The sequence below is a fragment of the Schistocerca gregaria genome, chromosome 5, assembly GCF_023897955.1.
Source record: "Schistocerca gregaria isolate iqSchGreg1 chromosome 5, iqSchGreg1.2, whole genome shotgun sequence".
Taxonomy (NCBI): Eukaryota; Metazoa; Arthropoda; class Insecta; order Orthoptera; family Acrididae; genus Schistocerca; species Schistocerca gregaria.
Window position 1 is genome coordinate 191,823,247 of NC_064924.1, and position 144,179 is coordinate 191,967,425.

Below are 144,179 nucleotides of genomic sequence, written 5' to 3' on the forward strand. Positions count from 1 at the left end.
AAAGGAGGATATAAGATGAACATCAACAAAACCAAAACGAGTATAACGGAATGTAGTCGAATTAAGTCGGGTGAGGCTGAGGGAATTAGATTAGGAAATGAGACACTTAAAGTAGGAGTTTTGCTATTTGGGGAGCAAACTAACTGATGATGGTCGAAGTAGAGAGGATATAAAATGTAGGCTGGCAATGGCAAGGAAAGCGTTTCTGAAGAAGAGAATTGAGTTAACATCGAGTATAGATTTAAGTGTCAGGAAGTCATTTGTGAAAGTATATGTGTGGAGTGTAGCCATGTATGGAAGTGAAACATGGGCGATAAATAGTTTGGACAAGGAGAGAATAGAAGCTTTCGAAATATGGTGCTACAGAAGAATTCTGAAGATTAGATGGGTAGATCACATAACTAATGAGGGAGTATTGAATAGGATTGGGGAGAAGAGACGTTTGTGGCACAACTTGACCAGAAGAAGGGATCGGTTGGTAGGACATGTTGTGAGGCATCAACGGATCACCAATTTAGTATTGCAGAGCAGTGTGGCGGGTAAAAATCGTAGAGGGAGACCAAGAGATGAATACACTAAACAGATTCAGAAGGATGTAGGTTGCAGTAGGTACTGGAGATGAAGAAGCTTGCACAGGATAGATTAGCATGGAGAGCTGCATTTCTCTTCTTCAGAAATGCTTTCCTTGCCATTGCCAGTCTACATTTTATAACCTCACTACTTCGACCATCATCAGTTATTTTGCTCCCCAAACAGCAAAACGCCTTTACCACTATAAGTGTCTCATTTCCTAATCTAATTCCCTCAGCATCACTCGATTTAATTCGACTACATTCCATTATCCTCGTTTTGCTTTTGTTGATGTTCATCTTATATCTTCCTTTCAAGCCAATATCTATTCCGTTCAACTGATCTTCATAGTCCTTTGCTGTCTCTGACAGAATTACAATGTCATCGGCGAACCATAAAGATTGTATTTCTTCTCCATGGATTTTAATACCTACTCCGAATTTTTCTTGTTTCCTTTACTGATTGCTCAATATACAGATTGAACAACGTTGGGGAGAGGCTACAATACTCTCTCACTCCCTTCCCAACCACTGATTCCCTTTGATGTCCCTAGACTCTTATAACTGCCATCTGGTTTCTGTACAAATTGTAAATGGTTTTTCGCTCGCTGTATTTTACCCCTGCCACCTTAAGAATTTGAAAGTGAGTATTCCAGTCAACATTGTCAAAGGCTTTCTCTAAGTTTACAAACGCTAGGAACGTAGGTTTGCCTTTCCTTAATCTAGCTTCTGAGATAAGTCGTAAGGTCAGTATTGCCTCATGTGTTACAATATTTCTACGGAATCCAAACTGATCTTCCCCGAGGTCGCCTTCTACTAGTTTTTCCATTCGTCTATAAAGAATTCGTGTTAGTATTGGGCAGCCGTGACTTATTAAACTGATAGTTTGGTAATTTTCACATCTGTTAACACCTGCTTTCTTTGGCATTGTATTATTATATTCTTCTTGAAGTCTGAGGGTATTTCGCCTGTCTCATACATCTTGCTCACCAGATGGTAGAGTTTTGTCAAGACTGGCTCTCCCAAGGCTGTCGGTGGTTCTTTATGGAATGTTGTCTACTCCCGGAGCTTTGTTGCGGCTCAGGTCTTACAGCGCTCTGTCAAACTCATCACGCAGTATCATATCTCCCATTTCATCTACATCCTCTAACATTTCCATAATATTTTCCTCAAGAACATCGCCCTGATTCAGACCCACTATATACTCCTTCCACCTTTCTGCTTTCCCTTCTTTGCTTAGAACTGGGTTTCCATCTGAGCTCTTGATATTCATACAAGTGGCACTCTTTTCCGCAAAGGTCTCTTTAATTTTCCTGTAGGCAGTATCTATCTTACCCCTAGTGAGATACGCCTCTACATCGTTACGTTTGTCCTCTAGCCATCCCTGCTTAGCCATTTTGCACTTCCGGTCGATCTCATTTTTGAGACGTTTGCATTTTTATATTTTCTCTTTTCATCACATAAATGCAATATTTCTACTAGCCCTCGTATTTATACCTACTTGATCCTCTGCTGCCTTTACCACTTCATCCCTCAAAGCTACCCATTCTTCTTCTACTGTATTCTTTCCCCCATTCTTGTCAATTGTTCCCTTATGCTTTCCCTGAAACTCTATACAACCTCTGGTTTATTCAGTTTATCCAGGCCCCAACCCCTTATACTCTCACCTTTTTGCAGTTTCCTCAGCTTTAATCTACAGGTCATAACCAATAGATTGTGGTCAGAGTCCTCATCTGCCCCTGGAAATGTCTTACAATTTAAAACTTGGTTCTCAAATCTGTGTCTTCCAATTATATGGTTTATCTGAAACCTATCAGTATCTCCAGGCTTCTTCCATATATACAATCTTGTTTTATGATTGTTGAACCAAGTGTTAGTATGGTTAAGTTGTTATCTGTGCAAAATTGTACCAAGCGGCTTTCTCTTTCGTTTCTTACCCCCAATCCATATTCACCTACAACGTTTCCTACTCTCCCTTTTCCTACTGACGAATTCCAGTCACCCATGACTATTAAACTTTCATCTCCCTTCACTATCTGAATAATTTCTTTTATTTCATCATACATTTCCTCAATTTCTTCGTCATCTGCAGAGATAGTTGGCTTATAAACTTGTACTACTGTGGTAGGCGTGGGCTTCGTGTCTATCTTGGCCACAATAATGCGTTCACTATGCTGTTTGAAGTAGCTTACCCGCATTCCTATTTTCCTATTCATTATTAAACCTACTCCTGCATTACCCCTATTTGATTTTGTGTTTATAACCCTGTAGTCACCTTACCAGAAGTCTTGTTCCTCCTTCCACCGAACTTCACTAATTTCCATTATATCTAACTGTAACCAGTTCATTTCACTTTTTAAATTTTCTAACCTACCTGCCCGATTAAGGGATCTGACATTCCACGCTCCGACCCGTAGAACACCAGTTTTCTTTTTCCTGATAACGACATCCTCTCGAGTAGTCTCCGCCCACAGGTCCGAATGGGGGATTATTTTACCTCCGGAATGTATTACCCAAGAGGACGTCGTAATCATTTAATCATACAGTAAAGCTGCATGCCTTTGGTAAAAATTACGGCCGTAGTTCCCCTTGTTTCAGCCGTTCGCAGTACCAGAACAGTAAGACCGTTTTGGTTAGTGTTACAAGGCCACATCAGTCAATCATCCAGACTGTTGCCCCTGCAACTACTGAAAACACTGCTGCGTCTCTTCAGGAAACACACATTTGTCTGGCCTCTTAAGAGATACCCCTCCGTTCTGGTTGCACTTGCGTACTTCTATCTGTATCGCTGACTCACGCAAGCCTCCCCACCAACGGCACGGTCCATGGTTGGTGGGGTAGGTATATACTTCCGTGACTAAAAATGCTGTAGAATTAAGACTCCACACAAAGACTTCAGTCTGGTCATTGCAGTTACGAGGAAAAACCGAAGAAATGAAGATGTGTTTCGTTGTCATAAGATCAATGAATTATTGAAATCTATGTAACAGTATTCAGTTCGTGCCACACAGGTAATTATTTATGCCCTTTTCTGTCACATATCACGTCGTTCCACTGAATGACTTACATTGCAGTCACAATTCACACATCTACACAGCTATGATACTTGCATCTTATCTGCCTTGTTTCCCACTCCACATACGCAAAAAAAATGTTTCCGACGATAGTTCGTACTGCCTTTCTTGAACTTCATTCATCCGTTTACTTTATACTACTGCTACAGCTATTATAACTGCTACCACTGCTGTTACTACTTTTGTTAGTATTAAAAGTTTTATCTACTATTAGTTTACCCGTGATTTATGTAGGTTGCTCATAATATATTTCACTGCGATAGTGGAGCCGTCCTAGATGCGATTATAACTGAGGAGATGGTAAAAACTCCACATACCCTCTCCCTTCCTCTCCTCTCATGCCCTCGTCGTTTTGTTTCTTAATTCATTCGTGTTTGGATGCACATGACGAGTTACAATCTTGTTATTTTAATTTACAGCTAACGCTACAGTTGTGCTAAATTTATTTTTATCGAAATTCTGTTGTTATCCATTTATTGTTATCCAAATTGTGTCTACTGTTTTGTTGCGTTCTCTTCTTTCCTGACTTCTTCACAGTTTTGGTTGGTATTGAGGATACTTAGCTTGTACCATACTAATCTTCATTATATTTCTTCGAACCTCCTATCAAAATTAACTTTTGCGAAGACTTCGGAGCCCCTCCAACGGTTTGAATAAAAAGTCCATTTCCCTTCTGCTCCCCTACAATTTTAAGCAATAATTGATAATTATAGTTCACCTTATCTGACGCTTTGAATAAGACTTCATGTTTTTGTTTCCCTGCTACTGTAAAATATATTCCAGTTCACAGTTTAAAAGCGTAATGCATAACTCTGACAATGAATAGTGCTCATTGTTTGTCACTTTGCTCTCTTAAGCTGGCTTATCTACTAACATGATGCTAATTCTTCTGTTTTGTAGTTTCTGGGATTTTGGATGTCAGAGACAAAATGTTGTTATTGTTGTTGTTGTTGTAGTCTTCAGTCCTGAGACTCGTTTGATGTAACTCTCCATGCTACCCTGTCCTGTGCAAGCTTCTTCATCTCCCTGTACCTAATGCAACCTACATCCTTCTGAATCTGCTTACTGTATTCATCTCTTGGTCTCCCTCTACGATTTTTAACCTTCACGCTGCCCTCCAATGCTAAATTTGTGATCCCTTGATGTCTAAGAACATGTCCTACCAACCGGTCCCTTCTTCTTGTCAAGTTGTGCCACAAACTCCTCTTCTCCCTAATTCTATTCAGTACCTCCACATTAGTTATGTGATCTACCCATCGAATCTTCAGCATTTTTCTGTAGCACCACATTTCGAACGCTCTTATTTTCTTCTTGTCCAAACTATTTATCGTTCATGTTTCACTTCCATGCATGGCTACACTCCGTACAAATACTTTCAAAACGACTTCTTTTCCTACTTTAAGTATCACATTTCCTAATCTAGTTCCCTCAACATCACCCGACTTAATTCGACTACATTCCATAATCCTCGTTTTGCTTTTGTTGATGTTCATCTTATATCCTCCTTTCAAGTCAATATCAATTCCGTTGCACTGCTCCTCCAAATCCTTTGCTGTCTCTGTCAGAATTATAATGACATCGGCGAAACTCAAAGTTTTTATTTCTTCTCCATCGATTGTAATACCTACTCCGAATTTTTCTTTTGTTTACTGCTTGCTCAATACACCGATTGAATAACATCGGGGAGAGGCTACAACCCTGTCTCACTACTTTCCCAACCACTGCTTCCCTTTGATGTCCCTAGACTCTTATAACTGCCATCAGGTTTCTCTACAAATAGTAAATAGTTTTTCGCTCGCTGTATTTTACCCCTGCCACCTTCATAATTTGAAAGAGAGTATTCCAGTTAACATTGTCAAAGGCTTTCCCTAAGCCTACAAGTGCTAGGAACGTAGGTTTGCCTTTCCTTAATCTAGCTTCCAAGATAAGTCGCAGGGTCAGTAATTCCTCGTTCGTGTTAATTCGTGGTAATATTTGGCAGCCGTGACTTATTAAACTGATAGTTCGGTAATTTTCACATCTGTCAACACCTGCTTTCTTTGAGATTGTATTATTATATTCTTCTTGAAGTCTGAGGGTATTTCGCCTGTCTCATACATCTTGCTCACCATATCGTAGAGTTTCGTCATGACTGGCTCTCCCGAGGCCGTCAGTAGTTCTAATGGTATGTTGTCTACTCCCGGGGCCTAGCGATTGCAGATGTGATGATTGTGGTAAAATGTGGAAACAAATTATTATATTTGTCTGTAGTGTATTTTATCCTCACTAGCGCCCGCTTTTCTTGTTATTTACATTTATCTTTTGCGCTACAACAGCACAACACTGCTCTTCAAATTACCGATCTTGTTGTTCTTCTTGTGGTTTATCCATTATGTAATGGGCGATTGGCTAGTATGGTTCATCAGATTATTCGAAAAGGGGGTACGTTGAGTGTGTTGGCGTAAATGGATAAGAAAGTTTATATTTCGAGCTGGATACCTCAATCAATATTAGCTTCCTTTGACACTCAGAATGGGTCAAAGCAAACTAAAGGCAAGCTCGTAGACTGCATTAAATGTCTCATAACTTAAGATCTCTGTGGAAATAACATAACTGGAAGGAAACAAAATCAACGTTCCTATAACAATGGTCGTTTCTGCAAAGCACATGTATAGCTGTCGACTGTTTCGTAACAAAATGAGAACTGCCGATATCGTAAGTATTCTGTTGTGAATTAAAACCCAACCTATTATTACAGATTTGCTTTTTTACATAATGAAAACGAGAACTCTTCATTCTAAGAAGGAAGGATCAAAAGAGTTTATGCTAGATCCACAAACCATTCTGGATGGATAGAGATATGGCACATACAATTAGATGTAGTGCGTTACAACTTTCAGTGTCCATTATACACCAATAAATATTGAGATACTACAACCGTCGGCAAAGCGCATTCTGAAATTTTAGCATCAGTTTCTAACACAGTTCTCTGACTATCCGTCTTCCTTCTCTCTCGTCCTAAAAAGTATCATATGTTTGATGAAAAGCAAGGAAGTTACCTACGTTGGCTATAAGTTTGTCTCATCCAAATATCACAGTGATCTTACTGTAGTTTTACATAGTAATGCTTCAGCTTCAACAATAAGTATTTCACCACTAAAGTTAATGTTTTAGAGCACCATCTGTGGAAAATAAGTTGGACCGAAACTAAAAGCAGTTGACTGTTCCTCATCAGATTGACAAAAAATGAAGCTGTGAATTTTCGCTTATACTTTCCTTTACTTTCCCACTCTTCTTAAAGGGGGCAGATGAAATAGGATCTAAGATCTACGCAATTTTTTTAAAAAAAACCAGTACAGCAGTCTGTGACTAAATATTCCATAAAATACGGCACGTGCAACAAGTGAAAGCGCATTTAACTCTTTGGCTGCCAAGCACAAACGTGGAGTGCTGGACAGTTATTTGAAGTTCTGTTATCGGATTTCCAACTCTTTAATCGGATCAGACACACGCGAAACGAAAGCATTGAGAACGCAATCCGCTTATTGCGGTCTAGCTTGGTAAATAGCTGTGTCCGTTCTCCCTTTTAGGTGCAAGCAGAGAAAGGTGTTCCACTCATTAGGGTTTAATGTTTTACTGCAGCTCACAGACATTTTCATTCCATTGAAGAGCGAACTTGCGGAACTGTACATCTCCAGCCTTAGAAAACCTTGAATAAATACGTAATAATTTAAAATCCTGTCATGCACTCTCACTGAATCATATCATAACTCCATAAATAAAATTCAGGATCCAAGAAAATTAAATGCGTCTGGAAAGTCATGAATTAGAAAGGCGAGGAAAGTGTTTAATGATCTGCCGACAAATCGGTTCCTCTGGGGAGAGGAGATGACTGTAAGAACAGATAAATGCCGGCCGCGGTGGTCTCGCGGTTCTAGGTGCTCAGTCCGGAACCGCGCGACCTCTACGGTCGCAGGTTCGAATTCTGCCTCGGGCATGGGTGTGTGTGATGTCCTTAGGTTAGTTAGGTTTAATTAGTTCTAAGTTCTAGGCGACTGATGACCACAGATATTAAGTCGCATAGTGCTCAGAGCCATTTGAACCATTTTGAACGGATACATTTTTATATCTGTTTCCAAACCACGAAGGTAAGTAGGTCGTCGGCCAAATGACCCTGAGGTGAACATAACATCTTCCACTAATACACTACTTGTTGCTTTGTTGGATATTACATGAATGCGATATTTTGTATCCTCCATGTATTCATTCTGTTTCTTGATGTGCATCTTTATATTTTCGATAGCGCAACAACTGTCCCATAAAATTTCGAACTTAAAATCGCACAAGTGGAGTATAGTGGAACATTTTGTTTCTTCTCACCTACTTATAGGGAGACTACCGCTGTTACCGATACAAGCTGCTTTAAAACCCGTCCCATGTGCTTGTGAATAGAGGTGCAACCATCTGAAACAGATAGTTGCAGATATGAATTACCGACGGGATCTTCTATCCACAGGTTTTGCGTATCGCTTCCTCATGCATTCCAACGGAGGGTTACACTCGTTCTGTCCACGTCCGTAGTCTTTGACATATGAATGAAACTGTTGTAATTTAAACTATACTATCCGAGATAGTGCGGATAAATATTTGACTCTGCAAAATTAAGTTAAGGTTGACGGATGTGATGTTTGAAAATTCAAGCAGCAATTGGCCAACAGCGAAACTACCAACACGTCCAGTCTTTGGTAAATCCAAAATAAACCAGAGACAAGAAATAAAGCGGGATGTAATGGAGCCGGATAGTATGCTATAGGATGAAGGGTGTCATCGCAATCCATAAACGTAGCTGGTAATTTGTTGTGTTCGACGACAAGCCACTAGAAGTACACGTACACGAAATGGCAGTGAGCAGTGATGGATGTGTTTGAGGGTATGTGTGTGTTGGGGAGGGGGGGGGGGATGGAGCTACAGACATTTGAATTTACAGTAGGGAGTGTGAAGTGTTTTCTTTGCATCATCCGCAGATCGTTAGGGTAGAAAATTAGAGAATTAGACTGACTCATGAAGTGCTCAGTCCATCACGTAGCTGCTCTCTGGTGTGTACGTGCCAATGTATGGTGGTGGTGCGGTTTATATTGATTTTCGAGTGGAATGAATGCTGGAATTATGAGTACTCTTTCCTGGCTCGTGAGAGCATCGGAGGTTACGAACAAATTTAGGCAGACCTTGATATCTATACCCCTGATGGAGACAGCAAAGCGAAAATAAAACTCAAGGCGATTTTAGTCAGTGTAACAAATAAATATGAACGTAAATAAATGCAGAGTAACTGAACTCTTCTGGTGAAAAATACCTTCCACGTTCATAATATAGGAACTTCGTGAAGTTGTTCGCAGATGATGTTACTGTACGCAGGAAAGTCGTAAACCTTATTCTTGAGTATTTCTTTTACCAGGCCACTTTGCAGTAGAGAGAGAGCGAGCGAGAGAGAAAGAGAGAGAGAGAGAGAGAGAGAGAGAGAGAGAGAGAGAGAGAGAGAGAGAGAGAGAAAGCATCTAAAGAAGAGCTTTGTGATGCCTTATCGGTTCCCCTAGTAAGTGTTAGAGCTTTGTTGAAATGCTCCTCAAACATCAGTGGCTGGGGCAACCAGACAGGCCTTGCACGGCATGGAAAGATTCAGTGCAAACATTCAGAGAGGTGAACTTTCGAAAAAGAACGCGGCAGCGTATAAGTTACTCTCAAAACATCTCGTGACATCATGAAGAGACTGTCATTAACACTGAACCTCCATTGTAGTCCTACCAAAGTTCTGTCTGCGCACCATCCACGTGTAGGGTAAGAAACGGGGGTAACTTACAGTAGAGCCTACTTACGCTCACCAAGAGCATATTTAGATGTAAGTTACGAACTTAACAAACCTCTTTATACTATGCTGACCTCTGCAATTCTTTTCATCTGCGAATAACTCTGCAACCTCTCTTGTTTTTCCTTAACAATTTTACCACCCTCTATACCTAGTTTTTTTATGTGTTGGGACGCGCATGCAATGCTTGTATTGTTTAGCTATGTGCACGCAAACTTGTCAGACATGCTGCGCTGTCCGAAAACTACTTATGTCACCACTGCTCTGCGAAGAAACGCGGGTGTCGAGTGTTGATGGCAAGGAGAGGAGACAGGGAGTTGTAGTGGGGTGTCGTGGCATTGGGCAAGTACTGGAAGGACACACAACGTGATACTATTGGGAACTATTTCATTGATCTGATTTCATTATTGTTACAAAAGGAATATTATGCGTCGAATGAGATAGATATACTAAAATCCATACTATTTTGAGAAGACTTGGATGTAAGGTAACGAATGGACTTATTTTGCTTAATTGCGGCAGGTTTGAGTTACGCGTTATTCATTCAACACGGACATCCAGATCAGGCATTTCTTGCTATTCTTATAAAGTTTTGTCACATTCAGTGTTAATGGATTTAAAAAGGCGAAAATAATTTAAACTTTAGTATGAGCGCTTTTGCGTCAGGATAAATTTTCATGCTGAGTTAGATTCTTCTATTAATCGAGTGTCGATCTTAAGTAACTGTGCCTTGTAGTAATGTATTTTCTCGCAGTGGTCTAAGCTTTCAGTGGTGAAATTTTGTAATAGGAATAGCGTAAAGAAATTTTTTAGACGCATTTTTTAAATCTAATTTTTTGAGAGGAATACGGAAGTAACTCAGATTATTTTACGTTATTATGCAGCTCCCAACCCGATGAACATTCTTTTTTATGAGAGATAAATTTTATGGGAAAAAATCTACATTACATGTATTTAAGAAATCACATTCTCTGTAGCTAATAGCAGCTCAGAACTTGAGAGGCACCTATTCTTCTTTTTTACGAGAGCAGTTGCACGGTATGTTCCATTTCGGTACAGGACAGCCAGCTATAGCACACAACTTTTCAATTTCACTGGGTCAATTAGCAGTGTGGAGTTTAATAATTCACATTAAACTTCATAGCTCTTTTTTTTCAAGCAGAAGGGTTGCTTCAGATTGCGTACAGTTGATTCACATTGTCGCACTCACATTTCCTTCCCATTCTCTCAGACTGGTTTAGTTCTTAACTGTAAAGGTGAGCAGAACAGAACGTACTCAGACATTTCTCTCTTTACTTATTCTGATCAACACTAAACTGACACATTATATTTTTATCGCAAAGCAATCTGCCTTTCAATAATCCCTACTAAAGAATGGCCAAGACTAACTATAACCTATATCTGTCATGAATCAGTTACCTCACAAAAATCTTCGTTACTCGAACTACTGCAATACAGCGAGCGCCAATACTGCCAGCTAAATAAAAGATTCTAAGTACTGAAGGCACTAACTACTGATAGGCATAGTTAGCAAATGAAAGATTTTGATAGAGAACAAACAATGTATTCACCTTAATTGTGTTTAAAAGTCATTACATATAGATATATCAGTTCATGACATCCATTCTTACAACTTTACTCTCTCTGATGGACACACGTCCAGATCATCCGCTCTGAAAACTCCATCTCACTCCCCACGTCCACCACTGCTGGCGGCTCACCTCCAACTGCGCAACGCTATGCGCTGTTCACATCCAACTGCCCAACACTACAATAGTGACTATTCCAATAATGCCAACCAGCCACAGACTTCAGACAGCACAGTCAGCGATTTTCATATAGAGAGCTATGTGGCGTTACCAACATAAAAACCTAAACAGCCTTCTTACAACACTACATGGACAATCGAAAAGTTATGAGAAACTTCAGACGTTACTGAAAACACAGACTAATCTTTATGTTTGATCCATCACCCAACTGAAGTTGCGAAGTCTTCGCAGAATAATGCCCTAGGACTTTGTTTCAGCAGTTATTACAAGAAAACAACAACATACTAGCAAATCAACTTGCTGAAAAAAGAAAAGAAGTTAGAAGAATTAAAGCAGAGCTAAGGAATGTCACCACAAACCAGCTACACAGACACTGTCATGATAACAGTTTTCTTGAAGAGAGGCTGAGGTTGATGATACTGAAAGAAATCACAGACATATCACCAAGACAAGGCTTCAGTAATTTTAATGATTAACAAGGTAGTTCCTATCGCCAGGGTTACGAAATAGCAAAGGATATTACAAAAGTATTCACAACATTTACAGCAATTAAAAGAATAGCAAATAAAGGTTGACCTCAGTGCGAAAGAACAGTTCGACACGTTGATAGCAGAAGCAGATGATCTTTCAAGCAAAGTTATCGACTCAAAAGCACAGTATCACTATGATGGTCCACAGAAAATACGTTTTACTGATGTAGAAGAATTCCTATCGCTAGAACGCTTTAAGTAAGGACAAATGACAAATAACAAACAACAATAGTAGGAAGTACACTCCTGGAAATTGAAATAAGAACTCCGTGAATTCATTGTCCCAGGAAGGGGAAACTTTATTGACACATTCATGGGGTCAGATACATCACATGATCACACTGACAGAACCACAGGCACATAGACACAGGCAACAGAGCATGCACAATGTCGGCACTAGTACAGTGTATATCCACCTTTCGCAGCAATGTAGGCTGCTATTCTCCCATGGAGACGATCGTAGAGATGCTGGATGTAGTCCTGTGGAACGGCTTGCCATGCCATTTCCACCTGGCGCCTCAGTTGGACCATCGTTAGTGCTGGACGTGCAGACCGCGTGAGACGATGCTTCATCCAGTCCCAAACATGCTCAATGGGGGACAGATCCGGAGATCTTGCTGGCCAGGGTAGTTGACATACACCTTCTAGAGCACGTTGGGTGGCACGGGATACATGCGGACGTGCATTGTCCTGTTGGAACAGCAAGTTCCCTTGCCGGTCTAGGAATGGTAGAACGATGGGTCGATGACGGTTTGGATGTACCGTGCACTATTCAGTGTCCCCTCGACGATCACCAGAGGTGTACGGCCAGTGTAGGAGATCGCTCCCCACACCATGATGCCGGGTGTTGGCCCTGTGTGCCTTGGTCGTATGCAGTCCTGATTGTGGCGCTCACCTGCACGGCGCCAAACACGCATACGACCATCATTGACACCAAGGCAGAAGCGACTCTCATCGCTGAAGACGACACGTCTCCATTCGTCCCTCCATTCATGCCTGTCGCGACACCACTGGAGGCGGGCTGCACGATGTTGGGGCGTGAGCGGAAGACGGCCTAACGGTGTGCAGGACCATAGCCCAGCTTCATGGAGACGGTTGCGAATGGTCCTCGCCGATACCCCAGGAGCAAGAGTGTCCCTAATTTGCTGGGAAGTGGCGGTGCGGTCCCCTACGGCACTGCGTAGGATCCCTTGGTCTTGGCGTGCATCCGTGCGTCGCTGCGGTCCGGTCCCAGGTCGACGGGCACGTGCACCTTCCGCCGACCACTGGCGACAACATCGATGTACTGTGGAGACCTCACGCCCCACGTGTTGAGCAATTCGGCGGTACGTCCACCCGGCCTGCCGCATGCCCACTATACGCCCTCGCTCAAAGTCCGTCAACTGCACATACGGTTCACGTCCACGCTGTTGCGGCATGCTACTAGTGTTAAAGACTGCGATGGAGCTCCGTATGCCACGGCAAACTGGCTGATACTGACGTCGGCGGTGCACAAATGCTGCGCAGCTAGCGCCATTCGACGGCCAACACCGCGGTTCCTGGTGTGTCCGCTTTGCCGTGCGTGTGATCATTGCTTGTACAGCCCTCTCGCAGTGTCCGGAGCAAGTATGATGGGTCTGACACACCGGTGTCAATGTGTTCTTTTTTCCATATCCTGGAGTGTATATAGGTTACGCACTCATCTCCCACTGGGAAGAATTTGACACCTGAATACTTTACATGTGACTGCAGTGAGAGACATCACGGACGTAAACAGGAATATGTGCGTGAACAATATTTCGACAGTTATACACGAGAAAGACACTTCGCTCATGAACGTGAGGACTCTCCCGTTTGTTCCTACAGACACCATTTTAGTGACACTCCGACATACGATAGTTTTGATTAGAAGCATTTTTTGATAGTAAGAAAATTCAAAGTCTTTCTCAGTGATGCTATCGGTTTACTTCCATTAGGTTGGGTTCAGCAATTCAACTTTTCTTCACCACCGACTTGCCCAGTAACGCATAAATTATAACTTGTTTACAGGTTTTTATAAGGAGAACCAGCTATGTGTATGCAACCTATAGCACGGCAATGTTGACCATTAGAAGAATTTAAGAAAGCATTTCTTGCCACTTACTTGTCTGAAACAACACAGCGTTGGGTCAAGGACAAACTTTTCAGTCTACAGTCACAGTCTGCAACCTTATTTCAATTATTTCAACACATGGTACAACAAAAACAGCTTTTAACCGAACCACACAGCCGATAAGTTTTAATACAGCTATGCATTTCAAAACTTTTCAGATCGTTACGAGTATAATTACTAACACCAGAACGATAACATAAATGCTTTTCGTGGTGTTTTACAGCGTCACGAAATTGGGGAATCTAAAACTCTCACAGAAACAGTTGCTTTTCATGCGTTAACCGCAGTAATGATGACGGACGCAATGGAAGACAATCAGGCTCATTTCATGATTACAGAGACAACCAGCATGGGAATAACAGAGAGAATCAAAGTAATTATCAGGGGAACTAGAGTTTTAGCGGGTCACCACAGAACAATTAGCAGCAAACTCCAAACCGTTTCCGTAACAACCAACAATCATACAACACAGTATTTCTCACGAACAACCCTTCACATGAGTGGTATTGGTCGCAGTCGTACTCTCACCCTAATAACACTAGCTACAATCACGTAAAGAGAAAAATCAAACTGTGCATTTATAGACAGCAGCCATTCCGACAAAATCTGCACGACCATAGACAACAAAACTATAATTTAAGTAAAATGACAAATAGAGAAATAAGAGAAATGACAACTGGAAAAGCGATAATTTCTCAATTGAGCAAAACTTTTCAGTGAATGCTCAGGTAGTCGCTTCCATCTACGGCAATATATATCGAATAGTTCGGACCCATGAATACAAATAGCAGAAATTTGATCGCCCATCATCCAGAGACGCGACAGTGGAGGACAACTATGACTTGCAGCCCAGAGTTCGGAAGGTGCTCTCGTTTAGACAATAAAGTGTACTACTCATTCTGTCAACATTACTGAAAATCTGTTTAGAAGTCATTAAGGACACATTGTTGCATGAAAAGAAGACCCACAGAAACACATTTACCAACCCGTTATTAGTATTCAGATAGGAAGCATATTTCAAATGAATTTCTAGACTCAGCTTCTCCCATCATAGTAATCAAAAATTCAGCATTTAACAAATATAATTCTGATGAACCTTGTCGAACTTTACCGTTACAAAGAACTAAAGGAGCTCTTTCAGGAAAATGACTTGAAGTCAAAACGTAAATGCGCTTGTAATTCATAAATTTTTTATGGTTCATTTACTTGTGATAGAAGTACTTGCTGGTATGGGCATCTTGAAGAGCCATAAAGCTGTTATTGATATCAACAATTTATGCATTTGCTGCATAATAACGATACTCAGATCACATTTCACTATGAGCATCGCTTTCCAATGGAAGAATAAGACATCGACAGACTTCACTCTTTTACTTCAAATAAAAATATGAACTCTTACATGTCAGACTACACTAATGTAGATTCCCCTTACATGGTTGGAGATAGCGAATCGAACTTATATATTGCTCAGGCAATACAGGTTAAAGTAGACAGCTGTGTAGCAGCATCCGACAGAGATAATCAACAGCTACAGCAGGTTTTTCAAATTCAGTCTCACATTGCAGACGACATTCCTGAAACTATTCATGGATTTATTTATGAGTTTCAAGCAAAACCCCATCACACATTTTAAGCCTGATGTCAGTCCCCTCATTCCCATTAGAGAGAAAGGTTAAACAGGAATCTGAACCAAGCTCCATCGAGAGATCACTGAAACAGCAGGTAGTCCTTACAACAGCCCTTTGAGACAGATTAAGAGGCTTACTGTACCAGAAACATACTTCAGACGTTGGATGAATTACTTCAAAAATTTCATGGTGTTTGCGTATTTTCCACTCTTGACTGGAAATCCAGCTTTCGGCAGACTGAATTACATCCGAAATGACGTATATACAGAGTATTTTTACGTTTTGGTAATCGTTACCAATTTGCAAACTACTTTTCGGTTCAAATATTTCATCAGTAACTTTTGTTAGAGATTTGAATTCCTTTCTCGTGCAAGAATTAAGGAACAGGGTTGTAGCCTCCCTCGACTACGTGCTTATTGCAGGAAAAACTTAATTAAAATCTTTTCGAGTTGTGGAGTAACTGTCAACTTAAATAAATCCTAACTTGGTAAACCTTCTGTTATTGAAATATTATTTCAATTTCTGGCATCCAGATTAATCCAGACAAATTTCAGGCTTTTTGTAATATTGCAGTTCCAACAACAAAATGCCCAGTAAGAAGTCCGTCAGATGTCGAAAATTTCTTTCGTCGCTTTATTCACTACAAGGCTCTTGACACTCCTCAATTATGTGGACTAAGTGGCAAAAACACAAACCGGTTTTGGGACGAACAGTTGCAGAGAGAATTTGATACACTGAAACGAGGTTACTGGATGCAGCCTTAGTTCCCCATCCTGGCTATTCTCATTTTCACGGCTTCTGTATGACTACTGGAACTTCCAAGACTACTCTTGGTGTACCAGTATTTCAGGAAATTGAATGAAGCAGCGTTGTAGTTAAAAAAATACTGCCTTTTCTAGTTGTGTTCTATCCCCTTCAAAACACAATTATTTCATCACTGAACTTGAGACATCAGCAGTTGTTCGCGCATTTACTAATTTTTGACATATTTTTATTTGTAAAACACACTAAAGTTTACACAGGACACGATATTTTACAATTTGAGACGACTGCCAACGTTTCCTGCGGTCGCCTGGCGAGATGGGCATTGTATTTTCAAGAATTTAGCTTTACTGTTGTACACATTTCTGGATCAAATAACTTTGGAGCTGATACTCATTCGTGATCTCTTAATGGGAACACAATCTGAATCATTTACAGATTATTGTCACTCCAACCTCAGTTTACTGTACATACGACAAGTAGGGTTTCAAAATTACGTTCTTCAGCTTGAAATGACTTTGCCAAAGAGCAAGACGGAGTTACGATATGGTAAAACAACAAGCAGCAGTGGCATGACAAGAAGAACTGTACAGTTACACATTAGTATTTAGTAGGGAACAATATTCTATTTAAACGACTGAAACCTGAAAGAATTACGTCGCTTCCTTGCATTCTCAAGGATTTGATCAACGTTCAACTAAGTTACGCACCCTATTGCCAAGGAAATGCTTCCACATACTTCCACATACTTCTTACTTCTTCAGTATCGAAAATCGAATTCGTGGTGTTCTGGTTACAGGTAGACTCAGAGCTGGAAGAGATTGGTATAAATCCGCAGCCATAAATAACGTAATTTTACAGAATTCGTGGGAAACACTTGAGCGAAATATGAAGTAGTTGTTAGCTTAGCCTTTGGACAGAGTGTACCTTTAGCCACAAAACCACGAGTTCTGTAAAATTACGTTCTTTATGGCTATGGATTTATACAAATCCCCTCCAGTTCTCAAACGAGGATTTTCCCACGTTTTTGTCACAGTTGCTTCCTATACAGCAAAATTTCTTTCATTCATAACATTACGTAAAGTGACTACTAGAACTGTTTCTACAGCACTTGTTATGAATTTCTTAAAAGAAGTGGGACATGTTAAAAAGGTTATCTCTGGTTTTTGATCACAATTTTGATCTAGTTGCGGATTCATACTCAGAAGAAGAAGAAAATTAAACATATATTTATTTCCCAGTACTAAGCATTTTCTGATTTGGCTGCAAAATTTTTGAATGAAATGTTCAAATTAATCAGACTTTACTGATATGGAAAATACACTGAAGGCGTAAGTATACTGATGTCTTTCAGGATATCATAATTTCTTTTCCAAAAGACTCTACTATACTTCCTCCACAATTGGTGCTCATAAACCAACAAACACTATATTGTACACTTCCCCAAATCACTATGTTTAAGACTTCATTAATTACTGGAAACATTAAACACCCAGGAGATAATAGGAAATGGCTTCAGAAAAGTAAATTAAATGACAAAAATTTCAATATAGTTCAAAGAGTGTTAGTCCAGTCCTACTGTGTATCACACAAAGCTACAATTTTGGATCAGCAATTTTTTCTGATTTACAATAGCCCATTCTTTGTCGGATTACCTATCCTAACACTACTGAAGTTGGACTGTTATGGATTAGTCAATATTGTGGATTACACCATATTTCCAAAACGAAGCACTATATTGAATAATTTTCATATATATCTTTTATTATCCAGTGACCACCTGTTAGTACAGTTATGATGTGTCTATAACGAGAGTTTCCTATGGTCAGTTGTGTACTTGTATTTTCGTAGAAGTTAGGTCATGTGTTATTCTGTTATATGTAGTATCCTTCATTGTCAGCTTGTGTGGAGGAAGTGAATATTTTTTATCGCTTGTTGGATCATGTACTTTGTTTAATCGTGTATCTTTGGTATTATTCCACGTCATTTGGATTGTTAGGTTTAAGTTGGAGTTCTAGTGTAAATCTTGGTTTTATAGAATGAAGTATTGTAAACAATTTTGTATTTCTCTTACCTTACGGACCTGTCTTAATGTAATTTACTATTACTGGCAATCATTACTGAGTCATTGATCATTATTAGCTGTATTCTCACAGCGATTCTGGAAACACGACACGATAATGAAGTAGCAAAAAATTTTCAGCGCATAGTAATATAAAATAGAATAAAAGATTGATTATAAAAGGTAATGTCAGATACAGGACAAACTAACGAAATATATCTTACAGGCAGATATACTGTTACACTGAGCAATTTGAAGGACACTGGCAGAAGATGCTAAGTACTGTTAAATACTTAAATACATGAATTAGGCAGTTATTCTTTGGACGAGATGGCATATTATGTAACTGTTGAAGTACATTTCTTATGTTCAGCAGAGGCTACTTAGACAGAATAAATCATAGTAAATTGTAGGTGCAGAGAATGATAAGAAACCTAAGACACATAAGTAGTATAAGATCGAAGATACTGAGATTACTGATGATTTTTTTTTCCTTTGATAGGAACATGTCTGATTTGTGATTGCTGCATTTGAGGGACATGTTTTGAGAAATTATGTTTTATGTACCATGGAGTTTGACAATCATTATATGTATTTAAGAGGCATGTTTTGAGAAATAATGCTTTGTATACCATAAAGTTAGATGGTGTTACCGATTATGTTACAATCAGCTTGTAGTGCATACTTTGTGTTATTATGGTTTAGTGATTATTGTCTGACAGAGGGGATTCCTTATGAACTAGCTAGGATGCTGTTGAGATTATATGCGGTCTGGTTTGCCATAGTATGATGAAACATCTTTTTTATCTGCAAGCACGTTTCAGTGGATTCTGTTTATTGTTTTGCTTTTCCTTGTCTTAACATCTTTTCATTTTTAGTCACCAGGTCAATGACACTTTATTTAGCTGCAGTCAATGTACATAAGCTTTTCAGGTTAAACATGTTTTGCAGAAACTTAGTATATAAATTCTGTATTTTGTTTTGCATATATCTGCAAGGCATTTGTTTGAGACAGTTCTATCTTTCTTGTATGTGTAGTACGTAAAGCGTGTTGTTCGTAGATGTCATGTGCGCAGAATAAATGATTTTGGCCATATTTTAGTATTATTTTGTTTGACAGGCTGACGACTGATATTTCAATAAGTTTCTTTTACCAGGTAAAACTACAGTTTTGTGCACAAAACTTTTGTTCCCCAACTTCATGCACTTCCCTTGTTAGTAGATGATCGAGCTATGTTATTTACTAGGAAGTAGTGTTATGATTTATAATAGTTGTAGATACATACACATACACATACACATACACATACACATACACATACACATACACATTTAATATACACACACACATTTAATATACGATGATGCACTGCTTTTTGTAAATGAATTTTGACACGTATTTGCTCACTGGTGCTATAAACTTGCTATCCCTCTTTAACATCTAGTGTGACAATAATATTTTGTTCATGATTCCTTACGTAGATTATTTTGTTTCATGAAGTGAATAATTTCATTTATATTTTACTGTGCAGCGTTTATGGCCTCTGTCATTTCATTAGCATTAAAATTTTCAACTTGAGTTCTGTACTGTAGACTGGTCGTAACTGCACCCACACGACTTATTCTTCTGTCCAAACTTCCCTTAGCTGACAGTTTATTAGAATACTGTAACATACATCTTTCAATCTTTATATTAGCTTACTTGTTTAATCTTTTATAACAAAATATTTCTCCTATATGATATTCTGATTGGGCATATTGTTCGGGTTATTTTCCCTTGCACCTCTGCACTATGATATTATTATTCAAGGAATTCACACTTTTCACAACAAAGATGGGCAAACTCTCTTGGATTTCTGACGTGGTTTCTGTCAGTCATCTGATGAACTGAAACTAGGTTTACGCCTTAATGTGGAACTTTGCACCTGGCACCTCGCAGTGTCGTTGTGAGACACAATGGCTTTGAGTTGTCAGAGGAGAGTTTATGGACTGATACTGTATCTTCTGAGTCTGCTCTTAACCTGTTCACATATGAACTCAACTACTTACACTAAATTTGTCGATGTCAGTGTCTTAAAAAATTTTTATCTTACAACGAGTGTCCTACGATATGTTAGTGTTGTACTGCGTACAGTCACGCTGTGCTTATTTTCCTTGAATATATATATCACTGACAGCACCTTTACGCAGTGCTATACAAATACGACATTTCAGTGCGACCTCCAGTGACGAAACAAACTCATTGCAACAGAATCACAGAGAATGTGCTGTTTGTCATCTAAGCACTATTTTTCATGTATACAAATCAGAAACACAGAGAAATTGCACCATTGTCACAAATAATACTATATTCGACCATAATACTGAATTATACCTATTTTTTATTTTTACTTAGGACGACGATCTCATGCAATTGTCATTACTGTAAAACAAGTTATTTTTTATGCTCATCGTGTTGTTGTTCCACTTTTTCAACTTACCTACTTTCCTACTCTATTACAGGACTCCGGTTGAGAATTTTTCAATTTTTGTCACTTACAAATCTCACTGTGCAAAATTCCCTGGGGGTAATGAATGGTGTGTGCGTATAATTTTATGGGGTTTTCTTGTCTGTGGGTGTCTTACGACGTACTTGTAGCCATCAGTTACACATGGGCGGCCCCGCCGGTGCCGCCACACTGTCCGGAATCGGCTTAGGTCATCCTTTCCCTACGATTTTGCACGGGCGTTAAGTGATGAGTGGGAAGAGAGGAGACAGAAAAGTGTAGTTGGGTGTCACGGCAGTGGGCTTGTACAGGGAGGACACAGAACATGGTGCTCTAGGGGAATTAGTTCATTGATTTGATATTATTATTACAAAAGGAATTTTATAAATATACTTTGATTTACAATGATTTACCAGGGTGTATACTATTTTAAGAGGACTGGAATTTAACGTCACAGAAAAACACATGTCACTATATTGCAACAATCTTGAGTGATAATAGACATCTGAATCAGATAATTACTGTTATTTTTGTAAGGCTTTGTCACAGTAAGTGTTAATGGATTTGAAAAGACGAAAAAAATTAATGGTTAGTACGAGGACTTCGGTGTTCGAATGTTAAGTTACATGTTTTTATGTGTCCACTGTTGATGTTACGTGACTGTAATTTGTGATGAAATATTTTCTTATTGCTTGCTAGGCTTTCAATGGTGAAATTCTGTAAATGAGACAGTGTGAACAAATTTGTTTGAGATTAATATTTTTAATACAGTTTTTTGAGAAAAAATTTTTGTCTAGAGAGTGACTATTACACTACGTCATTGTCTGGCTCCCTTTACCTGATGAACATTCATTTTTAAGAAAGAGAATTTTTATGAGAACCAAGTATGCGCTACATGTATTTAAGAGATCGCATTGTACTGCCATGATCCTCTGGTTCAGACTTGGTTATTTATTTCGCCTTCTTACAGTCAGATTTGATTCTCATTCTCACAGACGGGTTTAGTTCTTAGCTGTTAACGCGAGCTTAACTTGTGCATATATTTCTTTTCTGTGAATGGAATTTTCTGGCACGTAACAGCTTACATTCATTAAGAGATTACATATTCAGGAAGAGACAATCCAGAAGTAAAGCAAAGAGGTGCATATTCACATAATTTTCCCTGAATTTTTAAATTATGAAGATAATTTTTAAAAATTCCCTTCGGCACTAAACCGGTGATCGTTTCATGTCCCAGAATGTAAACTGATACCATCCTTTAGCCAAGCTGTAACAAAAATTTATTGTCTGCCCATTTCTATTCAGTACCTCTTCGTTAGTCCGGCGATCCATCAGAATCTATATACTGTGTATGTTTCGCATCCATACGGGGCTACACTCCAAACAAAAATCTTCAGTGAACACTTTCTAACACTTAACTGTACATTCCACGTTAACAAATATCTCTTATACAGAAACGTTTTCTTTTTGGTTGTTAGGTCACATTTCGTATCCATAATAACTTATTATACTGTCTAAACTTATCTACTGCTTTCAGTGTCACCTTTCCTAATCTGATTCCCTCACCACGAGCTGGTTTGTTTCGACTACATTCCATTATTCTTGTTTTTCTTTTGTTGATGATCACCTTCCATCCTTCTGGCAAGACACTGACTATTCAGTTCAACTGATCTTCATAATCCTGGCTGTATCTGACAGACACGGAGTTTTTGTTTATTCTCCCAAAACTTTAGCTCTTACTGAAAATTTATCTTTGGTTTACTTTATTGCACTGCACAGATTGAATAACATCGGGGATAGGCTCCAACCTTGTCTAAGTCCCTTGTCAACCAATGTTTTCTTTTCGCATCCCTAGACTGTTATCTTCTGTTTGGTTTCTATAAAAGTTTTGAATAGCCTTTTTCTCCGTGTATTTTATCTCCACAACCATCAGATTTTCACAGAGGGTATTCCATTCAACATTGTCAAAGGCTTACCTCAAGTCTCCAAATGCTTAAACATTTGTTTGACTTTCCGTTACCTACATTCTAAGAGAAGTATTAGGGTCATTGATGACTTTCGTGTTCACACATTTCTCCGGAATCGAAACTGATTTTTCCCGAAATCGGCTTTACTAGTTTTTCCATTCTTCTGCATACAATTCCTGTTAGTTTTATTAAAGTACGAGTTACTAAAATACACTCCTGGAAATTGAAATAAGAACACCGTGAATTCATTGTCCCAGGAAGGGGAAACTTTATTGACACATTACTGGGGTCAGATACATCACATGATCACACTGACAGAACCACAGGCACATAGACACAGGCAACAGAGCATGCACAATGTCGGAACTAGTACAGTGTATATCCACCTTTCGCAGCAATGGAGGCTGCTATTGTCCCATGGACACGATCGTAAAGATGCTGGATGTAGTCCTGTGGAACGGCTTTCCATGCCATTTCCACCTGGCGCCTCAGTTGGACCAGCGTTCGTGCTGGACGTGCAGACCGCGTGAGACGACGCTTCATCCAGTCCCAAACATGCTCAATGGGGGACAGATCCGGAGATCTTGCTGGCCACGGTAGTTGACTTACACCTTCTAGAGCACGTTGGGTGGCACGGGATACATGCGGACGTGCATTGTCCTGTTGGAACAGCAAGTTCTCTTGCCGGTCTAGGAATGGTAGAACGATGGGTTCGATGACGGTTTGGATGTACCGTGCACTATTCAGTGTCCCCTTGACGATCACCAGAGGTGTACAGCCAGTGTAGGAGATCGCTCCTCACACCATGATGCCGGGTGTTGGCCCTGTGTGCCTCGGTCGTATGCAGTCCTAATTGCGGCGCTCACCTGCACGGCGCCAAACACGCATACGACAATCATTGGCACCAAGGCAGAAGCGACTCTCATCGCTGAAGACGACACGTCTCCATTCGTCCCTCCATTCACGCCTGTCGCGACACCACTGGAGGCGGGCTGCACGATGTTGGGGCGTGAGCGGAAGACGGCCTAACGGTATGCGGGACCGTAGCCCAGCTTCATGGAGACGGTTGCGAATGGTCTTCGCCGATACCCCAGGAGCAACAGTGTCCCTAATTTGCTGGGAAGTGGTGGTGCGGTCCCCTACGGCACTGCGTAGGATCCTACGGTCTTGGCGTGCATCCGTGCGTCGCTGCGGTCCGGTCCCAGGTCGACGGGCACGTGCACCTTCCGCTGACCACTGGCGACAACATCGATGTACTGTGGAGACCTCACGCCCCACGTGTTGAGCAATTCGGTGGTACGTCCACCCGGCCTCCCGCATGCCCACTATACGCCCTCGCTCAAAGTCCGTCAACTGCACGTACGGTTCACGTCCACGCTGTCGCGGCATGCTACCAGTGTTAAAGACTGCGATGGAGCTCCGTATGCCACGGCAAACTGGCTGACACTGACGGCGGCGGTGCACAAATGCTGCGCAGTTAGCGCCATTCGACGGCCAACACCGCAGTTCCTGGTGTGTCCGCTGTGGCGTGCGTGTGATCATTGCTTGTACAGCCCTCTCGCAGTGTCCGGAGCAAGTATGGTGGGTCTGGCACACCGGTGTCAATGTGTTCTTTTTTCCATTTCCTGGAGTGTAGTTCGCTTATATTTACACCTATCCATCTGCAACTGCTTGGCTTGGAATTGTAATCACTACATTCCTCTTTAAACATGGGGGCATTTCTCTTGTCTCATACATCTTGTACACTGGATGGAATAGTTTCGTCATGAGTGGCTCTCGTAAGGCTATCTAGTTGTGGAGGAACGTCGTCTGCTCCGGCGGTCTTCTCTCGACTTAAGTATTTCACTGTTGTATAAAACTCTTCCCACACTGTCATTTATATCGTGACATACGACGCTACTCCCCAGCATACACAGAAAGGAAAAGAAGGATGATAGGCGACTACACTGACTTCCACACAGCGACGTGACGCAGTAGTTAGCACACTGGACTCGCATTTGGAAGGAAGACGGTTCAAACCCGCCCCCGGCCATTCTGATTTAGGTTTCCCGTTACTTCCCTAAATCTCTTCAGGCAGCTGTTGGGACCGTTCTTTTGAAAGGGTATGGCCGACTTCCTTCCCCATCCTTCCCTAATCCGGATCATGGCGTGACTCGTATGATTATATATATGTGTGTGTGTGTGTGTGTGTGTGTGTGATAACATTATGCTATATGTTTTATGTTTATACGTTTTGATGTTCTGTTGATTCTCAGTTGCACAAATCGCAACAGTGGTCATAATTAACCAAAATACAGTCAAAAGACAGAAATACCCGCCCGGGTAAATGAGCGCGCTAACGTGCTACCTCCGTAACTCAGGTAGGCGCGCTGGCCCCTGATCGAAAGCGCTCAGAGGATTAACGACGAGGGCCGTTGTGCCGGTCAGTCTGGATTTGGTTTTTAGGTGATTTTCCTCATCCCACTAGGTGAGTACCGTGCTGGTCTCCACGTTCCGCCTCAGTTACACTCGTCACAGACATTTGAAACACGTCCGCACTATTTCAGGATTTACACGAGACGCAGAGAGTTGGGGTACACCGATTCCATCCTGGGGGATACCGGGTGGCGGCAAAAATGGTTGAAATGGCTCTGAGCCCTATGGGACTTAACATCTGAGGTCATCAGTCCCCTAGAACTTAGAATTACTTAAACGTAACTAACCTAAGGACATTACACACAGCCATGCCCGAGGCAGGATTCGAACCTGAGACCGTAACAGCCGCGCGGTTCCGGACTGAAGCGCCGAGAACCGCTCGGGGTGGCGGCAGGGAAGGCCTCCGGCCATCCCTAACACTAACACTGCCAAATCCGTTGTAACCATGCCGACCCTGCGATTGCTGTGGTACTACGGCGTAAACGAAAGAAAGAAAGAAAGAAAGAAAGAAAGAAAGAAAGAAAGAAAGAAGAAAGTCAAGAGACAGGAATGTTGTAATTTAGAGGTGTGCGGATTCTTGATTTGTCACCCGTAGATCATATCTGGGATGCAATCGGAAAAGGTGTACAATCATATCTGCCTCCAGCCAGCAAGCCTCATGAGCTGATATAATATGCTCTTCTTTGAGAAATGGTTCAAATGGCTCTGAGCACTATGGTACTTAACTTCTGAGGTCATCAGTCCCCTAGACGTAGAACTACTTAAACCTAACTAACCGAAGGACATCACACACATCCATGCCCAAGGCAGGATTCGAACCTGCCACCGTAGCGGTGACCCTGTTCCAGACTGTAGCGCCTAGAACCGCTCGGCGTCTCCGGCCGGCCTGTGCTTCTTCCTCTTGGACTCACTCGTCATGCTGGTTCTGATGATGGACATCATTTCCGAATGAAATAATCATTCAATACACGTCATGCGATGAGTCCACAAAATTTGATAAATGTCAAAGTGTTGCTTCGTGATGCAACAGTCTCCTTTTCCGTCAGTGTAGTAACGCTACGTTACAAAGCTGTTAGTGTAAAGGACGTAGCCTCTGTACGCTGTCAGTCTCCTGAAGAGGCGGTCAACAGTGCGGTACAGCAGGTAGGCCGTAGCCAGCGAGACGAGGATGCCGACGGCGCCCGAGGGGCTCCCGGCGCCTTGCCGTGGTTCGGCGGAAGCGCCACCCATCTCCGGACCCACCTGCGCCGCACAAAAGAACTGAATTAATCGCGCCCCACTTGGGCCCAAACTTTAATAACGCGCGACACACTAAGGGGAGGGCCTTAATTTACTTTACTGACAAGATAACTTAGCATAAAAGCTCGGCAGAGGACATACCATTAAAACTATGGCAGTAACTAACCGGCGATATATTCGCATAGTTTACAACCCCAAGCAGGATAAAGTTTTTGCTGCGTCATGATGGAGCACCAGCTTCACGCACGTGCGCTGTACATGAAAATTTTATCTAGATCTTGCTTGAAACACGGAGTGTCTGGCTCTCTTAAGTTAGTCTTCTAGTGAAAGTGGGTTTGCTGATTTATGAAGTTTTACGTCCTTTCGTTGTTCAGTGTAGATAATGAGTGGCGCACGGCACAGTCTCCATGGTCTGTCTTCATGACGTACGCAATGCATGTTACTTCCGGTTGTGCACCTAGCTTCCATACAAGATCTAGTGTGTGTTTACATCTAGAGTTGCGTGTCGTCACACACCAACACATATAAATTTAACTTTATTTAATTGTATGTTAATTGTCTTTCCTACTTGGGGCTGAAAGTCCTGTAGAACTTTTGAAGACATATTTCCGCCGTGTGACCATTAACTGTTCATTTATTTTACACAGTCATGACTTCGGCTTTATGACCATTCTCACGTCTATGTTGAACTGAAAATTAACAAAGCCTACATACCATACAGTGCAGCGCATAAGAACAAAGAGTTATTACGCATTTGAAAACATGTTAAAATACATTTGAATATTGTGTGACATCTCATCGAAGAAAGAACATATTTATGGTCTTAAAAATCAATTGTCGTATTACCGGATGTGAGTATACAACTAAGGTATATAATATGACTGACCATGTGCCCAGTGAAGAAACATTAATACACAATATGGCGTATTTAACGATCAGTACTACAATTCAGCAACTGACGTTAACGTACACTAAAACAGTGGCAGAAATTACCAAGAAAGAGAGGGAGGATATTTAGTGGCTATTTACTTACGTAAATGCTTAAAAATTGAATTACAATTATGTACACTCCTGGAAATTGAAATAAGAACACCGTGAATTCATTGTCCCAGGAAGGGGAAACTTTATTGACACATTCCTGGGGTCAGATACATTACATGATCACACTGACAGAACCACAGGCACATAGACATAGGCAACAGAGCATGCACAATGTCGGCACTAATACAGTGTATATCCACCTTTCGCAGCAATGCAGGCTGCTATTCTCCCATGGAGACGACCGTAGAGATGCTGGATGTAGTCCTGTGGAACGGCTTGCCATGCCATTTCCACCTGGCGCCTCCGTTGGACCAGCGTTCGTGCTGGACGTGCAGAGCGCGTGAGACGACGCTTCATCCAGTCCCAAACATGCTCAATGGGGGACAGATCCGGAGATCTTGCTGGCCAAGGTAGTTGACTTACACCTTGTAGGGCATGTTGGGTGGCACGGGATACATGCGGACGTGCATTGTCCTGTTGGAACAGCAAGTTCCCTTGCCGGTCTAGGATTGGTAGAACGATGGGTTCGATGACGGTTTGGATGTACCGAGCACTATTCAGTGTCCCCTTGACGATCACCAGAGGTGTACGGCCAGTGTAGGAGATCGCTCCCCACACCATGATGCCGGGTGTTGGCCCTGTGTGCCTCGGTCGTATGCAGTCCTGATTGTGGCGCTCACCTGCACGGCGCCAAACACGCATACGACCATCATTGCCACCAAGGCAGAAGCGACTCTCATCGCTGAACACGACACGTCTCCATTCGTCCCTCCATTCACGCCTGTCGCGGCACCACTGGAGGCGGGCTGCACGATGTTGGGGCGTGAGCGGAAGACGGCCTAACGGTGTGCGGGACCGTAGCCCAACTTCATGGAGACGGTTGCGAATGGTCCTCGCCGATACCCCAGGAGCAAGTGTGTCCCTAGTTTGCTGCGAAGTGCTGGTGCGGTCCCCTACGGCACTGCGTAGGATCCTACGGTCTTGGCGTGGATCCGTGCGTCGCTGCTGTCCGGTCCCAGGTCGACGTGCACGTGCACCTTCCGCCGACCACTGGCGACAACATCGATGTACTGTGGAGACCTCACGCCCCACGTGTTGAGCAATTCGGCGTTACGTCCACCCGGCCTCCCGCATGCCCACTATACGCGCTCGCTCAAATTCCGTCAACTGCACATACGGTTCACGTCCACGCTGTCGCGGCATGCTACCAGTGTTAAAGACTGCGATGGAGCTCCGTATGCCATGGCAAACTGGCTGACACTGACGGCGGCGGTGCACAAATGCTGCGCAGCTAGCGCCATTTGACGGCCAACACCGCGGTTCCTGGTGTGTCCGCTGTGCCGTGCGTGTGATCATTGCTTGTACAGCCCTCTCGCAGTGTCCGGAGCAAGTATGGTGGGTCTGACACACCGGTGTCAATGTGTTCTTTTTTCCATTTCCAGGAGTGTAGTATCGTATCCACGCGGTCGTCTTGGGATCGAAGCTTTACTGTGCATCTAAAATGGTCATATTTACAGACTGAGTATGAAGTGGCACAATGAATCCCTGCCAGAGGATGTAATTAACGTGTACTGGAAGATCTTGACAAGGATTTAGCTAAAAAACAATCCACCTTCTCCTTCCTAGTAATATCTCTAGTAATGCGAAGGTCATACATTTCACACAATGGTGCCGCTTTGTTACGATCTCTGGGACTGTTTTGACTTATACTACCGGCAGCTGATCAGCAGAAGTGACTAATGCACGTCACGGAATATGTTCTCGCATGTACGATTTATTAACATTCAGTTCAACATGCATTTGAAAGTGGATATAAAGTAGGTTCATGACTGCTTAAAATAAATGAAGAATTACAGTGAAATGGTGAAAATTTCTTTCAAACGTTAACTGAGAGTGAATATTTTCATTAAACTGCCAGTTTGTGGATAATTTGACAAATTTTCTAAATATGGTTTCAGTATTGAAGAGTTTTTTTTATTTTTTTATCGATTAGAGGTAAATTTCGTACATCCGTTATTGCCTTCATTGGCACCAACATCAGACTGACGGATACCGTAATAAGCGGCCGCAGAATAACAACCCGACTTTAATCGCTCAGCAGAAGATAAGTGATTGCAGCTGATGAGATACTGATCTCTATAATGTATAAGAACTTCCTCCTGTTCCAGCAGCGATGTATCCATAGGTCGCTGGATAAACGATAGGTTCAATGCGATTGCAAACATGTACTGGACATTCCCACTTTAAAGAAGGGCGGTCGAACAGATGCACAACAACGTCAAACTGTTGTAGAAGCTTGGAAAGAATTTTTTACTACATTGTTTGCTAATGAACGAAAATATTAGCATTCGGATGATCAGACCAGCTTTGCGGTGGGACTTAGGGGTTCCTAATAGGAAGAACATAGCATGGGATTCTCAGTCGTAAGATGTCCTCAATGCAGAAGTAGCTTTGTGCCTATTCCTGGGTATGTTACAACACCAATACCGTTCGCAGTATATACAAAAGACACAATGGATAACATCGGAAGCTCCATTAGGCTGCTGACGGATAATGTTTCTGTATATGGAGTCACATCGTTAGGAAACTATAGCGAAACGCAGCAAGACCTGCAGGAATCGACTTGTGGTGGAATCGACTTGTGGTGCAGGGCTCTTCATTTGCCCCGCACCATTATTACTGTTTCATTTTCATTTACGGATGTATTTTATTATTTCTTGAGGATGGGAGAGGGCGGAAGGGGATGGGGGTGGAGCACCAGTCCTCTAACTGGTTTGATGCGACACGCCACTAATTTCTCTCATGTGTCAACCTTTACCTCTCAGAGCAACACTTAAATACTACGACCTCAATTACTTGCTGAATGTATTCCAATTTCTGTCTTCCTCTACAGGTTCTAACCTCTACAGCTCTCTCTAATACCACTGAAGTTATTTCCTGATGTCTTTACGGATAACCGATTATCCCAACGATTTTCATGTTTCCCATGTATGCCTTTCCTTGCCGATTCTGCAAAGAATGTCCTCATTCCTTATCTCCTGAGTCCACTTAACTTCCAACCTTTCTCTATAACACCACATTTCAGATGCTTCGAGTTCCTTGAGTTCGTCTACTTCGTTCTCAACAATTCTGATGTTAAGTTTATAGCTGTTCTCATTTCTTATACTTCTCATTATTTTCGTATTTCTTTTACTTACTCTCAATCCACATTCTGTACTCATTTGATTGTTCACTCCGTTCAACGGATTCTGTAAACATTCTCCACTATCACTAAGGATAGAAATGTCATGAGCGAAACCTGCCATTGATTTTCTTTAAGCTTTAAATTTAATCTCCGTCTTGACCCTTTCTTTTATTTCCGTCATTACTTCTTCATGTATAGATTGAACACCCTCTTTAATTCGAGCACTTCGTTCTTGACTTGCCAGTCTTATTGCTCCCTATGGGTTCTATAGGTAAAGACGGATAATGTACAGTATGCACACTATGTACACTCAGCTAACTCGAAAGTAATGTATAGAACAGAAATAGACGGAAAGACCTTTTCTTTGATAAAAGATTTGCAAAGAATCAATGGAATTAGAATCATTCATCAAATATATGGGGACAGACATACGGAGCAATTTAAAGTGGTGGGACTAAGTAATACTAATGATAGGGAGGGCGGATTCGAGGCTTAGATTTGGGTACTGCACCTCAGTCTGTGGCACGTACCAGTTTCGTTTGATTGCAGAAATAGAGTTAAACCAAAGAAATGCAGGACGTTTCGTCATCACTCTATTAGTATACTAGAAAATAAGACGGTGATCCTTAATCAGCTCCAGCTCCAATAACAGACGCTACTAATTCCAACAGCATAGGGTCTTACAAGTGTCAGCCATTGTACGTGTTGTTACATGCACCTAACAGAAGAATACGGTGAAGGTAAAATCAGTGACATTAAAGCTCACACAGACATTTACATCACAAGATTACACAGGCAAAGGCAACAAAAGTGAACTCACAAAACAATATCGTCGTAAATATTTCCTTCAAAATCGACTAATGTTATCAACTGTTCGAAATGCACTTCTTCTACTGCAACAATGTAGTCGCTTGTGCAAAGGGTTCTGAAAAAACTGAAGCGATTGATTAGATCTCAGTGCACATGCTGTTACAATGCAGTTTTTCAAATCGTCTTTGGTTGTAGGAACCTGTGCATAGGATTTATCTTTGAATTTGCCACATGTAAGGAAGTCAAGTGGCAGCAAACCAGCCCAACATGTTAGCCAACTATATTGTCGTGGGTGAACAAGTTGTCAGTAGGGCATCCATCATGCAGGTACCACATATGTCTACGTATTTCCAAGAGTATTTCCTCTAAGAAAGCCTGGTGACACATTGGTAAGAAATTATGCGTTTCTTTTGTGATTTTGGTTTCTTTCATAAAAAGACAGATTCCGTAATTTCCAATAATCCCTCACCAAACATTCGCTCTCCACTGCCTCTGATGTTCAATCAGCCGCAGCCAGTACGGTTTCTGAATGGCTCAGTAATGCATATTCTTAGATTCAGCTTTGCATGAAATTCCGTAGCACATCAGTCACTAAAGATACTTCTTGGATGAAAGAACCTATTGTGCTTATGTTGCATTAGAGACGATCTACGTGGTTTCGTAATCTAACAATAATTACGCTGATAACGCGACTGATTCTACGTATGGAAACTATTTGCGAACAAAATTGGGGCTGACTTATTCCAGGAACACTCGCGATTACTGTGAAGGTAACATACGGTTTATGAACAACAGTTGCCAGAACATTAATTTTCTTCCTCCGTTCGTCGCATTCATGTTTGTTACTCTAAGCACAGCATTCCTGTGCACCTACAATAAATTTTTGCACATTCCCTGAATAACTATCCTTGGTGGACTGGATACTGTTCTCGGTACAACTCAACTGTTCTTTTCACATTCCTTCTAAATTCTCCGTGAAGAAGTAGCGCGCCTAGTGTTTCTTGGTATGTGAAACACATTTATTCTTTCCTGCTAAATGTGTGTGACGTAAATAGAACTACATTTCCTCTGCGTCCTTCTATAAAGGTATAAAGACAGTGCAACACCGTTTTTTCGTATCAAATTTGACGTAGTTACTTATTTTGAAGCCATGAACTGCCACAAGAGGCAGCGATATGTTTGATTTTCAAAACAGACAAAGCCACAGTTATAAATATTATTTCCTGGCAGCAAATGTAATATTCTCTCAATGTGCTATCCAACTAGCATCAAGCCAAGGAAAGCCAGCCGGACTCTCGTGTAGCAATCAAAATGACAAGCAGACAAAATATCAACTTTGTGGACAGTAGAACACATCCTGAAGGTGTTGCCTCGCCATACACAAACGAGAGGCTTCAGTCGTAATGTTAGCCACATTACCTCAAAAGACATCAGGTCATTCTAACAGTGTAGCTAAATCTCGTAAGAGGGAGTAAAGGCTTCTAAAAAACACCTTTCAGTCTGGTGATACGACGAAGAGGCAACTGAAGCCGTGAAAGATGCTCTTTCGAAATGGAGGAGTGATGATGACTGCTAATGAGCCCGGAAAAGTAGCCCATATTCGCTCATCGCCGGCCACACATGAAGTCATATCCTCAGACAAGCACCATTAAATGCTAAAGCTACCTAGGCATGGTCTCTACCTTTCAGTTGTAGTACACCAGCTATGGGCCCGAAAACGTGATGTGTTGCAACGGTTTGCCAAGATGATCTCCGCTTTCGAGACTGCTACCTTCTTGGTCTGCCGTACTGCGTCACTACGAACTGCCGTTCTCGCAACCACCGATGAGAAGACCTATGAGACTTCTACCTCGGGTCTGCTGATCCGAACTGATAGCGTTCGTAACACTAATAATGTGCCTGCTGACTTACATAATGTGGCGAAGTATTCCGGAGGCGCGTTAACTGCCGCTGACTCAACTACACTGATCCTCATAAATTAAGGGTATTGCTGATACATGGTGAAACAACGCTCTGGTGGGCGGGTTTAAATCACCTCGGGATATAAGCATGCGGTGAATTTGACCTGTCGCACGGTGGCACTGGCAGCAGAGGTGTGTTGGTGCATGTCAGAGTACGGTACAGCGAGTAAGTGTACAGACGTTTTCAGACCTGCTAATGGTGACTGTGTGTTGCAAATGACTAAAAGAACACATACTGGTGACATTATGAGGGGTAGAATATTAGGGCGACTGGAGGTTGGTCAAACACAGCAGGTCGTAGCACAGCCGCTCCGTGTGCCACAAAGTGTGATCTCACGATTATGGCAACGATTCCAGCAGACATGAAACGTGTCCAGGCGCTACAGTACGGAACGTCCACAGTGTACAAACTACAAGAAGACCGATATCTCACCATGAGTGCCAGCAGACGGCCACGGAGTACTGCCAGTAGACCTGCTCGGGACCCTACCGCAGCCACTGGAACAGTTGTCTCCAGACACACAGTCTACAGACGACTGAACAGACATGGTTTATTCGCCTAGGGACCTGCAAGGTGCATTCCACTGATCCCTGGTCACAGGAGACCCCATAAAGCCTGTTGTCAAGAACACAGTACATGGTCATTGGAGCAATGGTCCCAGGTTATGTTCACTGACGTCCAGGTATAGTTTGAACAGTGATTCTCACCAGGATTTCATCTGGCGTGAACCAGGAACCAGATACCAACCATTAATGTCCTTCAAGGGGACCCGTCGTGGTTTGAGGATGTGGGGTGGGATTGTGATGTCTTTGACAGAGGAACCGTAACAGGTCAGGTGTATCGGGACGTAATTTGGCACCAGTATGTCCGCCTTTTCACGGGTGCAGTGAGTCGCACCTTCCTCCTGATGGAGGATAACCCCGGCCCCGTGGAGCTGCCATAGTGAAGGAGCACCTTGCAACAGAAGATATCAGGCGAATGGATTGGCCTGCCTGTTCTCCAGACTTAAACCCCATCGAGTACGTATGGGATGCTCTCGGTCTTTGACTTATCGCTGCACGTCTTCAAACCCCTACGACACTTCAGGAGCTCCGACAGGCACTGGTGCGAGAATGGGAGACTATGCCCCAGCAGCAGCTCGATCACCTGATTTGTAGTATACTAACCCGTTGTGAGGCCTGTGTACCTGTGCATGGTGATCATATAACATATCGATGTAGGGGTACATGAGCAGGAAATAGTGGCCTTTTGTAGCACATATGTTTCGGGACAGTTTTGTTAACTTATCACCAATTCCGCGGACTTACAGATCTGTGTCGTGTGTGTTCCCTATGTACCTATGCTATTAGCGCCAGTTTTGTGTAGTGCACCACATTCTCCTATTACCCTTACTTTACGAGGATGAGTGTAGTACCGCTAATCTGTCATCGACATCATCGGCTTTCATGGTTGCAAGGGCTACGCTACTGTTCGTCCTCGCACCGTGCAGAACTGCTGAAAGAGCGTGCCCGTTCGATTTCTGATAGAAACGCTTTCCGTCATGGACAACAAGGTCCGTTGAATGCCAATCGACAACGCAGCCTGCTGCCCATGCGACACTGTGGTTACGTGAGGTGGATGGCACAGGGCGACATCCACCAGCGATTGACGAGGCAGCATCAGAAAGCCCAGAGGCAGTGCACTGCACTGCTGCGAGTCACGTTGGCGATACAGAGAAGAATAGACGAGTGTAAAATTTATTCTAATAGACTGATGTTCCACTAATATTCTATCTCTAGCCGCAGTGCGTAGACTGGCCTGCTCCACCGCACTCCACTCTCCGTCATCCCGACGCAGTAAGGGTCTGAACTCAAGCAACCAGTGTATTGTGATTATTGTAAAATTAGATACCGCATTTTGAAGACCGTTTCAGTTAACCTCTTTTAGAATCGTGATACCCAGTAGCAGTAACGACTGTATCTCTGAAAGAGCGGAGTTGATAATGTAACTATGAAGTGTCACTCTATATACATCATAAATCATCTGGACGAAAAGAAAATTATGTTATCTGCACTGTCGTGAGTGAGGACAACTCACAGTTGTCCAAGGAGCACGCATGCCATTAATAATCGTTACGATACCAGTTAAAAGTGCTGCTGTACTTTGTAACACGAAGGTTACTCGATTGAAGCAGGGCTGAAGATGACGAAGTGTATCGTCGACCTAATTAACGGTGATTGGTATTGTTTTATTGGATATTGATCAGCCGTAGTCCCATATGCCAGACAGAAGATGGAGTTACATTTATTTTCTTCTCTGTTTCTCTGTTAATTATTCTTGTAGTAACTTGGCTGTGTAATCTGTAAATCATTTTCTGCGACGATATTTGCACTTGTCGGCTTTTGCTATGTTTGGAACTGTGTGGATAACGTCTCTTCGAAAGTTTGATGGTACCCGTATATCGGTAGTCTCATGCACTCTTCACATCAAGACGGATAGATGTTGTGTTGCCACATCCCCCAATGATTTTAGAAATTCTGATGCAATGTTTCCTATTCCTTTTGCCTTATTTGATCTTAAATCGTGCAAAGCTCTTTTAATTTCTAATAGTGAATCAACTACCTCTACATGGTCAAAGGCAAAGTTAAACGAGGTTAAGTCCTTTCGGCGATTCTTTGGCGTCTCCAAGTGGGACAGTGTTATTGTGCTTGTTCCAAACAGCCGACTGGCAAGTACACACACACACACACACACACACACACACACACACACACACACACGCACGCACGCACTACCTCGGTGGAAGGTCACATTAGGACCTGGTTCGCGTCCTACACAATTTACGGTCTTCGGCAGTGACTTGTAAGGAAGTAGCTTGGTGAGTTTATGGCGGCCGGGGTAGCATTTGAAACATCAAATGCTTGCATAGGGACTCGCACCGTCTATCCGTAATGGAGCAAGCGCGCATGCAACTAGAGGTCGCCCGCGTAAGCGCCGCGCACGATGCATCGGGCGGTGGTGTGAGACAGTTTGTGAGGACAGTTAGCGAACGGAGGCGGACCTCCCAAACAAGGGGCGTGGCGCACCTGCCGGCCGGCCAGCGCTTAGGGTGGCGCACTTCAGCCCCCGTAATTACAGGGGCGGCCGGTTGCGGCGCAATTAACGCGGGATCCCTCCTGTAATCACACGCGCGGAGGACGGCTAGCGTATTCATGAGAGGCGACGCAGCATTCACAACAGCACCAGCAGCTGGAGCTGGAGGTGGCTCACCGCGCTCTCTGCCGCTCCACAGCCCCAGGGCCAGGCTGCAGGAAACACGCCTCCTAGAGCCCTTCGGCGGCGGTTAAGCAGTGGTAGACAGTCCACAACAGTGTTCGTGGATCTGAGAAGAAGGCTGAGTATCACTAAGAAATACACTGTCGGGAAAAAATAAGTATACCTTCTGAGACGACGTCGATTTTGATCGGATGACGGCGTATACCGCTTGGAGAATAGTAGCTGTACTAATAATGGCTTCGACATGTTCCGCCAACGGATAGCGTAGTGACATAACTACCAGAGGGCCTCATGTCTCTACTTTTTAACATGGTATGCTCACATCCAGAAGGCGCAATGTTGTGCAAATGTGTGAAGAAAGCAGGCAACCGTGTTACGAAGACTCCTCCTTGCTTCCTACAGTCAACTGTTTGAAAGGGGTCAAATTTTGACCTTTCGAGTGGCGGGATGTTCCTTTCGGAGAACTGCCACATAACTTGGACGTGCTCAAATTTGTAATAATGTTACTGCACCCCTTCTCCATAACAATAAATTCGTTGTAACTCTCTTGAAACGGTAGGAGATTTTTTGATGATCAATTTGTTGGAGAATTACATTCCAAGGATAGCCAACACACTCGGAAATAAAAAAATCCTAACGTGCAATATAGGGGATATAAAGATCTAAAAAATATGCAGAAAAGTGGGTGACAGAAAAATGGGCGTAGCACATAAACACACGTGGTAGGAAAATCCTCTTGAAATGCTGGTAAAATTTTTTTCAGCAAAATCCTTTTCAGAATAGTTAAATAAAACCTTAATGTATCGAAATATGATGAAAACCGAAAATCGATTTTTTTAGACCTGAACAACAGTGAAGTCATCTTAACAGTACTTGGTTATTTTGAATTCAAGTGCACCAGCGGAATTTTGTACCTTGTTGCCGTTAGCGTTCCGGTTACCTGCCCTGGCGGTTGACGTAAATTCATGCAGTGTATTTCCTCATCGTGTTGTCACTGTTCATCACGGTGTTTAGTTCGACAACTCAATGTATTATGGTTTGTGGACGACAATACCTTCTACGTTGTTCTATTGAACTCTCTGTTGTGTGCGGGTCAGGATGAAGAGGAAGCTATCTTGTTGGTGGGTCTGTTGCCTGTCTGTCGGTTGGGTTGTCGTCGGATCGGGAAAGATTGGCCGACTGCCTGTGTCCCGTAAGAGAGCGTTAGTGTTTGAATTACTGGCCTGCCCTTGGAAACGTCTGAGCTCCATGGAGTGTACTGCCTTTTCATATGTGTTCTTCTTGTTTATATTTGTATGGATTCTAGCCCATTTTTAAATTAAGGTTGTTTTTCCCTTAAGGCGTAAGACTGGGCCTTCATCCTGACTTCATGAAATGTTTTAAGGTAAGGCCTTTGGCTTTTTAAAAATTTATTTTGATTTGAGTCCTAAGTGATGCGTCTTCAGCCGTTTTGTTAAAGGTTGTTTTGCTCATAAGTTGTGAGATGGTTTGGCCTTCAGCCTAATTGAAAGAACTGATAAACATTAGCTACGCTCAGGGACAACATTTTAATCGAAGTCATTTGTTTTGCAGTCGGATAGCATAAGTAAATATCATTGGAAACGGACTGTTTTCTGCAGACGGACTGGATTTTCTGTCCTGTAGTATGAGATACAAACATTTTAGATCAAATTTAAATTTCCACATAGTTCTGTTGCCCCTACAGAAATTTACTCATTTCGGTATCAAAATACGTTTTACACGTTTATCAGATATCAATCTGTCACAGATATAAGTTGAAGTAGTACAAGAAACATTCAGATGTTGTTAGGTCCGTTCTTTCTCCGTTCTTGCAACAGCAAGTAGATGTGTTGTTGGAACAGGATAACCGTAGCCGTGAAACGACGCGTGCTATGCAAGACGTGCAGCACATTCTGTGCCCAACACGATCTCCAGATTTATATCAGGTCGAACACGAGTGGAATAAGATGGCATCTCTTACAGAACTATGTGAACAGATCGAGCAGGTAGACAAACCGTATGCCAGACAGTACTCGCCGTGTGTACGATCGACTGCATTGCCGCCTGTGGAGTCGGCACCATATATTACTGTGGGTGCTTAAGCATGGGTCGATATCTGGTACCTCAGAATCGATTTCTTAAATGTAATCATTTCATGTACATCATAAGCTCTGTAGCAACAAGAAAACTCTGACTCTCTTAGACATTGTTCTATTTCGGCAGTGTAGAATTCAATGACGGGAAACTACTTCTCTTCAATTGCATTTGTCCTACTTCTATACAGGGTCGTTATGATTATTGTGGATTTGGCATGTCCGGAAGCGCTTCCTGTCACTACCGTAATACCCTCCAGGAAGAAACATTTGTACCCCAAGCGTTTGCTTGCAACGTTCTCCACGTGCTAACTGAAGGCAAAAGTTGCGAGTTCGAGTCTAGGTTACACTGCTTGCATAATTAAACAGCGTATATGCGACGCCTTGCTAAACCCGCAGGACAGGACAAGTAGTAGGTTTGGTGTCACTTGCTAGGTGGTAGCCTTTAAATCGGCCACGGTCCGTTAGTATACGTCGGGCCCGCGTGTCACCACTATCAGTGATTGCAGACAGAGCACCGCCACACGGCAGGTCTAGAGAGACTCCCTAGCACTCGCCCTAGTTGTAGAGCCGACTTAGCTAACGATGGTTCACAGACTTCTACGCTCTCATTTGCAGAGACGACAGTTTAGGGTAGCCTTCTGCTATGTCATTTGCTACGACCTAGCAAGGCGCCATATTTATTTACTATAACTACTTCAAGAAGACCTCACGTCAGGGTAGTTCTTCCCTCCTCGCGCCAGGTTGCGTGAGCTAAAACGCGTGCATTTCGGCCTCCACTCGTAACACGGTGTTGGCTCTTTTGCTAACACAAAAGTAGGAAATGTGGCAGGGGGGCCAGAATGAGCGGCTGTCAGCTACACTCCAAACATAACCCTTTATTTAGTTGTCCAAATGTTATAGCACAGCTTATAAGCTTGAATATCGACAGAGAGGTCTTTAATTCTAAAACGGCTTGTATATATATGAGACAGAAATCTGTAGTTAACCTTAAATAGTATTTAAGGCCAAACGATGTAAGACTTGACTAGTCGACTAGTCAGAAAGATTAAGTTTTTTAAAAGTGGCTGTAGGCTGATAAATCTTAAATCAACATAAATAAAATAAGCTTTCAATAGGCAGAAGGCCCAGGCTTTATGGTCAATAAGAAACCTTACTCCAAAACGGCTGAAGTTCTTTGTTAAAAAAACTGCAACCAATTTTCCAAGGCCGGTGGCCCAAAGCTTTTAACCTTAAATAGTATTAAGGGTAACTCATATACGACTTGATAGCTAAGAATCCGAATTTTAAAGCGACTGAAGGCCCACCATTTTAACAACAATACAACTATGATAAATTTTCAACAAGCAGAAGGCCCAAGCTTTATCTTCAGACAATGTAACACGTGCCATCTTTAGAAAAAATTTACTTTTCAAACGGCTTAAGACCTTTGATTTTAAAAACACATTTACAAGCATACAAATTCCCACCATCTGCTATGAACCATTAAAAATACACAATTAAACGCCAACAATAAAGGCACTATAGGCGACGGCGCTCATAAGTTTCCAGAGGGCTCGGTCTGGCTTGAAATCTTAACGTTCGCAAAAGTGAGACAAAACGTTGCCCCAACTACACTCGATCCGCCGGCAACACAACCAAGAGACAGTCAGGGAACCCACCGACAAGACGACTTGCTAACCACCAACCAGTATACGAGAATTATAAAGCCAAAATGTTACAGACATAACCACCCACAACCAAAAATACTCTAAGCTATCAAAAACTACATACCGTGTTGGACAGGGACAACAGGTGAGGAAATGACACTGACTGAATTTACGTCGGCTACCAGGGCAGGTAACCGGAACACTAAAGGCCACAAGGCAAAAAATTCTGCTGGTGCACATGAATTTCAAATCGACAAATGTAGTTGATTCCATCACACGGCGGCTACATCTTCACCAACTCGAACACTCGCTGTTGCTCCCAGGAATACCGCCAACGAAACGGACAACGTGAACAGATGTGGCTTCGTTAATAAAATTACCAAACTATCATTCCCTGGGTCGATGAGCCACGAACCTCGTAGCACTCGGAAAAGCCCCCACATGCTCCGACACTGCTTAAAGACCGTCTGTGGGTCCGCCTGAGTGCACTGCGTGGAGACGTGGTTGCTGATCCGCTGCTGCGACCGACTCACTGACAGTACGCCATCAACATTTAAAATAAGTTTTCAGTGGAAATAACACCAACTAATCATGCAGTTTGACGAACACTTGCAAGAACACTTGATAGACACTAAGCAGTGGCTGTGCAATCACGAAGACAAATCGGGAGTTGATTCACACACACAGCCGACCCATAAGCGATCAGCGAGCCAATTCACGTCGTATGGTAGGACGACTGACCGACGATCCACGATGACCGTCCCCAGCTCAAGTGATGTAAGGCGGCAACGGTCGGGAGAGCCATGGACATGCGGGCCTCACAGCTGCTCCAACCCGACTGAGCTAGTGCCGCGTTCCAACTCCCCAACTGGCAGGTCCGAACTGCACTCCTGGCATGTTCCAACTGACCTCTATGACAGATGACAATTGGGAAGTAATAGCAATGTGTTGTTTACATAGATCCGCGTAGTCAGCGCATACACAACTTTCCTACTAGAGCGTGACCCGCTAAGCACAACAGCGCAGGCCCAGCGCTCGTCCGTCTCCGCACTACGAGATGGCGCTGCCATAGAGATGGACCAAATTCTGCAACCGCCTATCAACGTATTAATGTGTAACGCAGCCAATGAGATTGCTGCTAACGTAGAACCTTTTCTCCTCGTGGATCACAATTGCGCAGTGATACATGAACGTGCTAGGTATTATAACGACTGTACAGACCTCCTATCAGTCAGTCTGCATCAGTCTGTACCAGACTGCATTAGTCTGCACCCATCAGTATCAGTCTATAGTCAAGTTTGAGTCTGCGCCTAATAAGATTACCATATTCCTGTACATAGACATGAAGATAAATGTATAGACACTTTTGTTAAGTATCAGAGATATATGTGAGAATAAGACTAACGTTCCAACACCAAAGTAACTTCAGATTTTCAATTTTAAATAGCATCTAGAACCAAGTTAAGTATTTTTATGCTTGTTTTCATTTTAATAAATGTGTGTGAAATATAATCAAGTTCTGTTTAAAGTTGGTCACCGTCAATCTGCTACTCTAAATGTGCAAGTGGCATTTCTATCGTCTGACCTAACGGCAGAAGATAAACTCGCCACGATAAGACCACGAGACATGTTTCTGACACTCGCCTACTTCGTTAGAGTTACAAGTCAAATAATCTGATGGTGTGTGTACTGTAGGGCTAACAGTATGCACACTACACAGTGCAGCAAAGATAACACATGAGGTTCAGTATACATTCGAAGACTGGCTACCGATTAGTGGTTAACTTTATTTGACTGTTTTATGGCAGTAATTTCACCAGTTTCTGATTTCGTTTTGTGCCTCAGTTACCTTTCAATGCCAATTGTACAGAACACTGCTAAGCTCTTGTTGTCTGTTTAGTTTCCACAGTATCTGTATTCAACTGTGAGTGTGGGGGGACTTGCCCACTCGTCCCTTACAGGGTGCCTATCGCTTTTTAGTACAAACAGTAATGTTCTTCGCAATAGACTACGTGCTATGGATATGGAGCACTAAAAAGGGTTCTGCGAGTGCCGGTCTACACCTGTGCTAATCCTCCGAATACTGTCCGAATACTGAGCGTATACTGAGGTGCCGAGGGTGGCAGGAGCGGCGCTTATATTCTCCTTTTGTAGAGGCCGCTCCTGTCGTGGTGCTGTCATAATCAGAATGCCCCTGGCTGACCCCGCCTCACCAACTTCACTTCTCTTGCGTTCTTCGTCTTCGTTCCGGCGCTTGTGGTTAGGCCAGAATATTCGTCTCATCTTTCCCTTCTCCCCGCCCCCGGTCGTGCAGGGAGTGTGACCACGGCGAGGGATGCAGGCTGGAAGCAGTTGTGGCGGCAGGGGACGTCAAGCTTCCGACCATACCCTGCCATCTGGCCTGCGCTCTGGCGGAAACGTCCCCTGAAAACGACCAGAAGGGTACGCGTCCAACTCCTGCTGCCATAAACCAGATGATGAAGGTGGCGACTGCTGCGGTGTGGGCGGGTCCAGCTCCATCGCTAAGAGGAGAGGAGGCGGAGGAGGCGAAGGCTCCGTCTCCATAGAGCCGTTCCGCGGTGTCGTGAGAACATCCTCTGGCGGCTGCTGTGGCCGAGCTCTCCTCTGTATCCGTGAACATGGGGAAAGAGTGACTGAAATATCATCCTGTATATGGCAGAGGCGGCACTGAAAACCACCTCGAACCGAAAGAAGATAAATGCAAGCGCCAAGTTGACTCGCGTCTCACCTACCGTCTGCCGCCGCTAAAATCCCTGTAACCCTATAAAACACAATATCACACGGCGCGAAGTGAGCTGAGTAGGGCGGAGCAGAGTCTGATGGCGAAGCAATTAAGTTGGCGATGGTCCATCTCGTGGATATCAACGATATGAGGCGAGAAACAGTTGCAATGCTTGATCCCTGAAGTGTGCGGCGTGAAGTTTGCATATCTGCTGCTTGAATAATCTGACGAAACGTTCCGGTTCGCCGTTCGTCTGTGGAAGGAACGGTGCACTAGTTGGATACTGTATGGCATGGCGTTCACAGAATGGTACGACGTGACGTTGTCGAGTACATTGGCACATCAAAAGGAAGCTTCCTTTACGAGTCAACCACAATCAGCCAACGAGTGTTCCGAAAAGGTCCCTCAACGACTATGTGCGCACGTTGCCATGGCGATTGCGACGTAGATAGAGCGGACTAATATTCCGTACATGCGTGACCCGGCGACGTCATCTGTTCCATTTTGGTGTCCATACCCTGCCAAGTACAGTGTCGACGCGCTAACTGTTTCGAACAAACAATCCCCCAGCCTCGTTAGTGAAGTAACTGCAGCACTTCTTTTTGAAGAGCTTTAGGGATGAACGCTCGAGACTGAAAACTGTCAATTTGTTCAAGTATTATGCATTTCTGTACGGTGAAGCTATGTCGACGGGCAAAGTATCGTCGCACTATTAAGTTCTTTATGCAATTCAATGAGTGGGGCCAAGATGTACGATTTTTTTTGTTTGTTTGTCGTCAGCCTTCTGACTAATTTAATGCGGCCGGCCACAAATTCCTCTCCTGTGCTAACCTCTTCATCCCAGAGTAGCACTTGCAACTTACGTCATCAATTATTTGCTGGATGTATTCCAATCTCAGTCTTCCTTTACGGTTTTTGCTCTCTGCCGTTGCCTCTAGTACCATGGAAGTCATTCCCTTGTGTCTTAACAGATGTCCTATCATTCTGTCCCTTCTCCTTATCAGTGTTTTCCACATGTTCATTTCCTCTCAGATTCTGCCCAAAACCTCCTCATTCCTTATCTAGTCAGTCCAACCAACTTTCAACATTCGTCTATAGCACCACATCTCAAATGCATCGATTCACTACCATATAATGCTGTACTCCAGACCTATATTCTCAGAAATTTCATCCTCAAATTGAGGCCTATATTTGATACTAGTAGACTTCTCGTGGCCAGGAATGCCCTTTTTGCCATTGCTAGTCTGCTTTTGATGCCCTTCTTGCTTCATCCGTCATTGGTTATTTTACTGCCTAGGTAGCAGGATTTCTTAACTTCATCTAGTTCGTGACCATCAGTCCTGATGTTCAGTTTCTCGCTGTTCTCGTTGATATTATTACTTCTTATTACCTTCTTCTTTCTTCGATTTACTCTCAATCCATACTCTGTATTGATTAGACCGTTCATTCTGTTCAGTAGATCACATAACTCTTCTCCACATTCACTCAAGATAGCAATGTCATCAGCAAATCGTATCATTGATAACATTTCACCGCCGGCCGGAGTGGCCATGCGGTTCTGGGCGCCACAGTCTGGAGCCAAGCGACCGCTACGGTCGCAGGTTCGAATCCTGACTTGGGCATGGATGTGTATGATGTCCTTAGGTTAGTTAGGTTTAATTAGTTCTAAGTTCTAGGCGACTGATGACCTCAGAAGTTAAGTTGTATAGTGCTCAGAGCCATTTGAACCATTTGGAACCATAACCTTTCACCGTCATTTTAATTCCACTCCCGAACCTTTCTTTTATCCGTCATTGCTTCCTCGAGGTATAGATTCAACTGTAGGGGCGAAAGGCTACATCCTTGTCTTTCATCCTTTTTAGTACTAGCACTTCGCTCTTGGTCGTCCACTGTTATTAATCCCTCTTGGCTGTTGCACATACCGTATATGACCCGTCTCTCCCTATAGCTTACCCCTATTTTTTTTTCAGAATTTAAAATCATCTTGCACCATTTTACATTGCCGAACGAATCCTATGAACGAGTCTTGATTCCATTATTAAACGCACCGTCAGAATTGCCTCTCTCGTGCCTTTAGCTGTGCCAAAGCCAAACTGGTAGTCATCTAGGGCAACCTCAGTTTTCTTTTCCATTCTCCTCTATATTATTCTTGTAAGCAACTTGGATGCATGAGCTGTTAAGCTGATTGTGCGGTTATTCTCGCCGTTGTCAGCTCTTACCGTCTTCGGAATTGTGTGGATGATGCTTCTCCGAAAGTCAGATGGTATGTCGCCAGACTCATATATTCTACACACCAACGTGAATAGTCGTTTTGTTGCCACTTCCCCCAATTATTTTAGAAATTCTGATGGAATGATTCCTTCCGCTTTATTTGATCTTAGGTCCTCCAAAGTACTTTTAAATTCTGATGCTATTACTGGATCGCCTATCTCTTCTAAATCGACTCCTGTTTCTTCTTCTATCACAACAGACTAATATTCCCGCTCATGGAGACTCTCAGTTTATTCTTTCCACCTATCCACTCTCTCCTCAGCATTTAATAGTGGAATTCCCGTTGAACTCTTAATTATCTCATCATTGCTTTTAATGGCACCGAAAGTAGCTTTGACTTTAGTTTATCCTGAGTCTGCCCTTCCAACGATCATTTCTTTTCCGATGTCTTTACATTTTCCCTCCAGTCATTTCGTCTGACCTTCCCTGCACTTCCTATTTATTTCTGTATTCCTTAGTTTCCCGGAACATTTTTGCTCTTAATCCTTTCATCGATCAGTTCTTCTGTCACCCATGGTTTCTTTGCAGTTACCTTCTTTTTACCTATGATTTCCTTCCGAACTTCTGTGATGGCCCTTTTCAGAGATGTCCATTCCTCTACAACTGTACTGCCTACTGAGCTACTCCTTATTGCTGTATCTACAGCCTTAGAGAACTTCAACTGTACCTCGCCATACCTTAGTACTTCCGTACCCGACATCCTTGCGTATTGACTCTTCCTGACCAATGTTTTAAACTTCAGCCTACACTTCATCACTACTATATTGTGAAATGAGTGTATAACTGCTCCTGGGTACACCTTACAATCCAGTATCTGATTTCGGAATCTCTGTCTGATCATGATGTAATCTAATTGAAATCTTCCGTATCACCCGGTATGTTCCAAGTATACCTCCTCCTCTTGTGATTCTTGAACAGAGTATTCGCTGTTACTAGCTGTAACTTGTTACAGAAGTCAATTGGTCTTTCTCCTCTCTCATTCTTTGTCCCAAGCTCATATTTTCCTGTAAGCTTTTCTTGTACCCCTTCACCTACAACTGCATTCCAGTTCCGCATGACTATTAGATTTTCATCCCCGTTTACATACTGTATTACCCTTTCAATATCCTCATACATTTTCTCAATCTCTTCGTCTTCAGCTAACGACGTCGGCATGTATACCTGAAATACCGTTGTCGGTGTTGGTTTGCTGTCGATTCTGGTAGGAACAACTCTGACAAAGAACTGTCTACAGTAACACACTGTATGCCCTACTTTCCTATTCGTAACGAATCCTGTTTCCGTTATACTATTTTCTGCAGATGTTGACATTACCTTATACTCATCTGACCAGAAATCCTTGTCTTCTTTCCACTTCAGTTCGCTGACCCCTACTATATCTGGGTTGAGCATTTGCATTTCCCTTCTAAGATTTTCTATTTTACGTACCACCTTAAAGCTTCTGAGATTCCACACCCCGACTCGTATAAAATCATCCTTTCCTTGATTATTCAATCTTTTTCTCGTGGTAACCTCCCCCCCCCCCCCTTAGCAGTCCCCTCCAGGAGATCCGAATGGGGGATTTTGTAGCTAAATGATAAGGGATCTAACGTTCTATATATTCGCAGCGCATTACACTTGTCTACATTAAGATTCAATTGCCATTCCCTGCACCGTGCGCCAATTCGCTGCATACTATCCTGAATTTCAGTATAATTTTCCATTGTTACAACCTCTCGGTACACCACAGCATCATCTGCAAAAATCCTCAGTGAATTTCCGATGTCATCCACCAGGTCATTTATCTATATTTTGAATAGCAACGGTCCTATGACACTCCCCTGCGGCGCATCTGAAATCACTCTTACTTCGGAAGACTTCTCTCCATTGAGAATGACATGCTGCGTTCTGTTATCTAGGAACTCCTCAATCCAATGACACAATTGGTATGATAGTCCGTATGCTCTTACTTTGTTCATTAAACGACTGTGGGGAACTGTATCGAACGCCTTGCGGAAGTCAAGAAACACGGCATCTACCTGTGAACCCGTAGCTATGGCCCTCTGAGTCTGGTGGACGAATAGCGCGAGCTGGGTTTCACACGACCGTCTTCTTCGAAACACTTGCTAACTCCTACAGAGTAGATTTCTAGTCTCCAGAAAAGTCATTATACTCGAACATAATACGTGTTCCTAAATTCTACAACTGATAGACGTTAGAGATATAGTTCCGTAGCTCTGCACATCTGTTCGACGTCCCTTCTTGAAAACGGGGATGACCTGTGCCCTTTTCCCATCCTTTGGAACGCTTCTCTCTCCTAGAGACCTACGGTACTCCGCTGCAGGAAGGGGGGCAAGTTCCTTCGCCTTTCCTCTTTTGTGCGATTTTAATTGTTTCTCTATCCCTCTGTCGTCTATTTCGATATCTACCATTTTGTCAACTGTGCGACAATCTAGAGAAGGAAGCACAGTGCAGTCTTCCTCAGTGAAACAGCTTTGGAAAAAGACATTTAGTATTTCTGCCTTTAGTCTTTCATCCTCTGTTCCGTAGCATTTTGGCCACAGAGTCTCTGGTCATTTTGTTTTGATCCACCTACCGCTTTGACATAGTACCAAAATTTCTTAGGATTTTGTGCCAAGTCAGTACATAGAACTTTACTTTCGAATTCATTGAAAGCCTCTCGCATAGCCCTCCTCACACTACATTTCGCTTCGCGTAATTTTTGTTTGTCTGCAAGGCTTTGGCTATGTTTATGTTTGCTGTGAAGTTCCCTTTGCATCCGCAGCAGTTTTCTGACTCGGTTGTTGTACCACGGTGGCTCTTTTCCATCTATTACGATTTTGCTTGGCACATACTCATCTAATGCATATTGTACGATGGTTTTGAACTTTGTCCACTGATACTCAACACTATCTATACTTGAGACAAAACTTTTGTGTTGAGCCGTCAGGTACTCTTTAATCTGCTTTTTGTCACTTTTGCTAAACAGAAAAATCTTCCTACCTTTTTTAATATTTCTATTTACGGCTGAAATCATTGATGCAGTAACCACTTTATGATCGCTGATTCCCTGTTTTGCATTAACTGTTTCAAATAGTTCGGGTCTTTTTGTCACCAGAAGGTCCAATATGTTATATCCGGCAAATTAAAATCTCCACCCAGAACTATAACATGGTGGGGAAATCTACTCGAAATATTTTCCAAATATAGAGACATCCAATTACCATGTCTGAGCCTGCTTTAACTGTGACCTTCACCCAAATCATTTCACAATTCGAATCTCCGTCAATTTCCTTCGATGCTATTGCACTTCTTATCGCTATAAACACGCCTCCCCCTTCACTGTCCAGCCTGTCTCTGCGGTATACATTCCAATCTGAGTTTAGGATTTCATTACTGTTTACATGTGGTTTCAGCCAACTTTCTGTCCCTAGTACTATATGGACGTTGTGACTGTTTACTAATGAGAGCAGTTCTGGGACCTTTCTACAGACGCTCCTGCAGTTTACTATAAGCACATTAATATTGTTATTCCTTGTTGCATTTTGCCTACTGCCTTGCCGCGTCTCAGGAGGCGTCTTGTCAGGCCTAGGGAGGGAATTCTCTAACCTAAAACACCCACATGTGCACTGCACACGTACTCCGATACCCTTGTAGCCGCTTCCTGCTTGTAGTGTACGCCTGACCTATTCAGGGGGACCCTACATTTCTCCACCCGATAGCGGAGGTCGAGAAATTTGCACCCCAACTCTCCGAAGAATCGTCTGAGCCTCTGGTTTAAGCCTTCCACTCGGCTCCAAACCAGAGGACCGCGATCGGTTCTGGGAACGATACTACAAATAGTTAGCTCTGATTCCACCCCGCGAGTGAGGCTTTCCGCCTTCACCAACTCCGCCAACCGCCTGTACGAACTGTGGATGACCTCTGAACCAAGATGGCAGGACTCATTGGTGCCGACATGAGCAACAATTTGCAGTCGGGTGCACCCAGTGCTCTCTATCGCCGCCGGTAGGGCCTCCTCCACATCTCGGATGAGACCCCCCGGCAAGCAGACTGAGTGAACACTGGCCTTCTTCCCCGACCTTTCCGCTATTTCCCTAAGGGGCTCCATCACCCGCCTAACGTTGGAGCTCCCAATAACTAATAAACCCCTCCCCCCGTGTGCCTGCTCGGACCTTGCTGAAGGAGCAGCCACATGTCCACTCACAGGCAGAGCGGGCGATGCCACACGGCCAGCCTCCACATTGACCCTCCGCTTCGTGCGCCGCGAACGCCGCTGAACCTGCCACTCCCCTTGGGGAGAGGGTGGCCCAACCGCGCCCGGTACCCGCGAAGATGTCTCGACAGCAGGGACAGTGGGTGAAGCATGTAACACCTGCGGTGTACCTTGCGACCCACCAGACTCCCCACTGCCGCTACATTCCGAGGCAGCAGCCTGAAGACGGCTGACCGCGGCCATCAACAAGCTCAGCTGTTCGCGAAGAGTGGCCAGCTCCTCCTGCGTCCGTACACAGCAGTCACACATCCTATCCATCCTAAGGAATCAATTTACTGAAGAGACTTAATGAACTTTTAACTATACTGCTAATTCACTAACGGCGGCTGATTATTGACTAAACTGTGATTGCTAACCACTTCTTGTCGGAAACAATGAAAATAGCACTACCTGTCTCTGACTGTATTGAAAACAAACACTAGCACTACTAGCACTATGGCTTACTAAAGGGACTCTCTCTGACTGTATTCAAAACAAACACGAAATCTATGGAACACTATTACTAGCACTCGACAATTGAAGCTTCCTAAAAGCAAAAACACACCGAAGAAGAAGTGACAAGTAAGAAAAATACAGTTAATACTTAAATTAAGGTAGCTCGCTGCACAGCAGACGTGAAGCAGACGGCGGTTAGGGCGACACTGACACTACTGGCACTAGAAAGCTTGTTAGACTGGCGCTTCACTGAAGAAATGACACTTTCTAGGTTTGGAAAAGCTTTTTGCAGATTTTTAATATACTGTGTTAATGCTACGGGCGTTGTGACTCAATTTTTGTGAGTGGGCCGAATTCTTATGTTTGTTCCGTTGCAACATACGGATTGCACAGGTACTTTACTACCAGAAGCGTAACACTGAGCTCGTCAGGAGGGACAGTCTTGGCGTTTGTGCAATGAGTAACACTGAGGGCAAGACTTAATTCTGTTCGCCTGTATAACCACCTGGTTAGTGAACTGCTTACATGGCGTGGGAATTTGTTTCTTCGGCGTGGCTAGCGCGAGCCACTGTTGCAGAATGGGTCAATCGGAAGCAAGGGTCTCAACCCAGCAAATGGCTGGCTGCTCAAGTGTATGAGCCGAAAAGGCACCGGAATCGTACTGATCTGGTATTTCCACTACCTGCTGAAACGATGGATCGGACTGTATCAAAATTTGTTCCCTGACTTTGACATCAGGTACATTCTACACAATTGCATCACGCAACATAACATCTGTACAGAAAGCAATGCAAGCGCATTTGAATTTGCATATCGTTGTCATTCCCCGCAAATCTCTTAGCCACTCGTGATAAGTTTGTTTTGACCGCTTTTTGCAATTAATGAAACGATACCTAGTGAGCCGTGGTAAAATTTGCTGTTTTGAAGAGCGCACCGCAGGGCGTAGTGTAAAGCAGTCTCTCTCCGTTTCTGGCGGTGGCACCGCTGTGGCAGTCGCAGCTTTGGTGTCTCCCTCTGCTGTGACAGGGAAAAAGTTGCCCGCTCACGTGCTTTTAAGGGGCGCTATGAGATCGGCAGTGGCAGTCTGTCAGCCTCGGCGAGTCTGATCAGTTGGTCAGCCGGGTCAGTGTGGGGCAGTCAGTGTCTGTTTGTCATCTGGAGTGCTAGTATGTGTTAGGCCGTCAGTCTCCTCCAGTTTGCTCAGGCAATGGTCATTGGCGGTTGGATCGATCGGTTGGTCGGTCGCGGACTGGGATACAAGATAACTTGTCCGTCTTGAGCGTCGGCGCGTGTGAGATCGCCACGCCAGTCCAGCAGGCAGCGCCGTATAGCGATGGGCAGTGGATTCGCGGCCGACACAAGAGCAACAGGAGCCAAGCCACGACATCGGCCTGGCCGGCGCGAGCTGCGACGCCGTGAGATGGAAGATCGGCGCGCCTTCCTGCGTCCGTTGAAGCGGCTGGCAGCGAACGGTTCGGGAGAACGTTTTGGGCGTTCTGCACCAGGTCTTCGCCAGACATCGCAGTTTATTAAGGGGTAAGTGATTCGTGATATGTTGTTTCATTTTCTTGTTAAATTCTACTTCTTTTCTTGATCAGTCTCTCGTCCCCAGCTTGCTCGTCTGTCCCCCGTCCGTATTTGTTAGGTAGTTAGTTTCTGTCGGTCTGTCTGTCTGTCTGTCGTACGATAATAGCTGCCTCTGTCATGTTTGTCGGATTCGGTGTTCACGAATCTATTGCTTAAGGTGTAAAGGCCGAATTCCTGAAATATGTTTTTATCTTGCCTTGCGAGGTGGTATATGTGTATTGTAGAGCATGTTGGTAAATTTTATGTAAAGTTGTATTTCATGGATTTTATTTAAATGGTCCTTTTAGTATATAAAGTTGCCACCCTTCCACCGTAAGACTTCTTTTAAAAACAAGTTGCGCCTTCGGTGGTAAATAATTTTTAATGTGAGCGTTTTGTACCATGTTCATCTCTCTTACGGGAGTGCATAGTTTATGTGTTGGTGTGAGTTGTTAAAATTTTTAATTTAATGTAATCTGGTGTGTTGCAGATTTGCACCGTGGTGAGTGGTCGTGACTACGGCCATGTTAAAAGGGAGCTGCAAGGTTCTCAACCCGAAAGCTTAAACTATATAAAGAAAGTTATTTCTGCCTCTGAATAAATTGTAACTTGATATTTACAGGGTGCTTTCTGATTATAAGTTTTAAATCTGTTAAAAAAACTTTTGGGAATAAAATTTCTATTTACTGAAAAAAAACTTAATTTGTGTCATCAGTTACCCATTGGCAACTACTTCCACGCTCACAGAGTGTGATTAAATGTTTTGATGTTCTCGATGAATCGCTAGTTAATAAAGGAAATTCTTAAGGAAAGGTTTTGAAAGAAAGTTCTCGATTCACCTACCTGCTACCACATTAACTTATTCGTTATAAGAGTTAGTAAATGACCGTACTGCCTGTTCATATCTAGTGTCACTCAGAGTGGCGTCAGGAAAAAGTTTTTTTAGGAGCCTAAACATTGCACTTAGTACCTGGTATATTGTGATTGATGACGAGAGCTTCAAATTGTGAGAACCACTAGAGCCATTCTTCTTCTAGTTCACAAAACTGTCGAAAAGGTAGTATGGCAGCTGTAGCAGGCGGAGCCTGTTCCATAGGGTGCGCATCGTTGCCCAGTAGCTGCAGCACCGTGTTGAGTAACGTGGAGACTTGTCGAATCTGGAACTAAAACATCTGCATTAGCTGCGTGGCATCTAACACTTGCAGCTGTGGTGCCTGAGCACAGGAGGAGGGAGGGGGCGGAGCAGGTGGAGTGGGAATGTTGGAAGACACAAATGCTGAAAACAGACAATGCAAGCAAGTAAAATTAGGACACAATCAAAGAAAATTTCTGCAGCGACCACCTGAAAACACTAATTAGCAGAAGCGACAAAAAACTAGTAAAGCAAAGAAAAGCTCCATTAAAGTAAAGACAAAGAGAGAATTAAGGTGCCAGAGCAAAATAAATGAAAATTCCGTGGCTGACAGGCACTGAGTTCTGTTGATACTCCACCAAATGTGGGGCTCTTACCCACACGTCGCTTACAAGGTGCCTCAGGAATGCTATACAAAAATTCAAGGAAAATCACATTAACAGTTTTTATTACAAATAAAAAGATCGAGAATACTTAACTTTGAAAGTACAACAAGTGTCACAAGCGATGGCGACGTGCAAAGAGTATTGTCCTTTAATGTAGACAATGTCCATAGAAGCGATGGATATGGATAACTAATAAGTGTTCTGCGAGTGCCGGTCTACACCTGTGCTAATACTCCGAATACTGAACGGCCGCGGCTGGAAGGAGTGGCGCTTGTACTCTCCTCTTGTAGAGGCCGCTCCTGTCCATAGAAGCGATGGATATGGATAACTAATAAGTGTTCTGCGAGTGCCGGTCTACACCTGTGCTAATACTCCGAATACTGAACGACCGCGGCTGGAAGGAGTGGCGCTTGTACTCTCCTCTTGTAGAGGCCGCTCCTGTCCATAGAAGCGATGGATATGGATAACTAATAAGTGTTCTGCGAGTGCCGGTCTACACCTGTGCTAATACTCCGGATACTGAACGGCCGCGGCTGGAAGGAGTGGCGCTTGTACTCTCCTCTTGTAGGGGCCGCTCCTGTCCATAGAAGCGATGGATATGGATAACTAATAAGTGTTCTGCGAGTGCCGGTCTACACCTGTGCTAATACTCCGAATACTGAACGACCGCGGCTGGAAGGAGTGGCGCTTGTACTCTCCTCTTGTAGAGGCCGCCCCTGTCCATAGAAGCGATGGATATGGATAACTAATAAGTGTTCTGCGAGTACCGGTCTACACCTGTGCTAATACTCCGAATACTGAACGGCCGCGGCTGGAAGGAGTGGCGCTTGTACTCTCCTCATGTAGAGGACGCTCCTGTCCATAGAAGCGATGGATATGGATAACTAATAAGTGTTCTGCGAGAGCCGGTCTACACCTGTGCTAATACTCCGAATACTGGACGGCCGCGGCTGGAAGGAGTGGCGCTTGTACTCTCCTCTTGTAGAGGCCGCTCCTGTCCATAGAAGCGATGGATATGGATAACTAAAAAGTGTTCTGCGAGTGCCGGTCTACACCTGTGCTAATACTCCGAATACAGAACGGCCGCGGCTGGAAGGAGTGGCGCTTGTACTCTCCTCTTGTAGAGGCCGCTCCTGTCCATAGAAGCGATGGATATGGATAACTAATAAGTGTTCTGCGAGTGCCGGTCTACACCTGTGCTAATACTCCGGATACTGAACGGCCGCGGCTGGAAGGAGTGGCGCTTGTACTCTCCTCTTGTAGAGGCCGCTCCTGTCCATAGAAGCGATGGATATGGATAACTAATAAGTGTTCTGCGAGTGCCGGTCTACACCTGTGCTATTACTCCGAATACTGAACGGCCGCGGCTGGAAGGAGTGGCGCTTGTACTCTCCTCTTGTAGAGGCCGCTCCTGTCATGGTGCGGTGCTAATTAGTGCAACATTGGCCAACGTCCCTCACCGCCTTCTCTTCTCTTTCATTCTTCCTGTTCGTCCTGGCCCTTGTGGTTTCCCCAGAACAGTGAGTGGCATTCTGGTACCTTGCTTTTCTTTTCTATTTTGCTGCAAGCGAGGTCTCACGTGATTCTTTGTCTATATAAAGTTGGGCTCCAATAACAGTTCAACTGACTTGTAAGTTGCAAGTATAACGGCGCCATTTCGCTTATTCGCTTCACCAATTTGGTTCATGCATTTCTTATTATTAGATTTTATCACTGTGTGACGGATGAATGTTCCACAAAACATATCATAAGATTGTGTAAAAACTTCTTAAAATTAGTTGGAAGCAAAACTTTCGGAGTCTTAAGATTTATGTGGTTAATTAAGGTTTTTGTAAATGTATACTGAATATCGATGGACTCACTGAAGCCCATTTACATTAAAACTTGCTAGATTTTCTTAATTTTGTCTTTTATTTTAGCTGAAACCTTTTGTTCCAAAGCAAAATAAAAGCACTATAAGTGAGCCATTAAACTTGTCTGGTGATTTAGTTCTTATTAGCAATGAGTTGTCTTTATATGAAGATTACTGTAGTACCAAGTTTACTATAAAAGGGAGAAACAAAACGATTATGGGAAATAAATGTGTTGCCGTTAAACAAAAGCATCCATGTCTTAGCCATCCAGGACCTTTTTAATTTACACAGCAGAACTTATGTGACGTTTGGAAGCTAGGAGGTGAGCTACTGCAGAAAAAAGGCTATGAGGGCACGTTGTGAGTCAGTTTGAGGTAACTCAGTTGGTTCAAATGGTTCAAATAGCTCTGAGCACTATGGGACTCAACTGCTGTGGTCATCAGTCCCCTAGAACTTAGAACTACTTAAACCTATCTAAACTACGGACACCACACACATCCATGCCCGAGGCAGGATTCAAACTGCGACCGTACCAGTCGCACGGTTCCGGACTGCGCGCCTAGAACCGCGAGACAACCGCGGCCGGCAACTCAGTTGGTAGAGAACTTGGATGCGATAGGCGAAGTTCCTAGATTCGAGTACTGGTCCGATTCACAGCCCGTGTGCGCCAGGAAACTTCGTGTCATCACTCATTCCCCTACAGAGTGAAAATTCATACTGATCAAAAGATTCTAGTAATCATAGTCTCTAAAATGCGTACCTGAGGATTAGTAGCACTTCATGTTCGATACTGTTAAACACATCCCTGCAACTGAAAAAGTGCTAAAGCTCTTAATGTATATATTTTAGAGATCGTGTTTCTTAGCCAATTTTTTCGTGTTTTAACCGTACTGCATCCTCCCAAAATATGGAAAGAAAACAGCTTGCAGTAGAAGACATTTTATTCACAATATCGAAAGTAAGGGTGTACTCATAGCTGTTAAGGTAGAGCCCATGTTTGCTAGACAGTTTTGCTTACAATGATCTTTCCTGTCATATCCATTAAGTGCGGTAACCACAGACTGCTCCAAGTGTCATTCGATCGAAAGAGCCTATAATAACCGCACAGTGGCCTAGCGGTTCTAGACGCTTCAGTCTGAAACCGCGCGACCGCTACGGTCGCAGGTTCTAATCCTGCCTCGGGCATGGATGTGTGTGATGTCCTTAGGTTAGTTAGGTTTAGGTAGTTCTCAGTTCTAGAGGACTGATGACCACAGCAGTTGAGTCCCATAGTGCTCAGAGCTATTTGAACCATTTGAACCAACTGAATTACCTCAAACTGAGTCCCATGGTGCTCAGAGCCAATAACCGCAGAAAGAGGCCTTTTACCTGTTCCGCACAGCGTACACAATGATGGAAGTTATCTCATAAAGAACATTTAGGATTCCTCTGAATTATTACTCTCCTCACTGACTGCTTAACGTATCGGATGTTTCTTACTACCCATTTAAATCTATGTCATTAATAACAATTTCCATAAAAGTGTCGTTGATGTCGCTATATTTCGAGTCTTTCCCACAATAAAACAGCATACAGAGATCTCGAATTTTTTAAACGACTGAAGGATTTCGATTGCGTTCAGTAGTTAATTCTACAACATTTGTTGTGTTATACTTAGTAATATATACTGTCCTGTAAATCTGCAATGTAGGAAATAAAGTTTATATTGGAAATCAAGATAGATTTTCCACCTTCTTGTCAACGTTAATCTTTACATAAGAAAACAATGTAACAACTTCTTATGATCACTAAGGTCGTTTCGTACAATGAAGGCAGTTTGGTTAGTCGTTACTCCGTTGAAGACTTACGATTTATTCAATTCAGCCGATTATCTTAATGGTAACATTCTACTGGAGAAATCAGATGTCTATGAGGAAATTATACTCCTCTAATATATTGTGACTCAAACCTAAGCGTCACATTAATGATGTACGCTTCAGTCGGCAAAGGAAACAGCCAGCAGACAGAAAAGCTTTATTACCTAAAAAAAGTTAAAGGTGGAACCGGCAAGCTTACAACACGAAGCCAGCGCCTTCACGTCTTCTCGTGTGACGGCACTAGCGTTTCATGCCTCAGACGCGCGGGAGTTGGTGACAGGTGTATCATCTCCTGTAGACTTGCTGCAGCGCCCTCTCCGTCGACACGGCAGCCACTGCAAAGCGAGGAGAGGTTTACCTACCGAACCTGTGCTGTTTCTGGTACACCTGTGAGAACTTGCTTTATCTGCAGGGCTGCAGAGATAGCCTACGCCAGCCCGTTTAGCTTATGCGTATGTAGACCCACTGAGGATAAGGAAAGCGATTCGAAACGTTGGGTCTTTTCATTCTGTTTATGAGAACTCCTTTCTTTTGATTTATCAACAACACAAAAAGTATTCTTGCAAAATTTTCTGCTTATGCAATAGTAAGAGGCATGAATTCAATCAAATTCTACATTTTCACTTAAACGCCAACAATAGTCTATCCGCATGGTGTCCAGGGAGTCCAATATTCGGGGTTATGGCAGGAAAACTCATTTGAAGTCAAAAACTTTGTAGGGAGACATTTAATGTACATTTGCTTTTGGAGTAGCTGCGCCCACTATCAGTCTTATCCAACACCTAATCTCTTTGACGTTGTATTCTAGCCCAGTATACCTCTTTGCTCGGCATAACTTTCTGCCATTAAACGAATCCGTTGAACTCGCAGTTTAGGTGTTGCGGGCAAAGTATTGAGAGGTATCAGAGTGAGGATCGATTGAATTTGTTTGTACAGGTCCTGGCTAAAATTCCACTCCTCAACACTAATGAAGAATATGCAGATATGACGTAAGTTTACGGTTTCTGTGATAGCAGTGCATCTTCTGCTGTCACACAATACTGTGGGCGCTTTCCGACACGTTTAATTCATGATCGTAGCGTATTTACCACAGTTCTCAGCACACTTCGAATTTCCCATTTCTCTTAAGAATGGGAAGTTCAACAAGTTGCACGAGAACAGCAACACATTGTCGTAGTCATACAACGAGCACATGGAGACTTCCTGCACGTAACAATATGACACGACCACGTTATGGCGAATATGCCATGCGGATATCTTTACCCATTTCGCATACAGTTTGTCCACAATCTTCACGTAAGCGACAAGGTCATTCGCTTTGAATATTATCACCGGTTAAATGACAACCACCATTTGCTGCCATTAATACTATTCACTGATAAAGCACATTTTACACGGAATGGAATCAGCAAAGGAGGTAATAATCATAGAAGGTCGCAGGAAAATCTACTCGCTACAGAGGAAACCTGTTTCTGTTTTTCGATTAATCTTTAGTGAGGCATAATTATTATGCTGATAGCTCCAGTCATTTTAGAGCAGCCAATGACGGGACAGAATTAATGGCTTGGAAAATTCATATAGTGAACACAATGAGGAAGTTTCTCAGGTCACAAGGACTGCAATGTACTTCCAGCAAGACGGAGCCCCTCCATAACGTTGGAAAAAACATGGTTCGAATGGAACATGGTTGAAATGGCTCTGAGCCCTATGGGACTTAACATCTGAGGTCATCAGTCCCCTAGAACTTAGAACTACATAAACCTAACTAACCTAAGGGCATCAGACACATCCATGCCCGAGGCAGGATTCGAACCTGCGACTGTAGCGGTCGCGCGGTTCCGGGCTGAAGCACCTACAAGCGCTCGGCCACATCGGCCGTCCACATAACTTTGCAGACTTGTGAGGGAACATTCAAATCGCTCTTACCTTAATCGCTGGGTTGACAAAACTAACGGGCCACCAAGATCGCTATCCATTACGCCATTAGTGTTTTGTATACGGGGTTGGATGAAGTTTGAAATGTACGCCCGAAAGGTGAACAAGCGAGATCGACTAGATTGTCGCATAATGGACGCCGCTTCTCTCATTAGGGAAAGTGCAGAGGCACTCGGACAATCAACACAGATTATCTACCAAATGCCCTGAAGTTGACAATAGGACATTTGAACATTTATTGTTAACTGAACAACAGCTGTAATATGAAAACTACGATAAATGTTATCGTTGAATGTATTATAAGTATATATTTTTTTCAACTGATATTTTGTAAAACTTGTTTTGTAAAATTTACTAACTGTTGTACATGCGTAAACATAACAATGTACACAGAGCGAGGTGGCGCAGTGGTTAGCAACCTAGACTCGCATTCGGGAGGACGACGGTACAATCCCGTCTCCGGCCATCCTGATTTAGGTTTTCCGTGATTTCCCTAAATTGCTTCCGGCAAATGCCGGGATGGTTCCTTTGAAAGGGCACGGCCGATTTCCTTCCCCATCCTTCCCTCACCCGAGCTTGCGCTCCGTCTCTAATGACCTCGTTGTCGACGGGACGTTAAACACTAACCTCCTCCTCCTCCTTCTCCTCCTCCTCCTAACAATCAATTAAATAGCGCAGAATGTAAAGAAGAATATATTAAATGTGTTACATGTCTGGAACGTATTCATAATACGGCGTATATCCATGTGATTTTCCTTCTAATGATCGTTCAGGTCGTATCCCCGAAAACTGATCATTCGTTCTGGGACATCTTGTATACCCCATCTATACGGTGAGTGGCGCAAGATATTTTTGGTACCGTTGTCTTTTCCCGTTTCCTTATTGCATTAGATAATGTGCTTGAGACCAATTATTGTTACCATAGATTCAGATGATCTTTAATTTTACTTTCTCATTGTCATTTCTCGATATGTATATGGGTGGAAGTATTATGTTGCCCTAATTACCCTGGAAAGTAAGTTCTCGGAATTTCATGATTGAGCCGCCGTGCTCAGTGTGACGGGACGCTTTCTTTCGGCAAGAACGTCTTTGCGAGAGTTTCGAGAGATTGTAGGGAAGCTAGCCGCGAGAGGTTGCGGCTCGAACGAGGAGACGCGTGCGGACTGAGGTCGCGAGAGGAAGTCCAGATAAATGCTGTGGATCTGCACGGGGTGAGGAGAGCGACACGCAGTCATTCGGCTGCTGCTTTCTTGGTCGGCTGCGAGTGTCTTTCGCCGAGTTGATCAGTGCAGCTGTGAAACGCTAGCCACCCGGCTATTGACACCATTGTGTGCGCTCCCCAGTGGGGCCGATTCCATGATTGGAAACGGTGGGACTTGCTGCCCTTCGAACAAATCTGAGTGTATCGAATGCTTGTAAAGGGGGGAGTTGTATCACAAGCTGGGTGTGAATATTTCTCATGAATTGAGCTTAATGCTTGAACTGAATACCCTGATTAAAAGTGTAAGAAGTGTCGTAGACTGAAGCATACGTTTGCATATGACTTTGTGGTACATCTTGGTCAGCTTGAAACGTCCCCTTGCAAAAATTTATACATGACTGTGCTTAAACTGACACAGATTTTTTTTTTTTTTGCGCAACTCAATCTGACTTTCAGAACTCGCTACAAAAGGATGGCCCTGACTAACATTAACCTACACGTTTCACATGTCACTTACCTCACAAAAATCTTGGTTACTCGAACTACTGCAATACAGCGAGCGCCACTACTGCCAGCTAAATAAAACATTCAAACTACGGAAGGCACTAACTACTGATAGGCATAGTTAGCAAATGAAAGATTCTAATAGAGAACAAACAATGTATTTACCTTAATAGTCACAATATATATATATCAGTTCATGGCACCAATTCTTACAAATTTCAAAACTCCGCCGTCTCTCTCCCCACGTCCACCACTGCTGGCGGCTCACCTCCAACTGCGCAATGCTACGCGCTGTTAACATCCAGCTGCCCAACACTACAATGGCAGACAACAATGCAAACCAGCCACAGACTGCACACGGCACATCCAGTGATTTTTCATACAGAGCGCTACTTGGCGTTACCAATAAGAAAACGTAAACAGTCTACTTACAAGCTGAATTATATTGGTTGCTCTGTTGGTATTCACAACTGTAAACGCTCCATTGTCGTGTCGTGCTTGCTGTAATTACGTACATTCTACATCTACATGTACATAGATATTGAGCAAGTCATTCTAAGGTGCGTGGCGGACAGTACCCTGCACTACTATTTGTCTCCCCCCCCCCCCCCCCCAACCACCCACCCCCTTCGTCCCCCTGTTCCACTTGCAAATAGAGCGAGGGAAAAACATCTATACTCTTCCATAAGAGCCCTAATTTCTCGTATCTGATCTCCGTGATCCTTACGCGCAATTCGCAATACTTGTTCAAATTGGCATTGTTCAATCACATGTATTCATCCCTAAAGCTCTGCAAAAAGAAGTGTTGCGGTTACTTCACTAAGGACACTGGGGAATTGTTCGTACGAAACAGTAGAATCGTTCGGCAGTCAGCTTCAAATGCCGGTTCTCTAAATTTTGAACCGACTGGTAGTAACTTGGTACATTCAGGTTTCATTCTTGTCAGGTATGCCAAGCGTCCCTGTATGCAATATCAGCTTTTGGTGTGCCCAACTATTACTCCTCAGTAATGTTCAAAACTTAATCTGTTTTACTGCACTACTCTTAAGAGCCCTGTAATTGGTCCCCTTCCCCTCCATGTTGTTGGGCAAGTAAATCAAGTTTATGTAATAAAGCTGGCTTTCACGGTCACAGAAGTTAAAATCATCTGGGTTATTATGCCGCGTCATATTTCTACTAAAATGATCGACGTTTCGACCTCTGTGCTTCGATCTTCCTCAGGATCTTTTGCTGTCCACTACTTCTAGAAAATTGGGTGTTCTACCAGTAGTGGATACCAGAAAATCCTGAAGAAGATCCCAGCAGTGTGGTCGAAACGTCGATCATGTTAGTAGAAATATGACGAGACCTAATAACTAAGAAGATTCTAACTTACCTTAAAATTTATGGCGGTCCTAATGGGCTGGCCTGATCAGTTGATGGAGGAAGGTACCTGCCCAAAAACTGCCCAATGCAGTAACCGCATTTGTAATATTGTTGTGACAAAGGACAACGGGTCGGCGCCTTGGCTTTGGGTTATTATGGGCTACGTTATGAACATGACAGCTGTGTTAAAGTAATTAGTTTAAGAGTTTCTGTTAAAGGTCCTACCTTAATTTGCTTGCCACTTGGCAGTTGAAGTATATTTCAGTGTGTTGCCAACACCTATTTTTTTACATTATGTGCAAGTGCACGAACTTCAGTTAATATAGTTTTGATCTCTGTAAATTACTGCTGAATAATTATTGAATGTTGGTATTACGATTTTAGTCTGTTGTGTGTCTTGAGAAATGATTGTTTCTGAAATGAAGTGACCTACAGTCTTATTTGTGTTGGATTCTTGATTTTATACATTTAATCAGTCATTTTCTTAACGTCAGTATTTATTAACCTTTAGTTGTCACACTAATTCAGGCAGTTGCTAGTCGCTCAATATGTTGACTGCCTTAATAATTGCTAGGTATAAAGCAAACGTCTTACTTAAAATACCAATTTTCTGAATATTTTATTTGGATTTCTTAAAGCTATTTATGATACAGGGTGTATGCGAAAATTTTTATCTCCTTTACCAATAATATTAGTTTTACCTTTTCTCTCAAGAGATCATTATTTAAACATATCCGATACTTGAAACAATTTTCCTTTTTACGATATCATTGCCATAAATTCATACAAATAATTAAGGTTGTTATTTCAAGTTAAGCTTACCAATGGATAAACAAATTTTCTGTTAATAATTTTTAACTGTTATTGTGGTTGCTGCTGTGTTACTCATTGGTTCCCGTTCCTCACGTCAGCCCTTGTGCTGTCCTCTACCTTCCCCTGGTAAAAATCATTTCAGAGAGTAAACCTCTCTCTGCAGCAAAACGCCCCTATTGTCACGTCAACCACTGCTTCGCTGGGCACCTCTGCAACGCTCTCGCGCCAACTAAACCATCCCGTGACGGTATGCACCGCCACTCGTTGGAAAGTCCAACCTGGTAAGATTCCAAGACTGATGAGCCATTCTCAAGAAGCGGTGGCCGAATAATTTTTTAAATCACTTAATTCGTCGATGAGTAAACATTTGCTGAAGCCTCTTGCAGTGAATCCCAACCTAGCGTCAGCCTTTCCCCCAAAGGACTAGTGGCACCATTAAAAATTCACCTATTGGCAATAACCGATGAGAGGATTGGGTACTCGCTGATCACATGTTCCACGACCGTAAATCGCTCCTCTCTCTGCCTTGCAGGCAGCAGCCGCAGGCAGGAGCTGGTGCAAAGTTTAATCCGTGAGTGGTATTTATGTTAACAGACCCTGGGCACTCCTGAAATTACCTTTACACATTCCGATTTTTTTCTGTTATGAACAACTCGTTATGTTCTATCTACAAAGAGTCGCTAATCTGATCGAATAGTCGGTAAGTTCATAATTTGTTCGCAAAACTTCAAGCAACGGATAAGAATTGCACTACGGTGCACCAAAATATTTTTACTTCAGACACATGAGGCTGCGGAACAGTGAAGTCGATGTGTTATGAACTACAAAAAAGCAAAAAATAGGCCCAATTCTATCTTAAAAATGACGGAAGAAGGGTTTTAGGTAATGGTATTTAGAAAATATAGGCGAGAGACACATCGTTATGGATCATTAAAGACAGAACATTCCCAAGTCACTTTGCCTCTATCAGCCTAGCCATGGAAGCACTAGCAAACAGAAAGAGCAGAGAATGAAGTTAGACGTTCAGAAATCGAGAGATTAAGGGACATTTCGAGCTCTGCACATGGATCCACCGGTGAGGCCGCTAGGAGCCCTTGTGATAAGTCCCATAGTTCCCCGGACGTATACTACGATGCGCAACGGAAAGTAATGATGACCAGCGTCACGTGGATATTGGTGACACATCAGTTTAACGAAGTTAGAACAAAAATCGGAAGAGATGGAAGGCTGTCGTATATCATCAGGATAGCTACTGCACCTAAGCCAGGAGCAATTAACTACAGTAACATCCATTATAACCGACGTCAACAGAAGAGAGTTAAAAAAGGTACAACGCCCTGTGAACTATTACGTGGAAAATTAAGAAGCAAATCAATAAATTTCGGAAAGAAAGAGACCGAAGATTGCAGCGAATATGCTTAGAGGAAGTATTTACTAAGGAGTTTATGCAACTGGCAGTAATTAGAATTAAGAGGAGATGAGAGCGGTTCTTCACAGCCATCGTGAATTCACAGAAGGTGTTAGCACACCAGGCACATTGATAAGAATACTGCACCTCCGGCCAATCACGAACGTTATCGGCGAAAAGAGGTTTCCCCTATACCTTAAACAAGATGGCGAATGTAGGCTCCTTCGAAAATATACGTTCCTTCGAACCGACACATAACTGGAAAGTGCCCTGGTAGAGAACATGTCAGACAGAATGCAGGCAATATGTGTATATGTGTGTGTGTGTATCTTCATGCTTATGAGCGCGAAGTGCAGATGCACATTACGTGCTAATTCTTCTAGGAGTCAAGGTAAGCTGCCATGAGGAGGAGATTGGACAGGGATGCAACTTGCGTGCGACTGATGGGAATTTGGGCCGGATGGAATGCGTGCCAAAATAGCCGGGGCGGTCTAGGGCGAGCGCTCGCCTCAAGCGGAAAATCCTTGTTGGAGTCACGGTCCGTCACAAATTTTCACCTGTCATGAATAAAAATCTCTCCGTGTACATGCCGCGTCATTTCAGCATAAAACTCCAAGCTTTCGACCACTACTCCATGGTCGCCGTCAGGGCTAAAACTGACTGTCGTGCACTAGCGATGCTCCCACTTGGCTTGTCGTTGCTGAATTGAGGCGGCGTGTACACCGAGAGATTTTTATTCAAGAAATACGTCGCGGAAGACTTTGTAGCCATATTTCAGCTGCCATCTTTGGATTTATTCTAAAGCACGATGCGGCTGGTGTCGATGGTTTCTCTTCATTCCTATGATTAACAGTTGCTGTTAATACGGTGTCTGTTCTGGCTCTGAGCGCTATGGGACTTAACATCTGAGGTCATCAGTCTCCTAGAACTTAGAACTACTTAAACCTAACTAACCTAAGGACATCACACACATCCATGCCCGAGGCAGGATTCGAACCTGCGACCGTAGTGGTCGCGCGGTTCCGGACTGAAGCGCCTAGAACCGCTCGGCCACACCGGCCGGCGGTGTCTGTTCTCTCGCACATGTCTGGGACTACAGGCACCACGCTTCCCCACTGTGAATCTCATAGGACGTAACATCCATTTTGTTTCGTGAACGGTTCCGGATGTCGAAAAGAGGTTTTCGGCAAATGATAGCACCCTAAAGGGCATGTACATTGGTATGTGAAATAGAGATTTAAGTTTTGTATCGACCGAGGTACAGAAGGAAGCACGATTTTTTGTAATGGGATCGTATACTTTTAATAACTGCGTTCAGTAGCTACTGGAAAGACAGTTAACTTCACATAGCACTGGTTAATATTGACGTTGAAATCTTTCACAAAAGGAAGCCGCGGATGTATTAAAAGTAGAGCGAAAAGTGGCCACAGTGAACTGTTGCGGTTTAAACACCGCCAGCAGAGCTCTCGTGTCAAGCTCCGGTATTACATGCAGCAAGACACGGTTACGATACTACTCGTGAATTAAAACCTGATTTCCTATATGCCACAAATACAGGGTAAGCTATGTTTTTGTGTATCGAATACGGCGTATGCTAGCTTCTGGCGCATTGGATAGGGCTTAGGAAAACTAATTCAGTCGCGTGTACTTTTCCAGCTTTTTGTGAAGACAACTTCTATTACGTCAATCAGTCGTCCATTTACAAACTGACCGTTGCTGTTTACTTGCAAAGCCGAAACAGGAACGTTGGTTATTGATACTTTATAAAGATAAGCATCTCCAGTCACGGGAAAAAGAAACTACTGCATTAACTTTATCAGTTCTGAAAACAACTGAAAACAATGCCTGACCTATCTTTGTAGATTCCAGAATGCTCCTTAAAGGTAAAAGACCTGCTGTACGACAAATGCGTCTATAGGTACCATTGCAAATTGTAATTACACTCTGCAGTATCACTAAAGACATGTCACACAGAACTGATTTTAACGAAAAGTAATTTTACACCTTGATAATATTCTTCTCGGGTATGCAGCAGGATCATGACGTCTTCATGACAATATTTCCGCGGTCCAACTGGCCGCCATCTTCAGGTGAGAGTGCTGGTGCACGATCTCGCCGGAACTGACTTCCCAGCGCAAGCGGCGGCCCCTATATAGGCCGCAGAAGACACACAACGCGTGCGCGAGAAGGTGCCGTAACCGCCCTCTAGCGCAGTAGACATACCCCGCAGCCAGTGATGGAAAGAGGCGAAATCGAGATATCGCTGTCAAAAATAAAAAAATAAAAATAAATAAAAAAAATTTATTCCGACGATAGAACCACAGACCGTTGTTTTGTAATGTCAGATAACACTGGGTCCCAAGTCTTACTTAAAAGAAAACCCTTGTCTCTATTAATAAGATTGTCAGATACCGAATCTCTATGGATTCTTTTAAAATACAGTCCCAATAGCGAGATGCAGGGGCAACCATTTGTGTCTCGTCATATAGTATTCTGTGTCCCTCGGTGAGACAGTGTTCCGCCACTGCAGACTTCTCAGGTTGAAGCAGTCTTGTGTGCCGCTGATGCCTATATAGGGGCCGCCGCTTGCGCTGGGAAGTCAGTTCCGGCGAGATCGTGCACCAGCACTCTCACCTGAAGATGGCGGCCAGTTGGACCGCGGAAATATTGTGTCATGAAGACGTCATGATCCGGCTGCATACCCGAGAAGAATATTATCAATTATTACGCCGGGAAAGCCTTCGTAGTCACAATTTTACACCTTATTTAAGAATGTGGTCAAACTGTTTCTCATCGGCTGTAAGGCCCATTTGCAGTTGGTTCGACGGCGTATATAGTCTGGCGTAGTTGGGGCTTCATGATAGACTGCATCTTTCAGTGTCCCGCTTAGAAGGAAATCCTAGTGAAGAGACCTGATCAACTGCTCAACTGCAGTATTCTGACCTATCCAACGGTCAGAAAACGTTTCATTCCGTACTGGCGTTGCATCACTGGAAGAGTGTGTTGGGCAGCCCTCGATTTGGAACCACATACATTGGGGCTTCTTCCACAATAACGAATACGATAGCTCGTACTGAAGTGTTCATATGTGTTTCCATTTAACACACCTTGGATGAAATAACATTTCATAATGGAATTTCGTATGATGCCGGACCCTACGTTTAGCCCTCTTGGTCTATGGTGACGTACGTCATGAAAACTCCGTGTATTTTCCGTTGCCCATAATTACATGTTACCCAATTTTACAATACTGTAGTCCTTAATTGTTGCTTCGTCGATAAAGAAAGCACGTTGGCGAAAAGTAGGGTCGTTTTCCAGATGCTACAGAGCAAACCGACAAAATTCTATACCATGTTCGAGGTCACGTCTTCCGAGAGCCTGATGTAATGATGATTAAGGTTGCACGTATGTCGATGCAAGATATGAATGACTCTCGTCTGGCTAATCCCACATTTATTTGCATCACGTTTAATTAAATTAGGTCTGATATCTTACGGGACTTAACTGCTAAGGTCATCAGTTCCTAAGCTTACACACTGCCTAACCTACACTATCCTAAGGACAAACACACACACCCATGCCAGAGGGAGAACTCGAACCTCTGCCGGGACCAGCAGCACAGTCTATGACTACAGCGTCTAGACCGCTCGGCTAATCCCACGCGGCACATCACGTTTAGTGCAACCATGCAGATCGATAAGGGTCTTAGCCAGAACAGCTTCCTGTGCTGTGTCAATTGCAGTCCTGATCTTCGTACTCTGGGGCTAAAGCTGCCTGTTCGCACTTGTGACCTAATAAAGAGTTCAACTGTATGGCGCGACGGACAGCGACGATCAGGATAGGCGTCTCTGTACTGTCATACCATTTCGACAGCATTTTTTGACGTTTGTAGGTTACAAGTAGCACGTCTGTCTTCACCTAACTCTTGTACATAACTGCATGCAATGAATGTTGAAGCAGAAAAGACCTGCCGATGGACAACATAGTTCCTGCTAGTTCTTCAGTGCAGACAAGCAAACTGTTGAAAGGATTGATATAACAATGTAGCCCAGCGTGAGCGTGTCTACAACGCTACACCCGTTCGGCACTGTCTTGTCACGCAGTTTAAGAATATTTGTACGGTATTTTGACTCCTCAAAAACAATTTTCATTTAATTGTCACACTTGAGAGGTTTAATGTGACCCGCCACGAATTCCTCTCTTGCGCGAGCGTTTTCACCTCAGAGTAGCAATTGCAAACTACATCCTCAATTATTTACTCCAGGTATTCCGAGCTCTCTTTACTGTTTTTAACCTCTCCAGTTCCCTCTAGTACCATGGAAGTTATTTCCTAAAGTCTCAACAGATGTCTTATCACTATGTGGCTTTTTATTGTCAGTGTTTTCCATATAATCATTTCCTTACAGATTCTGCGGAGGACATTCTCATTACTTGCCTTATCAGTCCACCAAATTTTTTAACATTATTCTATAGCGCCACATGGCAAATGGTTCCACTCTCATCTGTTCCAGTTTTCCCACAGTCCATGTGGCACTGACATACAATGCCGTGCTCCAAACGTACGTTATCAGAGAATTCTTCCCTAAGTTTAGGCCTGTATTTGATATCAGTAGACGTCTCTTGGCCAGAAATGCCCTTTTTGCCAATGCTAGTGTGTTTTTATGCGCTACTTCCATAATGGGTGATTTTTCTGGCTAGGTAGCACAATTACTTAACTTAGTGATACCCATTTCCGATGTTACGTTTCTTGCTGTTTTCATTGCTGCTAATTCTCATTTCTTTCGCCTATCTTCGGTTTACTCTCAGACCACATTCTGCACTCAGTAACTGTTCACTCCCTGCAGCATATCCTGTAATTCGTCTTTGCTTTCACTGAGGATAGCAGCATCAGCGAATCTTATCACTGATATCTCTCACGTTGAATTTTAATCCCACTCTTCAGCCTTCCTTTTATTTACATCACTGCTTTTTCGATTTTTACATTGAGCAGAGGAGGCGAAAGAGTATATCCCTTCAAACGACAACTTCAGTCCGAACTCTTCTTTTACTGCCATTATATCAATCTATCCGTCTTTTAAAGCGTTATCGGATGCCGTTAAAAGAAGTATATCATTTTCGTTAAGAAAATTATACGTGATTCAGTAGCTCGATCGATACGTGAGTTATGACACTCCATCGCATACCAGAGTATGTACCAAATGGTTCAAATGGCTCTAAGCACTATGCTACTTAACTTCTGAGGTCATCAGTCGCCTAGAACTTAGAACTAATCAAACCTAACCAACCTAAGGACATCATACACATCCATGCCCGAGACAGGACTCGAACCTGCGACCGTAGCGGTCCCTCGGTTCCAGACTGCAGCGCCTAGAACCGCACGGCCACTCAGGCCGGGTACCCCTTTACGTTCCATCGTTAGCCGAAAACTTCGTTTCATTATCTGGAACCATTTACAAAAGAAGAGGCGTGTTAATTCTACGTGACTCACCCCTTACTTGTATCCATATCTACAGTCCAAGTACTTGATTTGACTTCCAATGAATTGCGCTCAGTCTTCAAGTTGCTGATCAAAATAATCACCTGCGTCACGTCTGATAAAAACAATAATTGTAACCTACACAGATTCAAGGCGATTACATTTTTGGGATCTGTCGAATTTATAATTGTGGACAATGGATGCCGGCTGTTGTACGCAGCACGCGTGACGTACACTAGTTCGGGCAGATGAACCGCGTGACGTCAGTGAAGTATATTAATCTCTACATCGAGTGAAGAAAATCTCTGCTCCCCTGCTAGTCCCTCTGTAAGCGTCACTGTCCTGTAAATCTGTGGGAATTGCTCATTTTACCATTACTGCAAGCTGTCGGAAGCATATTTCGCATTAGATCACATTTCTTAAATGTTATTGTCTTGCAAACCAAGTAGCATCTTAACTAATACTGGCCTCCGTAGCCGAGATCTCTACAGCACACGCGTAAGCTGGTGCTCGACTTGGAACTACTCTGGTTAAAATCTTGGTGATGGAAAGCTTTTACTGTCTATATTTAGCCGTAAGGGGAGGAAAGGTAGTGACGTAAAGTTGTTGACAGCCAGTCTTTGCGCCAGTGTTCTCATTTAAACTCCAGCCCTCTCCACAGGGTCTCCTGAAACGAAGGCTTCTAACACGGTTGATGGTGATCCGTCCGTCGAATGTGGAGATTTAGGTCGTCAGCCCACTTGGTGCTATACGAGCTAGGTGCCAGCACAGGGTTTCACCTCTCCCTTACATTGATCCTGACATGAAATTAAACTACAGGATATAAAACACTTCTAATGGTACCCACACGACACGAATGCATACATGAAAGGGAAAAAAACGAACTACCTCCACTATGCGATGCAAGATTCCAGAATCCGTTCCCCAAAACCCATTTCCTGACATGGAACTTTCTATAATACATTATGCAACTGACTCGTTAACTAATTCCAGAGTGTAGGAAGTCTATTCGCGATTGCGATTATGATCTGGCTCCAGCTGGTGATAATGACAAATTGTGTCGGAGCGTGATTCCATTCCGTAATTCCAGCTTTCCGAAAGTGATCACCTTTACCGCCTCGGCCATCCGATCACGCCTCCAGGAGTGACACAAATTTCCATATATGACCGTGTGTCGGCATCCTATTCTCGCACAGTTGCTTTGATTGCCGCATAGGGAGGGAAGGCATTGTCTTGGCATGAAAAACTGTATTTCATTGCCTGTGTTTTTAAGATGTAATCTACTGCGTCCTTCAGACATGCATGCACATGCCGCTCCGGCACAAGTTTTTACTGTCACCATTTCATCGTGCAGCAGGAGTCTGGTCATATTCGCAGCTGCGATGACTTTTCTTGTATTTTACGATTTTATGGAACTGTCGACAGCAAATGTATATATATTTTGATTCAAGAACTTTAATACACTTATTTTAAACCAGGCCTTTGTTGTGGTGATTTACCTCTCCATCAAAGGTGGAACAACTGGATGATGAGAATATTCTACACTCAATAGACGCTAATAGTAGATATTAACCTCATACATTTACTACCAGACCACGACACTAATCCGCCGGACGGATTCGTTTCGGTGACCGGCATCCCTTTCCGCCCGGAAACAGTGCGTTACACAGCACGGCTAACAGGGCGGGCACTTCTAAAATAACTTAATGTGAACTTTTTACCAGTAATGACTTCAAACCGGAAAATCGCATGTTTTCGTCTATAACTTAATGTACTGCTAATGTTTGTCATACTAATGACATAGCTCGTCGGTGAGTTCACTTGATTTAACTACGAACGTCACCAATCAATGCTCCCACAAACATTTCTTATTGGCTAAACTTTGAGTAGACGGTACTTTATTCACACGCAGCTCTAGGCTCAAAGTAATACGGGTTATCGTAAATGACGAAGGTGTCAGAACCGATTTGATTGATTATTGACTGATTATCTTTGTAGTCATAGTTAGTGTGCAGTAGTGCAACGATACACTTTGATTATTTCTCTCTGAAAAGCTATGTGCCGCGATTAATTTTTAACAGGAATGATTGTGGGCTGCACTGTCATTACGTGTCATACAAGAGACTAACTACACAAAGTTATCTTCTGCAAATTAATACAAAAAACTTGTAAACATCCAAAAGCAGCGCATAAATAAATTTACTGAAGCATTTTCGCTTAATCTGCATTCCAGTGAACACAAATATTTGCACCATTATTTCACAACGCCAATTCACCCACGACGCAGCAATATCTCAGCAGGACGAACTTTGAAATCAGAACAAAATACAGAAACATAATCATTCATGCTTTCACCTACCCATAGATCGTTCTCATTCTCGCAGTGAAACAACAATGAATACATATTACGGTAACCAGAACGAAAAATGCCAACTACGTAAGTGCAGCCTGCCGGAGTGGCCGTGCGGTTCTAGGCGCTTCAGTCTGGAACCGCGTGACCGCTACGGTCGCAGGTTCGAATCCTGCATCGGACATGGATGTGTGTGATGTCCTTAGGTTAGTTAGGTTTAAGTAGTTCTAAGTTCTAGGAGACTGATGACCACAGATGTTAAGTCCCATAGCGGTCAGAGCCATTTGAACCATTTTTGAACGTAAGTGCAAGGAATTGGTCTAAGAAAAGTCATAATTTTAAAAGCAAGCTGCCATGGAAATTCAGCGTGTTTCTGATTATTATTTTCATCCACCAAAGATTAAGGCACATTTATAATATCTGAATTTGTAGATAAGCACTTTGAATATGAGAGCAATAACGGCTTATGCAATTTTACTACTGTGTAGGACTGAGGAAAAAGTTTCGGACAGCAACAAAGTAATCCGCACACAGAGCAGCGATTGCCACAAACGTCCACAATCATTTGTTGTGTGTATTAGAATCTATTCTTCTAGAGTTTTTACTCTCTGCAGCTCCATCCAGTACCATAGAAATTACTCTATGTGGTCTCAAAATATGGCTTATCACCGTGTGGCTTATTCTTGTGGGAACGTGCTATTTGCGTCAAATAATACGACAGGAAGCAGCATGACCATGATTACCAAACGTACACAGCTTGTGTTAAACTATGTTTATTAGCTTGTACAATATAAATACAATAAAATCGATAAACTTAACAAGCACAGTATTTTTTTTTTCTAAGAACCCCTGATGAAATCTGCATAACACATTAAGAAAACGTATGTTATTGTAAATTCTTCATTCAATCAAAGCTCGCCAAAATCTGAACCCGCAAGACTATCTTTTACAATGACTTCTCTTTTGCATTATAAATTCATAAGAAAATGTAACATTAAGGCGTTACGTAATGCCCACAAGGAACAATAAAGCAACTTCAAAAACTTGAACACTCGGGGATGAAGACACCTGGTCATGAACTTCTGTGTAAGCAGTAATCCGGTTGAGGCCAGTACAGGTAGGCACTAATTAAATAACAAAGAATTAATAAAAGAACAGCGCCTAAGCATCTAAACATTCCCTGAGAACGTACGCGCATGAAACCCTTCTTTATAAGCATTGAACTTCACAATCAGCTTACGAGGTAAAAATATGATACAAATGGCTGATGAGGGATCACAGAATTATTAGGACAGAGTCTCCGGCAATTTGTTCGCTCACTAATTAGAGAGTGACCTAGTTTTTCAAGTTTAAATTCATATTTCGTGCGAAAGGTGCATCCGCCAATGGGGCGAAGGAACGAGTTACGAAGCTTAACGACCTGACAGAGACAGGCACAAAGAGAACAGCAATCCTCAAGGAATAGATCGCGACAGAAGGCCAAAAGGATACACAGTTCCACTGGCAATGGCCAACTCGTCCAGCCTCGGTACCACGTCCCACCGTATCGGAAGAAATACGCTGCACTCCGCACAACGGAAACATAAATAAAGAACAACAGCGCACTTGCAGTTGCACATTCATATTACATAAAAGAACAAAACATAGCATTAAAGCAGGAAGGCGTGTGAAAAAAATTATTTTAAACTGAACCCTTAAGAATTCATTTGTTGTTGTTGTCTTCAGTCCTGAGACTGGTTTGATGCAGCTCTCCATGCTACTCTATCCTGTGCAAGCTGCTTCATCTCCCAGTACCTACTGCAACCTACATCCTTCTGAATCTGCTTAGTGTACTCATCTCTCGGTCTCCCTCTACGATTTTTACCCTCCACGCTGCCCTCCAATGCTAAATTTGTGATCCCTTGATGCCTCAAAACATGTCCTACCAACCGATCCCTTCTTCTAGTCAAGTTGTGCCACAAACTTCTCTTCTCCCCAATCCTATTCAATACCTCCTCATTAGTTACGTGATCTATCCACCTTATCTTCAGTATTCTTCTGTAGCACCACATTTCGAAAGCTTCTATTCTCTTCTTGTCCAAACTAGTTATCGTCCATGTTTCACTTCCATACATGGCTACACTCCAAACAAATACTTTCAGAAACGACTTCCTGATACATAAATCTATATTCGATGTTAACAAATTTCTCTTCTTCAGAAACGCCTTCCTTGCCATTGCCAGTCTACATTTTATATCCTCTCTACTTCGACCATCATCAGTTATTTTACTTCCTAAATAGCAAAACTCCTTTACTACTTTAAGTGTCTCATTTCCTAATCTAATTCCCTCAGCATCACCCGATTTAATTTGACTACATTCCATTATCCTCGTTTTGCTTTTGTTAATGTTCATCTTATATCCTCCTTTCAAGACACTGTCCATTCCGTTCAACTGCTCTTCCAAGTCCTTTGCCGTCTCTGACAGAATTACAATGTCATCGGCGAACCTCAAAGTTTTTACTTCTTCTCCATGAATTTTAATACCTACTCCAAATTTTTCTTTTGTTTCCTTTACTGCTTGCTCAATATACAGATTGAATAACATCGGGGAGAGGCTACAACCCTGTCTCACTCCTTTCCCAACCACTGCTTCCCTTTCATGCCCCTCGACTCTTATTACTGCCATCTGGTTTCTGTACAAATTATAAATAGCCTTTCGCTCCCTGTATTTTACCCCTGCCACCTTTAGAATTTGAAAAAGAGTATTCCAGTCAACGTTGTCAAAAGCTTTCTCTAAGTCTACAAATGCTAGAAACGTAGGTTTGCCTTTTCTTAACCTTTCTTCTAAGATAAGTCGTAAGGTCAGTATTGCCTCACGTGTTCCAACATTTCGACGGAATCCAAACTGATCTTCCCCGAGGTCTGCATCTACCAGTTTTTCCATTCGTCTGTAAAGAATTCGCGTTAGTATTTTGCAGCCGTGGCTTATTAAACTGATAGTTCGGTAATTTTCACATCTGTCAACACCTGCTTTCTTTGGGATTGGAATTATTATATTCTTCTTGAAGTCTGAGGGTATTTCACCTGTCTCATACATCTTGCTCACCAGCTGGTAGAGTTTTGTCATGACTGGCTCTCCCAAGGCCGTCAGTAGTTCTAATGGAATGTTGTCTACTCCGGGGGCCTTGTTTCGACTCAGGTCTTTCAGTGCTCTGTCAAACTCTTCACGCAGTATCGTATCTCCCATTTTGTCTTCATCTACATCCTCTTCTATTTCCATAATATTGTCCTCAAGTACATCGCCCTTGTATAAATCTTCTATATACTCCTTCCACCTTTCTGCCTTCCCTTCTTTGCTTAGAACTGGGCTGCCATCTGAGCTCTTGATATTCATACACGTGGTCCTCTTCTCTCCGAAGGTCTCTTTAATTTTCCTGTAGGCAGTATCTACTTTACCCCTAGTGAGATAAGCTTCTACATCCTTACATTTGTCCTCGAGCCATCCCTGTTTAGCCATTTTGCACTTCCTGTCGATCTTATTTTTGAGACGTTTGTATTCCTTTTTGCCTGCTTCATTTACTGCATTTTTATATTTTCTCCGTTCATCAATTAAATTCAATATTTCTTCTGTTACCCAAGGATTTCTAGCAGCCCTCGTCTTTGTACCTACTTTATCCTCTGCTGCCTTCACTACTACATCCCTCAGAGCTACCCATTCTTCTTCTACTGTATTTCTTTCCCCTATTCCTGTCAATTGTTCCCTTATGCTCTCCCTGAAACTCTGTACAACCCCTGGTTCTTTCAGTTTATCCAGGTCCCATCTCCTTAATTTCCCACATTTTTGCAGTTTCTTCAGTTTTAATCTACAGGTCATAACCAATAGATTGTGGTCAGAGTCCACATCTGCCCCTGGAAATGTCTTACAACTTAAAACCTGGTTCCTAAATCTCTGTCTTACCATTATATAATCTATCTGATACCTTTTAGTATCTCCAGGGTTCTTCCACGTATACAACCTTCTTTCATGATTCTTAAACCAAGTGTTAGCTATGATTAAGTTGTGCTCTGTGCAAAATTCTACTAGGCGGCTTCCTCTTTCATTTCTTAGCCCCAATCCATATTCACCTACTATGTTTCCTTCTCTCCCTTTTCCTACACTCGAATTCCAGTCACCCATTACTATTAAATTTTCGTCTCCCTTCACTGTCTGAATAATTTCTTTTATTTCATCGTACATTTTTTCAATTTCTTCATCATCTGCAGAGCTAGTTGGCATATAAACTTGTACTACTGTAGTAGGTGTGGGCTTCGTATCTATCTTGGCCACAATAATGCGTTCACTATGCTGTTTGTAGTAGCTTACCCGCATTCCTATTTTCCTATTCATTATTAAACCTACTCCTGCATTACCCCTATTTGATTTTGTGTTTATAACTCTGTAGTCACCTGACCAGAAGTCTTGTTCCTCCTGCCACCGAACTTCACTAATTCCCACTATATCTAACTTTAACCTATCCATTTCCCTTTTTAAATTTTCTAACCTACCTGCCCGATTAAGGGATCTGACATTCCACGCTCCGATCCGTAGAACGCCAGTTTTCTTTCTCCTGATAACGACATCCTCCTGAGTAGTCCCCGCCCGGAGATCCGAATGGGGGACTATTTTACCTCCGGAATATTTTACCCAAGAGGATGCCATCATCATTTAATCATACAGTAAAGCTGCATGTCCTCGGGAAAAATTACGGCTGTAGTTTCCCCTTGCTTTCAGCCGTTCGCAGTACCAGCACAGCAACGCCGTTTTGGTTAATGTTGCAAGGCCAGATCAGTCAATCATCCAGACTGTTGCCCCTGCAACTACTGAAAAGGCTGCTGCCCCTCTTCAGGAACCACACGTTTGTCTGGCCTCTCAACAGATACCCCTCCGTTGTGGTTGCACCTACGGTACGGCCATTCATTTAAACATTGCAATACACGCGTAAATGAGATTGTTCCTAGCAACATCTGAGTATTACCTTAAACAGATAAGAGCCCACCAGAACTACACGTTCATGGAACCTGAGGTAGTTTTACGAGACAACATAGTATTTCGTTACTCGTTAATTAAAGTGCTGTTTTGGTACTTAATCAGCAAGGTTACAACAATTTTAGTTATACCCTCGGTCAATAGTGAGCAGCTCACCCGGTTTCCTGCAGATCCGTCATCAAGTGGTAGGAAACTAAGATGGAACGCCCAAGCCTCGTTACCATGTCACATGTAACATTGCTTTGACATATCAGACTCGTCACTGAAGACAGCATTAGTTAACCATTAACAAATACAGAAAAGCACACAATTGCACCTGTTTAAATGAAACACACACCATAAGCCCAGGTGAAAGGTTAATGCCAGGCGAAACTCCGGCAAGCTGTTCTTCTCAACATGCACCGCGTGGCGAGAAAATCCTTACAACACGCGTCGTGCCGGAAGCCAAAAACCTTTCCGCCGTCTCCGGCCGCAGCACTCTAGCAACACCACGCGCAATGAGCGTGCACACTAAGTAAGGACCAATCTCCCGACAGTGTTGTAACACTTTGACCACAAAGTGCGTGCTGCTTCCTCGTCGCTGCAGACGTAAATAGCCGAACCCGCGATGAACAACCGACTAGCAGTCGGCCAAAGCGAAATCGATGGCAAAGATTAAACTACAAGGAAGAGATACTGGCTCCAGCAGCGCAACGTATAACTTGTCATCGTTATCCATGTATTCCTTCCCTCGCTCATTCATCTCGTTATCAATCCACTTCATTTTCGACGTTCTTCTGCAGCTCCAAACGTAAGTTCTCAGAAATTTCTTCTCCAAATGAGGGCCCATATTTGGTAACAGCAGGCTTCTCTTGGTCACAAATTTACTTTCTGCTAGTGCTAGCCCGCTTTTTATGTTCACTCGTTTCGACGGTAATTGGTTATTTTGCTGCCTGTGCAGCTGAATTTATTAACTTCGTCTAAGTCCTGGTAATCAATAGTGATGTTAAGTTTCTCGCTTTTCACATTTGTGCTAGTTCTAACTACTTTCGTCTTCTTCCGTTTACTCTCAATCCATATTCTATACTCATCAGACCCTATAATCTTCTTCAACTTTACTGAGAACAGCAGTGTCATTAGCGAATCTTATCACTGTTATCCTTTCATCTCGAATTCCCTTCAGCCTCTTTTTCTTCATTTCCTTCGTTCCTTCTTCGATGCATGGATTGAACTATATCCCTTTTGCTTTATGCTGCTTATTCCAACACCAGAAAAATCCTCTGTTCTAAGGAATAAACCATGTTGTCCACAGCACACTTGCACGTTGTGAACAGCACACGCTTACAGCAGAAAGACGACGTACAGAATGGCGCACCCACAGATTGCGTTGTCTTCTATATCTTTAACATCACTTGCAGCGCCATCTGTTGTTGAAAATTGTAACTACTGTAATTTCGAAAGTTTGTCCGCCTGAAAATGTACTGTTGTCCCAAGCATATTTCAACGAACGGTGTATTTCTATCGCTGCTCGTTTAGTTTTTATTGCCGTTTCAAATATACCGGTGATTTTTGAAACACTCTGTAGTTTCCTGTTGTTATGTAGACAGGAGTGACACCACCAGCAGTCGACAAATGGTGCAAACCCCCAGAAGATGACCCCTACGTCGGGTTGAAACCGGTTGGTGGTATAGTAATAATAATAAATGCGATTAAGACTATTCTTGAATTATTGATATTTTTGCAATGGCCTGGTGAGTAGGACACCGACGATCAGGATACATATCCCTCTACCGCCGTACGGTTTCGACAGCATTCGTACGACATTCACCATACAGAAGTAACATGACTAACTTCCCCTGATTTGTGTACATATCTGGACGTAATGTTGCAGCAGCAACTATTTCTGGATAGGTTCAACGTCGCACGACCTACTAGTTGTCCAACGCGGCCTGCTTTCCGGGTCGCGCGAGGCGTGTTTACAGTCTGCAGCCGCTTCCGACCGCCTCGATCTTCAATCGCACAGTATTTCCCAGTGTCTCTTAAGCAAAGTTTTAATCACAATAGCAAAATGCGTTACATCACTATACGCGTCTTTTCCAGAGCGTTCGAATGATGGTAAAAAAAAGGATAGCGCCCCGCATAAAAGAACATGTACTTGCCACATCATCTCGGTCAATATAAATGCTGTAATTATTGTGCATGTACCAACGTATGTACCCCATAGTCGGCTATGATTTGCGGAAAACCGCATGCCAATACGTGCAATCATCCCCGGAAGAAAGCGGGTGTTACATCTTATGCAACTCGCCCTGTATACGTCTGTAACGTACTACGACAAGACTACTCTAAAACAAAGATATCATCTCTTCCTGTGATTGGTGGGAGGATTTCAGTGACCTGTGTGAAAGACCTGTGCGCGACAGCTCCTTTAAGCTTCCCGCAACGGAAAAGTCAACACGTGCGCAGCTGCGCACGAAAACATTTCTTTCGTGCTGGCCCTTCCTTGGGGCAAGTGAAGTAATAATGACGGAGAGATCGTTCCCACTTCTTCCCTGTAATCTGCCCCTCCGCCCCAGGGAGCTCTTGGGTAGATATGGGGTCCCACACCCCTGGCCGCCATTAGTGCGCAATAAGAAAAGCCCCATGTGCGGCGCCTGCAGTCGCCGTAAAAATAAATTGGGGAGGGGAGGGCGGCATAACGAGAACTGGAATCTGCCTCCGCCGAGAAATTTCACAGCACATTCAAACTCCATCGTCCAACGATCACAACAGCTGACGATCATTTGAAGTATATACGATTTTAATGGGCCTGGGCGTTATCCTTCGCTGGAACAGCTGCATGCACGACGGAGGTATGTAACGAAACGCCGAATTTGTAATACTTGAAAACTATAACGGTTTGTGTTCATTCCGGTTTATCTGTGTGTCGATTGTTTTCTTCGTGTTGCATACCACAGCACTACATTTTAAAGTTTCCCACCTCGGCTGTTTATCGCAACTATTAAATTTACTGTATCTTGCCCGACTAACCAATTTTTCTTACATGCCATTTTCTAGAGCAGCAGCTTGTTGAACGTCAAGGTAAGGGAGCACATACAGTGTTCTATAACGTGGTTTTAATTCTAACACTTGAACGTTTATGTGCTCGCTCCCTGGTCGGACATATCTGCACATTTATAAAAGAATAACCGTACAACATATCGACACCTATTGCGCTTGGAAACGCCCTTAAGGCCGAAATTGGCTAATAGTGCAAGGTAATGAACTGAATATTTCTGAAAAGCACCCGAGATGGTAAACTTCACAATACCTTTTATATGTACTTATTATGTTTCGGCCTATGTAAAGCTCTACACACATGTTCTGTAGTACACTGTACAGTGCGTGATCCTCCACCGGCTGAAATTATATGTTGATTTCACTGTACATATGGAGGCATTATGCAGATGGGTGAATCATGTCTCTAGATTCTGCACTTGATACTAGTACTTGAGACTTTCTAAGCAGGCTTTCGTGGCCTCCGGGCATCCAGCTATTAATAACATTTACTGTCTCCGTAACCCTTTCATGTGCGCCAAACGAACATGTGATCATTGTTATTGCTCATCCCTCTATAAGGTAAATTTTGTCTACTAGTACTGTTAGGCATGGCTCCGGCAGGCTTTAGCAATATTCTAAGGTGGGTCCAAGTGGTGACGGGTGAGAAATCTCCTTTACAGACTGACGCATTTTTTCAGTATCCTCCCAAGAACCGACTATGTCGTGCCGAGGAATGGTGGCAGTTTAGCGATAAATATGCTCCCCTGAAGGACACATCAGTGCGTGTATAGTCTCCGTCTCAAGAAAAATACTCTTGGACAGAAGTTTTCTAACAGTGAGGATACTACAAACCTTGCGTGTTGAATTAACGTAATCGCTGAATTGATTTCTGCTGCTCCTCAACGATGGCTGCACAAACATTGACAGATTTACTGTGGAAAGCAGTTTCTATTTGACTTTTTCTTTTCATCCATACCAAAAAATATTTCGCCGTTTGTTTGTATTCGAGTTCTTACTTTATCTAAATATTTGATTATTATTGTTTTTACCTAATTCACTGGTTACGAACCTCCTTGCCCTTCTGTGTGAGTCTGTAACTTCTTGAGTAAACGATGATGTAGAGATGGAAATTAAAGAGACTTTTTAGTCGATACAACGAAAATTGGGTCCGTAAGGGAACTAATTTCATGAGGTCCCTTCCCGCGACCGATAAAATTGAATGCTCGTCCGATGTAGATTTTCCACAATTTACGGTAGCTAGAACACCAAGGGGTGTGACACTAATGCACTACTACACAACTGTGGTAAAGAACTGAGCCTTATTATTAAAGACGGAATAAAATTAAAACAGCTATTTGCATGCTGATTTAGCTTATTTACAAGAGCATGATTACATGTATATTTGTAAACAATACATTGTCGCTGATAATAATGGGTCTGTTACTTATCCGTGGGTGAAGGCTTTCCTGTCTATTTAGACTACTTGCAAATTCTGTCAACATTGTGATTCATTTTACTGAGATACAGTGATCTAAGAGACAGATGTTGAACAACTATAGCCTAGTAGGCAGGTGCCTGACATTACGTAACGTTGCTGGGGTCTGACGCGATGAACAGTTTGCTTATGAAATGTAGTGAATCTTGGATATAAAACGATATCTGACGCGTGATATGTCCTGTGTAATAAATATTTTGAATGTAAATCTGCTTTTAGGTACGACGTCTATAAAAAATGTGTAAGTATTGCTGTTAGTTAAATTCTCAAGTCTTTTCTGCATATCTAAGTAAGTTACCAAAGGTTTTACGTTCTGTTATTCCCCATTCATTTGTTATATACCGTTCATTATCGACTGTTGTCTTTAATTCCTGAACGTGAACTCTATCCACAGTCTCTGGCGGCAAGTCGGACCGACGACCACAGTATCATACTCTACCAGAGGCGTGATTGTATGTGATATGGATGGGTACGGGGTTAGCACATCGCTCTCCCGGTCGTTTCAGGTTTCTTGAGCTGGAGCGGCAACTTCCCAGTGTAGTAGTTCCTCAACTTGCCACACACGATCAGAAGTTTTGCGTTCAAACTCTGCTACCAATCAAATATTCCTGACATTATCTGGAATCGAACTCGGGTAGCCCGCATGGTACCAAGCTGATATATATATATATATATATATATATATATATATATATATATATATATACTGACAACCATAGCGCTGCCCGTCAACTGACGACCGCCAACAGGGTAATCGCACGGCCACGTTGTGGACCTACATGACATTAGTAATTTTGGTTCCTACTGACATCAGCTATCAAATGGTTCAAATGGCTCTGAGCACTATGGGACTCAACTGCTGTGGTCATTAGTCCCCTAGAACTTAGAACTACTTAAACCTAACTAACCTAAGGACATCACACACATCCATACCCGAGGCAGGATTCGAACCTGCGACCGTAGCAGTCGCACGGTTCCGGACTGCGCGCCTAGAACCGTGAAACCACCGCGGCCGGCATCAGCTATCCAGGGTTAAATTACGTAATGCAGTTTTTCTCCACCCTGTATAGATAGCCTTATTCACCAAGTGCAGAAGTACAAAAGGAATTATCGAAATTAAGTAACATGACCGCAAGAATTAAATGTATATGAAGTAATTCACTGACTTTCTCTGCTCATATGAGTAGTACTAGATATTTAAAAATGAATATTGATATTTTAATTAACAACATAGCCAGTCTTCTTAGTGCTAAGAAAGAGCGTCCTTATCAAACGGATCGCCGGCCTGTGTGGCCGAGCGGTTCTAGGTGCTTCAGTCTGGAATTGCGCGGCCGCTACGGTCGCAAGTTCGAATCCTGCCTCGGGCATTGATGTGTGTCATGTCCTTAGGTTAGTGAGGTTTAAAGTAGTTCTAGGGGCTGATGACCTCCGATGTTAAGACTCATAGTGCTCAGAGCCATTTGAACCATTTCATCCATCAAACGGAACGTTACCAGCCGATGGTCTAAATTTTTGCGTACCTAGATCGACAAATCTGTCGTAACGTAACAGCTGTTTCAGTCCAGGAAATCAGGCCGATTCGGCCAGCTGGTAATAGAGCTACATATAGTTTGTTCTTCAGAATAACCTATGGAAATAAACTGATTCACTTTAGACTAGATGAACGTCGAGGTGAAGGAGGAAACGAAGTGGCACCCAGTCGCTCGCTATAAACTAAGGTAAGAAATACTAGTCCGATTAGCTTCAGGGAAGGATAACGCCAATTCCCTAGTAACACGATGCTAAAAACATTCAGATCCTATGAGTCTCTCGCTTGGTTTCCAATGTAACGTTCGGATTCCCTGGACATGCTCTCCAGATAACCACAAAATTTTATGGTTACAAAATGACATTTTGTTAAATCAGCTTGGTTCATAGACCATAGTCGGTAGGGTTTACAACCCTTCGGATACAAAGCGTTTTGGATCAATTTTGCTTGTTTGTCACAAATCTTCATAAAGATGCCACTACAACTGCTTACTCATAGCTGTTCATCATAAAATATATCTCACCGCAGTGTATGTCTCACACATTAGATATTCTGTTCATCGGATTCCTGCCTCCAGTATGCTTTCTTTTATCAATGCTATGAATGATTTGAAAAAACTGACAATACCTACTTATCGAATCACAGCTAAAATGCAGTCCACGATAAATTGCAAAATTACGCTTTGCCGACTGTGAATCACTAAAGGCCTTTTGTTTGGAACTAATTATTTCTCCTACTAACATTTTCAGGTTAAGGAAACAATTTTCGAGCGTGCACGTAACCAAACTTCTCTTTTCTTTCATTTAGAAGTCGAGTCTACTACTGAAGCAGTTACGCATTTAGATGTCAGACGTACATAGTGACTGTGTAAAATTATGGAGATGTAGTCGTAGATACGCACTTAGCACATCGCCGAAATCAGCTGATCGTATGAAGTAAGTGACTACGATCGTAATACAGGAAAGATATAAAATGAAACTCCTTCCAAAAATTTGTGACTGTGACATTCCATATGAAAATCTTACGCTAAGTAACAGTTTTATTAGTCCGAAAATTGAAGAATGTGAGTAGTGTCCAAGCAGATGCTAAATGTACTTATTTATAGATATTTCAGAGAATTAACAGAAAAAGCTCAAACGATCGACTCTGAAAGTTCCAGTGATAGTTCATATATGTCAATAACAATTTTTTCCAATGCGGTTTGCGACAAGAAATTGAATTTCTCTCTGTGAAATGTATGATAATGACAATTCCTAATTATTGTCTTTTGAGTTAAATAGCAATGATATACAAACAACGACCGGGGACAGTTTCTTTTTTATATAAATTCAATTGTTCTGACGAAGATTTTCAGGTTATTACAATTAATCCTATGGTTATCTCACATGTTTGCTCTAAGAACTTCGATCTACGAGAGGCATTCAAAAAGTAATGCAACATTTATTTTTCTCGGCCAAGTTGTGCTGACAAAATGCGGAATTAGTTGTGGGATATTGTCAAATATTTGTGCGTCAGCCCCTATAATTTCTTTGATTTCCGACTGGTGGCGGCGCTATATGTAGTTTTCAAAATGGCGAGGGTGACTTAGATGCATTCGAAGCTGAGAGCTGTTATTGGATTTCTTTCAGTGGATGAGCAGAACATCGCAAAATGTCTACGGAGATCTGGCAGTGAACAAAAGCATTGTGAGTCGTTGGGTGAGGCATCTGTCATCGCAACTAGCTACAGAAAACTTGTACGATGTTCCTTGTGCCGGCCGAATGCTCACAGCTGTGACTCCTGCAACGTCGGAACATGCAGACGCTTTCATACGAGGTGATCGAGAGACCTCAAACAAACACCTTGCTGCACAACTCTACGCCTCTCTGGTAGTGCTTATACACTCATCCACTGGTACAGGTGTTTGCTGTGTATTGAACCGGTGACCTAGAAACGACGGAGAGGTTTTGTCCCGCCGTAACCCTCAGCGGTTCACAACCGCACAACAGCTTACAGCAGTCCACCCACCCCACCGCCACCCCACACCGAACCGAGGTAACTGTGCGGTTCGGCCGCCAGTGGACTCCCCCTCCCCTCCCCCCGCCCCCGTGATCGTCTGATACCAGACGAGTGTAGCCCCAATGTTAGCTTGGTAGAGTAAATGGAGTATACGCCTACGTGGAGACAGTGTTTGCGCAGCAGCCCTCATTCCCCGAGGTAGATGGAAAACCGCTTTAAAAACCATCCACAGGATCGCCGGCACACCGGATCTCGACACTAATCCGCCAGGCGGATTCGTGCCGGGGACCAACACGCCTTCTCGTTCGGGAAGCAGCGCGTTAGACCGCTAGGCGGGCGGGCCACATGTAGGGGTACTAGCCGACTAACAGAAAACCATACGGGGCAACAAATGAGCGTCGGTGCTCCACTTCTTGTGCGCTACGATACTGATTGTGAAAATCTTCTGCCGAACATATTCACAGACGATGAAACACGGATTCATCACTTAGAACTGTAAGCGAAACGGCAATCTGTGTAGAGGCACCACACCACCTCTTCTAAGAGTTCAAAACCTCATCCTCCACCGGTAAACTAATGATGGCAGTCTTATGGGACTCTGGAAGGGTTTCTCCGTTTGATGTTCTCCCTGACTGTGTAACGATAAACTTTGAAGCGTACTGTGCTTCCGTTATGAAACTGAAGAAATGACTTCAGTGTTTTTGTTGCCACAAAAGTTCAAACGAACTTCTCCTTGTCCATGACAAAGAGAGGCCTTACACAAGTCTGCGCACCCCAGAAGAGCTCTCAAAACTAGATTGGACTGTTCTTCCTCATCCACCCTGCAGCCTGGATCTCTCACTTTCCGACTTCCATCTGTTTGGCCCAATGAAGGATGCTCTCCGCGGGAAGCGGATACAGAAAAACGTTGACTCCGACATCGACCAGTAGAGAGGTACCATGCAGGCACACAGCCCCTCCCATTAAGGTTGCATAAGGGCGTCGCACTGAACGGAGATTTGTGTTGAAAAATAATTCTGTAGCCAAAGAGTGGGGAAAATGTAGTGTATTGGAATTCTGAATAAAAGCAACAAGCTTTAAGAGAAAAAATAGTGTTCTATTACTTACTGAGTGCCCTTGGTACAAGCATCAGCTCTCCGTTTAGAGATTTTTTACCTTTTTCTATTAATCGTGGACTGTCGTGAATATGATGAAATATGCAGTCAGCAGTACAACTTTATCATCTTTTGTAGTGATACTCGCACCTCTACTAATGCTGGCGATGAATCACCGCGTCTCTATTTTTATATGATTCGCATTATCTGGCGACGTCTGCGGCGTGAACGTCAAGCTCGCTGCTAATATATATGAAAGTCCATTAATTGAGGCATCAGAGACAAACAAATTAACGCGTGTGCTGCTGATCGCTCACGTGTCGTCTCTCATTAATCATTTTGTGTTCGCCCACTGGATGCCCTGGTGACAAAGTGGTAGCACGGCAGTTGTTCTCCGCCCGTCCACAGGTTAACAAACGTGGTTTTGTTGGTTGAAACAGGATTCCAGAAGCTCGCTTGCGTCAGAGCCTTGCTCACACACAAAATGGGGACTGTCAAAATACAGATTACAGCAATGGTAGAAACATGTGAAGTGATTAAGTAGTGTGTTTATATTATAGATATAGCTATAGCATCCCACTGTTACAAACACATTTTCTCCCTAAGGCCTGTCGCACCCTCTTCTAACGCAAGATATTTGTTCTACGCTTCTTTCTCGAGCATGGAATTTCTTCTCTTTTCGTAATAATTCAAAAGGTTTTCATAAGTCATTAGATGTCAGGAACGCTACAACCACGAAATTACGGTATAAACACAATCGTTAATATCACCTACAAATCACCGCTACTACGGGGTGTTCAAAAAGTCTCTCAGCAGTATCGTATGATAGTTAGCCGCGCTTGCCGTATGCCGCAGTGAATTTACTGGAATGAAACTCAGTGAAATATAAGTTTTAATTTACTGAATATTCATTTTTACTTACAAATTTTCACATTAAATGTTGAAAGTGTTCCCCTTTTTGTTGAATACACTATTCAGTTCGTCTAATCATGTTTCCAAATACAAGCTGTAACATTTCTTCTGTAACAGAATCAGTGAAAGTGGATATCGCAGTTTTCAATTCAACGATAGATTTTGGACGGTTTTTATAAACAGTTGTTTTGGCTGCACCCCATAATAAAAAGTCAGGTGGTGTTAGGTCAGTCAATCGCGGAGGCCAAAGTCCATGTGAAATTATGCAATCACCAAAAACATCAGTAAGCAAAGATGTTGAAACGCCAGTGGTATGCGCGGTTGCACTATCTTGCCGAAAGTAACCGTTCAGTATTCTCCTATGAATGGGTACAGAATATCACTGCAGTATCGTTGTGCGTTTATTGTTTTGCTGAAAAACCCAGGCAGGCGAACAAACAGACAGCACGCGTGGCTAACAATCATACGGCAACTGCATAGAGACTATTTCAACACCCCGTATTAACACAGCTGATACAAAGGGATGTGTTATCTGAAATGGCTCAAACAATCCCGTGAACGACAAGAATAAACCAATAACACTAACTGAATTTTGCGGAAGTTGCCATCCTTACAAGGTGTATAACATATATCGGCATTCAGTCTGTCAGAGCTGTGGGTTTTACCTTGTCTGAATGACAGAAACAAGATCTTGCATTCATGTTTAGGTAAATGCGTATCCATTTGGTGTACAATGTGGCGTTCTCCGCAGATGATACTACTGGAAATAATTAAAACTAATAAACATATGACAAGGAATACTAGCTTACATTTAAATCACACGATTTCTCTTTCCATGTGTGTTACATTTGGCTTCGTGTATGTAAACTATTACACAAACGCAAGTCGTTGTTTTACGTTGTATCAAAAATCTCGAAAGATCTTGACCATTTTACGTCATATTCATTCATGATTGATAAACGCTCGAACGGACTTAGGTCACGTACTTATTATGTATCGAACACACGCATGAGTACTAGCAAAGGCCGAAGTTGTCAATGAAAATCTCCAAAAGTTCTTGACCGATTTACTTCAAATTTTTACACTAATCTCTAAGAACATTCAGATGGACATAGGTTACATGTTGGTTGAACATCATTGTACAGGTTTTCCGTTACAGCCCAGTATGAGGAAGGACGCACTGCGTGTCCCTAAATCCGCTACGAATGACAATTCATCGACTATGTTAACAAAATCCATGTATTTTTTCAAAACAGTAATCCCCTAACTCAAAACACAACTGAAATCGTTTTTAAAGTGTTTTGAAACAGTCAACATAATCCGTTTTTGGAGCTGCATTTAGTATTGCAGTATAGTTTTCTTGACTGTCCTCAACTGCATCGTAATCATTCCCTTTAATTGGTACGTTCAATTCTGGAAACAGTCAGAAGTCGGCTGTGGCCAAATCCGGCGAATACGGTGGGTGATCCAGGACTGTGATCCATTTGCTCACCAAAAACTCGTGCACAGTCTTCACGTTGCGGGATGGACTGTCGTCATGGAGGAGCAACCAGGAACCTCCCTCTCAGTATTTGACGCTGGATAACTTAAAAATAAACTGATGTTGCCTCACTGCTCGACTGCCGTTTTCTGAGGAGTGTGAGATACGTATATTGTATTCGCGGCTAGAATCCCTGGGGTTGCATTGCTATTCTTTTAGCTTTCCAGATACCTGTTTTTGAAATTTCAAAAGTTGTAATGCCGCAACTCGCCACGAGATAGATTTTGCAGCCTGGAAATTCGCAGGTTCAGTCCTAACTTAACTGGGACACAATGTGTATGCCATGCTGTGAATATATGCGTTTTGGATTTCTCTCTCGCAGATAGTTTTAACAATTATGGAATGATATTTAAACCATTAAAAATATCGATTCCGTTTTCCGGTTTAACCCGAGTGTTCCATCGATCGCGGAGTCAGCGAGGTTAGAACGGATGTGACAAGGTTAATTTTAGGGGTGACCGGATGCTCCTCCCGCCGCCACACCGCAACTCCAGGAATTAAATCAAAGTACACCAGCTGTCTGCGTCTAGTGTAAATCGTGAAATAGTGTGAACGTGTTTCAAACGTCTGCGACGCGCGTAACTGAGGCGGAATGTGGGGACCAGCCCGGTATTCACCTAGCGGGATGTGGAAAACCGCCTTAAAACCACATCCAGGCTGCCTAGCACACCGGCCCTCCGCCGGGCGGAGTCGATCCGGGACCGGCGCGCCTACCCGAGTCCAGGGAGCACCGCGTTAGCGCTCTCGGCTACCCTGGCGGGTTAAGCCATTAGATAAGTTGTTCCTAACAAATATACTTTCCCTCTTTAATATTGTTGTATAATCAATTATATGCCACTGTTTTCTTCCTCGAAGTCGGCTTTAACAGAACGCGGTAAAGGCATGAACTAATGATTAGAATATTATTACGGAATCTGAATCATCCGAAACTTAGTAAACCCGTTTGCTGATTAAAACTGTGCGAAATACTGAAGCTACTATCTTTATAGATCGAGTGAAAGGAGATGCCCCTCGTACCCCGTATACCAATGATCATAGAAAGGAGAGACGAGTAAGTGGGCCGGGGGGTGGAGGGGGGGGGGGGGAGAGGGTGTCGGATTCCACGTGCACTCAACTACTGCGAAGAGTTGGCCAGGTTCTCTAATACATTTATGATGTGAGAGCGCTACTGTTTGCTGAAGTAATGCAGAAACTGGTCCCGCGCGGTTGGGCATACAGTAAAACTTTTCTCGCTGTCGGCACCCACCCTAGGCGTCTAAGCCACACAAGAGGCAAGTACAGCTCCACGAGCATGCAGCTCTCCTTCAATAGTGCCGCAGTTTCTGCCCTTCTTCGGCTGTATAAGAGGCAAGCGCAACCTTTTGTGAGCCGCTGGCATGATCGCATACATGCTAACGTTGCGGGCCACCTCATGACTTACCGTGACAGGAGCGCTCTTGGTGCATAACGTGAAAACTATAGCGACTGTGACTTTAATGTTTGTGGGTTAACGTATCGATATGAAAAGCCCAGATACAAAAGCCGCTAACTGCGTGATAGGCGAGACAGAGTCTAAGCGCGAAAAGCTCGTACCATCCAAACTTTTAATGTTAAATACTTTATTTGCTTTCTGTAAATAAGAGAAAAATGATTACACTGCATTAATAGTCGAAATCTGCAATAGCTTTTTATACTATTAAACTGTCTTAGCAGTGTTTGCACACGATTTATGCAGTTAGTGGTATCTGTAAACGTATCGATCCAATTACAAAACAAACACTTGGTTGCAAAATTCGATATTTGCTGATACATTAGGAATGACAGAAAAGTGGAATTTAATTATTGCCAATATAAATGGAATACGTTTTATTTCAAAGAGAAGTCCTGAAATTTCACAAAATTGGCATATAAAAATACGAAGTTGACATTACTTTACTAGAAAAAACTGAGTTACTTAACGTCAAAACGAGAACAAATATATATGTTCAACATTAGGATTTTTTAAAAAATACACCATCGTATTTTCGACATTACAAGATTGTAGAATATAAATTAAGTTTCAAATTGCTTATTAGTAAATCACCGCCAAAATTTTAGAAAATAATAAAATTGACGGGAATTTGTATCTGAAATGAAACAGCGAAAAAAATTCTAAAAAAATTTAATTAGCTGTAAATTGCCTTTAAGTGACGCCAATCTCAACGCTGCTCATCAACTCATAACCTGTTCCGGCTTCTTCTGATGGTTGGCAGCGACAGGAGACACTCAATGGGTGCCTTCTTGCTTGTCTGGCACCACGTATAGAGTCTTCACCAAAGTTGAGCTTTTGACGTCTCCGAGTTTGGCCTTCGAACGTTCTACATCATTTGTGATTGGTGTAGGGCCAACTTGCTCTTCCACTCTCCAGCCTTAACGCTATAGAACGGCTCTCCACGAACTGGACAAATCTTCTTGCTTTTGCTTTTCGTGAACAGGACTTTTTTGGCTTTCTGAATCTCGAAATGCCAGTTATCAGTAACTTTCAGTAAACCTTCCATGTATATCATAACAATAAGTGCCATCACACATTTCAGTGCGTAACATTGTTTTAATAATACTTCTGGTGTTCTTACCTTTCTGTTTTGGAAACATTTCTTCTCCACTGATCAGGACGCCTTATTCTTTTGCGGTAGGGACCGTCGCCCTCGGCCTCGTCCTGGTTATTTTCAACTACAACGATTGGTTCGACTTCTTGCAAAATTCCTATTACTTCAATTACTCCAGGGCAACGGCCTTGCCGCGGTGGATACACCGGTTCCCGTCGGATCACTGACGTTAAGGGTTGACGGGCGTGGCCGGCACTTGGATGGGTGACCGCCATGCGCTGTTGCCATTTTTCGGGGTGCAATCAGCCTCATGACGCCAATTGTAGAGGTACTCGACCGAATAGTAGCGGCTCCGGTCAAAGAAAACCATCGTAACGACCGGGTGAGCCGTGTGCTGACCACACGCCCCTCCTATCCACATCCTCAGCTGAGGATGACACGGCGGTCGGATGGTCCCGATGGGCCACTTGTGGACTGATGACTGAGAGCTCTCAATTACACCCACTTCTTTTGTACCATCCTCTTATTTTAAGCCCCACACAAAATCACTTGTTTTTTTTTCAAAAGACTCGTGCAAGTGGGTCAACAAACATCCTATTGACAAGCAGAGCTGTGCTTACCAGAGTATATTTCGTCAAAGCATCAGTAGCGAAAGCTTCATTGTTGCGAACGCGTTCGCTACAGCACAGCCAACCTAAATCTGAATAAGGAAAATATCTAATGGTAAAAGACTGAAAGGTAGCTTTGAATGTCTAGATTGGTAAGTCTGGAGTTAGTTGGCGCTCTTTACATCCGAACATGGCGCGACAACCCCCATGCCTGTTGTACTTGACGGGTTTTTCATATATTGGATATTTAGCGAGCTTTGCAACCGAATACAACGTGCAGGTAATGGCTTTTTCAACCGAACACGTTTTTCTACAGTCAGTTTCAAACGTTAATAGCGGTTTCAGCACCCTGAAACTTGTTTCATCGTGTAGTCGCTGAAAAAATCTATACCGTTTATGCTCAGCTCAAATTGACAAATATTGCATATAGCAACTTTTGCATCTGCGCTTATCATATGAATGTCACCGCTTTCCGACACGTCATGTCGAGAAATTATGCCTGAAAACCCTCGTTTTTGAAAATCGATTAATATTATGTCCACCCTATATTCATGAAAGAAGGTTGTATACATGGAAGAACCGTGGAGATACTAAAAGGTATCAGATAGATTATATAATGGTAAGACAGAGATTTAGGAACCAGGTTTTAAATTGTAAGACATTTCCTGGGGCTGATGTCGACTCTGACCACAATCTATTGGTTATAACCTGTAGATTAAAACTGAAGAAACTGCAAAAAAGGTGGAAATTTAAGGAGATGGGACCTGGATACACTGACTAAACCAGAGATTGTACAGAGTTTCAGGGAGAGCAATTGACAGGAATGGGGGAAAGAAATACAGTAGAAGAAGAATGGGTAGCTTTGAGTGATGTAATAGTGAAGGCAGCAGAGAAACAAGTAGGTAAAAAGACGAGGGCTAGTAGAAATCCTTAGGTAACAGAAGAAGTATTGAATTTGACTGAGGAAAGGAGAAAATATAAAAATGCACTAAATGAAGCAGGCAAAAGGAAATACAAACGTCTCAAAAATGAGATCGACAGGAAGTGCAAAATGGCTTAACAGGCATGGCTAGAGGACAAATGTAAGGATGTAGAGGCTTATCTCACTAGGGGTAAGATAGATACTGCCTACAGGAAAATTAAAGATATCTTTGGAGATAAGAGAACCACTTGTATGAACATCAAGAGCTCAGATGGAAACCCAGTTCTAAGCAAAGAAGGGAAAGCAGAAAGATGGCAGGAGTATATAGAGGGTCTATACAAGAACGATGTACTTGAGGACAATATTATGGAAATGGAAGAGGATGTAGATGAAGATGAAGTGGGAGATACGCTACTGCGTGAAGAATTTGACAGAGCACTGAAAGACCTGAGTCGAAACAAGGCCCCCGGAGTAGACAACATTCCATTGGAACTACTGACGGCCATGGGAGAGCCAGTCCTGACAAAACTCTACCATCTGGTGAGCATGATGTATAAAACAGGCGAAATACCCTCAGACTTCAAGAAGAGTATAATAATTCCAATCCCAAAGAAAGCAGGTGTTGACAGATGTGAAAATTACCGAACCATCAGTTTAATAAGCCAATGTTCCAAAATACTAACCCGAATTCTTTACAGACGAATGGAAAAACTAGTAGAAGCCGACCTCGGGGAAGATCAGTTTTAATTTCGTAGAAATACTGGAACATGTGAGGCAATACTGACCTTACGCCTTATCTTACAAGAAAGATTAAGGAAAGGCAAACCTACGTTTCTAGCATTTGTAGACTTCGAGAAAGGTTTTGACAATGTTGACTGGAATACTCTCTTTCAAATTATGAAGGTGGCAGGGGTAAAATACAGGGAGCGAAAGGCTATTTACAATTTGTACATAAACCAGATGGCAGTTATAAGAGTCGAGGGGCATGAAAGGGAGGCAGTGGTTGGGAAGAGAGTGAGACAGGGTTGTGGCCTATCCCCGATGTTACTCAATCTCTATATTGAGCAAGCAGTAAAGGAAACTAAACAAAATTTCGGCGTAGGTATTAAAGTCCATGGAGAAGAAATAAAAACTTTGAGGTTTGCCGATGACTTAGTAATTCTGTCAGAGACAGCAAAGAACTTAGAAGAGCAGTTGAACGGAATGGATAGCGTCTTGAAAGGAGGATATAAGATGAACACCAACAAAAGCAAAACGAGGATAATGGAATGTAGTGGAATTAATTCGGGTGATGCTGAGGGAATTAGATTAGGAAATGAGACGCTTAAAGTAGTAAAAGAGTTTGGCTACTTGGGGAGCAAAATAACTGATGATGGTCAAAGTAGAGAGGATATAAAATGTAGACTGGGAATGGCAAGGAAAGCGTTTCTGAAGAAGAGAAATTTGTTAACATCGAGTATTGATTTAAGTGTGAGGAAGTCATTTCTGAAAGTATTTGTATGGAGTGTAGCCATGTATGGAAGTGAAACGTGGACGATAAATAGTTCGGACAAGAAGAGAATAGAAGCTTTCGAAATGTGGTGCTACAGAAGAATGCTGAAGATTAGATGAGTAGATCACATAACTAATGAGGAAGTATTGAATAGGATTGAGGAGAAGTTTGTGGCACAACCTGACCAGAAGAAGGGATCGGTTGGTAGGACATGTTCTGAGGCATCAAGGGATCACCAATTTAGTATTGGAGGGCAGCTTGGACGGTAAAAGTCGTAGAGGGAGAGATCTAGAGATGAATATAGTAAGCAGATTCAGAAGGATGTAGGTTGCAGTAGGTACTGTGAGATGAAGAAGCTTGCACAGAATAGAGTAGCATGGAGAGCTGCATCAAACCAGTCTCAGGACTGAAGACGACAACAACAACAATATTCAGATGTTCTACGTTTGTTTCTTTACATAAAGCCGTTTTATACTAACTGCCTTAAGAACCTGTGTTGCAGAATTCTACATGTCGCTTACTGTCCCACGAATTTCTTCTGAAGGCCAGACTATAAACACACGCGGGCCAGATACGGGCCGCTGGCAGCCGTTTTCCCAAACGTGTTGCAGAAGGTGCTGTTCTACGTTACACAGCTGTGCGGGGTAGCCGCACCGCTTTGAGGGGCCTTGCCACTTTCCGCGCCGCTACCCCGTCGCATGTTCGAGTCTTGCCTAGGGCTTGGGTGTGTGTATTCTCTATAGAGTTTAAATATTGTGTAAGCCTAGGGACCGATGATCTCAGTAGCTTGGTCCGATACAAACTTATCACAATTCTCCAATTTCCACGTTACATAAGTGAGCAGTATAATTTTATGTCATTCCATCTACGTTTGTAGGTCCGCTGATGAGTTGTGGCCATTGAGTGCAGTATGCCTTCACCTGTTTTATAACCTAATTGTATCGTATTGCCGGCCCCCGCTTGCTTTAATCATAAATAAATGTCTGAGTGACACTAAATCTTATTATTTTTACATAAACAGAAGTATTATCTTCTTAGTAATCTTTAGATCGTGAAACACACCCTTAGTTTTTTTATATAAATTAGTGAACTGATCGTTGCACTTCCGTGGGCTATGGCTGTCGCAGCTTTCAGAACCTAAAATTATCAAATTAATTAGTTTAACAAGACTGAACATTAAGGTGCTCTCAGAACTTAAAATTATCAAATTAATTAGTTGAACAAGACTGGACATTAAGTTGCTGGTGTACACCTATATGACTAAAATAAAATAAAAATTTTGAATAGCTATGGTAATAAGAATGAGAACAATGGCGTATTTAATTTTACAAAATAATGATAAGTTTTTATTAATCTTTCTATAACTACTACTAGCTGACCAAAAATGACAAATACTAATCAGAAAGAGAATGACGTTTGACTCACAAAGCATACATTCGGGTGAAAGGTATACAAAATTATCCGCTGTATTAATCGTTTCTACACCACAAACTGACTTTGTTTACATGAATCCACTGCGAGGCACAACTCTATTCAAATGGGACCAACTACCTTCAAGTATGCTACAAACTAAGGTTCACCTGAGAACAGGAAGCTTTGAATATCAATTAACAGTCCTACACCGGTGCAGGAATACTTTACCCTTTGACTCAGGTGACAGCAGAAAACGGCCCGCTGTGGGCGAGGAACGGCGCTCTGCAGCAAACTACGCGGTCTGGCTTCCTGATTGTTAGAAAGTGAGAATATTCCCTATCAGAGCCCTGATATCCTGACACATTTCATTGTCAGGTGCACATGTTCGCTGGTCTAGCCAACTCAATTTGATTCACAGGCAAGACCGTCCGTACTGGAATTGTCTGACGTCAGACGGCCGACTCAAGACAAATACGTTCACCCTCGTGACACACGATATGTCCGTGATGATATACAGTTCCACTGTCGGTACAGCTGGAAACTGGCGCTGGCTCTTAGTCCACCACGAGATACACATCACAAGTCTCCTCCACTAGCGAAAGACTTGTAGTTATACAGCAGGGGAGGACCAGGAAGCGATGAAGTCAAACAAACATAACAACTATCTGCAAAGCCCGGGAATCATAGCCGAAATAACAAAAACGAAACCACCCTCACATTGCACAAACCAATCGAACTATCCTCTACTCATTGAATCTCCCCTCTTGGCTCTTCTGTTGGCCTGCTGGCCAATCCAGACACAGCACCGGGATTCTGACGCTGGGGGAGCAAGCCTCCACTTTCAGAATCCTCAGAGGGGCCAATCAGAAACTTCCAATCTCTCCTGTCCGTAAAAGGAAGGTTTCTGACTAGACAGGCGTCGTTCCCATAGTTAGCATTGCAATTTTTTGGGAAAAATCTTCTTCAAGGACGAGGCCACAGTCCCTCGTTTACGGAGAGATCTAATCATTCCTATTTGCAATTTCTGAAAGAGGGCTGTTAAGCTTCCCAGACAGATGTGCACGGGGAACATATGTTTTTGCCGGTCGCTAAAATAACCTCACGACATCCTGGCCTCAGTCTTGCCTCCACTAAACACGTGAACCAGCCACTCTGTCCGTATCTTGCCAGCTTTTAACATGAGAATACACGGAGTTTTATGACCTCCCACAGTTTTCACAAAGGCTCAGTTTACAGCAGTGTCTCTTAAACGGCTTCCTTCTCCCACTTCCTGCCAGCTGGCCACCACTGCGACAGGCTGTCATCTGGCCCAGGTGAAATGACGCCTCCTCTGCGACCCCAAGCAAATCGAGGAGAGTTTTACGGCCAGAAGTCCTTCTGCACGAACGATCCACTGAGCGCTGCTTCGCAGAATAACTCACACAGCATGTCCACTGCATTCAGCACTTGTAGCCCTTCAATCCATCTCTTTCCAGGTTCTTCATCGCTTTCACTGTGGCCCTCGTGTACAAGATATCTACAGGTTACACATGCAGTTGTAAGAGCATTCTGCCCACCATTTGAGCATGTAAAACTCATGAACGACACATGCCAATAGTGGTACCGAGGAACATAGAGGTCATGACGTAAAATGTTAACGTTAATGTGACTGACAATGTTGTTGAAGTGAGAGAATGGCCTTCCACCTCTCAGTATTTCAATGCAGGTTGGTGAGCCTTTCCCAAGACTTCATAGTAATAACAACCTATGATTTCACATATGTTCTGACGTTAAACGCATTTTCTAAAGCTAATAACAATCGACAAGGTTGTACTTCAACCAAACGGCTATCAACCATGTTGACTGAAGAGCAGGAAATACAGAAGGGTAATTTTTTGTATTCCATCATCTATCGGACTTGTATCCAAGCCAGCATTATTTTTTCTTCTAGCATTTCGGATGAGAACGGAGCAGACACTTTCAAAGCGAGTCAGTGACAGAATTACAACCATTTCTTTAGTCAACAGTCTTCTGAGTGGTTTGATGTGGCCCTCCATGTACTCCTCACCTTCACGAAAATTTTCATGTCAGAATAGCTCTTGTAAGCCGTGTCTTCAATTATCTGCTGGTGAAAGGCAGAGGTACGGATATAGTGGGGAAGCAGAGCGGCCTGGTTGTACAATGAAAATCGAACAATACTTATCACAAACGTTTATTAAATTTGAGAGGCCCAACAATCTTTCCTGTACCTTGGTGAACAGTTTACACCGTGTCTGACCATATCATTTATTTTTTTGAAGGCAAGTGTCAGTCCACTTCCTTTGTTTGACGTGGGAATTTTCTCCGCCGGGGGTCTTGTATTTGTGTTATCCTCATAATATCTTCATCATAATCATTCGTCACGGTGGCTAGATTGGACTGTATAACAAAATTGGACTGTGTAATAATTGGGACTTTGTACGGGCGCTGATGACCGCGCAGTTGAGAGCCCCACAAACCAAAACGTCATTATTTATTTAAGGTACATCAGCCATTAATTAATCAGTTTCATACACTGAAATCCTTTTGATTTCATTCCGAATATCTTCTCACAAGAGCTTATGCAAAACCGAAATACATTTAAACAACAATATTGAAACAATTTTCTGGAACGACCTCCACTGAGAAAAGTTGCATTTCAATCTCTTAAGCTGAATTTTTTTTTTAAAAAGTTGTTACAATAACAGAAGAAAACACCGCTCAATATACAAAAGACACATAACCACTTTTGACTCTTAAGAATCAGGTCACGTAACTATCAGACGAATGGAAAAACTGGCAGGAGCCGACCTCGGCGAAGATCAGTTTGGATTCCATAGAAATGTTGGAACACAGTATTGCCTCACGTGTTCCAATGTTTCTAAGGAATCCAAACTGATCTTCCCCAAGGTTGGTTTCTACTAGTTTTTCCAATCGTCTGTAAAGAATTCGCGTTAGTATTTTACAGCTGTGGCTTATTAAACTGATTGTTCGGTAATTTTCACATCTGTTAGCACCTGCTTTCTTTGGGATTGGAATAATTATATTCTTGTTGAGGTCTGAGGGTATTTCGCCTGTTTCATACATCTTGCTCACCAGATGGTAGAGTTTGTACTCTAGCCATCCCTGTTAAGCCATTTTGCACTTCCTGTCGACCTCATTTTTGAGACGTTTGTATTTCTTTTTGACTGCATTTTTACATTTTCTCCTTTCATCAATTAAATTCAATACTTCTTCTGTTACCCAAGGATTTCAACTCGCCCTCGTCTTTTTACTTGACACTCTGCTGCCTTCACTACTTCATCCCTCAAAGCTACCCATTCTTCTTCTACTGTATTTCTTTCCCCCATTCCTGTCAATTGCTCCCTTATGCTCTCCATGGAACTCTGTACAACCTCTGGTTTAATCAGTGTGTCCAGATCCCATCTCCTTAAATTCCCACCTTTTTACTGTTTCTTCTGTTTTAATCTACAGCTCATAACCAATAGATTGTGGTCAGAGTCCACATCTGCCCCTGGAAATGTCTTACAATTTAATTCCTGATTCCTAAATCTCTGTCTTACCATTATATAATCTATCTGATACCGTCTAGTATTTCCAGGATTCCTCCATGTGAACAACCTTCTTTTATGATTCTTGAACCAAATGTTGCTCTGTGCTCTGTGCTCTGTGCAAAATTCTACCATACGGCTTCCTCTTTCATTTCTTTCACCCAATCCATATTCTCGTACTTTGTTTCCTTCTCTCCCTTTTGCTACTCACGAATTCCAGTCACCCATGACTATTAAATTTTTGTCTCCCTTCACTATCTGAATAATTTCCTTTATCTCATCATACATTTCATCAATTTATTCATCATCTGCAGTGCTAGTTGGCATATAAACTTGTACTACTGTAGTAGGCGTGGGCTTCGTGTCTATCTTGGCCACAACAATGGGTTCACTATGCTGTTCGTAGTAGCTTACCTGCACTCCTATTTTCCTGTTCATTATTAAACCTACTCCTGCATTACCCCTATCTGATTTTGTATTTATAATCCTATATTCACTTGACCAAAAGTCTTGTTCCTCCAGCCACCGAACTTCACTAATTCCCACTATAGCTAACTTTAACCTATCCATTTCCCTCTTTGAATTTTCTAACCTACCTGCCCGATTAAGGGACGTGACATTCCACGCTCCGATCCGTACAACACCAGTTTTCTTTCTCCTGATAACGACGTCCTCTTGAGTAGTCCCCGCCCGGAGATCCGAATGGGGGACTATTTCACCTCCGAAATATTTTACCCTAGAGGACGCCATCATCATTTAAACATACAGTAAAGCTGCATGCCCTCGGGAAAAAATACGGCTGTAGTTTCCCCTTGCTTTCAGCCGTTCGCAGTACCAGCACAGCAAGGCCGCTTTGGTTAGTGTTACAGGGCCAGATCAGTCAATCATCCAGACTGTTGCCCCTGTAACTACTGAAAAGGCTGCTGCCTCTCTTCAGGAACCACACGTTTGTCTGGCCTCTCAACAGATACCCCTCCGTTGTGGTTGCACCTACGGTACGGCTATGTGTATCGCTGAGGCACGCAATCCTCCCCACCAACGGCAAGGTCCATGGTTCAGGGGGGGGGGGGGGGGGGGGCGAGGCAACACTGGAAGCAGTAAATAATTGTTTCGTTCAACGAGTGCACCAGTGTATCTGCGTCCGGCGTCACCACTTTGACCACCTTTGAATGTTCTACTGCTGGGCAGTGGTACAGGAGTGTCAAAGTCAATTTTGTGTTTTGTTTATACTTGGTTTTCATTTGTTTTCTGATAACTCCTGAAAGTGGACGAGTTTCTGACCCCAGGCCGAAAGCCAATGCTGTGTTATGTAATTTAAAACGTTGTGTTTCAGTGAATGGTACATTGCGATACATTTTTGAATAGATCTTCATGAGAGGGAATGAATTACCGAAGAAAAATATAGGGTGTCATTTAAAAAAGTCATACCGCTGTTCATATCTTTGTAAAACACAAAGCTTCAACGAAGGCCGTCATGGTGATTGATGTTCCCATCATGGCTAAAGAACATTTGCTTGAATCATTTTGTAATTTGCATCACGACGAATAGTTATTTAGGATGGTCAAGATAAATGGGACCCCCTGTATATAGACAAAGTAATAGGAACAATGTGGATGTTGATCACAATGATTCTATTGTTGTAATTATAGATGAAAAACGATTTCACAGACTATTGCTACTTTTGTGTTTCATTTCAATCACATCACCTGATAGATGTTGGTACTGGTGTGCTAGCAAAGTGAGAGACAGGGGAATTCCCGATCTTCACGTATTCGTAATTTGAATGAATCATAGAGAAGGTATTATCAGAGTTATGAATATGAATGTATCTAGTTCATTTTACGACTGTTAACAGCTAAATATATATATGGCAAAGTGTGTTTCGAATTATGAAAGTTCAGTGTCCTCCTTGCACAATTAATATAAAAGGAGTGAACTTCAATTTTCCGGTTAATGTATTAACATTATTAAGACATCTAATGGCTTACAAAACATTGATTCAATCTGTTAAACACGTTTGGACAGTTGAACAGATTCGATCATTATTTTCCCCAAATGAAAATGGATCTGTAAGCTACACAGCTTATTGACAGCAAATTTCAATCATGGTATACATCATCATAGTTTCCATTTATGTCGACAGAACTTGATTCCTAAAGGGATACAGCAGTTACGTTAGCTCACTTGTTGTTGGAGGCAATACTTTACAGTTCAGACTAATAAATTCAACTAGAAAAATAATAACAATGGTGCTGGACCTATTTTGTAAATCTTTTATGGATATCGGTAACCTTACCTACAGTGTTATCTTTACTAGTGACACACACAAGTTATTTTCATTCGGTGTCAGGCATCAACTTCCCTTCTTAGTACTGTACATAATGCGTTTCAGATATGTATAAAGCTCTCTCTCTCTCTCTCTCTCTCTCTCCCTCTCTCTCTCTCTCTCCTCTCTCTCTCTCTCTCTCTCTCTCTCTCTCTCTCTCTCTCTCTCTCTCTCTCTCTCTCTCTCTGCTTGTTAACATCCATGCCATGTTTCATGCAAGTGATGTCTCCTTATTGTGTGTATCCCTTGTTTTATACCACTTACATGCAGTGTTGGTTAGTGCTCTTTGCAGTTACGAGTAAGGATTCATGCATATGACGTTCATTATGAAAGTGGTACTGTTTGATTTGTAATGACCAGGTATATACGTTGGGGTTTGCTAGTAAATAGAAAATTAGTGGCGGGTTTCAGTATATAGCTGATGTTTTCTCTGTATGCTCCGACGAGCTAATTTCATTTTTAGTATTTTACAGATGCGTTACCGGGTAGCCCTGCATTGCCATCACCACCGCCACTGCATTACCACCAAAGTGCTGCTATATATGTCATTTTCCTCGCACATAATCTTCCAGTCTATTTAAATGATTCCCACCCTTGGACCTCACTACACATTCTCAATTTGAACTATAACTTTGATGCCTCTGTCACCTGATATACCGACATAAATACCCATACTCTGTATGTGGAATGTAACAGAGTTTTTATGGTGACTGGAAGTTCACTTCACACCAAGTGATCTACATTGGAGTCAGAGAGAGGATGTAACGACATATTTACCCTCTCAAATGTATCCGAAAGTATAGTAACCATCCCTTCCCGTTGCAGAGGACTAGGCCGTCATTCAGTTTGAAGACGCGGCTGCCTCTCCCGCTCAGGATATGACGCCTTCTTTATTCTGAATGAGTTTGCTATTCCTCTTTCATTAGGTACGCAGCGCCCTGTTGCTGTAATGAATCAATTCAAACCAGTGTAGTAAATGTGTGTGTTCGTTCCAGTCGAAGATATTGAACAGTGCTTTAGCACTGTTCAGTACGTTTTACATATCCATCAACCCACACAAAGACATCTATCACTAACCATGTAATTAACAATTGTTTGATGAACACCTGTTAGCTATCAAACTCGTCTGATATGAAAGCCAGTTATCCTGCTCTAGTTGACAGCTAATTTCTTGGAAATAGGAGTTACAGCACTTGATTGGGAACGCAGTGCAGTTTCTTTTGATGTCCATATCCTTTAGTGCTTGACACTTGTGTTTTACAACACTACTCTGAAAGAGTTTTGGCGGAATGCAAGATCTTCACTATTCCATCACTATGGAAGATGGGGTCAATTATGGATGTCACCACCTTCAGACAGTTGTTTGTAAATGGTCCACAATACTCCAAACTCTTCCAGTTTCCATATGTTGTGATGTCTTCCACATTTTTGTCAGTAACAAACATCACCTATGTGTTTCATTTCTACTGTTCTGTGTGTTGTGGGACCGGCACAGTTTACACCATATATTGTTCAGCTTCCTGTGAGGGCCAATGGACTGAAACCTGATAATGTCAGTTTAGCACCTGACACATGCCTCAGAGCTATAGTAGATGTATTTTCCGGTTTTACACAGGATGGAGACGTGTAGGAGATGTGTATTCTGTCCTCAACAGTTTGGTCATCTGTAATCGGCGGCGGAGCTCAGTTTCTTTTTTCACTCCTTTAGATGTCGCAAGATAATGAGAGGCAGGTGAAGAGGGAGTTTGGAATTGTATCCTACAGTTAAATGAAAAAGCAATACCGATTTTCTCCGTAAGTCTAAAAGAAAGCATGGTAAGATGTAATTTATTATCGTCACGATTGAGTTTTTTAATAGATGCTCCCTTACAGGAGGTGCGGTGACATTAAAAACAAGTATTGTGTTCAACTATTGCAGAATGGCATGCAGCTATGGACAGGGGTGGGTCCAATGTCGTGTGTGGTCTCCCAACCCAGCTGTGCTCCGGTCTGGACATGGTTACCTTTCAGACGACGAAGTGAGTAGTGCTACTTGCGCCCGTCATTTATCTCATTTTCTTTGGGGGCGTTGTGGCTTTTTGTGTTTAGCGTAGAGTCGCCACCTCCACTTCCCAGCCACGTACTCCAGTGGGGGCACATTCGACTTAAGACTGTGCCACCAGATCGGTGGAAGGCTGCTGTCGACATAGAAGCCTTCCAGAAGTGATAGCAGCTCTACATTTGGAAAAGTCTGCAATGCAACATTTAGTTTGAGGAAGGGAGGGAGAGGTACGGGCTAGGGGAGGTAACAGTAGCTCTAATTTCTATGGTTCCTGACTGCACATCACGGGAACTCTCGTTAAACTATCGCCTCTCTCTCCTGTTGTAGCCTTTTGAGATGACGATTTTCGGCAATTCCCTGTACATATGAAGCATTGTGATTCCTTGATTTCTATCAGATTTTATAGCGTGTGTGTGTTGGCTTTGAATATCTGGGCTGCAGGATGACTGTTGAGCAATGCAGGGGGAGGCGACTGCAGCGAACTCTGACGTCAGACAGAGACCGATACAGTTCTCAGCTGTATTTTTACGGCAGTACTCCTCTCTGCCCAACACCTGCATCCCAGCAGCTGAAGTCAATTCCTGCCAAAAACTAAAGATAGTACCATCGATTCCAGCCTTTTCCCAGTCAATTAGTAGTTGAGGAGTTGAGTCTGAGCATGTCTGCCATTAGTTGCGAGTGGTGTTGTGTAATCTTTTCCCAGAAGGACAATACCAGTTGTATGGTAACGCCATTTATTGCACTGTATTGCGATTTTAGGCACTCGTTGTGTAGCGCTGTGCATATAGTTGTATTATTTGGACTTATGTTTACAACTAATTAAGTAATTAGGACACTTTCCCAACCAAAATAAATAATGTTCACTAATGTAACCTTTCTCTGCAGTATGTAGATTGTTTGCATGTGTTACGGGGTGCAATTTTGCCTTGTGTTCAGAAGCACTAGAATTCAAGTCTCGTAAAGACACCGCCATTTTTAATTTTCCGTCAATTCAAAGTGCTCTCATCAATGATTTTGGTAGACGGAATTAACTCGTGGAAGTTTAATAACAAGTACCCAGTGCAATTTTTACTTTAAAGATTTAAGGTCGATATGCTACAACTTTGAGGAGTTGTTGTAGTTTGATCTTCAGTCCAGAGACCGGTTTGATGCAGCTCTCCATGCTACTCTATCCTGTGCAAGTTTCTTCATCTCCCAGTACCTACTGCAGCTTGCATCCTTCTGAACCTGTTTAGTGTATTCCTCTCTTCGTCTCCCTCTACGATTTTTACCCTCCACGCTGCCCTCCAATACTAAACTAGTCATCCCTTGATGCCTCAGAATATTCCCTACCCTCCGATCCCTTCTTCTAGTCAAGTTGTGCCACAAAATCTTCTTCTCCCCAATTCTATTCAATACCTCGTCATTAGTTATGTGATCTACCCATCTAATCTTCAGCATTCTTCTGTAGCACCACATTTGGATAGCTTCTATTCTGTTCTTGTCTAAACTATTTATCGTCCACGTTTCACTTCCATACATGGCTACACTCCATACAAATACTTTCACTAAAGACTTCCTGACACTTAAATCTATACTCGATGTTGACAAATTTCTCTTCTTCAGAAACGCTTTCCTTGCCATTTCTAGTATACATTTTATATCTTCTCTACTTTGACCATTATCAGTTATTTTGCTCTCTAAATGGCGAAACTCATTTTCTACTTTAAGTGTCTCATTTCCTAATCTAATTCGTGCAGCATCACCCGATTTAATTAGACTGCATTCCATTATTCTCGTTTTGCTTTTGTTGATGTCCATCTTATACCCTCCTTTCAAGACTAGGTCCATTCCGTTCTGCTGCTCTTTCAGGTCCTTTGCTGTGTCTGACAGAATTACAATGTCATCGGCGAAACTCCAAGTTTTTATTTTATTTCTTCTCCATGGATTTTAATTCCTGCTCCGAATTTTTCCTTTGTTTCCTTAACTGCTTGCTCAATATACAGATTGAATAACTTCGGGGGTAGGCTACCACCCTGTCTCACTCTCTTCCCAACCACTGCCTCCCTTTCGTGCCCCTCGACTCTTATAACTGCCATCTGTTTTCTGTACAAATTGTAAATAGCCTTTCGCTCCCTGTATTTTACCCCTGTCACCTTCAGAATTTGAAAGATAGTATTCCAGTAAACAATGTCAAAAGCCTTCTCTGAGTCTAGGGAAATGAAAGGGAAGCAGTGCTTGGGAAGAAAGTGAGACAGGGTTGTAGCCAATCCCCGACGTTATTCAATGTAGATACTGAGCAAGCAGTAAAAGAAACAAAGCAAAATTCGGAGTAGGTATTAAAATCCATGGAGAAGAAATAAAATAAAAACTTGGAGGTTCGCCCATGACATTGTATTTCTGTCAGACACAGCAAAGGACCTGAAAGAGCAGCTGAACGGAGTGGACCTAGTCTTGAAAGGAGGATATAAGATGGACATCAATAAAAACAAAGCGAGAATAATGGAATGTAGTCGAATTAAATCGGGTGATGCTGCACGAATTAGATTAGGGAATGAGACGCTTAAAGTAGAAAATGAGTTTCGCTATTTAGAGAGCAAAATAACTGATGATGGTCGAAGTAGAAAAGATATGAAATGTAGACTGGCAATGGCAAGGAAAGCGTTTCTGAAGAAGAGAAATTTGTTAACATCGAGAATAGATTTAAGTGTCAGGAAGTCGTTTCTGAAAATATTTGTATGGAGTGTAGCCAGGTATGGAAGTGAAACATGGACGATAAATAGTTTGGACAAGAGGAGAATAGAAGCTTTCGAAATGTGGTGCTACAGAAGATTGCTGAAGATGTGATTGGAAAATCACATACCTAATGAGGAGGTCTTGAATAGAATTGGGGAGAAGAGGAGTTTGTGGCACAACTTGACAAGAAGAAGGGACCGGTTGGTAAGACGTGTTCTGAGGTATCAAGGGATCACAAATTTAGCATTGGAGGGCAGTGTGGAGAATAAAAACCATAGAGGAAGACCAAGAGATGAATACACTAAGCAGATTTAGAAGGACGTTGGTTGCAGTAACTACTGGGAGATGAAGAAGCTTGCACAGGACAGGGTAGCATGGAGAGCTGCATCAAACCAGTCTCAGGACTGAAGACCACAACAACAACAACAACAACAACAACAACAGTGTTGCCTGCTGAAGAGAATTACTAGCAAGCGCGATACGTTCCTGCATGTCCTCTGGAGTTTTCGAATATCGCGATAGACAACGTTTAATGCATTCCCGAAGAAAAAAATCCAGAGTATTTAAATCTGTAGATCTACCAGGACAAGTAACTGTTCCTCCTCGACCAATCCATCTGTCAGGATACCTTCGGTTCAGAACACGACGTGTACGCAAGGCATTATGTGTGGAACATCCATCGTGTTGATACCACATAAGCATTCAAGTTCCTAGTGGCAATTCATCCAGAAGAGAAGGAAGAATTCGTCTGAGGAAGTTGGCATAAACTGTGCCGTTTAGACTACCATTAATGATATAAGGGCCAATAATTGTAGTACCAACAATCCCACACCAAAATCAATCGACGCTGATGTTCCACCTGTCTTACCCATCGTGGGTTGTCAGTAGACTAATAATGCATGTCCACATTGGAGAAGAAGTTCGGATTGGCGAGGATTTGCTGCTGTGTCCACTGACAGAACCGTACACGGTTGTGGAAATCATTCTCATGCAATCTTGATGTAGGTGTACATAAGGATAGAACCATGTAAGAATACCATGTACACTGGTTTTAGGAATGCCGATCTCGTGTACAGGCTACTTTGTAGTCACATTTGGATTCATAGCAGCCGGCCGTAGTGGCCGTGCGATTCTAGGCGCTACAGTCTGGAGCCGAGTGACCGCTACGTTCGCAGATTCTAATCCTGCCTCGGGCGTGGATGTGTGTGATCTTCTTAGGTTAGTTAGGTTGAATTAGTTCTAAGTCCTAGGAAACTGATGGCCTCAGAAGTTAAGTCGCATAGTGCTCAGAACCATTTGATTTGTTTCACAGCAACGAAAGCGAAAACTTTAACTTCGGCAGCTTCGTCTGTCCGAGTGCTACGACGATTGCGTTGTCGTGGGTTGAATTTTCCCGTTTCCTGACGCATCGAAAAAGACGAGAAAACATCAGTCGGGAAGGTGAGTTCTTGTCAGGATATCGCTTTCTGTACATTTATGCTGCCTGCGTAGCATTTCGCCTACCTTCAACGTCAACAAGAAAAGAAACGTTATGTAGATACAGTTTGTAGGGAGGACAGCCTTTCCTTAATGCCTACTTTACACAACAGTATTTAAAAGGACTAAACTAGTGTACTAAATGTACCCGTACATAAGAAAAGGTATTGCAATTACTGTTCTGCTAACTTACATTCTGTGCGGCTGGTCCCGGCGGAGGTTCGAGTCCTCCCTCGGGCATGGGTGTGTGTGTTTGTCCTTATCATAATTTAGGTTAAGTAGTGTGTAAGCTTAAGGCCTGATGACATTAGCAGTTAAGTCCCACAAGATTTCACATACATTTGAACATTTTTCGACTTACATTCCCCATGGATGAGTGACATTTCTACCTTCTCTTCGTTGGTGTACATTCTACTCACACAACTCTTCAATTGACGATGGTTGACGGAATGACAGGTGTGCATTCAATTCATGTTTACTTTTGTCCTCTGTCAACGTCATCACTTGGATGTGTTCCATTATCCCGAGTACCTGAACTAAGCGCTGGGAGCATAATTGTCAGTGTTATGTTATGTAATGAATAACGTTGTGTTTGAGTGAATGGTACACTGTGATACATTTCTGAATAGGTCTTTAGGAGAGGGAATGAATCACCGAATAAAAAATATAGGGTGTCATTTAAAAAGTCATACCGCTGTTCATATCTTTATAAAAAACAAGGCTACAACGAAGGTAATCATGCTGATTTATGTCCCCTCTGACGGCTAAAGAACCTTTGCTTGAAACATTTTGTAATTTGCATCAAGACAAACCGTTATTTAGAGTCGTCCAGATAAGTGGGACACCCTGTATGTTTACTTGATTCATGTGCAGTAGCACATGCATGCCAGGCAGTTACAGTCCATCATTTGTGAGGTCGATGAAGATTCAGCACTGAAAATCAAAACATCGTAGTAACGAAAGCGTCCCAGCCAGCACATGTACCGTTCATTAGCGTAATTTTCCACTTACTTATGTGTAGGAATAACTTCGTGTTCATTTAACTCCGTTACCACAAAACTTAAGTAAATTCACAATTTTCAGTGTGTTTACTTTCAATAACCACGACATTTTTTTAGATGGAAATTATATTCGTTTTATAACACTAACGGCGGAACTGAAAGACCAAGACCTAAAGATGCATAATATTTTTGCAGGAAACGTATTAGGAGTAATGTGGATGTTCACATTAATAATAATTCTATTACTGTATTGAAAGGAAAATAATTCTCAATCCACATAATACCAAATAACTTGAGGATTACAATTGCTGTTTGACCAATTTACAGTGCATATTCTGTAATGCATATAATTTAACATCTGGGGTTACTTTACGTAATAAAATGTCATTAGCAATGCGGGAAAGGCAGTTTGTCGAGATGAGGTCCACAGAATCATTTGACTGAATTCATACCACGGGCGTTACTATCCTCTGTTAATACGTGAACCTCACTGTTTCATCCTCAAAATATCTTTGGACCTATCGACACATTTTGATATAAATCGAATCAATAAAGAGCTGGCAGCTGATTGGTAACATTTTGTGTGGTGCAAGCTGGTAATGCCATCAGACAGAGATTTGTATGGAAATAGTTATTTCGCTTTCGGCGACGCTGCTGGCTTGTCAGGATCGTTGAAGATCCTTTAACGCATTAACCTACATTCGTAAGCATCGGGGTACTCGAAAACTAGAGCATGTAATGCACTGTAGTCATTTCATTATTGTAGAATATTTGTTAAACAGTTCGCAAAATGGTCAAGAGCATAGGGACTGGGAACGCTTCACAGATAGAGCAGAGTGCTGATGATACGTGGAGGTGCATCATCAGTTGTCAATCGTGCTGGTGGAAGAAAGGGAAGATTTTACACATGAATTTCATAGTAATACAACGGGCAGTTATTTCCATGGACGATGACCAGTGTCCGTGTGTGTGTGTGCGTGTGTATGTGTGCGTATGTGTGTGTGTGTGTGTGTGTGTGTGTGTTTGTGCGCGCGCGCGTTGATAGAGATCTTTAATGCAACGAGAAGCGCTAAAATCCTGTTAGTAACTTCGACTGGAACGATAATGCATACATTTACTGTACTGACTATTCATTCAAGGTCTGTCTGCAACTGAAACCACTCCGCTGATGAACGCTGTAACGCACTTACCATAGAGCTGAATTCTCCTTTGTCTCCTCCGCCTCTTTCATTCAAGGCACTTCAATTGTCTCTGTCCACAACTCCACATCTGTCGGTAACATCAAAACCGATTTATATACAGTTAAATTAATTGAAATATTTCCATTATTCAAGTTGCCTACAAATATTTTCAACCACATCAAAAGCATGCGAGAGGAATGTCTTCGGTGTTAAACACTGTATTACTGACATTAAAAGTGCAATTTGTATTCCACTGTTTAATGCAGAGGAGAGAACTGATAGGTGGAAATAGTATATTGAAAGCCTATAATGGGTAAGATTTGTCTGATGTGATAAAAGATGAAACAGTTATCGATTTAGAAGTGATAAGGGAACCAGTGTAAGAAGCAAAATTTAAAAGAACTTTGGAGGACTTAAGATCAAATAAGACACAAAGGAGAGATAACATCTCATCAGAATTTCTAAAATCATTGGAGGAAGTGGCAACGAAACGACTATTCACGTTTATGTGTAGAATGTACGACTGTGGCGACATACAACCTGACTTTTGCAAAAAATATCCTTCACGCAGTGCCGAAGTCTGCAAGAGCTTATAACTGCGAGAATTACCACAGTGTCAGCTTAACATCCAAGCTCATGAAAAGAATAATATACAGAAGAACGAAAAAGAAAACTGAGGAGGTGTTAGATGATGATCAGCTTACCTTCATAAAAGGTAAAGGTACCAGAGGGGCAATTGTGACGTTGCGGTTTATGATGGAAGCAATACGAAAGAGAAATCAGGACACGTTCATATTATTTGTTGACGTGGAAAAAGTGTTCCACAATGTTAAATGGCGCAAAACGTTCGAAATTCTGAGAAGAATAGGGTTAAGTTATAGGGGGAGACAGGTAATACACAACATGTACAAGAGCCCAGACGGAATAATGAGACGGACGACAAAGAGCTAAGTGCTCGGATTAAACGTGATGTAAGACGGCCCTCTGCCCCTATTGTTCAATTTATACATCGAAGAAACAATGATGCAAATAAAGGAAGTGTTCAGTAGCGGAATTAAAATTCAAGGTGAAAGGATATCATTGATACGATTCGTTGCTGACATTGCTATCCCGAGTAACGTGAAGAAGAATTACATGATCTGCTGAATGAAATGAACAGTCTAATGGGTGTAGAGTATGTATTGAGAGTAAATCGAAGAAAGACGAAAGTAATGAGAATTAAGAGAAATAAGAACAGCAAGAAACTTAATATCAGCATTGATGGTCATAAAGCAGCTGAAGTTAAGGCTTTCTGATACCTAGGCAGCAAAATAATCCACGACAGACAGACTAAGGAGGACATCAAAAGCAGACTAGCACTGGCCAAATTGGCATTCCTAACAAAAAGAAGTCTACTAGTATCAAACGCAGGTCTTAATTTGAGGAAGATATTTCTGGTAATGTACATTTGGACCTCATCATTGTATGGTAGTGAAACATGGGCTATAGGAAAACCAAAACAGAAGAGAATCCAGGCATTTTAGATGTAGTGCTAAAAACAAATGTTAAAAATAACGTGGACTGATATGGGACTGAGGAATATCTTCATAGAATCACAGAGTAGAGGAATACGTGGAAAACACCAACAATGTGAAGGGACAAGGTGATAGAACGTGTGTTGAGCCATTAGCGAATGACTTCTATGGTACTAGAGGGAGCTGAAGAGGGCAGAAACTATAGAGGAAGATTGAGATTAGAATGGTTGCAGCCAATAATTACGGACTTATGTTGTTAGTGCTACCATGAGTTTAAGGGGATTGGCACAAGAGGGGACTTCGTGGAGGGCTCCATGAAACTAGTCAGATCTCTGACGACTCAGAAAAGAGAAAGAAAAGAATTGCGCTCATGATCAAGCATGTCTCTATACATTTCCTCTTCTTCCTCCTTCACATGATGTAATAGCTCCCCTGTGGATATCAACAAAAAAACAAAAAGTTACACAACTGTATGTTATTTATTTCTAATTATATACATCATCCAACTGAAGATGCTGTGACTACGTTACTTACCACTATTTAATTCCACACTATCTGCTCTGGAGACTGTGTCCCCATCCTCCTCCTCATCAGATTCACCCATCCACATAAAATGGGGATGGGTTTCATCTGATCTTCAAACTGGGCTGGAAGAAAATAAAGGGTTCACAGTCACAGTCTTCCAGGCTATATATGTGTGTGTTGATGAATAAACACATGAAATTGCTAACAATTAAGGAGAAAGAGAGCCGTTCATAGAAACTTACCCTCATGTTAAGCTCAATGATAGTGCAGGCAACTGACTGACCCCCGGAGACTTATAACAAGAGGGAGAGCCATGGATGACCTGATGGTGTGGGTAGGTCGAATACATCCATATAGGACGAGCTACCCTAGAGTTACCTACATAGCTGTGGGTGGGAGTGTCTGGTCAATCTGAATACATCCAAATTCTAAACTTATGTGCTGTAGCACTACAACACACCTTCTTCACCAAACATGAGGTAAAAATACTATTAGACAACAAATTTGGTAAAATAAGCATGCGATCCTAATGTTTGCAAGTAGAACATGAATTTGCAGTTATCGACTGCGGCATTCCCTCGTACTTAACCAAGGTTTATAGCTACTTGTAACTGACGATAAATCTATAACCACTTATTTCAATTCATCAGAATGTGTGTAATTTACGGAAAAATGGGGAACAGTTTTGATCAATCGCGGAAATTGCATAATTTCCAGCAATGTAGTCTGTTTACTTATACACATCTACATGTGGGAATCTCAGTGCAGTGCTTCTGCACTCAACTTCGTTTAGTGTTGAAAATACTTTATGAGAGGAGGAATTTTAGTCACAAAAATATGTATATTAGCAGAAGGTTTGAGTCACTTAGAGACTACAGACACATCTTGTGTTTATGTTTGTGGGGGTGGGGATTGGCTACAGCCCATTCTTAAGGGGGCACACACACATGCTCGCAGAGTCCTGCCAACTGGAAACTAACAGAGAAGTGTCACTTCTAAATGGGGAGCCGCCAAATAAGAAACAAAGAGCTTACAGATGACCTAGTCCACCGATGACGAGCCTAATGCCTTACTTGAGGAAAAAGCATTGCAAATTTTGTTCACAGTCCATACCACTTAGCACCAGACGCTAGTGTTTTGCAACACTAGTTTGATAGGGTCTCAGTAGAACACTAGATTTCCCCTACGCCATAATTGTCGAAATTGAGTTTAATTGTATAGGTCACCACCTTCAGACTGCTGTTTGGAAATTCTCCACAGTGCTCCATACTCTTGCAGTTAGCATATGTTGTGATGTCTACCACATTTTTGTCAATAACAGACATCGCCACTGTGTTTAATTTCGACCATCCTCTGTCTTGTGGGAAAAGCGTAGTTCAGCTTCCTGTGATGGGCAGTGGACTGAAACTCGTTAACAATGGTGTAGCATCTGACACAGTCCTCGAAGCCATGGCTGAAAAACAAAGTCATACACTGCTTGGATGTGCTACAGCTGAAAACCATTGTATTAAAGATCTTATGAAGTTACAACACAAGATCGTTCTCTTATGATTGATAGTCTTTTCGATGTGGTCTTCTTCCATTGCAGGTCACAAAAATCTTTACACTTCGATCACAGGCCACCAGCTCCTGTCGACCAATACTTGTGTATGAAGTATGCCCGATGTCAACAAGCAGATGGTAACTGTTTCTCGATATATTTGAGGGGAGAATAGAGTAAAACATTATAGGGGTTCTTCTACAAAGAGTAGAAAGTCTGGTTTAAGTTTGGAAGAAGAAAGTTTGTAGTTTTTTATTTACTGTGGATGTTACAAAATGATGATGAAGAATCCTCTTGAATGTACTAAATGACTGTATAGATGCTGATCTATATCAATATTTATACCACTGTGGGATATGTGTTACCCTCATGCATGACAATTTGTAATTTGAACACAAGGAATGCTCTCAAAACTACACCGGTTTTGATTATAAAACTAACAGAAATCGAATTTATCTATTCTAGTGGAATCATGACACATTTTATTGTTATCAGCATGATTACAGGCTGTTTTGTGATGATCAAATTGCTTACAAATGTAGAGCACAAGAATCTGCTGATAATATGAATGATTGTCTGCTGGATGACAGAAATATTATGCACTGGACGTTAGAGGCAAATTATTTAGCAAAACTTCTCAGATGTCATCACCCATACGATATTTGATTTTGATGTATTGGAGGAATCTAAAAGGGTTCTCTATTATGTGATGTTAGGAGCTTCTGGTACAAGACGTGCTCTCATGGTTTGTTTTTCAAACGCCGGTGTGATATAGCACCACATAGGTAAAATGGGACCCACCATAGTGTACAAAACAGCAATGTCGTCTTGAGTAACAACTTGTTTTTGTCGAACATAAAAGGGTTGTGTTCTTTCCGATATGTGAGCAACTGCTGTGAAAGGCTGTATTCTGTAATGTTGTTTCACATGTCTGAAATGTTTCTGTTACATATGTGCCTGGAAATTTATTTTTAGACACTGATTTGCAGGTGCACAGAGTGGTCTGAGGCGCCAATTCACGGATAGCACGGCCACTTCCACCAGAGGTTGGAGTCCTCCCTTGGGCGTGGATGTGTGTGTTGTTGTCAGTATAAGTTAGTTTAAGTAGTGTAAGCGGCCTCAACAGTTTGGTCCCTCATGGATTTACACACACACTGCTTTGCACATGGCGGACCATCTGAAGCTTTGTAGTTTGTCCATCAAGCTGAAAGAAATTACTTAACACATTTTTTTTCATTGGAGTTTAGATTCTCGCATTTTCTTTACCCCAATGACTATTATGAAGTAGCGAGGACATTCAGTAGTAATTGGTACCTTTTGCAGCAAAACAGTGAAAGTTTTTTTACGGTTTGATGCAGGGTAGATGTCTATTAACGATGTATATCCTGACCTCTGTGGTTTAGTCATGTGTAATTGGCGGCCGTGACGCAGGTTTTTTAAATTCGTTGGATATCGCAAAATAACTTGTTGGGGGGGGGGGGGGGGGATGTTAATTTTATCCTGCAGTCCAAACATATAACCATACCGATTTAGCTCACAAAACCAGAAGAAAATGGACTTCGCTTACTTTCGTGGAACGAGGACATTTAATAATGTCACGATTATGTTTTCCATTTTTCAATGGATGCTCACTTATAAGAGGTATGTTGAAGTTAAATACATGTACTCTCAATCACCGACAGCAAGCAGCTGCAAGGAGGGGCGAGTGTAGTGTGTGTGTGTGTGTGTGTGTGTGTGTGTGTGTGTGTGTGTGTGGTCACGCAACCCAGCTGTGCTCTGGTCAGTGCTGGGTTATATTTTAGATGACCAAATAAGTATTACTTGGGGTGCTCATAATTTGTCTCACTTTGTTTAGGGGGCATTACTGCCATTTGGGTTAGAGAAAAGCCAGACGTTTGACCACCCAGCCACATGCTCCGCTGGAGCAATTGGACTGAAGAATCTGCCACCAGATAGGCAGGAGGCTGCGGTTGCCTTAGGCGCCACGCTAAAGTGGCAGTAGCTCGTCATTTGAAAAGCCTGTGTCACCACTGTAGGTGGAGGGATAGAAGGAGGGAGAGGACGGGTGAGGTAAGAATAGCTCTAATTTCAATAGTTCCTGACTACACATAAAGGAGAACCGTTATTCAACTGTTGCCCCTCTCTCCTGTTGCAATACTTTGAATGACGATTTTCCCTAGTGTCGTGTGCATGTGCTGCATTATGACCTATTGGTTATAAGTGCTGGTTCTCTTTTCCATGACAATATCAATGTGTAGTTAGAACAGTGAGGCATCTCTGTTGTGGTACCATGCATTGACTTTGATTTTCGGTGCTGCAGGGTGACTGTCAAGGAATGCAGAGGGAAGCAACTGTAGCTAACTCTGAGACCTAACAGCGATGTGTACCGTCCTCAGGTATGTGCTTACGGGCAATACACTTATTAAACACCTCTCTGTCCAACACCGGCATCTCATCACTTGAACTTAATTCCTGCTAAAAAATAAAGATAGTTCCTTCAAATCCAGACTTTTCCCTGCCAGCTTGTAGCTGTAGGATACAGTTTAAGTATGTCTGCCACTAGTTTCAAGTGCTATTTTGTAATTATTTTCCAGAAAGGTAGCACTAACTATATGGCATAATCAGTTTCTGAGCTGTAATTGCGACTGATCGTAATTAATACCGAAATTTTCTTCAGTTTCCCAACCAAAATAAATAAATTACACTAACCTAACCTTCCTCTGCTGCATCTGCACAATTTCCATGCGTCTGGTGGAGCAATTAGGATTTCTATCCAGAAAGACCAGGGGTCGAGCCCCAGAAAGGGCACCGCCATTTTTAAATTCCCCTTAGTTAGCCGGTGATGGTTGGGGGATGGGACATCATCAGAGCCCTGGAACAAAGGTATTCGCACCAAAACTCGAAATCTCCACCAGCAGGTTGTGTGGGGGAGGAGTGTGAATGGAACAGGCAGAGAAACACATGCCAGTGCAATTTAATTAATTTCCATATCAATTTTATATTTTATTTCAAAATTGCGCTCATGCCGTCATCTCCCTTCAACTGGAGTCCCAGTAATTCTTGGCTTGAACCGAATCTTAACATTAATATCCTTTCGCCTTAAATTTCACCATCTCTTGGAACTTTCCTTTATTTACGTCATTGCTTCTTAGACGTGTAGATTTAACAGGAGGGGTGAAATTATACATCGCTGTATTAGATACTTTTTAATTGTGCTAGTCGTTCTTGGTCTTCTTATCTTATTTTCTCCCTTTTTATTCTCGTACATGTTAGGTATTACTCATTTTTCACATAATTTTACTTTGTCGGACATTTTTTCCTCGTGTGTTGATTTTTCTTCAGTCTTGCTTCAATTATCTACCAAAATATCAGAACTGAAGTAAAACGGATCGTTATCTAACAATTTTCATATGCATTCTTCTGTATAATATTCCTTTCCATTCCGAAAGACAGACGGTTGGGTGATTTTAGGGGAAGAGTTCCAAACACCGAGGTCGTGTCTCATCGGATTAGGGAAGGTTGGGTAAGGAAGTCGGCCGTGTCATTTCAAACGAACCATCCCACATTTGCCTGAGGCGATTTAGGGAAATCACGAAAAACCTAAATCTGGATGGTTGGTTGCGGGTCTGAACCGTATTGCTCCCGAATGTGAATCAAGTGTGGTAACCACGGCGCCATCCCCCTCCGTCAGATGATTCGCCAGTCTCATACATCTACACACCTACGTGAATAATAGTTTTGTTGCCACTTTCCCCAACGATTTTAGAAATTTCGACGGAACGTAAATGGTCCCTTCTGCCTTTTTTTTATTTTGAATCTCCCAAAGCTCTTCTAAATTCTAATTCTAGTACTTCATCCCCAAAATCTTCATTATCAACTCTTGTTTCTTCTGCTATCACGTCCTCAGGTACGTCCACCGACCTATAGAGGATTTCGATATTCTCTTTCCATCCATCTGCTCTCTCAGCTGCAATTAACAATGAAATATTACGGCTATTGCTTTTAATTTCACCGAATTTTATTTTGACATTTCTATATGCTAAGTCAGTCTTTCCGACAATCATTTGTTTTTCGATTTCTTCGCATTTCTCATGTCGTCCTCTTCTTGAATTGAAAATTCGCGATTACCATCTGGCATCTACTGCATAACACTGACCCTTTCTTCGACTCCCTCCCCTACAACTGCAGTCTAATACCGTATGACTGTTCGATGTTCATCTCCATAGATGTTCTGTATTTCCAGTTCAATATTTTCAGATACTTTCTCTATCTCTTCATTTCTGCTTGCGACGTTGGCATGTTCACCTGAACTGTAGTTGTCAGTGTTGGTTTGCTGTCGATTCTGAAGAGAATAGTCATATCGCTGAATTGTTCACAGTAATTCACTCTCTGCCCTACTTTCCTAATCATAACGAATTTCCTGTTTATGTTCATATTACCTTATACTCGTGTGTGATGAATTCTTCTTTCTATCTCACTTCACTGACGCCCACTCGTTCTGGACTGAGCCTCTGCATTTCGCTCTACAGATTTTCTAGTTTCCACTGGACGTTCAAACTTCGGACATTCCAGGCTCCGACTGGTTAAATACTACACTTCTGTTGGTTGTCCAGTCTTTTATCGTGGTCATCTCCCCCTTGGCAGTCCCTTCCAGAGATCCGAATGGGAGACTAGTCCGGAATATTTTGGAAATTGAGAGATCATCACGACACCTCAGTTACAGGTCACGTGTTCTATGAATACACATTATGTTTCTTTACTACAATGGTTGCCATTGCCTTCTGAATTCTGATGCCGTTGATCATTACTGTCTATTCCGACTTTTACTGGCAATTTCACATTTCAAGAAGAATGCCCTGGACCTCCGTTGGCTACACCACCCCCTATGACAAGGCCTTTGGCAGAATAAGAGTGACTTCTTGTGTTACTGCTGGAGATTTTTATTCAAAATTTAAGCAGTACAGACGTTCGAACCAGGGACCGAGGACGTTCTGATTAATAAACACAGACGGGGACATCAACCCGCCGCTATATTTCTATCATTTTTGTTGATATTTGGTCTTTGCGAAAGTCATATGACCCGTTTAACTTGATAGTTGAATAATTAACTCATTTATTTATTTATTTTTGATACAGAGTGCACATAACTGTCAGACCGAATGCTCTGAGCTACCACGTCGGCAACCCTACAGCACGGATGCAGTAATGTGGTTTAAATACACGTGCGTTAGAGATAATACTGTCGGCAACAAAAGCTTCAGTCGTTGACAAAATATGACGCATCTATGAATAAATCATAATAAGCAGAAATCCACGTTGCTCGCGAATCAGGTGATTAATTATTGAAGTGGATAGCATATGCTGGAAAGAAGAAACAATGTTGTTCCAGCCCTATGCTCGAAACATTATGGAATATTCTATCTGCTAGAAAACCTGCAATAGATGGATTCATTTCTGAAACCAAACACGAAGAAATTCATCATGTAATTTAAGGAACGTTTCCGGCCATCTTTGAATTCTTTTAATATCGCTGAGGTGATGACAAATATATATTTTCACTGCGATGACACTGCTAATTCAGGGGTTGTAATTGCTTCGTAAAATTTAGTGATACATTTCATGTAACTTCCTGTTCATCTGTCCGCTTCAGCACATTTACTGTTGTGGTCCATACCTGTTTTTCATTACAACATTACTTTCATTACTTTCTATCATCTTCACACGAGGATAAGGCGTGCACTGTATGAGCACTCAGCAAATTTGTTTACCTATTATTTTTGGCCCTTGGACCTTTACAAGAGAAATGGTTAACGTGTTCACTAACAGCAACAGTAAAAGTATCATTTTAAATTCTCATGGAAATGTAAACTTTGCGACATTAGTTTTCTGGTCGTGTATCATCCTCTCGGCGTGGAACAAAGGTATCATGTTTCTGTTGTTGTTCACTCTAGGTGCTCTTTCACTAGGTCTCGTTTGTATGTGACACTTTAATGGAAGTATGCTAGTCACACATTTTTGTAAAGACACACTTGACTACTGGTGGGATGAATAGTTTTTGCGGGAACAATAAATTCTTATTCACAAGATACACAAAGGAGCCAAAGCGATCCGAAGCAAACAAAATAGCACAGAGTAACATACATATAAATCATCAGCACATATTAGCAAATCCTTCTTAAGATCACAAGTTTAGTGTACCATGACCTTCTACAAGATCCGTCAGTCTGCAGTGAGCGTGTAGCCACCACCTAAGTGGCTATTGCAGGTCAGTGTCCGAAATAAGTGCTGACGATGTAGGTTCGATCTAGGATTAATAGTAAAATTTCAGACGCACCATACGCAAATCCTAACTTGAAGTTACACAAGAACGTCCGCTGCTCACCGACGCCTACAGCATGTCGGTGATTGGAAATCGACGGTACGAGAATGAATCTTCGCACTTGAATGAACAGCAAACGTTCGCTCCTAGCACAGGAAAATCCTATTCATACCTAATTTAGTTAGCGGATGCTCCTTTCTCCAACGTAATAGGGATGGGAGAATTATGTGATATGGATGGGAGAATTACGTAGGTATGAAATAAGTAAATAAACGCAGTCGGTAGTGGCTCTCGGTACCTGAATAAAGCTGTGAAAATTACCAATGTGTCATTAATAACAAGGATCACTGTGTAACCTGAAGCGAAAAGATGGGTCGGAACAACCAGTTAGGTCACAATGTGTCCTATCAGGCAATCACGTCTTTTAATAACTCTGAGCCATATATATATCCAGTTCGATTCAGTAACTCCTCATTGATTTGTCGATCTACCCATATTATATACTGCACTCGTCAATAGCACCACATTTCAAAGGCTTGTGTTATATTGTCTCAACTGCTTATCGTCCTCATTTCACTTCCATACAAAGCTAGCCTCAAGACAAATACCTTCAGAAAAGACATCCGAATACTCAACTTCATATTAAATGTTAACTAATTCCTCTTTTTCAGTAATGCTTTCCTTGCCATTTTCCTTGCTTTCCTAGACTTTTAGTGACTTGTTTGCCTAATCTAACTGCCGCATTATTTCCTGACTTATTTACACTACATTCCTTTACCCTTGTTTTACTCTTGATGTTGTTCACCTTGTAATTATTTTTCAAGGCACATCACATTTCGTTCATCTACTCTTCAAAGCCCTTTGCCATGTCTGACAGAGTTACAGTCTCACTGAAAAATCTAAAAGTTATTATTTACGCTGCCTAACATTAATACCTAGTTTGAATTTCTCTTTGGTTTCCTTCACAGCTTGCAAAGAGTACAGACTGAATAGCTACAAACCTGTCTCACTCTGTTCTCATCTACGACTTCTTTGGTTTCCTTCATAGCTTGCTAAGTGTGCAGATTGAATAGCAGGCTAAAACCCTGTCTCACTCCGTTGTTAGATACGACTTCTCTTTCGTGTTCTATTCTAATAACGACAGTGTGGTTTCTGTATGAGTTGTAACAACCGTCGATTGTTGTGGCCGAGCGGTTCTAGGCGCTTCAGTCTGGAACCGGGCGACCGCTACAGTCGCAGGTTTGAATCCTGCCTCGGGCATGGATGTGTGTGATGTCCTTAGGTTAGTTAGGTTTAAGTAGTTGTAAGTTCTAGGGGACTGATGACCTCAGATGTGAAGTCCCATAGCACTCAGAGCCATTTGAACTATTTGTAAATAACCTTTCGCATCCCGTATTGTATCCCCCTTACACTAAAAATTTCAAAGAGTATATTCCAGCCCACATTGTCAAAAGCTTTCTCCAAAGTTACAATCGGTATTGAAGTCGGTTTACTGTTCTTCAATCTGACTCCCATACTATTCTTTAAGGTCAGTATTGCCTCACGTCTTTCTACGTTTCTGTCGGAACCAAACTGATCTTCATTGAGGTCGGCTTCTTTAGTTTTTATATGCTTCTGTAACTTATTCGTGTCTGTACGAGTAATATCGCTGAACCTTTCATCCTGTTAAGATTGATGACTTTCCCGTTTCGTCACTGGACGGCTCCGAATCGCAGCCTGAAACATGACTGTGTTACGTAAATACGTCTCTGTATTCACAGACCGTCAGAAAACTGAATGCACAAAATAAAAGAGTTCCTCCACACAAGGAGTGCCCTCTCCTTGTGCGTGGCAATGCCTAAACACACACGACCGCTGCTACATCCTCAGCAATCCGACGTCATCGATACACTGTAATTCTTCATGCTGTCTCGAGTTGGCCTCATCCGACTTCCGCTTGTTTCGAAAACTTAAAGAACACCTACGATGACTTTAACAGAGCAAGCAGTGCTGAAGTTGTGGCTCCGTCAACAATGTCAAACATTCAACCGTAATCGTATAACCACGCTTGTCTCTCGTTGAGACAAATACATTCGTTGCAAGGATGTCTATGTTGAGAAATAAATACGTCGATATTAAGAATCAAGATATAGAACGTTCATGACGTTTAATTTACTTAAAAAGCTTTAAGAGAAATCACGCAAAAAATTTTTAGACATTACTCTTCAGCACGACCTTGTGCTTTGCAACTATGACATGCTGAAATTATGGTTTGGCAGTATTCACACCTGTGAGCAACTGTGATTTTTGGAAGAGGAATAGGAGCACCGAAAAATAATTAATGTAGTGTAGTGAAATTTCGGGGAAAACGTTTGTCTAAGTAACGTACTTAAATGATGAATGCGCTGATGTCCTCAATGTTGAGCACCCATACGCCCCCCCCCCCCCTTAATGATGAAACCTGCAAGATTACAGGTTAACATAAGGGCGAGATAAGCCACAGCAAATGTGAAATCCGTCGGAATGTTCATTACAAGCATGCAATCCTGCTTGCATAGTATTGTACACGTACCGGACGTCAGTTTGTGAGATGGAGATCCATGATTGCTGCTCTTAATCAGTCAATACTAGGGCGGGTAATACTGTTCAAGGATGACGCTGGAGTTGTCGTCCGATGTTGTCCCACATGTAATCGATTTGAGACAGATCTGGAGAGCGAGTAGACCAATGCAACATTTCGACTTCGTGTGGAGCATTTTCTGTTACAAAAGCGGTATTTGGGACACCGTTATCCTGTTGAAACACATCACACGGCATGCTGTTCATGAATTACCGCACAGCAGGTAGAATCACCAGACTGATGTACAAAGTTGCAGGTCGGTTGCGTGGGAAATCCACCAGAGCCCTCCTGCTGTCATACGAAATCACACCCCAGACATTAACTCCACGTGTGGGTTCAGTGTGCCCAGCAGGAAGACACTTGGTTGCAGGCCCCCAACTGGTGTCCTTCTAACCAACACACGCCATCACTGGCACCGAGGAAGAAAAAGTTTTCACCAGAAAACACATCAGACCTACACCCTGCCATCCAGTGAGCTCTCGCTCGACGCTACTAAAGTCGCTTACGGTGGTGGTTTGGGATCGGTGTAATGCGCACTACAGAGCGTCTGGATTAGAGTTTTCCATTTGTCGCTGTGGTGACAAGTGCTGCTAAAATTTCTGCTGCATATGCAGTTCGATGCGCCGGAGACATATGCCGAACACGATGTTTTTCCCTCTCGGTGGTGCCACGTTGCCCTCCGGAAACTCAGTCTTCTTGGGACCATACATTCCCGGGACTACCACTGACAGCACTCATGTAGAGTCGCTAAATTCCTGTCGAGACTTCCGCAGAAGGAATGCGCAGCTTCTCGTATCCCTGTTATACGACCTCGTTGAAACTCAGTGAGGTGAGACGTTGTTAATGTCATCTTTGGCTCCTTAATGGCATTCTTCACTAACATCCATTCACCATGTCCAATCTCAAACGTAAGTATCGTTCACGAGCGCTGAATTGCGTATTTAAAGCAAACCTGAGTTGCATCCTCTTAAGAGACTGGCGCGAAATTAGAATAGACGTCATCTCTCAGACTTAGAAACACGCCTACCATCTTAATATCTTCCACTTTGCCCTTTTTTGTTTGTTTGTTTTTTAAGTCTTCCGTCTTTCCTGGTATCTCAGGAATTAAGACTGTCTTATGTATTTTCTATACAAGGTGGAATAATGCTTTCATGCCTGCCTCTTTCAGCCATCTCAGAAATTTTGAGGGAATTTCTACTCCTGGAGTCTTGTTTCCACTTACGCCCTTCATTGCTCTGGCGATTCCTGTCGCAGTATCAAATTTACCATTTCATCTTCATCTACTTCTTCCTCACTTTCTATAATTTTGTTTGTAACTTTGTTCCGTGACATAAACTGTTTATACACTCGTCCAACATTCGTCTTTCACTTCTTTGTGTAGAACTGACTTACCATCTGAGGTATTAATATTTACACAGACTTTTTTTCTCCAGGAGTCTCATTAATTTTCGTAATACCAGGTTCCATCCTTCCCTTAGTAATGCATGTTTTTACGGCCTTGCACTTGTCCTCTAGCGATTCCTACTTAGGCTTTTGCGCTTCCAATCACTCTCGTATTTTGGACGTTCGTATACCATCTCGAGTTTATCATTTGCTGCAGCTGTACAGTTTCTTTTCGTAAATTAAATGTCGTCCTGGGATTTCTACTAGAGTCTGTCCTTTTACGTATGCAATATTCTGCTGCCTTTCGTGTTTCGTCTCTCAAAACCTTAGCTTCACGTAAAATTAACGCACAAATCATTTTCTGGACGGTTATATATCCATAATACACTACATCGAATTTAATTTTACGTCAGATCCTCTGATTAGATTCTCTGTGTTTTGCTCAGCATCAGAATAATTTCCAAGTGATTTAGTGCTGTAATGCTGAATTATTAATACGGAAATCGGAGCGGGATATCAAAAGGAATGGTAGAGGCAGTAAAGGTCGCTCGGGCGACCCACCTGTCCAACCACTACACACACGAAGCGGACTACTCTCCGCGCTTTTTCTCAATTTCGAAATGAATTCTCTTTCATTCCCCCTCATGTTACGTGTATTCTATTAGCCGGCAGCGAAAAGGGGAGTAAACAAGCTGTGGGTGGAATACGGCGTCCCGTCTCCCTGGTATTTAACCCTGTAATTGATATTAGTTGCGCTGATAAATCACCCCGCGCAGGGGTCGGTAGCCCGCGGGCAGCTCCCGTGGACAATCAGCCTCGTGATTCAGTGGGGGTGCGCCTCGGGCACGCACCTGCGTGGCGCCGGTCACGTGGGCAATACACGGCCGCGCTGTCTGCCTCGGAGAGGAGGGAGACCGGGCGCGGTCTGAGATGACAAAGGGTAGTTCCATCTCTGCTGTCAGATTTTGTATGGCAGTGCAGACGAGGTAAACAACAAGCTAAATACCACTTCCTTCATGGCAAGCAAAAATACATAAAATTACTTCATCTATACAACGCGTCTCTTGCAGCGTCTGCTGGTGGAGATCTATAAGCATATCCTGACACTTAACCTCTTTCTATAAGAACCAGTGACGAAACGCGCTACTCTTATATGGATAATCTGTATTGCTTATGCGAATCATATGTGTTACGGATCCCAAAGTGACGAGCAAGATTCATGTATAGGTCGACCAAGAGCTTGTAAGATATCTTCCCACTCATGACTTCTCAACACGGTTTTTTTTTTTTTTTCGTTTAAGCTTCCTGTGCGCCTTGTCCAGTATAACCAAATATCAAGTCATCAGTCCCCTAGAACTTTGAACTACCTAAACCTAACTAACCTAAGGACATCACACACGTCCACGCCCGAGACTGGGTTCGAACCTGCGACCGTAGCGGTCTCGCGGTTCCAGACTGTAGCATCTTGAACCGCACGGCAAGTAACAAGACAGCTAAAACATATCAGCTACCGCTCAGTTTGCGTGTAATAATAGACTATAAGAAAAAAAGAAAGAAAACTGCCTTAGCACAAATAATTATGCGACGGATATCAGTAGATGTGATGTACATGTACATGCAAACACCTTAATTACTGATTAGAATTCCAGAAATTTTTGTTGTTGTAAGTTCCTATGGGACCAAACAGCAGAGTTCGAAGAAAAACTCTTAACTGAAGGCGATTCTACTCCAGTCAATGAGATTCCAGGCCAAATGTGCCCTAGGCTTACAAACTACTTAATCTAACTTAAAGTAACTTAAGGCTAAAGACAACACGCACACCCATGCCCTAGGAAGGACTCGAAATTCCAACGGGGGGAAGCTACTCGAACCGTGGAAAGCCGCCCACAGACTGCGCCCCCCCCCCCCCCCCCCCCCCACGGCATTTCAGGAAAACTCCACCATTTATTCAAGAGAAAGATCTTTATGCAGGTAGGTATTCGGCCTCGCTTTGACGGACAGAGTTGTTCGATGTCCTCCTGTCGGATATCCTGAAAGATTATGTCCAGGTGAAGAGACAAGTTGTCAAATCCAGAGTTGATTAGGAGGCCGTGCACAAAATGCTAGAAACATGCTCGATTTTTGAGAGATCCGGCTTTCCTCCTGATCAAGGACAAGGAGTAGAAACTCTCGCCTTACACAGACGGGCGTAATCCTTTCGAAGTGTAAGCCCAGCATGGTTTCCTATGAAGTAATGTGATGTTACGATGCCGCAGGCGACAACTGAAAGGGTACCGTTGACAAATAAAATGGCAGCAGTAGCCGACGGTGACACAAGCAGCAACAGGGAGGTACCCGATTTTGCGACTTTTACGAGTTCCTAACTAGGAGCCAATTTTGTAATATTATCTGCGTGCTTTAATAGTTTAGTTTCTTGTGTTTTGGGGTGTTTATTTAATATCTAATAGCCACAGTTCTCGCGTTTTCATTTGCGTCTGAAAGTAAATCGATTTTGTGACATATTACAAGTTCCTAGTCAGGGGCGGATTACTTAGTTCCACCTGAGTTCTTCGGTAGTTAGGGAATCTCTGCGGGTCAATCTAATTTATTAGAAACAGTTCATGAGTTTTCGTCAGGGTTTACAGTACAGTTGCGCAGCTCGTGCCAATTGTCCGTTGACCTACATAGTTTAGGTTTCCATGGTCTTTAGTATGGACAGTGACTGCGATTGTGGCATGTAGATGCGAGCCGAGTTGGTGACACTTCGCGCTCAGCTTCAGGCAATGAGGCTTCGGGTACACAGTTTGAAGCTGCAGTGGATGGGCACCACTGTTGTGGGCCGGCCGTGGGGATCCAACGGACGTCCAGCACGGCCGAGTCCTCATCCCGGTCCTCACCGGTGGACAGCACAGTTATTGCTCGCACTGAGGTTGACCCCTGACCGGTGGTCCAGTAGGAGGTCGCCCCGAGGCGTAGCAGGTAACGAAAGATTTCCCAGGCTTACCCACATGAGGTCTCCCCGGCTTGTCTGACAAACAGGTTCCAGGCGCTGTCTGTGGCTGACGCTGTCGCTGAGCCAGATTCTGTCACCTGTCCAATTTCAGGGGAAACCTCTCAGCCAGCAAGATCCAGACATTCACAGAGAGTGGAATTATTGATAGTTGGGAGCTCCAACGTCAGGAGCGTTTTGCACCCCCTAAGGGAAAAGAAAGTCCATGTCCACCCATGTCCACGGCCGGAGATGTCTGCTTGTCCTGTTCCAGAGGTTGCCCCTCAGTCTGCAAGATCCGGGCAGTCGCAGAGAGTGGACTTACTGGTAGTTGGGAGCTCCAATGTCAGGCGCGTAGTGGGGCCCCTTAGGGATATGGCAGGAAGAGAGGGGAAGAAAACCAATGTGCACTCCGTGTGCATACCGGCTGCGTCATTCCACATGTGGAACGAGTCCTCTCGGATGCCATTAAGAGCACAAGGTGCACCCAATTGCAGACGGTTGCTCACGTCGGTATCAATGATGCGTGTCACTTTGAATCGGAAGAGATTCTCTCTGTTTTCGAGTCGCTGACAGAAGTGGTAAAGGCTGTCAGTCTTGCTTTCAAGATGAAAGCAGAGCTGACCATTTGCAGCATAATCGACAGGACCGATTGCCGACCTCTGGTACAGAGCTGAGTGGGGAGTCTGAATCAGAGGCTCACATGCCTCTGCGACCGTGTAGGTTGCAGATGTATCGACTTGCGCCAAAGTGTGGTTGGGTTTCGGGATCCGCTGAATAGATCGGGTGTCCAGTATACGAAAGAGGTCCCTACACGTGTAGCAGGGGTTGTGTGGCGTGTACTGGGCGGTTTTTAAGGTTAGAGGGCCTCGGAAAACTCAAGAAGGTCTTCAGTCACAAAGGGTGCACGCTGAACGCAAGAAGAACGTAGATACAGGAACCACTGTTATAATAGTTGTAAATTGTCGTAGCTGTGTTGGGAAAGTACCAGAGCTCCCAGCGCTAATAGAAAACACTGATGCTCAAATCGCTATAGACACTGAAAGCTGGCTAAAACCGATGATAGCTGAAGTTTTTGCAAAGAACGTAACAGTGTTCCAAAAGTATAGGCTAAACACGGTTGGCGTTGGCGTGTTTGTTGTTGGTAGAAGTAGTTTATCTTGTCGCCAAATTGAAGTGGATAGCTCCTGTGAGTTAGTGTGGGCAGAGGTCATTGTTGGCAACAGGAATAAAATAACAACTGCATCCTTTGACCGAACTCCCAATTTAGATGCATTGTTGGCAACCGGAATAAATTAACAACTGGATCCTTTGACCGACCTCCCAATTTAGATGATAAAGTTCCTGAAAGGTTCAAAGGAAACTTGAGTTTGATTTCAAACACATACCCAACTCATACGATTATAGTTGGTGGTGACTTTAATTTACACTCCATATTTAGGCGAAAATACATGTTTAATTCCGGAGGCACGCAAAAAACATCATCCAAAATTGTGCTAAACGCAATCTCTGAAAATTGTTTCGAGCAGTTAGCTCATGAGTCAACGACAATAGTAAACGATTGTGAAAACACACTTGACCTCTTAGCAACAAATAATCCTGAGTCAATAACGAGCATCAAAACGGATACACGGATTGGTGAACATAGGATTATCGTATCGCCGGCCGGAGTAGCCGAACAGTTCTGGGCGCTAGAGTCTGGAACCGTACAACCGCTACGGTCGCAGGTTCGAATCCTGTCTCGGGCATGGATGTATATGACGTCCATTGGTTAATTAGGTTTCACTAGTTCTAAGTTCTAGGTGACTGATGACCTCAGACGTTAAGTCCCATAGTGCTTAGAGCCATTTGAACCATGTTGATTATCGTAGCGAGATTCAATATTGTGACACCCAAAATCTCCAAAAATAAACGAAAAATATACCTATTCAAAAAAGTGGATAAAATTCACTTAAAGCATTCCTGAGAGACAATCTCCACTCCTTCCAAATTAATTATATAAGTGTAGACCAGATGTGGCTTGAATTCAGAGAAATAGCGTCGGCAGCAATTAAGAGATTTATCTCAAAAAATTTAACAAATGACGTAGCTGTTCCTCCTTGGTACACAAAACGGGTCAGAACACGGTTTCAGAAACAATGAAACAAAGTTGCCAAATTTAAACAGACGCAAAAACCCCAAGGTTGGCCATCTTCTACAGAAGCTCGAAATTTAGCTCGGACTACAATGCGAGATGCTTATAACAGTTTCCTCAACGAAACTTGGTCTCGAAACCAGGCAGAAAATCCAAAGAGATTCTGGTCGCATGTGAAGGACAGGAAACAATCAGTGCCTTCTCTGCGCGATAGCAATGGAGATACTATCGAAGACAGTGCTGCCAACGCAGAGTTACTAAACACAGCCTTCCGAAATGCCTTTTCAAAAGAAAACGAAGTAAATATTCCAGAATTAAAATCAAGAACAGCTGCCAAGGTGAGTAACGTAGAAGTAAATATCCTCGTAGTAGTGAAGCAACTTAAATCACTTACTAAGTCTGTGTACCAATTAGGTTCCTTTCAGAGTATACTGATGCATTAGCTGTATACTTGAGAGTCATATACAACCGTTCGCTGGACGAAACATCCGTACCCAAGGAATGGAAAGTTGCACAGGTCACACCAATATTCATGAAAGGTAGTGGGAGTAATCCACTTAATTACAGGCCCATCTCATTAAGATCGATATGCAGGATTCTGGAACATATATTGTGTTCTAAAATTATTAATTTCCACGAAGAAAACGGTCTATTGACACACAGTCAACATGGATAGAGAAAACATCGCTTTTGTGAAACAAAAGTAGTACTTTATTAACATGAAGTGTTGAATGCTATTCACAAGGGAATTCAGATAGATTCCGTATTTCTGGATTTTCATAAGGCTTTTGACACAGTACTGCACAAGCAGCTTATAGTGAAATTGCGTGGTTATGGAATATCTTCTCAGTTACGTGATTGGATTTGTGACTCCCTGCCAGAGAGGTCACAGTTCGTAGTAATTGACGGAAGGTCATCAAGAAAAACAGAAGTGATTTCTGGCGTTCCACAAGGTAGTGTTATAGGCGCTTTGTTTTTCCTTACCGCCATAAGCGATTTGGGAACCGTCTTAGGTTGTTTGCAGATGACGCTGTCGTTTATCGACTAATAAAGTCATCAGAGGATCGAAACAAATTGCAAAACGATTTCGAAAAGATATCAGAATTGTGCGTAAATTGGGAGTTGACCCTAAATAACGAAAAATATGAGATTCTCCACATGAGTGCTGAAAGGAATCGATAAAATTTCGGTAACACTATAAATCAGTCAAATATAAAGGCCGTAAAGTCAACTAAATACTTAGGAATTACAATTACGAACAACTTAAATGGGAAGGAAAACGTAGAAAATGTTTTGGGGAATACTAACCAAAGACTGCGTTTTATTGGCGGGATACTTAGAAAATGTAACAGATCTACTAAGTAGACTGCCTAAACTACGCTTGTCCGCCCTGTTTTAGAATCCTGCAGCGCGGTGTGGGATCCTTACCAGGCAGGACTGACGGAGTACATCGAAAAAGTTCAAAGAAGGGCATTACGTTCAGTACTATCGCGAAATATGGGAGTGTCTCTGATAAGATACAGGGTTTGGGTAGGACTTCAATAAGAGAAAGGGGTTTTCGCTGCGACGGAATCTTCTCACGAAATTCAATCATGAACATTCGCTTCCGAATGCGAAAATATTTTTTTGATACCGGCATATATAGTGAGAAACGATCACCACAATAAAATAAGGGAAATCAGACCTCGTACGCCCGCCCGCGGTAGATGAGTGGTCAGCGCGACGGTATGTCAATCCTAAGTGCCCGGGTACGATTCCCGGCTGGGTCGGAGATTTTCTCCGCTCAGGGACTGGGTGTTGTCTTGTCCTAATCATCATCATTTCATCCACATCGACGCGCAAGTCGCCGAAATGGCGTCAAATCGAAAGACTTGCCCCAGGCGAACGGTCTATCCGACGGGAGGCCCTAGTCAAACGACATTTTCTTGTTTTTTTTATTTTACCCTGTACGGAATAATATATGTGTTCATTCTTTCCGAGCGCTAGGCGAGATTGGAACAATAGAGAATTGTGAAAGTGGTTCCTTGAACACTCTGCCACTCACTTAAATGGTATTTGCAGTGTATCCATGTAGATGTAGATGTAGATCGCTCCTTGCAGATCGGGTAACAGTCAGGTTCGTATACCACCGCTATCTAGGGTGCCTCCAGACATGCCTTCGCTTGTCATCAGTGCTCAGTTCCCAGAGAAACTCTTCACTGAAGGCGATTCTACCCGAGTCAATGACATTCCAGGCCAAATGTGCTCGAAACCACAACAAAGGAACTCCGTGCAAAGAGGTCAACGGTAGGAGGCGCAAGGGGCACCGTAATCTCACTCCCTTTTCTGTGATCCACCTATTTATGGTCGCTGTTGTCAATGAAGCACCGGTTACACGTCGGACAGATGATGATACTGGATCGTCCGCTCTGAGTGCCTCTCTGACGACTGCTTGCTTACGACATTCTATCCTCTCTCTCTATCGACCGCTTCCTTCTTGGCGCTGTGTTATGCTGTTTCATGCATTACTATCAACATCGTTGAAGAGTGGCACCGCTCCGACTCAATTGTCGGTCGATTCGCCTGACTGTGAGGCCTAGTTACTGTCCCAATGAGTACACAGAACGAAATTCGCAATAACTTTATGCCCAGGTATCGACAAACACCTGTTTGCTCTCTTGGCTTTGGGTGGTAAAATTGCGCTTACAATTTTCTATTTTATTTTTGCCCTGGAATGAATATACGTCAATGTGTGAACTGTATGATTAAATGCGTTCTTTTGTATCTATTACATGTCGAGGGAGAGTGCTTTACCACAACATCGGCAGCAACTTCGGCGACGCTGCCTGGCAAAATCTGACTGATGCTGTTCACCAAGCACAGGGCATCTCGCAGATGGAGATTAAGTGTGTGTTTGTGTGTGTGTGTGTGTGTGTGTGTGTGTGTGTGTGTGTGTGTGTGTGTGTGTGTGTGTGTATGTGTGGTACTTACAGTCTAGCGGTTCTAGGCGCTTCAGTCTGGAACCGCCCAACAGCTACGATCGCAGGTTCGAATCCTGCCACGGTCATGGATGTGTGTCATGTCCTTCGGTTAGTTAGGTTTAAGTAGTTCTAAATTCTAGGGGACTGATGACCTAAGAACTTACGTCCCATAGTGCTCAGAGCCATTTGAACTTACGGTGGCTCAAAGGCGAGGTCTTCGGTGCTCTTACACCCATAAAACAAACAAATGTGCATAAAACCTATAAAACTGTTGCACGCAGTGAGGGGTAAATATATGAAGTGACACTCACTCATTTCCGCCTACTTCGCCTTGAGCCACACAAATCACTCAATCTCACAGCCCTGATGGCAACTCAGGGAGGGTACAGGGTGCTACATCTCAGAATAAAACCAAAGTAAAGTAAAATCATAAATGAACTGAAGAAAAACACAGGGAAGTGTAACTGGCTGACCGCTTAAAAAAGACTTTGGATGAGCCAGTCACCCTTTCAACCCGCAAAAGATACTCTCTGAAATTTCTGGAAACAAGTTAAACGCATCACAAAACCTTAAAAGCCGCACCATATTCTTTTGAAAGTCACTTAAACTAGAGGGTAGATCTGCCGGCAAATCTGCCTCTGCTCTCTCTTCCGAAAATAAAACACAGTCCAGGAAAAGGGAGCATAGAAATATGTACGCCGCAAAAACACCACACATTGCAGTGTCCTCTCGCCGGAGCAAGAAGCAACGCGTCAGACGACTGTGGCCTGCGCAAAGACAAGTCATGAGGCCCTCATCCAGATGCCGGCCGGGGTGGCCGAGCGGTTCTAGGCGTTTCAGTCTGGAACTGCGCGACCGCAACGGTCGCAGGTTCCAATCCTGCCTCGCGCGTGGGTGTGTGTGATGTCCTTAGGTTAGTTAGCTTTAAGTAGTTCTAAGTTCTAGGGGACTGATGACCTCAGATGTTAAGTCCCATAGTACTCAGAGCTATTTGAACCATTTGAACCCTCATCCAGTCTTTGTCGCTGAAAGGAGATACGCCACGGCCACGGAGAGGGTTTTACGAGACGCAGCTTCTTAACCGTCACTTGCAGCCACTCGCTTTCCCATAGACGGATGTCTGTATACCTCATAAGCGAGTTGAAGTCACTCAAGGGGATGTCACACTGAAATAAGTGAGAATTACGACACGCCTGCTTGGCTGCTGCTTCCGCCCTTTCTTTCTGCGCAGTAACAACGTTGTAGCAGGAGGGCGTCCTGGATGTTCTGGACTACTTTATCTGTTGGGTACAAGCGTTGTAAGGAGTGGAGGGCACACAGAAAATCAGAACAGTCAAGAAATTTAACCATCGAGGCATATCTCACCTGCTCCATTGCATATACACTATATGATCAAAAGTATCCGGATACCTGGCTGAAAATGACTTACAAGTTCATGGCGCTTTCCATAGGTACTCCTGGAATTCAATATGTTGTTGGCCCAGCCTTATAATTGATGAAGCAAGCTTCCACTCTCGCAGGCGTATGGTCAATCAGGTGCTGGAAGGTCTCTTGGGGAATGGCAGCCAATTCTTCAAGGAGTGGTGCACTGAGGAGAGGTACTGATGTTGGTCGGTTAGGCCCGGTACGAAATCGGCGTTCCAAAACATCCCAAAGGTGTTCTGTAGGATTCACGTCACGACTCTGTGCAGGCCAGTCCATTACATGGATGTTATTGTCGTGTAACCAGTCCGCCACAGGCCGTGCATTATGAAAAGGTGCTCTGTCGTGGTGAAAGATGCAATCGGCACCCCCGAATTGCCCTTCAATAGTGGGAAACAAGAAGGTACTTAAACCATCAGTGTAGGCCTGTGCTGTGCTTGTGTCACGCAAAACAAGGTATGCAAGACCTCTCCATCAACAACACGACCACACCATAACACCACCTCCGAATTTTAGTTTTTACACACCGCGAGCGTCGTTTGGAATTTACCGGCGTGATATGTGGCTTATGAGCAGTCGCTCGACCATGAAATCCAAGTTTTCTCACCTTCCGCCTAACTGTCATAGTAATTGCAGTGGATCCTGATGTAGTTGGGAATTCCTGTGAAATGCTCCGGATAGATGTCTACCTATTGCACTTTACGACCCTCTTCAACTGTCGGCAGTCTCTGTCAGTCAACATACGAGGTCGGCTGCACGCTTTTGTGCTGTACGTGTCCCTTCACGTTTCCACTTTAGTATCACATCAGAAACAGTGGACCGATGGACGATTAGGAATGTGGAAAATTCACGTACAGACGTATGATACGAGTGACACCCAATCACCTGACCACGTTCGAAGTCCGTGGGTTCCGCGGAGCGCCCGGCCCCGCTCTGCTCTCTCACGATGTCTAATGACTACTGGGGTGCCTGATTTTGCGTACATGGCAGTAGGTGGCAGCACAGTGTACCTAATACGAAAAATGTATGTTTTTTGGGGCGTCTGGATACTTTTGATCACATAGTGTACCATAATCCCGCGTCAGAGACAGTGAAGTCCCCAGTCAAGAGAGCAACACACAAAGCAATCAAAGTGCCCAATAAAGGGGACACCATGCATTCATATATCTCATTCACCTAGTTGGGCCACGAATCCACCTTCTTCAGCACAGGCACACAAATACGTCCGGTCTCCCACGGGAATCTCAGAGTAATTAACCTGGAGGACATAGACAGGGACTGTAGATGGGTGGCAGTGGGTGGAAGTGGGGTGGGTCGGCTGGGAGGTGTGCCGAGATAGTCCATGTCGTTGCTGTAAACACTATGTCCAGGTGGCGCAGTGGCTAAAGTAGATGCCTAGAAAGCAGATCACGTGTTCGAATTCTGGTATGGCACATATTTTCACTCGTCACCGTTGATTCTGCTTAAAGTCCCGATACAGCTTTCATCACTAGTTTCTTTCCTGTCCTTTCCTTTCTCCCCCTCCACCTTTGATTTACATATAATGTATCACAACTGTGGATTCAACGTGGTGTCTGATCTTTCAGGCTTATTCGGAAGAACGGACGCCACCATTTCATATCAAATATTTTATTCTTGTTACCTCTAAATATAACGCCAAAAATGTTACCCATCAGTGTAATCAATAGAATAGCTTCATAAATTAGTTCTCATTTCCATAATAAGATATCCCAGAGTCCCGAATATCAGATCTCCTTCACTAAAACCCTAACTGTTCGTTAACATCCCTGTAATAAGAATGCTACCGCACTGCAGAACTCAATGGCAAGCAAGGGCACCACATATTACATTAGACAAAGAGTCATGAATTTATCCACTAGTCGTGTGGTGGGCTCATGGGTCTCTTTCCCAGTACAGCGAATTATTTACAGTGTCGGAAATCATATGAAAGCCTTACGATCTAACAGGATGCACCGGACGTCACTGGTTTAAACATAAGTAATGAGGCTGATCTTATTTCAGTTCCGTATGATTGTCTGCGTTCTGAAGTGCCTTGATCCGAAAACATTATTTACCTCCTTTCCCGTAACTGTCAGAAGCCTGCAGACGGAACTTCGTGGTAGCTGAAAGTGTGTCAGTTTTTGGTCCGGGTCTGGCAACAGGACTTCGTTGTGACCGTGATCTAAACCCAAAGAAAATGCCATTAAATATTTGAAGTAACACAGTTGGATGTTCTCTATCATTGCGGTAACATATCTGCGTGCAATTTCCATGGCTCAGTACTAGTTCAAAATGTTCTGGTTACCAATCCAAACCCACGTGTTCCAATATTTTATTCATTGGATTGGTACATTTACCGAGCACATTAAATCAATACCTAAGTTCATGCTTTTTGTCCTTCCTCCTTTCTACCCAAATTAATTTCATTCGTTCTGATGTGACTTCGAAGTTCCTCGAAGTTATGAAGCTGATCACTTCTCTGAAGATCACCTTCTCAATTTCGTTCCTGTATAAGTTTTTGTTATTTGTCTCCATTTCCTCAATGTTTGCTTCTCTGGGATCATTTACGGTCTGTGTAAACCACACAGGTTGTGAAACGTCCCCTTAGAAAAATTACAAGACTGTGCTTAAACTGTCACACAATATTTTTAGCGCAATGCAATCTGACTTTCAAAAATCCTTAAAAAAATGGCCCTGACTAACATTAACCTATACGTTTCACAAATCCCTTACCGCACAAAAATCTTGGTTACTCAAGCTACTGCAATACAGCGAGCGCCACTACTGCCAGCTAAATAAAAGATTCAGACTAGTTGAGGCACTAACTACTGATAGGCATAGTTCGCAAATGAATGTTTTTGATAGAGAAAAAACAATGTATTTACCTTAATATTGTTCAAAGGTCATATTATATATATCAGTTCATGACATCCAGTCTTACATTGTTAATGTCTCTGTCCAGATTATCCGCTCTCACGACTCCACCATCTCTCTCCCCACATACACAGCTGCTGGCGGCTCACCTCCATCTGCGCAACGCTACGCCCTGTTAACATCCAGCTGCCCAACACTACAATGGCAGACAACAATGCAAACTAGCCACACACTGCACACAGCATGTTTAAGTTTCATTATTTTGTTAAAGACTTTTTTTTGAGCCTGTCGTTTTCCATTCTCGCCAGATGTCCAAAGAATGGCATTCTTCTTTTGCGCATAGTACTATGTTCTCTGCACGTTTGTAGATTTATTTGATGGGTCATTGTCTATTGTTTCGGTTCCTGTTGTCCTTGGAACGAGTATGGTTGTTACCAATCTGCTTTCTATTTTCATTACTTTATTTTACCCACCTTTTGGCATCAGGTATAGTCTTTCGGCACCTCACAGAGCCTCTGTTCTCACCACTGTACTATGGTGTTTAATTTTGGTGTACCAAGATAATGCCTTCTTCTTATATGTGTTTCTGGTAGTCTGAAAAGCGATTTTAATGTTATCTCTAGGCTTTCTTTCTCATCGTTGTTTATGGTTAGCCACTAATCTAGAGATTTTAATGAATTGGCTTTCTTGATTCTGTTTTGATTTGCAAGTAGTTTCTTTGGGCGATTTTTTTTACAATTGTTATAAACTGTGCCATTGAGAAAGAAATTTGTACACCGACTTTTCTTGCTTACACACTTAGATTTTCTATTTGGATTTTCGTGTTCGCCCGTGTGTTTGTGTTCAGGGCAATATCATCCGAAAATGCCAAGGAATCTACAGAGATGTTATTATATCTGTTTCCAAATTTTTTGCTTCTAATCACTTTCTCTAGGGCTCAATTAAAAAGTATAGGCGACAACCAGTCGCCCTGACTGACTCCTGTATTTAGTTCAAAGCTTTTGGAGAATTCTCCACAGAACCTGACTTCAAATGATGTGTTTGTCAATGTGTCTTTGATACTGTTTGTCGTTTTTGGATCCAAGCCGAATTCTTTTCCAATACTGTGAAGGATTTCTCTATTTAGTATTTTATCATACAGGATAACAACGATACCGGAGTATATGAATCAGCACGTGTTAAGCCTTTCCTTTACTTTACAATGTGCCAGATATGTAACGTATATATGCGTGTAATCTTAGTGTCACCCTTAAATACGTTTGGACGGCTCTATGGCTGTTTCTAGTTCACTTCAAGATGTTGGTCATCATTTTCGACTTGGTCGGTTTCAGTCACGCTCCCTGCTGTTGGTGGGGTTAGCCCAGACAATATTTCCCCAAACATTATACAGTTTGTCACTGAGGAGGGCGTAGCCTCCATAGCAATATGGAACCACCGAACTTGCTGCTACACGATCACTACTGCGGTGTGATGATCGAACAATGTTCTGCCCACATACACCTTTTCTTTTCATTGAGCTTTCTTTTTACCCATTCCTGACATGCTTTAAGCTGAATAACATTTTCCCCCCTAGTAAGTCTCTGGTATGCGCAGACTGAAGCACTTCTCCTCTTTCGGAAATCGCTGCTTGGCCTTCCTCGTCCAACCATGGTATCATCTTTAAGGCCAGAATGAGATTTTCACTCTGCAGCGGAGTGTGCGCTGATATGAAACTTCCGGGCAGATTAAAACTGTGTGCCCGACCGAGACTCGAACTCGGGACCTTTGCCTTTCGCGGGCAAGTGCTAAGCCATGTCTCCACAGTATCCTTTCTTGCAGGAGTGCTAGTTCTGCATGTTTCGCAGAAGAGCTTCTGTGAAGTTTGGAAGGTAGGAGACGGATACTGGCAGAAGTAAAGCTGTGAGTACTAGGCGTGAGTCGTGCTTCGGTAGCTCAGTTGGTGGGGGGGTGGGCGTAGCTCAGATGATAGAGAGCTTGCTTAGTATGCGAGAGGTACTGGGATCAATACCCAGTGCCTCCAGAATTTTTAATTCTCGCTTCGCGCGTCGGGCGACTAGGTCGTGCTCTTAGTTCCGCCTCTACCGTAGCGCAGCGTGTTTTCCTCGTCAGTTTAGTGCCGTGTTGGTCTCCGTGCGCGTCGCATCGCTGGTTGTCGGCTGGTGTTTGGTGTTCGTGCGGCCCTTCCTGTCGCGGCGTCGTCTCTCGCCGTGATGTCCACCATGGTTCCCACGAAAGTTCCGCGTACAGGTACAGTCAGTTTTACCTTTGACAAATCCACGCGTCACGTCCAGCCCGGTTCTTTGGAGATACATGACTGGTTAGTCGATACAGTTAAGGTCACTACTGATCAGGTGCATACCGCATATTTCGACAGCGAATTATATGTGTTTTTTGTTAAGTTTCTTGACCCGCTCCAGGTTGATAGGCTACTTTCTCGCCATGGTTCTCAGGTACCCTTTACGCACCGTGATGGTTCCACTAGTATGGTTCTCTTGGCAAATGCAGAAGTGATATATACGAATGTTCGGGTATTTAACCTTCCGCCCGAGGTTGACGACTCTTTTCTGAAGTCCGTTTTGCTTCCTTATGGGGACGTACGCCATATTCGAAAGGAACGCTGGTCTGCTCAGCACCGCTTACAGGTATATAGTGGTATTCGGTCGGTGGAAATGGTGGTCAAAAAACCTATTCCTTCTCACCTACAGGTATGTGGTTATAGGGTCCATATCACGTACAGTGGCCAGGAAGGAACATGTTATTATTGTAATGAAACTGGTCATTTCCGTACTAATTGTCCGCGGCGTGTGGTGGTATTAAAACCTACATACGAACAGCGTAAAAAATTGACTTTAGCTGATCTTCTCCCGCAAGGATCTCGGACTGAATCGCTCACTGTTACTGAGGGACGCAGTGATCCGTTGCCCGACAACGGCCGTGATTTTCCCCCGTTGTCCTTGAGTAGGGATGTTGCTGCCCTTAATTCCGATGTTCCCGCGCTGATTTCTCACAACAAGCGTCGGCGAACACAGGATGATGCGGCTGATGAATCTTCCTCATTGGCTCGCCCTTCCGATGGGCCTCCGGTAAAGGACTCTCTTTCTCAGTCGGAAATCGTGGATGAGGAAGCCACAGGTGCTATCACGCCTTTGCAGAAGCTCCCTGACACCTTATCTGACGTTGTTCCTGCTACCGCGGCAGCCTCTTCGGAGACGCCCGTGACGGAACCTGCTTCTGGTTGCCACGTGTCTTCTCCGGTGCTCTCTGACACTTCTCCTATTGACTCTGTTTCGCATCCCCCTTCTGGAATTTCTGTCGCCCCCTCTGGGTCACAGCCTCCTCCCATCAAACAACTGATTGATTCTCCAGAGCCAGTGGATCCCGTTGTTATTCACCAACTGTCCCACCGTGAACCCATGTCAGCGGACGAGTGGGATGTAGAGGCCTCTCTCTCGCAATCTGACACGGAATGTCTACATGATGCTCCTACGCAGCCGAACGCTGCAGCGTCGGCACCGCGGAGCCGCAGTCGAATCCGTAAACAGCCACGGAGAGCCGCGTCACGGCCGAAGAAAAAGCAGTGGGAAGATGAGGGTTCTGTTTCGTAGTTTTTCTCTCTGTGGTTCAGCGCTTGTTTCTGGTATGATTACTTGTATGCTGCTCCGTCAGCTGACGGCTCTCTACCGATCTTTGTTTTTCTTTCTAGGTTGAAGTTCCATGCAAGCATATACATTTCTTACTCTGAATATTAACAGAATATGTTCTGAGCTTCGGCTCGCCGCTTTGCGACAATTTATCTATCAGTCTGGGGCAGATGTTGTTTTTTTACAGGAAGTCCTATTCGCCCAGTTTTCCATTCCTGGGTTCTCGACGTTTTTTAATGTCGCTTCCGAACTTTCTACGGGCACTGCCTTGTTTTATAGAGAAGGCATTCCGTTGATGAATTTCGAAGTACTCGACAGTGGAAGGGGGATCGGGTGCACGTTTTATGATCTCAGTTTACTCCTTCTTTATGCCCCTTCTGGTTCGGGTTGTACTACCGCACGCTCGAGTTTCTATAAAGAAGAAGTCATTTACCTGCTTCGTAAATCCCCGACAAAGATAATTTTAGGTGGGGACTTCAATTGTGTTCTACGGCCGGTAGATCAGTCTCCTAATTTTAATTTCAGTAAAGAACTCGACGACCTTGTGCGCTCCTTGCACCTGCGTGACGTGTGGGTTTCTCGCTATCCTACACTTGTGCGACATACCTACTTTACTCCCACGTCTAGCAGTCGCCTCGATCGCTTTTACCTTTCCGATTCCTTGTGTGGGCAACTTCTGGCTGTTGATGTGATACCAGCCTGTTTTACTGATCATTGCGCTGTAGCCGTTACGTTTAATTGCGAGCGACAACCGGTAAAATTGTTTCGTCCTCCTTGGATGCTCAATATCGCGTATTTGCAAGATACCTCCCTTGGTATCGTCCTGGAGGACATTTGGACTCGTTGTTCTCGTACTATGGACCGGTACCCGTCTATCGTGGCATGGTGGACACTGTATGCAAAACCACACATCCGTAGGGCTCTCATGCGTTTTGGGGCTGCGAAGGTGGCAGAAGATCGACGAACGCAAGAATTTTACTATTCTGTCTTACGTCAACTGTACGATAGTGCTACGCATGCTCCCCTCCGGGTTACTGATATACAGCGCATCAAAGCCAAATTGCTGCAGCTCAAACGCATTCAAATGGAGGGCCTGCGGACGAGGTCTCAACCACGTTCCCTTCTACAAGAGGAACTGACGTCACTCTACCATCTAGTCCGTTTACGGTCGCGCCGGAAACGTGGGTGCCTTGCCTCCCTCACAACCGCTGACGGCCGCGTGTTCACCTCTCACCGTGACATTTCTGACTTCGTTTACACCTATTTTACTGATCTGTACGATACTCATGTCCCGGCGGAAACCTCTCTTGACGACTTTACCTCCTTGCTGCCTCGCGTCGTCACTCCTCAATTAAACGACGCCTTTCTGCGTCCCTTTCAGAAGGATGACATATATGATGTTGTTGCAGGATCGCAGTCCCGCAAGTCGCCTGGATTAGATGGTATTCCTAAGGAGTTCTATGTTCAATTTTGGCCGCTCATTGGCGACACCTTAACGTCAATGGTAAATGAAGTGATGCGGGGAGTCTCACTTCCTGCTCCTTTTCAGGAAGGCAGAATGGTCCTCCTCCCGAAATCCACAGGTCGACCTGCAATTGATTCCCTCCGTCCTATTACTCTCCTTAACTTTGATTATAAACTTGTCGCTCGAGCAATTAATATCCGTCTCTCTAAGCCGCTCGATACCATTATTGCCGCCCACCAAAGCTGTGTGCCTGGACGCACGATACTGACTTCCGTTCTCGAATGTCGCGATGTAATCTCGGTGGCGGCTGCCGCTAATATCCCAGGGGCTTTGCTTTTTCTTGATTTCCAAAAAGCGTTCGATCGCGTCAGCCATGATTTTTTATCGAGAGTGCTCACCGCTGTCGGCTTTAATAATGATGCTCGACAAGTCTTAACTAATCTTTTTACCGGTATCAGTGTCTCGGTGATTGTGAACGGTCACCCTACCCCCCGGATATCGATCAGACGCGGGTTACCCCAGGGAAGCCCCTTATCCATGTCACTTTTTGTTCTATCCTTAGAGCCCTTACTTCGCCATCTCACCATGCACTTACGTGGCTGGAATATATTGGGGGAAATTTTTGCAGTCCGTGCATACGCCGATGACGTCATGGTTTTAGTACGACATGCCGAGGATATACCGCGGCTTAAGGATACCTTGGATTCATTTTGTGGTCTTGCTGGTGCTCGCATTAATGATCGCAAATGCACGTTCCGGCCGTTGAGAGGCTTTGATCATGTCGTCATTCCTTGGGCGACGGTTGTCGATCGCCATAAGACCTTGGGGATCATAGTGGATCGTAATCCGATCAAAATGGCGGCACTAAATTGGCGTGAGGTTACGAGTCGTGTTCACGGGGCGATCCTTGAACATGACCGCCGTTCCCTTAGCCTCCTTCACAAGGCACGGGTTTTAGAGACCTATGTCTTCAGTAAAATATACTACGTTGCGCAGGTCTTCCCGCTTCCCGCGATGATGGCCCGCAGGCTGAAACAGCTGTCTAGTCGATTTCTGTGGCGCCGCCATGTCTTCCGTGTCCGATACGAAGTTGTGGCCAGGCCTCGGAAGCTTGGAGGATTGGGTCTTTCAGATATCAAAGTGAAGACGTCCATCTTATTTGCCCGCCGCAATGTTTTAACCTGTACGCGGGCTCCGCATTCAGTCACCTCTCGTTTACTTTCCCGCCTCCGGCCGGCCAGTCTGACCCCTCCTGTTGATGTTGGACGGATTAATCCTAAATTGCGGCACATTCGTGAATACTTTGTACTTGTCGGTATTCTGGGTGCTGATATACTTTCTATGACGCATATTACTACCAACATGCTACAAATCCGTTGGGGTACAGCATGTTTCCCTTCTTCTGTTGAACTTGCTTCCCCGTCAACGTCATGGAAAACGGTCTGGTCTCATCTTAGTCTTCCCATTTTGCCGATGGAGATTGTTTCAACGTGGTATAAGGTCATTTACCGTCTGATACCTACTGGTGATCGTCTTTTTCGTATTGGCCTTCGTCCGACTGATCAGTGTGAGGAATGTCATCAAACTGACACCTTACTTCACAGGCTAGTTGCTTGCGGACGGGATCATTGGCTCTGGGTCCGCCGTCAATTAGCTTTTCTTACTAGAGGGCCTGAAACCGCATTCCCAGACGACATCTTCTTACATCCGGACATCTCTTATTTTCCTCAGACGAAAACGAACACGATTGTCTGGCTCTTGGGTTACTATGTCCACTACGTCATTGAAGGCGGTAATGACCCAGATCCCCGCGTTTTTCACCATTATTTGTCAACTGCGCATTGGAAATGGCAGCGGTTACCACAATACCGAACGCTTTTTGCGAATATGCTTTTTCTTGTGTTTAACCGTCAAGGGGTTGGTTAAGTTCCCCTGTGATTCCTGTTTCTTCCCTGAGCTCGAGTCCCCTCCCTTGTTGTATTTTTTCGTAATTTGTTTTTTCTCTCTCTCTTTTGCATGTATATATATACACCCAAAATTCATACGGGTGGGGTAACGGGTTGGTCTTCCCCTTCAGAAGAAATGTTTTATTTATGTTTCACCTAATTTGTTGATTTTCTTTTTGCAGCTAATATTAAATGATGATTTGACTATGGTTGTCTGAATTCTCGTGAAATATACCAAGTCAATCTGATAAAAAAAAAAAAAATGGATAAGGCGAAAAAAAAAAAAAGTTGGTAGAGCACTTGCCGGCGAAAGGCAAAGGTCCCGAGTTCGAGTCTCGGTCGGGCACACAGTTTTAATGTGCCAGGAAGTTTCATCTTTAAGGCCGTTCGCCTGGAATGTGGTATGGGTAGTTTCGATGTGGCCGTTCGCCTTTTCAATTAAATTTATCCATCCTTTACAGTCCTCCTCTACGTCTCTGGATTAAATGTATGACGAGAATTATTCCGCGTTGCCTTTTTCATATCCTGAAGGTAAGTACTGCTATAAATTGAAGTTTGAAGGGGGAAGAAGGGAAAGGGAAGGGAACGGATTACTGACGTCATCTGTACAGGGACGTTACATGGAATAGGAGGGTCTCCGGCACGGTATCTCAGCGTATTCGGTCAGAGAGCAGGTTGGCCTCTGTAATGGAAGGATCAACAAACGAACGGACGTCATGTGACGTCTGGAACGACCAAACACAACGATCAACAACGGAAAAAAACAGGCGACGAACGAAGATGCGTGCCTGACCGAGATTCGTTGCCCATCGAGCAAATGAAAATTACGAATGCGTGGTGTCTGTTCTTTCGGACATGTCTAAAAGAACAGACACTACGCATTGGTATAATTAATTTGCCTCTATGGGCAACGAATCCACCTTCTTCAGCACCGCCGCACAATTACGTCTGATGCCCTGCGGGAATCTGGAAGTAGAGGGCATGAACAGTGAC